Below are 134,585 nucleotides of genomic sequence, written 5' to 3'. Positions count from 1 at the left end.
GACCTCCCTTTTATCCCACACGTCTGGTGTGGCCCAACTATATCCTTAATCACCGTCTGCAACCTCCGAGCCAAAACCTTCATAAAAATTTTATATTCCACGTTCGTAAGTGCTATGGGTCTGTAGGCTGTAACCTGTCGCAATTTATCTATTTGATCCGCTTTAGGAATGAGCACCGTGTGGGATGAACCATAAGACGGAGGCAGTGAATTTACTGTGTAGGCTGCGTTAAAGATCACGTTCAAGATAGGGGCAATTTCGTGCTTGAATTCTTTGTAAAAACGCGCGCTGAGCCTATCTGGTCCCGGCGATTTACCGGGGTTTAAACTGGCGATTGCATGCTCCACTTCGGCTTCAGTGATAGCCATTTCTAATCTCTCTTTTACGTCATCACCGAGACGCGGCATCGCCGCCAGAAACTTATCTTTAAACGTGATAGTGTCTACCACGTGGGAAGCGAAGAGCGCTTGGTAATGCTCGTTGAAAGCTGCTTTTATGTGGTCGTCCGCCGACAAGACACCGCCCCATTCTATTTTGTCGATGTGGTTTCTTTCATCGTTTGATTTTTCCAACCCTAGCGCTCGTTTTGATGGCGTCTCCCCTGCAGCTATGTCTTCTGCTCTTGCCCTCACTAACGCTCCCCGATACCGTTCTTCTTCCATCAATTCTAGTTTTTGCTTTGTTTTCCTTACATCTTCAGTCCATTTCCCCGGCGCTAGAGATTCCTGTTGAAGCAGCCTATGGAGCAGCTTCTTTAACTCTGTCTCTTTCTGTTTTTCTTGAAACCGTATACAGGCAGCCCTCTCTCTATTGCTTTAATTTTTATAGTTTCTTTACACAGCTCCCACTGTTGCCATATGTGCATATCTTTACCGGGGCCAATTTTTGCAATTTCATCTTTTACTATGCTGGTATACAGTTCGTACTGCAGGAGTTTATTATTGAATTTCCACATTTCCCACGAAAGCGAATTCCCTCTCTTTACCATCCCAAAACAACATTTAACTAAACAATGGTCTGAAACAGATGCTGGCACAACTTCGTAACTATTAAATTCAGGTAAGACATCGACGGATGCATAAATGCGGCCCAGCCGTGCATGGCTAGAACCCTGAAAGTGTGTGAGCTTTACTGCACGCGTTCCCTCAAGACACTCTGCCACATCTTCCATGTTCCATTTCTCAACCATTCGCGATAACACTTGTGTGCTGGCATCTCTAAACGGTCGAGGGCTTGTCTTATCTCGCGCACTAAGAACACAATTAAAATCGCCCAGGACGATCAGCTGTCTGTCACTACGAAGGCGCTCGTCGATGCTATAAAAAAACTGCGCCCTTTACTCTGCTTCATTAGGCGCGTACAGACAAATAATCCGCCACTCGACGTTATTCAATCGAAAGTCAAGGAAGACTCACCGGCCCGACACACAAGAGAAATGAGCTTGCACTTCTAGCCCCGGCAACTTCTTTAGAAAAAGAACACAGCCAGCCGATGTGCCTACAGCGTGGCTAACTACAGCAAAAAACGAGGACGTGAAACGTTGCACCATGCTCCCGGTCTCTTCTTCGCCGTCTACCTTCGTCTCCTGCACAGCCAGTACATCTATGCCGTGCTCCGTTAAAAGCCGAAAGAGCTGGCCTTGCTTTCTTTTCCCTGCCAGATCTCTAACATTCAGGGAGGCGACTTTCAGCGGAGATGCAGGAGCCATTTCTACATAAGAAGAAGAGACCGAAAGCGTGGTGCTTAACTCTCGCGTCCAGCACATGGCTAGAAGCCACCGCCTCCGTCGCCGCCGGCGTCATCCTGAGCGTGCACCTGGCCCTGCTCGGAAGGCGCCTTTTCGCCGGCGCGCTTCTCGCTCGCAAGGTTAGGGCGCGGCCGAAAAGTGGCCCGCCTTGCTTGAGGCGTCTTTGCTGGTGGTTCCTCTACGCTGGGCGCCGCCTCCTTGTCGCCGTCGGGGCTGCTGTCGCCGTGGGGACGCTTCCCAGGCGTAGCCACAGTGGTCGCACGGCCACCGGTGTTCTGCCGATGACCCTCGGTCGGCTCCTTCGCTACAAAGTCCATGGGCACTGGTAGGCTTTTTGCATCCCCTGAAGTAGCCTCCTTTGACTGAGGCGAGTCTCCTGTTGGTGGCTGGAGTCCTGGTCCACTGGCAAGGGGGGCCTCGCCGCTTGAAGTCGCCGACGTGTCCAGCGACACAGGGAGGTTGCCCAACTCGTCGGTACCCCTCGCTGCGTCCTCAGCCTCCGCGACATCCATCAGCTCCCCGCTGTCTCCTTTCCCTCCGAGCCCGGTCGCAGACGCGTAGGTACGGACGCAGTCATCGGCCGCATGTCCATAGCGCCTGCACTTGGAGCACCTGGGAACCTTGCAGTCACGACGAACGTGACCCGCACCGTGGAAACGCAGGCACTGCATCGGCCGCCCGGGCACCACCACGGGAGCCAACTCGCCGGCGACGCGAACCTGGTGGGGCAGTTCGTCCACCTTCATACCTGGCTTCAACTTGAGCAGCACTGTTCTCGTGGTGGATCCCTTCTCTTTCATTCCTTGAACGCGCCAACGCTCCCGCGTCACCTCGGTCACGTTTCCGAACTCCGCGAAAGCAGTCCGGATGTCGTCGTCAGCGACGCCGTGCAGCATCCAATGCAGGCGCAGCTTTACCTGCTGATCCTCCGGGTCGAAAACGATGCACCGGCGTCCCTTACCTCAAGCTCCTTCAAGGCGGCTAATTTCTTCGCGGCTTCTGGGCTGCTGAAGGTTACCGCCCACACATGGTTTACCTGGTACGCCCCCAACACCACGACGTCGGGGAGCGCACCAGCGTTGGCGAGGGCGTCTCTGAATTCTTCAACCCTGTAAGGTCTCACACGCACAACTCCTTGCAAAAAAAAACTGTGTTTAGAACAACACGTCCGGTGGGCAGGGTAGGCAAAAAGCTCTCATACTCCTTGTCTTCGGCGCTGAACCTGTTTCCGCGGCCATCGATGGCCGCTGTCGCCGCTCCGTGGGAGCTCATGATCCTGCGTCCGTACACGCCAGTGTCCGGAAGTAGAATGACCACTGAGCTATTCTTTTGTATTTCCGAAAACGACGTAACTTAAAGGCTTAATTAAAATATCACTTCAGCTGAGACAAGTGAGATTAAAGTTTCTTTAGCTTGACCAAGTCATCTAGAAGTGTTACCCACTGAGGTGGGTCAGGTTGTTCTCGGAAAGATTCCCGTAGGCAAACAGCACTTTCAATGAAGTTTCCGGTACACTGTGGTTTTTGATATCCGCGTGCCTTACTTGCATTCGCGTTTTCCACAAGCTGTGGAGGCCATGGAGCATGAATAAATCATTAGGTACTTCTACGTGATCCACTGGTAAAAACCGGCTGTCAGAGGGATCCAGTGGGAGTTCTTTTTAATAGTTCTCTGTAGGACGTCCCAATAAAATGCTGCGTCCCAGCAACCTAAAAACTCGTGCTCGATAGTTTCTGGCGTCTTACATAACAAGCAGTTGGTTGTCCAAGGGACAAACAGTCCTATTTCATGAAGCCACGTTTTTGCGGGCAGTGTATTACTGTGCAACTTGAAAATAAATATTTTGCCTGCCGGCCTAACTGGCTTCTTCTTCGCACGTTTTAATATATCCTACCCTGGGCCTCCACGGTAAGGCGCACGGTACAAAGGTACCGGCATCATGGTGTCAACCAGGTCTTTGTACAGCTTTTTTTTTTTGCTTACATTGTACAAGTAGTCCAGGCAGAAACGAACTTCTAAGAACTTGAAAGAGAGAACGACCTAACGCAAATATCCCGTCACAGCGCCACACATGCTTTCGCCGGACGACACTACAATTGTGGTGAGCAGTCTTTGCAGCAGTGCTTCCATAACAGTTCTCAAAAAGATGTCCATTTGGTGATGCAGGAATATAAAGCGTGATACCACTTGACGCAAAAACAAATGAACCAGTCCAAAGCCTCCGTTTCTAACTGGAAGAATCAGTTTTGTTCGCCTGGTTTTCTCCCAGGTCGACGACCAAAGAAAAACAGCAAACACACGGTGAATTTTTTTAATAGCGGCTCTCGATACACACAGCCCATTCATGACATACCATATCTTCGAGATCAGAAACCCGTAGCAGACATAGGCGCGCGGAAAGATTGACACCTGCCCTCCTTGCCACGCGTCCGCTTTCTCTCTCGCAATTGATGTCTCTTCACTCCTGTGTGAGCTGTGATCGCGATAACAGTTGAGGGGCATACCAAGGTAGCGAGCTGGCAAGCGAGACCACTGCGGTCGTGAAAAAAAATTCGGTGTAATGTCCCAATCCCCGTGCCAAAATCCAGAGCTTTTCTTCCAGTTGTCCTCACATCCAGTCTGGCCACAGAACGTTTCTACAACCCTCGTAACTTCAAGAATGCTGTCTCTGTTCGTGCAAAAGGCTGCTATGTCGTCCGCGTATGCAAGGAGTTTTACATGCGCGGATTGCAGCTTGAAACCCATGACACAATCACTATTGAGGATGGTCAGGCATAACGGCTCGAGATACATTGCAAAAAGCAGATGAGGGAGTGGGCACCCTTGCCTCACCGACAAGCGGACTATGAGGCTGTAAGTTCACCATTAATTATGATACGCGCCAAACAGTTTGCGGATGCCATTTTCACACCATCTACGATTACAATACCAAGGTTTGAATGCTCTAAGATGCCGAAAAGAATGTCGTCAAAACGCGATCGAATGCTTTTGCCAAATCTAGCTGTATTATAGCAACCTGCCTTCCAAGCGCGTCAACACATTCCAGTACTGTTCTTGCAATATGTATATTTGTGGCTATGCTGCGACCTCTGATGCCACAGGTTTGGTGTGGCCCAACTACTTTGTCGATTACGCTCTGCAGCCCTTCGGATAGAGCCTTCATGTACAGCTTGTAATCGACGTTGGTGTGACTGATAGGTCGGTAGGAACCCACCAAGATTCGGTTTTCTATGTCATCAGAACTGCGAAGAACAACAATGTGTGAAGTAGTGAAAGACAACAGGACCTTTTTTCGTTCATGAGCTTCAGTTATCACATTCAATAAAAACTGAGAAGCTTGGTTTTAAAAGGATTTATAGAAGGCAGCGTTCAGCCCATCTGGCCCAGGAGATTCCCCAGATGGGAGGTCATTTATTGCCGTCTCAGTCTCTTCCAAAGTAATAGGCAGCTCAAGACGCTCTTTAACATCGTCCTCTCGAGTTGACATCAGTTGTAAAAAATTCTCTTCAAAGGCTTCTGTGCGCTCGCGCTCATTACTAAGAAGCTCAGAAAAGTGCTCCGTAATAGCGCGCTGAATACCTCTACAGTCGTTGATAATGTCCCCCTCGTGTCTTATTTGCCTAATTTCCTTCTGGCAAGCGTAGCGATTTTCAACTGATAGCGCTCGCTTCGTAGGTGCTTCGCCTGCCCATAATCTGTCGTTCCTTGAGCGTACAACCGCCGCTCTGTACCTGTGGGTATCGATTCTTTCGATCTGACATTTGACGTCTTTTATTTGTTTAATGAAAAAACGTGGCTGACTACTTTTTATGCTCAAGAGGCACTCGAGCTGTCCGTTAAGTTCTTTTTCTCTTTCCTTCAGTTGGTACTGAATTACTCTACTCCTTTCTATTGCTTTAATCTTCACTCATTCTTTGAAACTGTCCCATTCGACTGAAACGCTGTCTTCAGGCGCAGCTAGCGCACTGTCAAAGCCGTTTGTAATTTCCTTGAAAAATTCTTCATCTAAAATATTTTTGTTCAGCTTCCACAGATGCCTGTTAAAGCATGATTTTCTTCCTTTCATTCCAAAAGTCGCACTCACAAGGCAGTGATCACTAAACGACACTGGTTTTACGTCGTATCCAGTGCAGAGCTGCACGATATCAACCGATACATACAACCTATCCAATCTTGCATGACTATCGCGCTGAAAATGCGTGTATTCAGGCAGGGTTTCGGCAGAAAACATATCTCCAACGTCTTCCAAGGAATAGTCGTGCACGAAGGCATTCAACCGTTCCGCACTTTTGTCCTTTACTGGTCTACACTTTACGCGGTCAGTAGCAGCACACACACAGTTGAAGTCTCCCATTAGGATCAAAACCGTGTCACAACTCAAGTAAGGCTCAATAGAAGAAAAAAAACAACTGACGATCACTTTCAACATTGGGGGCATTAACGCAAACTGCGCGCCAAAGTAAATTTGAAAACGAAAAATCGACAACCAAGAGACGACCGCTTTCACATGCAAGTACAGACTCTACACTTATACCTAGTGTATTACCAATAAAAAGAAGGCATCCACCTGATGGACCGACAGAATGACATACACACACATCGAAGTTTGCGCGGAAAGGTGACGGCATGCGGTCGGCCTGTTCTTGAGAGTCTATCTGACTCTTGCACAGCTGTTAAGTGCCCAGCCCTCTAACATTCAAAGTTACGACACGCAATGGGGCTCCTAGTTTAGAAACCATACGATTAAGCAAAAAAAAACTTCATCTACTCCATATGGCGCCTACCTCCTCAGCCGTGTGTGTGGCTCTCGTTCCGCTGCGTTTGCACGCATATGCGGCCTCCCAACGATGCGTCAGGAGGCACTATAATCACATTCCCTGCAAAAGATTCTATATTCCGCGCACACAAAATCAGCGTTCCAGGAGAGAGCAAACTAAGTCGGACGACGCACAACCAACACTCCCGCCATCGAAACACAGGAAAAATACGGAGGCGGTTTCTCCGCCTGCCGTGTCGCAGCCTCAACGTTCGGTCGCGGCTTCAAGGTCGGACGTCGAGTCCCCGTTGTTTTTTATGGTGGCTCGTAGCTGCCAGCTCCGGCCTGCCGCTTGTCGCCGACGCTTTCCTCATGGGACCGTTTCGCAGCGGTTAAGACAGCCACATCATCGCTGACTTCCATGGTGTCGGCGTTGCGCGACTCCACGCTGCCTGGCGCTGGGAGAGTTTGTGGTGGCGTTTCCACCGTTCTATCACCACCACCTTTCAGGGGCTCCTGCTCTACTCGTGGAGCAGCCGCTGCGGTGGCGGACGTCGTCTTCTTTACCAGAGGCGTCAAAGTAAGCCCATCTTTTCTCGCTGATTGCCCCGTTGTTTTGGCAGCCTCTTCCGCGTCAGCCTCGTCCATCAGGTGCTCCGAAGCATCTTCAGTGCTTCTAGGACCGGCGATGCTCGCGTAAGAACTTGAGCACTGACTGTCTTCGAAGCCAAAACGTCGACAGGTTCCCCACGGCGGGACCTTACACTGCCGACGAATGTGCCCCGTACTTCGGCAACGAAGACATAACGGAGGCCTTCCTGGAACCACGACGAGCGCCTACTCACCACCGACATTCAGTTGGTGCGGCAAGTCGTCAAGTTTTACGCCAGCTTTCAACTTCAGCGTGACGATTCTGGTGGTCGAGCCCTTTTGTGACGCGCCGTGCACGCGCCAGCGCTCCCGCGTAACTTCGGACACCTTTCCATGCGGCGCAAGCGCGACCCGCACGTCCTCGGCCGGCACAGCTGTGTAGCAGCCAGTCAAGCTTGAGGCGCACATCTAGGTTGGCCGCGTCAATCACCAGGCACCGGCGTTTCTTCACAAGCAGCTCACCGACGCCTGCAATCTTCTTCACTGCGTCCGCATCCTTCAATGTGATGGCCCAAACGTGGCTCATGCGATACGTCCCCAAGGCGATAACGTCTTGGAGCAGTGATTGCTGAGCCAACGCGTCACGGAAATCTTCCACCCGGTACGGGTCGGCACTAATATCCGCGTGCAAAAAAAACTATTTCAGAACAAAGCGCCCCATTGGGAGACTTGGCAGTACAACCTGATTGCTGTTTTCCTGTTCCATAGCCCTGCTGCTATCCCGACACACAAACGAGTATGCCGACACACAAGAGCATATTTGTAAACAGTTCGCGTGAACTAGTCCGCGCTTCGAGGCGGGTTACGGGCATTCGTGACACTAGTACCCAAAAGGTGCGTGCCACTACACAGTCGAACATTGCGTGCCGCAATGTTTCTAAGAGACCGCATTGCGGGCACCGGGCGGAGGGCGCCACGCCCCACGTCGCAAGGCGGTCTCTTGTGGGCAGGACCCGCCAGCCACGCAGCCAGCCGAAGTCCCTGACATCTGCAGGAAGCGCAGCTGAGGTCAGTTGGCGCCAGCGTGCCCGTCTCGTTTTCTGGAGTTGTTCGCGTGTCAGCTCAGCTACCGTTAGCGCTTCACACATCCTGGAGGGCGGGGTTTCATCAACATCCAGATCGGGCACGCTGGCAGACAACGACGCCAGTGTGCGACGCACGTTAACAAAAATCCCGGCGGCTGCTCGGCTGTAGGGCCAACCACGTTTTGTGTAAAAAACACGTTACGCGCTGTACCCAGAAAGTATGTGAGGAGTGTTCTCCCGGGATAGTCTGGGTTGCGTACAAGATCTCGTACTCCTCGCAAGGCGAGTACATTGCACATGGTGCGGATACAAGGTATACCAAACCCACCCATGTACGATGGAAGGCGCATGAACATTCGTGACACAAGTTCGGTTTTGCCCGCCCAAACGAAAGAGCCACAGGCAGGGGTTAGCCTGCGAGCAAACGTGCGCGGTGGGTTTGCGACGCGGGCGACCAAAAAACATGCGGCTAGGATTGTGGACCTAACTATATAGCCGCGCTCTGCCATTGAAAGGCGGAAAGTTGACGCCACCGAGAGGCGTTTCTCAGCGTTCGTGCGGAGGTTAGTCCAGGTTTCGCGGGCTACTTCACCGCTGGCGAGGAATACTACTCCCAGGACTTTCACTCCCTGCACCCACTCCACCTCGCCCGCAAGGTTCGGTGTGAAGGTGCCAAACCTTAGTGCCTTGCTTTTTTCCCTGTTCAATAGGGCCCCCGATAACAGCCGCGAAAAAGCAGCGTAGCTATCCTCGTCCTTGAGGAAAAGCGACACGTCGTCGGCGTAGGCCGAAACTTTGATTTGGCCCTGGCCAGGCAGAGGGAAGCCGCGTATGGATGGACTGTCGTTAATGCGCCGGATGAGTGGATCCAGGCATAACACGAAGAATGTTGGGGAGAGAGGGCATCCTTGCCTTATGCCCCAGGTGACTGAGAAGGGAGCGCTCTGGTGGCCGTTTACGGAGAGATGAGCGTTCAGGTCTGCGTAAAGTAAGCGCAGCCTGCTGACAATTTGCGGCGGGAATCCGAAGGCTTCGAGGACTCCGAACAAATACGAATGTTCCACCGGACAGAATGCTTTCGCCTGATCGAGCGGAACAAAACACCCGGTGAAGCCCGTCCTGCTGGCAAATGTGAACAGGTCTATTGTGAGTGTCAATGCAGCAAACACAGAGCGGTCAGGCACGCTGCTGGTTTGAGCCCGGTGGATTAGGTGAGGCAGGATCGTCCGCATTCTTCTGTTTAGTAAAGATGAGACTATTTTGTAGTCTGTGTTTAAGAGGCTTATGGGCCGCCATGCTTGCGGGTCGGAGGAGTCACCGCCCGCTTTCGGAATAAGTATGATACGACTTTCGCGGAAAGAGTTCGGACGTAACCCATCCGCGAGAAAGCCGTTGACCATTTTCAGCAGTGCTCCTTGGATCTGGTAAAAAAGCGTTGAATAAAAACTTGTTGGAATGCCGTCTGGACCGGGGGCAAAGGCTGCATTCATACTCTGCAAGATGGCATGCAGCTCTTGGCTTGTGGCTGGTGCGCAAAGGTTTTCATGCAGCTCTTCAGCTACTCGTGGCAAGTTTCCAAAAAACCTTTGTAGAAGCCCGTCATAACCATCTTGAAGATTTAGCCAACTGTCCGTAGAGAACAGGTTCGAGAAGTGACTTGCAAAGATCGTGCAGATATCGGACGTGGTTGTGCTTTGGGTGCCGTCTGGGAGTGTCACGAAAGGCACAGTAGCGGGAGCGAATTCCTCTGCCGTGCCTGCGCGTACGTGTCGTAGCACAGCCGGGTCTGATATAGGCCGCCCGAGCTGGTGTGCGCGACTAGCTGCCCGTGATGACTGGCAGAGCAACACGTGGTAACGTGCTTTAAGTAGGCTCAGGTAATCGCTTATGGCAAACGTTAAGGGTGCTCCCCTTTGCACTATACGGATGCGCTTGAGGGTGTCATTCAGTCCATGCGTTACACGGCGTCTTCGGTCTTGACCGGCCGCCACCAGAGCTGCCTGCCAACGAGTCTTGAGTGTTTCCCCATGAATCAGTCGCAACGAAGCTTTTGCACGATGCGGCCAACGCCGTACGCAGCGACGCCACGCTTTCCGGGTCTGCCAGTAGGTTCGTGTCCATGCGCCACGTAACAGTACGTGGGGTGTCCTCACCAAAGTCGAGCCTGACTGACAAGGGGTGGTGATCGGAAATCACCGGCGTGCCTGCAGGGAACGGGAGAACCTCGCAGCTGACGACAAAAGAAGCGAGCTCTGGTGGAAAATAGAATTTGTCTATCCGAATGGATGACTGCGCTCTCTCCCACTTCGCTCCAAAGGCATCCCCGTGAAGCTGCACCCACGCGTCAGACAAGCGGAACTGAGTCACGAGATCGCGGAGCGCGGGGGCACCGGAATAACGGCGACCATGACCCTGTCCGCGGACGTCACGGTCGATGTTAAGTACACAATTGAAGTCACCGACGATGAAAGTGGGGTAAGGATCAAGGAGGAAGGAGTCGAGGCGCTCAAAAAAATCGGAACTACTAGTCTGCCGTGCTGGCGCGTATACAACCAACGCACGGACCCGCTGCTGGTTTAGTTTGAAGTCGACCGCAAGAGTGCGGCCGTCCAGCCCGAAAGTGCAATGAGCACCCGCGCGCAGGCAGGGGTTTACAAAAACGACACCAACACCGCACATATGAGAATCAGTCAACGAAAAGTAAGCATAAACAGAAAACCGGGTGGTGAAATTCAGCACATCAAGTGAAGTACGGAATTTGCATTCCTGTAAAAACAGGATGTCGACGCCCCTAGCCCTGGCAAAGTGCATCACCTCTCTCTGTCTATCTACGGATTTAAATCCCCGAACATTCAGGGAGAGGAGATGCACAACCGCCATGAGTGCCAAGAGCACCGACGGCATAGCATACAACCTAAAGAGCGCTGCCATGGCCGGCGCTTGACGCGCGCGGCACTTTTTTTGCTAGAACATTCGTTAACAGTCCCTTCGGATTCCGATGATTGGGGGTGGGCACGTTTGTAGTCGGGTCTTGAGAAGTCCATATTTTCGGGGTCGTCGGCGCTTGTGGCCTCGCTCACCGGTTGCTGCGTGGTCTTGGCGACGCTCGCAGCTGAAGCCGATGCCGACGCCAGGGTCGCCGACGGGAGGGTGTGGCTGGCTGGTGACGGGAAGCGCGCGTCGTCCGCACCTCGAGGAGTCGTCGGTCCTGACACCTGGCCGCACGTCAAGTCGCCTGTCAGGCGAAGCGGCGTGACTTTGTCCGGTACCTCCTCCAGGTCGCCTGACGCCACGTTCGACTCGTCGCTGCTGCTCACGGTGTCGTAGGTGTCTGTGCCGGGAAGCGGCGCCAAGGGCTCGGCGAGAACTGCAGCGAACGGCTCCACTTCGTTTCAAGGTGACCCCTCGTGGTGCTGCTCCTTCCCGGGCACCTCCGTCGCGGGGGCGGATTCGGGCTCCCCCGGGCGGCAGGTCGTTGGGTGCTCGTCGGCAACCGACGTCCGGATAGCTGGTGTGCTCCGTGTTTCTGCGGCCACGTTGTCCTTACTCGGGTCTTTCCTCGAGGCGGCGCCCGCCGCATAGGACCGTGGCCGCAGGCAGTCCGCTGTGGCGTGGCCTCCACCGCAGCGCCTGCAAGCCGCTCCGCATCCGGCCGTGTCGTGGCCGAACACCTCGCAGCGAGCGCACCGCGGCGTTCGACACGCCGCGCCGATGTGGCCGTCCTGCCCACAGCGGGAACACACCTTCCGGACGCCTCGGTAGTCAAACATGATGCGGTGGCCCTGGACGGTCAGGAAGTTCGGCACCGCCTGCTTCATCTCGATCCGGACCACGCGCGTACCGCTGCCGACGTGACGACCGCCCTTGAGGACGGGATGGGTTATGTCAAGCACCTTGCCGTAGAAGCTCAGTGCCGCCGCCAGCGCCGCGTCTCCCACGAACAGCGGCACACGAAAAGCCGTCACGTGGACCACGGCAGGACCCACGCAGGCTACTGGGACGGAAGTGCCGTTCACGTTGAAGGCGCCTTCCACTAGCATCTTCTCTGCCGCCGCAGCCGAGGCCATGGCGACGCAGAACTTCATGCCTCCATGGTGCTGGAGGCTCTCTAGCCCTTTCGGGCCGACAACCGACTCGATGCCGTCGACGATGTCGTCAGCTGTCGCGTCAGAAGTAACTGTGAACGAAAAACAGCGCGCCTTTGGGGGCGGCGCACGGAACACCGGAGGGGCAGCAGGTCCCGGGCCTCCCATGACGTCACGGGCGCCCGACTGGGCTGCTGCTTGAAGGTCACGAAGTTGTCCGAGCACCGGCAAACGCACGGCGCCTGGGCTGGGAGGCTGGTTGCGGATCCTCCGGGTCGCAGTGGATCCGGGGCCCGCCTGCACTTGTCGAAACTTCTCAGCAACCCAGCGCCGAAAAAAACTTCGCTGGGTCTGGACAAGCTCGGGCGACAGCAACAAGCGTGCTCGGCGGTCGTCGAACAGAATGCCCGCCGCGGTCAGCCGTGCTCTTTTTAAAGCTGATAGCGAACATTCGAGATAAAGATGGGGAAGTTACTAGAACATTCTGGCGCAAACTAGAATCGGCTCCGTCCGGATGCGATCAATCAAGATACATCTAGGCGCGTCTTGCGTCACAAACGAAGCGATAAAGCGGCGCGTCGGCAGCCTTGAAGCATGAACAAACAAACACTACAAACGAACGCTACAAAGATTCGAGGCATACTCCCCTCTCAAAGAAGCATCGACTCGATGCTTTGGAACATAATTCAGTTATAAACAATGAAAAACGGATTGCGCAAAAATAAACACCGAATGTGGAAACCCGGCGTCCTTAAGCGTGCATGATAGAGCTTTAGGCGTACGACATGGACTACTTCTGGTCGTACGCGGCGTCGCTGGGATGCATTCATTTGGTCAGGGACGACTTCATAGTCCAATTCACCTAGCCGACGAAGAACCTTGTACGGGCCGAAATAGCGGCGCAAAAGGTTTTCGCTCAATCCTCGGCGGTGAATGGGCGTCCAAACCCACACTCGGTCTCCTGGCTTGTATTCCGCGTTGCGTCTTCGTAGGTTGTAGCGCGTGGCGTCGGTCCGCTGCTGGTCTTTGATCCTTAATCGGGCAAGTCTTCGGGCTTCTTCTGCGCGTTGTAGGTAGGCGGCTACGTCGACGTTATCTTCCTCGGTAACGTTCGGCAGCATGGCGTCCAGCGTGGTCGCGGCCTCTCTGCCATGGACAAGCCTAAAAGGAGTCATCTGGGTGGTCTCCTGCACTGCGGCGTTGTAGGCGAAGAGTACGTAAGGCAAGATGACGTCCCAGGTTTTGTGTTCGGGATCGACATACATGGCGAGCATATCGGCGATGGTTTTGTTGAGGCGCTCGGTCAGTCCGTTGGTCTGCGGGTGGTATGCAGTTGTTCTGCGGTGGCTGGTTTGGCTGTAATGGAGGATGGCTTGCGTCAGTTCCGCCGTGAATGCTGTTCCTCTGTCAGTGATGAGCACATCGGGGGCGCCGTGTCGCAGAAGAATGTTCTCCACGAAAAATTTCGCGACTTCTGCTGCTGTTCCGTTCGGTAGGGCTTTTGCCTCGGCGCAGCGGGTCAGCTAGTCGGTCGCTATGATGATCCACTTATTTCCAGATGTTGATGTCGGAAACGGCCCAAGCAAGTCCATGCCGATCTGCTGAAAGGGCCTTGAGGGAGGTTCAATGGGGTTCAGAAATCCTGCTGGTCGGGTTGGAGTGGTCTTTAGTCTCTGACAATCTCGGCAGGTTTTCACATAATGTGCGACATCTGCAGACAGTCGGGGCCAGTAATACTTGTCTTGAATGCGACGGAGGGTGCGAGAAAACCCGAGGTGTCCAGCTGTCGGCTGGTCGTGTGAGGCCTGAAGAACTTCTCCGCGCAGACTTACAGGTACAACAAGGAGGTAGGCTGTCTTGTTCGCTGCAAAGTTTTTCTTCACGAGGACATCGTTCTGTAAACAGAACGAAGACAATCGTCGCTTGAACGAGGCGGGGGGTGAAGAAACCTTGCCTTCCAAGTATTCGATGAGGCATTTTAGGTCGGGGTCTGAGCGTTGCTGTTGTGCAAAAGAGCTGGAGCTGAAGGGTCCCAGGAAGGCGTCCTCATCGTCGTCCGGCGGCGGTGCATCTACAGGGGCTCGTGACAGGCAATGGGCGTCAGAATGCTTGCGTCCGGACATGTAAACGACGGTTACGTCACACTCCTGGAGCCTCAGGCTCCATCGAGCGAGGCGGCCGGAGGGGTCCTTCAAACTGGCGAGCCAGCACAGTGCGTGGTGATCGCTGAACACCTTGAACGGTCGTCCGTACAGGTAGGCGCGGAATTTTGACGTAGCCCAGACGATGGCAAGGCACTCCTTCTCAGTTGTCGAATAATTAGCTTCGGCTTTAGACAGGGAATGGCTAGCGTACGCGATGACCTTCTCCACTTTGTCAATTTTGTGAACGAGGACAGCGCCTTGGCCCACACTACTAGCGTCGGTATGAATTTCAGTCTCGACGTTTTCATCGAAGTGCGCGAGGATTGGTGGGGACTGTAAACGATGCTTAAGTTCGTTGAAGGCTTCCACTTGCGGCGCTTCCCATATAAATCGCACGTCTGCCTTTGTCAGGTGGGTGAGTGGCTCGGCGATGCGGGAAAAGTTCTTCACAAATCGTCGGTAGTACGCGCAGAGTCCGAGGAATCTGCGCACAGCTTTCTTATCGGCTGGCGGCGGAAACATTGCGATAGCAGATGTTTTCTGCGGGTCTGGGCGTACTCCCTCCTTGCTAACAATGTGGCCTAGAAGCAGCAGCTCTTCATACGCAAAGTGGCACTTCTCTGCTTTCAAGGTTAGCCCGGACGATTTGATTTCGTCTAGTACTGTTCGAAGCCTTTTCAGGTGCTCCTCAAAGTTCGAGGCGAAAACAACAACGTCATCTAAATATACCAGAGAAATATGCCACTTCAGGCCTGCCAGCACTGTATCCATTACTCGCTGAAATGTCGCTGGTGCGGAACAGAGACAAAACGGCATCACCTTGAACTCGAAGAGGCCATCTGGAGTGATGAATGCGGTCTTCTCGCGATCTCTCTCGTCGACCTCTATTTGCCCGTAGCCGCGAATAACGTCGTCGCGCAGCATTTCTTCCACTTGTTCCCTGATGGCTTGTCGTTCTCGCGGCGACACGCGGTAGGGGCTTTGGCGGAGAGGTCGGGCGTGCTGGTCGGTTATAATGCGATGCTTGGCAATCGGCGTTTGTCGGACATTCGGCGATGACGATAATTAAGCACTCGCTGTAGCTTCGAAGGAGATTGCGAATCTGGTCTCGTCTGTTTCGGGGCAGGGCTGGGTTTATGTCGAAAGTGGGCGAGTTCTCTTGGTCAGGCGAATCTTCTACGGATGGGTCGGAGAGCGTGAAGAAGTCTTGTACGTCGGATATTTCGTCGAAAAATGCAATCGTCGTTTCTGTTAACATGCCGGTATTCTTCGCTGAAGTTAGTCAGCAATACTTTGAATTGTCCTTTGCGGAAATGTGCGATGCCTCTTGCGATGCCGATTCCTCGATCGAGAAGCAACTGCATGCTCCCCTCGATAATGGCTTTAGTGTTAGTCACTTCCGTGGCGCCTACGGTGATGATGACGCTTGAGCGGGGTGGGACACTCGCTTGTTCCTCCAGCACACTGAGCGCAACGTGATGTTCCGGACTTCTCATCGACGGGATGGCATCGTCCGTGGAAAGTGTGATCACCTTGGATCGCAGGTCGATGATCGCCTGATGCTCATTAAGAAAATCCATGCCCAAGATCACTTCGCGGGAACATTGGCGAAGCACTACGAAGGTCGCGAGATAGGTATGTCCCTTGAGAGTCACTCGCGCTGTGCATCGTCCTGATGGCGTAATGAGTTGGCCCCCTGCGGTGCGAATTTCTGGGCCGTCCCAAGCGGTCGTTACTTTCCTCAGCTGCGCAGCGAACGGTCCATTGATCACCGAATAATCGGCTCCTGTGTCGACTACAGCGGTAACTTTCCGGCTGTAGATAACGACTTCTACGTCGGATGCCCTGGCTCTGGCGTTGCACGTCGTCTTCGGCGTCGGGTCACGGCTTCGTCGGATATGTGAATTGTGGGTTGGGCGTGTGGTCGAAGCTTTTTCTGATGGCGGCGTCGTTTTGAAGGTTGTTCGAGTCGTAGTCGAGGTTGTCATTGTATGCCGCGTCGGCATAGTGGGTGCGACGTCTTCATATGGCATGGTCGCTGGAGGATCTTCGTCGTTGCCTCGGCAAGCAATCTGACCTCCACAGGTTGCTTTGTTTAGTTTCCCCTACGTAAGCTAGGGGACCTTTCTCGGACAGCCGCGGCGTAGCTGCGGCCCGGTGCGGCAAAACGTGCGGAGGACGGCGACGGCGAGCGGGAAAGACGGCTTGACGACACGTACTGCCCCCTTTGCAGGTAGTCGTCGATTTCCCGTGGTCGCTGGCCGGGGAATGGTCATGGGGCGCCGATGGCGAAACCACGCATGTGGATGCGTCTGTACGGGCAGTGGCGAAGTACATGACCGGCTTCGCCGCAATGGAAGCACATAGGGCGGTTGTTGGAAGTCCTCCAAGCGTCGCACTTCCTGGGGCTTGGGCGTCATTCGTAGGCTGGGCTGGCGGGGGCAGGGGGACGGCGTTCGGGAAGAGCTGGTTCACGTCGAACAGGCGGACTTCGGCTCTCGCGTTGCGGCTGAGGACTGCGTAGTGCAGCAGCGTAGGTTAAGGTTGGAGGTTCAGCTAGAGGCGCAGATGACGGGGTGTCAAGCGCATGCTGCACTTCTTCGCGCACGATTTCCTCAAGGGTCGCTACTTGAAGCTGGTTGGAAGATGGTAGCAGTCGACGCAGCTCTTCCCGTACAATTTCGCGGATAACATCCCGCACGCTGCCTCCGAATGCTGTGCCATCCGAGAGGGCAGTCGAGGTCACTTGGGCCTGTCGAGCAAAATGAAGGGCTCGCGCTTCCAAGGTTCTCTCAATGGCGGCTGGTTCACTGGTGAATTCCGCGACCGTCTTCGGTGGGTTGCGGGTCAGACCGCCGAAAAGTGCCTCTTTAGCGCCACGCATCAAAAGTTCCACCTTCTTCTCCTGCGTCATGTCAGGATCGGCTCGTCGAAAAAGTCGCCTCATATCTTCTACCTATGTGGTCACTGACTCGTTCGGGTGTTGAATGCGTGGCTGTAGAAGCATCTGAGCTCTTTCCATCCTGATGATGCTCGTGAAGGCCTTCCGGAACTCCCGTTTGAATAATTCCCACGTCGCTAGAGAATCTTCGTTGTTCTCGAACCAAATTCTCGCTGGTCCTTCCAAGGCAAAGAAAACGTGGCTCATTTTAGTCTGGTCGTCCCAACTGTTGAACACGGCGACACGCTCAAAGTGTTCCAGCCATTCCTCGGGATCCTCGCTTGGTGAAGCGTTGAACGTGGGCGGCAGTCGGGGCTGATGTAAAATAATGGGGGCTGGTGTCGCAGCCATGGCTGAAGTCGAAATGGGGGGGGGGGGGGGGGTCCTTCTTCGTGCGCGTGCGGTCCGGTAGCAGTCCGAATTCTGGTGGACACCTCTGGAGACGACGGCTGCTTCGCCCTTCGCCTGCAGGGGGGGGGGGGGGGGGGGGGGGACGGCTTCTGCGGCTTTCGCGTGATATTCTTCGAGACGGCTCGGGCTGCTCTGACGACTCCCAGTGGGTGAGGGCGATAGGGACATCCGTTAGCACCTCCACCAGATGTCACGTAGTGGTGACTGCAGTCCGGCTAACAAGAACACAGCGAGAATGTCTTCGAAACTAAACTCTTTATTCGGGCTGACTTGCCCCCGCAAAGAACTGAATCACTCGGCGGCGGCGTAGCAACAAGCGTGCTCGGCGGTCGTCGAACAGAATGCCCGCCGCTGTCAGCCGTGCTCTTTTTAAAGCTGATAGAGAACATTTGAGATAAAGCTGGGGAAGTTTCTAGAACATTCTGACGCGAACTAGAATCGTCTCCGTCCGGATGCGATCAATCGAGATAAATCTAGGCGCGTCTTGCGTCCCAAACGAAGCGATAAAGCGGCGCGTCGGCAGTCTTCAAGCATGAACAAACACTACAAACGAACGCTACAAAGATTCGCGGCAATATTAATACTGAAGGATAGCGAACAATCGAACCCAGCAAGACATACTATGACTACGCAAGGGGTGATGCACTGATTAACACGACAAGGAACGGAAGTGAAGATGATTGTGAATACTCAGAGGCCCATGTGTATCACTGAGAGCGTTACTCGGCGGCAATACTGGCCTTGAGCCTTGTAGCGAATGTTGTTAAGGCCAGCGCATGGGTAATCGAGGCAATCAGTTTGTTCCCTTCTCGGACGGCGAGAGGAGAAAATGAATGTTTAAATGCATCTGTGTGATAGGAATAATCAGTTAGAGTGAGTGCATGTTTGTGTCGTGTCGGTCGAGTCTGGGACGGGTAAATATATTTTGACACATTGATGTTATAATTGTTATGCAACAGTTGGTATAAAAATTTTAAACGCGCCTGCTTTGCTCTTATTGAGAGCGTCGGGAGTCCTGAAATAGCTGCAAGGTTCAATGGGGAGTCAGTACGCTTGTATTTGTTATGGATGAACCATAGTTCCTTTCTTTGTATTTTTTCTAGTTTTGCTATGTTGGTGGTTGTTTGTGGAAACCATACACTGTCGGAGTACTCTAAAATAGGTCTTATGAAAGTTTTGTATGCTAGGAGTTTAGTCGATGCTGGTGCGAGTCGGATACATCTTCTCAGAAAAAACAGTTTTCGTAAAGCTGCCGATGTTGCATTAGCGATGTGTACGTCCCAGCTAAAGTCAGCGGTTAGTGTAACACCAAGATACTCATGCTGGAAGACTTTCATAAGTGGCATACCGTGAATTCTGTAAGGGAAAGATGAGGATACTCTTTTGCTGGTTACTGACATGCACACTGATTTTTTAGAATTAACGGTCATCTGCCATCTATCACACCAATCCACCACAGCGTCAAGTGACTGGGAAAGCGCAATGTGATCTTCCGGACTTTCTATTTTCCTGTAGATGATGCAGTCGTCTGCAAAAAGCTTAATGTTGCAGTTAATCTGAGTGGTGATATCATTAATATAGATAAGAAATAGAAGTTATGGAATGGTCCAGCAAGAACTTAATGTTAACAATAAAAAGACAAAATTAGTATTTTGTTGACAATTATTTAAAGGGAATTCCTAATGACATGTCTATTCATTTGCACAGACATAAATGTGCTCACTGGAAATGTCCATCATTCTTGCCTGGGTCAACGGTCAAATACTTAGGTGTATACTTCGATTCCGACATGTCTTGGAATACCCATTTGTATTTTGTTCTCAGCTCCGGAAAGTTGCGTGTTTTCTGCACTCTATTAAGTCCCTTGCCCTATATATACACAACCAAATAGTACACGCCTTAGCTTACAGTGTGTTACGCTAAGGTATTTGCTGCTTTTATTTCTGCTCTACCTTTTGGCGAAAGAAGGTCAACACGATGCTGAAATCTACCCTTAAATCAGTATGACATGGTAAGTCACGAGAACAAGATAAAAGTGTTCTTGAACTTTTACACATGCCTGGCTTTTCCCATCTATTTTCTGAAACAGTACTTTTTAAACCCATCTCTAGTAATGACTTTTGTACGCCATATTTTCCTTTACAAATCTGCGAAGTTACGATCGTTTTCTCGTGCGTAGAGTGCGAACCCGTTATGGCCAGCGTCTTTGAAAACATTATGTTCTCTCTGTCCTTCACCGGTTACTTAAAGAAACATTTTCTGCTAATCCCAAAATGGTAGTGAAAGCTTGTCTTGTGAAATTACGTTGTTAGTTGCAGAACTCTATTTGATGCTATGTTTTCACAAGTTTTTGTTTTCTCTTCTTTTGTGTGTGTTTTTGCGGTCGCTCTTTTGGAATTCATTTTTTTCTTCTCGCACCCTCTTTTTTTTGCTCCATTTCCTTTTTCTCTCCCTCTTCTTTGGCTTTTTTTTTTTTTGCTGTCTGCTGCCGGGCACTGCCACTCAAGCCTTCTGTGGCTTTGGCAGGCCCGTATTTGTACTGGAACGATGAAATAAAAGTTTTATTATTATTATTATGAACGTGGACGACCTTCCCCACCAGGTTCGAGTCGCTGGCGAGTTGGCTGTCGTGGTGGTGCCCGGGCGGCCGATGCAGTGCCTGCCCTGCACGGCACGTTCGGCGCGATTCCCAGGTGCCCAGGTGCTCGAAGTGCCGACGCTAGGTGGTGGTGTAAACATTTATTGTATTGGCCATAAATTACAGGTGGAGGGCAGATCCCCCCTCATGGCCTGCGGGAGGGGCCCACACAGTGGGTTCCTCCCTTACAAATGGTGTGCCAGCCTGTTAGAGGCACTGGAGATGGTGAGTCGTTGGTATTGGAGTGCTGAACTGGACATCAGCTGTTCTCAGTAAGTGAGTGCCACCTTGGCGGGGGGGGGGGGGGGGGGGGGGTAAGTGGAACAGGTTAGCAGTACATGCAGAAAGTCGCCTGGTTTGCCGCATAGTCGACAGGAGGAGGAGGAGAACAGGTCAGGGAAGCGTCCGTGCATGACTATCGGGTATGGGAGAGTGCCAGTGTGAAGCCTGCGCCAGAAAGTTGATTGCTTGGTTGATAGCGAAGGGTGAGGAGGTCCGTATGTGTGTCTGTTGGAGCGATAGTGTTGTAGGATGTCACTGAAATTTAATAGGCACTCCCCTTCGATGGAGGAGGCGGTGTGCTCTCCCGCCCGGGGGGTAAGATATCGGGCGAGGGCATGCGCCTCCTCGTTTCCGGGTAGTCCAGCTTGTGCTGGCGCCCAGATGAGCGTTACTGGTTCGGGCGGGATTCCAGCGTCGAAGTATGGTGCTGGCTTGCCGAGAGATACGACCAGTGCTATAATCTTGGATTGCTGTTTGCGAATCGGATATAATTTTGGTGGCGGCTCAAGAGGAGATGGCTAGAGCGATAGCCGCTTCCTTAGCCGTGGTTATGGAGGAGGTAAAAATGGTTCCTGTCATGATGGGACGGCCGCCACCGCGAACAGACATTATGGCTGCCTGTGCGCCTGATGCGTAGAGCGAAGCATGTGTATATGTCACATTTGGATCCTCTCCGTAAGCTCTGTGTACTGCTATGGCCCGGGCCATCGTGCGCTTTTGATCGCGCTCCGGGGGCATGTGTTTAGGGAGGGGGGTATCTGAACTGCAGCTCTTATGGGAGTGGGGATTTTGTCAGTGCCGGGTATAACGCCGACAGGTGATATGCGAAGAGACGGCAGCAGAGCTCGTCCTGCAGGGGTGCGTGTGAGTCTGGCTAGTTGTGCTGTTTTGGTGTCTTCACAGAGTTCCTCGAAAGTGTTATATATCCCTTGTCGAAGAAGGCGCTCGGTGAAAGCGCATGAGGGAAGGTGTAAAGCTGTGCGCGTACTGCTCCTAATCAGGCAGTCTAAGCGTTCTCTATCTTTCGCTAAGGAGGGGAGGTATGGTAGTGCGTATGTTATTCTACTAGTGACGTAAGTTTGTGTTAGTCGAAGCGTGTTTGGTTGCCGTAGGCCCGATTTTCTGTGTGCCACACGTCTTATGAGCCTGGTTGCCTGTTTTTTGTTCGTTTGAAGTGCTTGGATCGTGTCAGTCTGAGACCCAGAAGCCGTGAGAAACATTCCCAGTATGCGAATCTTTGGGACATTGGGAATCGGTTCCTTGACCAAAACGAGCTGAATATCGGGTGGTGTGCCATACATTCGGGGGTGCTTGTATATGAAAAGTTGCGATTTCGTGGGGGAGCATGAGAGCCCTCTATCATGGACGTACGTGCAAATGATATTTAGTGCTGTTTGCAAGCGGTGTTCTATCTCCGCGTCGTTACCTAGACATGTCCAGAGTGTAATGTCATCGGCATAGAAGCTGGAGTGTAAGTTGGGCATCGAACTGAGTAATTTAGGTAATCCCATCATGGCTATGTTAAAGAGAGTCGGCGGGAGGACGGGTCACTGTTGGGATGCATCGTGCACCGATGGTGATATCGTTTAAGAAATGCGGACCGAATGAGAGATGAGCGGTGCGATTACTGAGGAAATCGCGAATATAGTTGTCCCTGCGCTGTCCAACTTCTCTCCCATGTCTCTCCAATTAACCCTGTCCTTTGACAGTTGCGGCCTCTGTATCTGCGCAAACTTCTCAATCTCATCCACCCACCTAACTTTCTGCCATCCCCTGCTATGTTTGCCTTCTCTTGGAATCCACTCCGTTACCCTTAAGGACCAGCGGTTATCTTGCCTTCGCATTACATGCCCTGCCCAAGCCCATTTCTTCCTCTTGATCTCAACTAGGATATCATTAACCCGCGTTTGTTCCCTCACCCACTCCGCCCTCTTCCAATCTCTTAACTTTACACCTGTCATTTTTCTTTCCGTAGTTCGCTGTGTTGTCCTTCACTTAAGCTGAACCCTCTTTGTTAGCCTCCACGTTTCTGCCCCATAGGTGAGTACCGGTAAGATACAGCGGTTATATGCTTTTCTCTTCAGTGATATTGGCAAACTGCCATTCATGATCAGAGAAAACCTGCCATATGCGCTCCACCCCATTCTTATTCTTCTAGTTATTTCCCACTCATGATCCGGATCTGCGCTCACTACCTTCCCTAAGTAGACATATTCTGTTACTACTTCCAGCACCTTACTACCAACTACGAACTTCTGTTCCCTTGCTAGGTTGTTGAACATTACTTTGGTTTTCTGCATGTTAACTTTTAGCCCCACCGTTCTGCTCTGCCTCTTTAACTCATTGATCATGGTTTTTAGTTCTAGTCCTGAGTGGCTTACCAAGGCAATGTCATCAGCGAATCGCAAATTACTCAGGTATTCTCCATTAAATCTTATCCCCAACTATTCCCATTTCAGGCCCCGGAATACCTCCTGTAAGCAGGCGGTGAATAGCACTGGCGAGATCGTGTCTTCTTGCCTGACTCCTTTCCGTATTGGAATTTTGTTGATGACTTTATGGATAACTATAGTAGCTGTGCAATCGTTATAAATATCTTCCAATATTTTCACATAACACTCTTCCACCCCCTGATTCCGTAATGCCTGCATGACAGCTGAGCTTTCCACTGAGTCAACGCCAGCTGTCATTCATTAATTGGAGAGACGTGGGAGAGGGTGTAGTCAGGCTGATGATGATGATGATCTCCAACTTCGAGGGATTGCAGGTTCGTTCGGATAGCCGCGTGGGTGACGTGATCAAATGCGTTATTGAGGTCTACTCCTATTATTGCTTTCGTATCCTTTGTTTTGGGTTGCAGTATCTGATATTGGAGTTGGAGGAGTACATCGTGCGCTGCCAATGCTGGTCTAAAACCAAACATGCTGTTAGGGAGGAGCTCATTGTCCGCCAAGTAGTTGCTGAGTCGCGTGTGAGTGACATGCTCGAAGAGATTACCTACACATGAAGTAAGAGAGGCGGGTTGGAAATTGGTATGGTGAAGCGGCTTACCTGGCTTGGGTAGAAATACAGCTTTCGCTGTTTTTCACTGAGGAGGTATGGAACCGTTTTGCCAGCCCTCATTGAAATAGGCAGTTAAGGTTTCGATAGAGGGGGAGTCCAGATTTCGCAGTGCTCTTTTCGTGATCCCGTCCGGTCCCGGAGCGGAGGATGTATTCAGTTTCTGGAGTTCTGCCCTCACCTCAGCTTCTTTAATGGGCTGGTCTAAGAGTGCGTTTGGGGCGCCTTCGTAGTTGGGGCGACCTTGGGCTAGGAATGGTGGAAGGTAGAGGGGTCTTTAAGCTGTTGTAAGAGGTCCTGTGGTTGAACTGTGCTGGCATGAATGAGTTTAGTGAGGTTATGATTTTGATTAGTTTTGGACTGTGTTGGGTCTAGAAGATGCCTAAATAGGCGCCATGTCTGAGAGACACTCATGTTTCCATCGAGACGAGTGCATAAGGTCTCCCAATTTTGCCTCGTCATAGTGGCTGTGTTCATCTCTATTTCTGCATTTAGTCTGCAAAGTGTTCTATTAAGAGTTCGGTTCCATTGTTGTGTATGCCAGCGGCGCTTGAGGCATGTTTTTGCCTCCCTCAAACGCAAGAGGCGTGTGTCTACCGCCTCACTGGGGCCATCCGGGGGGGTAGTGGGAGTAACTGCTCGTATATCCTGTTATTAGTTTTGTGGTCTACACCTCTACATCCCTCATGGACGTGTGGGTTGTATTGCTTCGGCATTTTCTGAGAAATTCCCAGTTCATCATAGTTTCGTGTTTAGGGGAGGGTTTGCCGATTTGGCTATGGAGCGTAATCTCTATAATGAAGTGATCTTTGCCTACATTTTCATTACTGTTGCACCATTTTGCATCAGCAATTGAATGTGTGAATGCGATATCCCATGTGCAGTCCCTGCTCACACTTGTTCCCACACGAGTGGGGTGATTCGAATCATTAAGAAGTGGGAAGACTTCCTGCTGTGCGGGCAGCCAGACTCGGCGACCCTTTGGAGTGTCTGTAGGGTACCCCCATGCTGTGTGTTGGGCACTGAAGTCCCCTACAATTAGCACGGGTCGTTTATGCGCAAGTGTTTTACAGCTGAGAAAAGCCGGTCGAAGCTTGGGCGAGCCCTTTTATGGGGCTATAAATGTTGATAATAAAGAGACTCTGGAATTTTCGGTGATTGGGAACCAGCTCAATGCAGATATGCTCAATGTCGCAAACGGGGAGGCTGTGCACCAATACGGGACACGTACGTTTAGCAAGAAAGGCAACGTTGTGTGGTGCCTCCGATGAGGGTAAAAAAGGCGTATATCCCGACAGGGTAATGCGATTAATCGGTTCCTGTAGCGCCAAGACATCCGGGCCTGAAGCACGTTGCAACAGCTGTTGGAGGATCCCTCTTTTTCTCCCAAAACCCCGGCAGTTCCACTGCCAGACCGTGCATAAAGGTTTAGAGGGCGCCGTCATGTGGTAGAGATGGGAGTGGCTGTTGCGTAAGGGGACAGGGTAAGCCCCATCTTTCCCATGTATTTTGGGGCATATTGTGGTACACTTTTCTCAGCAACTAATAAAGGTAGTAGCAAGATATTTATGTCATTTTGTTCCGAATTTCATGTTCTAGCCGCTGTACCAAATTTATTTTAGTATACGAGAAATGAAATTATTAGTGATTTTTTTTACTTTCTACACCCTAACTTTGACCAAATGTTGTATATATTTTTATTTTAAAACAAACAATATTATTTGCACGCTGATAATTTTGGTACAGTAAATTTCCACATGTATGTACTGTATACACAGAAAAAATCAGCTTGATATCTATTGTCATTTAGAAAATAATGGTACCGACGTAACAAAAAATCTTGTTTTCAGAAAACTGAGTTTAAATTATACAAAACGTTCAGTCCTAAGATTTCGACTTAACCGACTCATTTTGACCAATTTATTCAGTAGGCGCCAGCTGCATAGTTATTATATAGGTCAGCTTGGTGCTTCTTTTCCTGCTGTTTAGCTTCTCGTGCCTGTTTTGTCACTTGCTGCGTAGCTCGATCAGCGAAGTAAACTCGACGCCGATCGACTTGCTTCAGCCAGCGGACAGTGTTGCTACCCGTACTTAGTCCACATGCCTCAAGAACATTAGTTCTTGCGATGGCGCCATCATTGAAGGTCAGAACAGCATCTAATGTAGCAATCTTCATTGTCTGTAGGCCCGCAAAGACATTTTTTGAGCACACTCCCATAGGACGTTGTAGAAGGACTCGTTTGGGTTCTGGATGGTTGCCAGAGAGCTTGAATGGTAGCCAGAGTGCTTGGATGGTTGCCAGAGAGCTTTCTCTTGCAGCTAAATTCCGTATCATTTCGAGTTTTTTTTTAGTTTTTAGTAAAAACGGATAAAACACATCGCTGGTAAAGGGGTGTGTCGCCGACCGCTTTGCTTTCAGATAGCTTTTACAGGTTGATATAAATTGCCAAGGTGAAGTGTGATACATCAAACGATGCAGAAAAGAATTTAATTTCATATTTAGCAAAAAACTAAAAATTGATATTTTTCGGATTTTTTGCTTGCCCTGTCCCCTTTAGGTGGGAGGAGTGTTACTTATGTTCGGGGTTCGGGAATCCTGATGCTCTGGTGTCTTTGATTTGCGCTTACGATAAGGATGACTGTCAAATCCAGCCAGATGTTCTTCTATTTCCTGAAATCTGCGGACTGTGCGCTCTGCATGCTCTTCCAGCGCTTTATGGAAGGTTGTAGATGTTTGGACGAACATTTGATCTATTTTCTGTGAAAGCGCTGCTTCTAGCATAGTTCAATACGTTCGACCAAGCCAGCTTCTGGCCGAGCACAAAGAATGTTTTCAAGCCTATCTGCCACTGCTGGGAGATCTGCATCCGAGAGAGCTTCGCTTGTTCTAGCGCTATTTCTCGGGGAGGTTAGCGATTCTAGATCGGGCTCTGGGTCCTCATGCATGGGTGCGGTAGAGGGATGGTCATTGCTTTGAGGGTTAATGTCTTGTCGATTTGGTGAGACAAGATCGTGAGTGTGGTGAGAAGTGGGGGGAGAAAGTGAGGAAGAAGGGGATGGTCCCCCAGAGGTGCCACTTACCTCAGGTTCCAGTACTGCGATGCTTTGGAGGAGCATGAGGTTTTCTTCTTGCAGCCGCAGTTGTGCAGCATTCTCCGGCGCTGAGGTTGGCTGTATTGTGTTGTGCGCCGGCGGTGTAAAGCCTCGCGGTAATTGCGCCACTTTCTGCGCCCATGTGTCCTGCTTGTTGCTTGCGGGGGACCCTATGGGGTCTTGCTGCTGCTGGGTAAGTGCGGCCATGCCGACGGGTGCTGCGCCAGTTGTTCAAAGCCTTGCTTCGCAGGGTTCTGAAGCCGTTTTGTGCCCGGGTTCCATGCCATGTCCTGTGCCCGTGAGGTGTGGGTCGTTGCAGTGGATGCATATAGGTATGCACGGTGGGTCAGTACTTAGATGCTAAGTCCCACATCTGGGGCATAGATGAGTCTTTGGTAAGGTACAGACGTCATAACGGTGGCCCGGTTGCCTACAGTTCGTGCAGGCGTCAGGTTTACCTCTGTAGGGCGTGCATCTGTAGATGATGCCCATATAATTGATGGCGTAGGGCACCTTTCCCGTGTCGAATGTAATGAGGATTGAGTTGGTCTTCCCCATTCTGCGTGCGGCCAAGATGGTGTGGTCTGGCTGCTCTTGCACGATATATTTGTAGATTTCCTCGGGCGTCTCCTCATAGTAGGCGTTCGTGAGTACTCCTCTAGTGGCGCCCGGGGGCGCTGCCGCATAAGCTGTGCACTCGTACCGTATGTCGTAGATGGACAGGTGGGTGACTCTTATCAGGGGTTGGAGGCTTTCGACGTGCGCTGTGGCCATTGTAAATGTATTGTTAGTTGGGTGGTCACGAAGCACGGTCTCGGCTGGCATAGGCTTAGTTAGGCAGGCTTGAACTGGAGCTCGTAGTTTCATTCTGGGCATGGTAGTGAGCAGGAGCTCACCTCGCGGGTGGAAGACAACCCTGATTGCTTCTAATGGCAGAGGCGGTATTCGTCTGTTGCGCTGGAAGACGAGGAGTAAAGCTATTGTGATCGGCGGCACCCGTTGCGGCGCCGCAACGACGTTTGTCGCAGTTGAGAGCTGGGCGTTCCTGCCGCTTGGGTTAGCGTTGCCGACGGTACCAGGCGTTTGGAGCGGTTTATGGGTGACTGCTGCAATCACTTGCCTTTCTGCCCGAGTCTTGTAAGAACGGCCCAACGCGGCGATCCAGTCGCCGAACTGAAGTTCGTGTTTTGGGACGGTGCGTCCCTGCACCTGGATCTCCATGGGAAGGCCGGGCTCGCCGGCTTGGCGCGTTGGTGAGGCTGCCGTCGGGCTTATCGAGGTGGCGTTCCGCGGCTGCACAGAACCGACCGGGTCGGAATCCAGGAAAGGATGAGTTCAGGCTCAGACACCTCAACTTGCGTAAGTCCCTGGAGACGTCTGGCGCTTGCTTCAACAGTTGGTTGGCCGCTGTGACAAAAATTTTCGGGGAGACACACACATTTAGCCAGAGCCCGTATGCAGAGCGTCCGACCCGCGTTGATTCCTGGGAACATTGCGCGCCGAAGAGATAGCAGGGACTGACTGATGCCGCTGACGCTGCTAGCGAGTCAAGTGAACGTGGCTCTGCGTTTTGGCTTGGGATGCACGCGCTGTAATCTCGTCATGCCGAGCTGGCGCTTCGGCAACAGAACACCACGCGCTATTGCGCGGTCGCCGCCACGGAGGAAGACGGCGAGGGAGGGGTCTCACACATAGTAGGAAGTTTGAAAATGGTTCCTTGAAAAACGTGGATTATACCCTTCCACAATTACGGGCTTTCGCACAGGCCGGTCTGTCATCGACAGTGTAATTGATCTTGTGTCGATGGTAGAACACGAAAAACGCCGTCACAGGTTGACTGCAGCTCATTTATTCGACATCAAGGGCGCATTCGATAATGTTCAGCACGATGCAGTATTAAATGAACTCTGTGAATGCGGTATAGGCGGACGTCTGCGCAATTGTACTGCAAGCTATTTGACAAACAGGACAGTCTACATAGAGACCATGTACATGGAGACGTGAGACAGTCTACATAGTGTCTAGAAGAAGACACAGCAGATCATCATGTTTCTCGCGGTTTTCCTAAGGGAGGAGTGCTCAGTCCAACGTTGTTTAATCTCGCGCTTATTGGCCTTTTCAAGCAGCTACCGAACACTGTTTCGATATCCACCTACACAGACGATATCTTCATATCGGCATCAAGTCACAATCCGGACACAATCGGCTGACAAATTGTTCCATGGATAACACATCACAAATTCTTAGGTTTTACGATAGACTGTGACCTGCCTTGGACGAAGCACATTTCTTCGCTCAAAAAAAAAACTCTACAGCTTTACAAGCATTGTGCGGAGTATGGCAGGGAAATCCTGGGGCCCTCTGAGCGATCTTTAGATCACGTGTACCAGGCGCTGGGAGTTGGTCTTCTCAGATCCAGTGCATGCGTTCTCTCAGCGGTCAGACTATCAGCCCTGCGTGCGCTTGATAGTGCGCAGGCTCGGGCTTTAAGAGTAAGCTTGGGTTTGCCACACAAAACTTCTGCATGGGGCACATTTTACGAGACCCGCGCCTGCCCAGCACGAATTTATTTTCAACAGGAGCCTCTTCGTGTGCATTTTGCGACATCTGACCAGGGATCTTCATCCCCCTCTGACCAATATTAGTGCTGCGCGTCCAGATTCTGCCTTTTCCAAAGCCCTCTGGATGCAGTGCAGTGCGGAGCCTTTGAACTACATGCCACTTAAAATTGCGGAGATGCCACTTTGGGCACTACGGAAACCATATATACGTACAACCATTCCAGGAACAAGAAGACGCACATCCCAATAGTCGGCGTGAAACAGCTGACGCTGTCATACATTGCATCTATGTATGGTGACTCCCAGCATGTTTTTGTGGACGGATCTGTAATGCCCACCTGTTCAGCTGCAGCGGTGATAGTGCCAGAAAATGCCTTATATCACCGTTTCCCGCTAATGCTTAAAACATCTACGGCAACCGAATTGGCAGCCATAAGAGAGGCCGTCCGTTATATTGGTCACCAGTCAGCGCACCAATGGAATATATTCTGCGACTCCAGATCGGCATTGTAGGTCTTACAACTTATGTTAAACCCAGGACATGCGAGCAGCTGGTTCAACAGATTGTGCTTTTGTTAGCCGAGGCTTTTCACCGCGACCATATCATAAGGCTGCAATGGATACAGAGCCATTGTGGCGTAGAGGGAAACGAGCTTGCTGATGCCGAAGCTCGGCAGGCACATATTGATGGTGCTTTCATTGAAATAACCTTTTCCAGATATGATATTGGACCTTTGCGGGCGCACTTAATGCAAGCCGCAATGCATTTGCACTGTGATGATTCGAGCCATCCACAGGACCGCGTCTCTAAGCTTGGCACCGGCTCACGATTTCATCCGCCATCCAGGGTAATGCGACGTCATGGGACCTTAATCTACTGATTACGGCTTGGCGTTGCCTACACCAAACACTACCTTCACAAGATCGGAATAGAAACTAACCCAAATGGCGTGCAGTGCCGCACTCCAGAGACTATTGGACACCTTCTTTGGGAGTGCCCGAACTACACTGATGATAGGAGAACATTGGAAGCGACCGTGAGACAACTGGACTCTCGCCCTCGCTCTGAAGAAACTCTTCTAGGCGCCAGGGCCCACCGTTCCGATTGGTGGTGTGTGACAAAGGCCGTACTTAAGTTTTTATGTGAAAGAGGCCTGGATATCGGTCCGTGACCGCCTGTCCACTACCTACATGGTCTACACAGTTTACACTGTTTACATTTGTGTTTTCATGGAGCCTCTACTCCAGTATTTGTCGATGTGTGTGTTCAAGACAAGACCTTCACGTGCATCTACTCTCCGCGATACGACTGCCAGCCAGTGTGTCGGTGTGTGTGTGGATATCACCCAGATTTGGCAGCAGCGGCAGCGCAGTACGGACGCAACTGAGCTTTGCTCTCAATTTTACAGAACGTACTCCTATGTAAGGAACCCTTCCGCCTCAACTGAAGAAAATCTGGACCACCATTCTCTGGACTGCAACTGTTGTGCCAATCCGCTCCTGTCTACAGCGGTTACAAGTGAAGGCCAAATTGGGAGCGACATCACCTTCTTGCAAGCGACGCCACCGCCAACTGATAATCAACGAGGGGCGTAGCCCGTCATTTGGCAGCAGCGGCAGCGCAGTACGGACGCAACTGAGCTTTGCTCTCAATTTTGCAGGTTGGTGGCTTTTTTTGCATTTAAGTACCTTGATCTCTGCCGCTGCTGCCACAAGTTGTCCCTATGTTAAACAGTGTCTGTTCGATAGCCATGTCCCAGTTGCGTTGTTGTGCGTGCAGACGAGAATTTGACGAGGATGACATTCAACTCGGATGCTGTGAGTGCAAATTTCTCTTTCATTTGGATGAATGTTCCAATGTTACTGAAGAAACATACAACGCGAAAAAAAAGCTAAAGAAGGCATGGAAATGGAAATGCTGCACTTGTAAAGGTGGTAAGGCTAAAAATGAGACCTCAGAGTTAGCTGCTGAAGGACAAAAAATTGAAAAACCATAGCGGAACACCTAATCTCACTGGAACCAAAAATGGATGCAATCCTAGCATTGCCTAGCAAAGTAGAACGCTTGGAAAGTTCAGTGCAGATGCTGTCAGATAAGTTTGACGAATTCCAGACAAGGCTACTTACTCAAGAAAACTTGACAAAAGATCTGACGAAAAGAGTGAATGAACTCGAGAAAGAGTGCCCTAGTAAAGACTTGACTCAAATCAAACAAGACCTAGATAATCTCGAATTCCGCAGCCGGCGCATAAACCTTCAAATACATGGCATCCCCGCAAGCGAAAACGAAGATCTTTTGAAGAAAGTGAACGAAGACATCACAAATGTACACAGACTACTTGCGAAAGCAGGCAAGGCGCCCGGCGTGATTGTCCGGTTTCAGTCCCAAGAAATACGTGATAACTGGCTGTCAAACAAGAAGGAGTTGAATGATGTAGCTGATAACACATATATCTGCGAGAACATGACCAGGCACTCCCGCAACCTCCTTACCACAGCAAAGGAATAGGCAGCCGTTTCAGGCTATAAGTTTGTATGGCACGTCAACGGCAAAGTCCTAGTGAGGCGCGCAAGCGGTGAAAGCGCGCTTGTTATCCGCGAGAAGGAAGACCTTGACCGCCTCACATGATGTAATAGCTGGATGCAGTGCAATCCTTGGCTATTCTAATTTGAAATGTTGCTTTCAGTTTCTGAGTTTTCTCAAGATGTTCCCCAGTTAAGTAAGAACTGTAAACTGTCGGCGTTTCACCTAAATGCGAGTTTACGTAACAAGTTTGATGAAATTCAGCTACTCCTGTCTGCCATGAATCATTCTTTTGATTTTATTTGTTTCACCGAAACATGGCTTTCATTCGAGGAGGAATATCTGCCACTTGATGGATACGACTGTGTCTTAGCATCTCGTTCAGAAAAGCGGGGCGGAGGTGTGTGTATATATGTACGCTCTGATTTGCAGTATAAAATAGTTCCTCAATTTAAGGTAATAGATGAGAGTCATGAATGTATAGCCATAGAGTGCTCAGATATATTGTTTTCTGTTGTATACAGATCCCCATGTGCTTATTTCAAAGATTTTTTATCCTTTACAGAAAGGTTGCTAGAAAAAGGCTCTCAACTAAATCTTCAAATTGTTATGGTTGGTGATTTTAACATCAATGTATCCTCTGACAACCCAATGTACAAAAATTTCAAAGAAATTTTAGGCGCATATATGTGCTGCAATGTAGTCAGTGTCCACGGAAACGACACTTGACCTCTGTATCACGAGTTTTGATTTTGAGGATGTCAAAGCGGGAGCTTTAAAATCAGATATAAGTGACCATTTCCCAATATTTTGTTTTCTACCTGGGAATCCACCGACTCGATCAAATGAAGAGCTTTTGCAAAGAATATACTCTGAGCGGAACGTGGAAAAGTTTGTACACCTTGTGTCAAATTTTGATTGGAATGACGTATTAGTTGAAACTGAACCCAATAAGTCTTACAATGTGTTCATATCATCATTTATGTCCCTTTACGAGCAGTGTTTCCCCCTCAAGCTTAAAAAAAGCGCAGGAAACTGCGGAAACCATGGATAACTATGGAACTGTACGAGAGGATGAAATCTCGTGACAACCTCTTCCAAAGATTTTTAAACACTAGAGATGCAAATGATCTCCGTGATTATAAAAAAGCACGCAATAAACTGAATAAGGACATGAAGAAAGCTAAATCTGAGTACTATATAAACAAATTCCTTAGTACTGCCAGCAATTCCAGACTTATGTGGGAGACATTTAGAGAATTAGTAAATAATAAACCAAGCACCAAGAAGATTAATTTTCATAAGCTTGGTGCCTCTGACAAAGAGATCTCAAACTTGTTCAACAGACATTTTCTCACAGTAGGTTCCTCTTCTGATGTCCCCCCTGCCATACCCTGTGAACATTATATTGCCAATAACTGCTCCTCGACTCTTTTCTTGGCCCCAACAGACCAATATGAAGTGCAGAGAATAATTTTGTTCATGAAAGATAATTCAGCTTCGAGCCCCGACGACATAAGCCAAAGCCATTAAAAGCAGTGAGTGGTATTGTAGCAGTCCCATTAGCCCACATCTGTAACCTTATCATGACAACAGGCGAGTTTCCTAGTAAAATGAAGTTAGCAAGAGTCACAGCCATTCATAAAGGAGGATCTTTTGATGATTTAAATAACTATAGGCTTATATCAATCCTCTCTGTCTTCTCTAAGATAGCAGAGCATATCATTAACAATAGGATAACCAGTTTTCTAAGTACACACAACATAATAACGAAGGAGCAGTATGGGTTCTTCAAAAATAGGTCGGCGGAAACAGCCCTTCTTGGAATTAAAGAAGAAATTCTTGATAACATAGAAAAGAAACTGTTCACACTAGGTATCTCTTTAGACTTCCGAAAGGCGTTTGATTGCATACAGCATGAACTTCTTTTGCGTAAACTCCCCTATTACGGGATCCGAGGTGTAGCACTTGCTCTAATAAAGAGCTGTTTAACTTCCAGATCACAATTCACAATAATAAATAAAGTCGAATCGGAGATGGAAACTATTCAATATGGAGTACCCCAGGGGTCTATTATTGGACCTGTATTATTTCTGCTATACATTAATGATATTGTTAACATTCAAGGGCACAAAAAAATGGTTTTGTACGCAGACGATACAAACGTCTTTTTCCCAGGAAATGACATACATGAAATATGCGCGGAAGCTAATAGTTGGCTTAGAAATTTAAATACATGGTTAAACTCAAATAGGATGCAACTGAATACGACAAAAACAAAATATTTATTGTTTAGGTCGAAAGGACCAACACATTTTCCACCCTTACCAATAGAATTTCAGGGAGTATCCATTCAACACACATCAACGATCCGATTCCTAGGAATCGTGTTCCATGAAAACCTGTCATGGACACCTCATGTCGACGCCTTAAGAGCAGATATAGCTACAGCAGTTGGTTTACTGAATAAAATAAGACCATTTTTCCCGTCTGGGGTTAAACGTAAAATATATTATGCACTTGTCCACTCGCGTCTCATTTATTGGTCTCTGGTGTGGTCAACGACAACCGAGACAAATATGAAATACCTATTATCATTACAAAAACGAGCTATGCGGGCCATTGGAAACGTGCCCTACACGGAAAGCACTGCCCCATATTTTACCAGATATAGCATTCTTCAGGTAAAACAACTGATTAAACAAAAACTATCTCTGGAAGCGCTACGCCAATACCGTGCAGATACACCGAAATTTCAAGAAAACTATCAAACTAAACAGTCCCCGTATCAACTAAGACAGAGCGAAATAGTTAGGGCCAGATCACGTACAAACTATGGCTTACAGAGGTTATCGTCGCAAATACCACAACTCTTCAACAAATACCCTGACATATTAAACTTAATAAGTTCTGTTGTGTCTCCTGTTCAATTGAAAAAGCAAGTTAAAGCAATATTTTTATCTGAGCAGGAGGTGCATGGGTTAAACTCCTGAGCCAACTCTTGGTGCTATTAATCTGTATTATCTTGTATTATCATCGTGTACTATAGGTCATATTCCATTACTTATGCACACTGGATTGCATTTCACATTATCACTTTTTGTTTGGTGAAACATTTTTGTTTTTTGTTTACTGATAAACTTGATGCAGTACATAAGAAAATGTTTTTGTATTATTACAGTTCAAATAAGTTATTTTCCTTTTCTAAGACGGTGTGTATCTGTATCTTTCTGTATTCTGTATTGATGTGTTTTACTTTGGTCTGCTTATGATGTGTAATCATATGTACACTTGTGCTGCTTGTGCTGTCAGGGGGTCATAGCCTAGTCAGGCCCTATTAGGGCCTTTTGCTATTGCCTCCTGAGCCAATTTGTACCAAATTGTCTCAAATAAAAAGAAAGAAAGAAACTCATTATATTAATCCATCATCAACATTCATTCGCACTTTCCCTTTCCTCAATATGGAGTAGCAGGCCAGGGCCATGTCACCACCATCCGACTTCTCCTCCTTTTCCTCTCATTTAAATTCCTTTCTCTCTCTCTCTCTCTCTCAAGTATGAAGTAAAGAAGTTTGGAGAAGACGACCGGGTGACGATAAGCATGACGTGTATTAACTCAACAATGAGGAAGATGAAGAAGTGTTGGGTGAGGTGGGAAGAGATGATTGGTGGAGAAGAGAAGGTGATGACGACGACGACAAGAATGGTGTGTGCCAATGTCAAGGTTATATAAGCGCGACGAGTAGCGTGGAAAGGGGGGGGGGGGGGGGGGCGAAGAATAGAGAATCGGAGGTTCCCGCTGGTCAGGAACACCTCGGTTGGAAAAGAGCAACGCCGACTACTGCACCGGTTATTTCGAGTTCTACGGCGTCGCACCGTAGGCTTCCGCCGTTCCTGAGCCCGTTCCGGGAAGTCAACGGCTGACGCAACCACCTGCTGCGGCCAGGGGTGTATGCAGCGCTGTTGCCACCCATCCAGGTGGTACAAACAGCGTCGACATCGCCGCCATCGCCTCCACGGGCACTTGGACCGAGAGCTCGTACGACGCCGCCAATGACGCCGCCAGCGACTCCACTCTCAGTACTACGAACTGCACCTCGACGGCAGCTACCTGGTGACACTGACTGGACCCATGCAACGCTTCATCAGCACCGAACCATGAGCACGAACGCCGAACGCTAGTAAACTGGGTGCTCCTGGTATTGGTAGTCTGTGTTTTGTCGCGCAGGGTGTATTAAATGTGCGTCTGTGTGGGTACACCTGTCAGCTAGTCCATTCTTCCGGCCCGAGTGTTCTCCGGGGATCCGTGACGAGAGTACAAGCAGTGGCGAACGGCGGCTCCTAAGTTTCGGCTTAGGCGTGCGGTAGATGGCGCCCTGGATGCCCTGGATGCGCAGCTAGTTACGAGGGACAAGGACGACGCCGCGAAACGCAGGAACAGGCGCTTTTTAGAACGGCGTCAGCGGGTCTCGCTTAGAAGCAGCCTGCACGCACGTTTGTCCTGGGTGATTCCGAGAAACCCCTGTCCACTCGACGACGTGTGCCTCAAAGCGTGCCGAATTGACCATGAGGCGAGGGCAGCGTACTTTGCTGCGTCTCAGCGCTGGGCCCTAAAGAACGACTGGACACAAAAGAGCCCGATTCTCTCGTGTAGGCTCATGTACGGATCAGCATCGAGCAGGTGGACGTTACGTCTTCCAATTCGCAGCCACCATGGCGGGGGTCAAGGGCCCTCGTTTCAGTGGCACCTCTGCGTACGAGCACCGCCGCAGGCTGGTGGACGACTTCCCCAACCAGCGTGAATATCCCCAAGGACAAAGGACCACGTTACGCCCTTTTTCAACCTCGCATTCTGACCTTTCGTCTCGGGTGTCATCTGGGGGACAAGTGCCGCCAGCCCGTGGGAACCATTTGCGGGTCCGAGAACGCCGCCTTCCGCAGTCGACGTCACCACGAAGGCATCCTCCTCTCCCCGGCTCAGCATGTGACGGAGGCCTATCGACAAGTGCGGGGTTGTGAGTTTGTACGCCCAAGTGAAAGTTTCAGGCGACTCCCACCGTGGCGACGGCGTCATCAACCTAAATAAATTAGGGAAGAAGGACGCTATAAAACTGGGCGACGAATGCGGTCTAGAAGCCACTTGATCTTGACACATGTAAAAATGCAAATAAACTGTCTTTTTTCGCCACCTTCGAACTTCGTCGCCCAGCGGCAATCCTGCCCTGCGGGTGGGAACGGGCGTCATCTTGACCGTGGTTCTGTCGAGCCGCGACTCCGAACCTCGCCTACAACTGGCTGGCAGCGGTTGCATCGACTATGCTGCATGATACTTCTTCTTTGGATGAGTACTCGGACTTTACTTAAGATTTTCAAGGTTTCAAATGATGGGTTACTTCGAACTGCTGGGAATCGAGGGAAGTTGTTCGGTGAGGCGTGTGTGCGTTAACCTCACGACAACAGTTGAACAGCAAAGCCGCGAGAAGCATGGATTTCATGACATGGCCGGAGGCAGATTTGCTAGCGCTTAGCGAGGAGTTGGGTGCTGAAGTACAGGAGGTAATCGAGAAAGCCGACATTTGTAAATCGTTTTTAGAGACTGCCGACGAAGAAACAACCAGGTTTACTTGGGAACTCCTCAAACCCGAACTGAAGTTCGGCCTACGTACGCAAGGTTCCTTTTGGTGGCCAGTGTTCGGCAGAGCGGCTTTCAAAAGAGTTCACGAAGTTTGTTTGCAGACGCCCCAACTGGTCAAATAATCTTCGTTAGTTTCGTACCAGACTTGGGCGGTGTCTTTTACATAAACTGACATGCCCCAGGGTCACGAGGGTGAGATAGAACGATCTATGGCATGGCCGTTGCTGATGTTTGCTGGGAGGCGTAATGGGCCATGGTTAGCGAAGAGAGCTGGCGTCCTCTGCACAGCTTCGTCGTCGGTAGGCGTAGAGTAAATCCGCATCTCCACCAAATATGTTGCGATAAAGAATATATTTACAGTTATTTACACAACCGAAACGAGGAGGTTAACCAAAAGAGCTCAGCTTAAGGACAACGCAGCGAGCTATGGAAAGGAAAACGATAGGTGTAAAGTAAAGAGACCGAAAGCGGGCGGAGTGGCTGAGGAAACAAATGCGGGTTAATTACCTCCTGGTCTTAATCAAGAGGAAGAAGTGGGCTTGGGCACGGCATGTAATGCGAAGACAAGATAAACGCTGGTCATTAAGGGTAACGGAGTGGATTCCAAGAGGAGGCAATCATAGCAGGGGGCGGCAGAAAGTCAGGTGACCGGTTGAGATTAAGAAGTTTGCGGGGTACGGTGACCGCAGCTGTCAAAGGACAAGGTTGTTGTTGTTGTTGTCCTCTAGAAAATGGCGCATACCCACTGCGGGGGATTGGCCAAGACACAGGCGGCAACTGATAGGTGAACAAAATGTTAAACAAGAAAAGAATGGTGGGGAAAAATAAAATAATCATGATAATAATTGCAATTAGGAAATAAATGAAAGGATCTCAGATGTGTGATTGAAATAGGTTAAACAAATGCTGTGAGATCGGTGACTGAAATAGAGAACGGGGCTAAATATTCCACGTTTCAGAAAGCTTTCATTCCAGAGAAATATTGATCATGAGAAAGAGCAGAGCTTATTTGGGGAGACATTGGAGAGGCCTTCGGCGTGCAGTGGGCGTAGTCAGGCTGATGATGGTGATGACACAAGCAAAGAAAACCGCTGTGAGCGGCGGCGAGAACATTTTGGCAGCCTGTAGCTCTTTAACGTGCACAGACACCACACAGTACACGGGCCACTTGCCTTTCGCCTCCATCTAAATGCGATCGGAGCGGCCGCGATAGAATCCGCGTCTTTCGAGTCAGCAGCCGAGCACCATAACCGCCGAGCCACCACGGCGGCTGAACTTCAATAGGGCAACTCTTTTGAAGTTCGAAAAGGTAAAAACATAGAACCTTAACGGGGAGATATCACCCTCTCGATTTTGCGATCGCACAGTGGGAAAGCAAAATCTTGATTGGAGTGTCACTCGTGCACCATTTTCAGACCAGGAACAGCTTGAAACAAAAAGCGCCGCCGATGCCCATGAGATAGCTGCCGTCGTTTAAGCGGGGGGCGGCTTCGGGTCGCTCCTCTGTTTCCGTTGGAGTTTCACCACCACAACGGGGCAAACATTTACAAATTTCAAAATGAACAGGGAACCATAAAATATCTGGCTGGTTTAGAGCTATCTGTGCGCTAGGGGCATTGGAGTGGTGTAAAGGGTTAGTTGCAAAGAAAAATTCTGGTTCTAAGTTAGATAATCGTTGCATTGATCAGTCCTAACGATGTCTACATGGAAACCACAAAGCAGATCGAACCTGACAAGAGACGACAGCACAAACCAGACGTGGCCCGAGATGTGCTACGATGATTCGCCCATGCTCGACCGGCACAATTTCCATCGTCATTACCAACCGCGGCTCAAAATTTCTACCCCATAGCCAATCAAGGAACTAGCAGAGCGGCGCCAGGAATTGTACGTGCAAGGTTCTTCTGCAGCACGCCTGCTTGGACTGGCGTGGTACTCTGGCACCCAACGTGTTGGGCACTTTTTTCAGCTTATTTTATGAACCGAACGACACCCCAAATTCCACATCACTGCGTGCGTCTCATATCAGTACTACACACGCGCCAGAATCTTCTTGATGTGGTGTTTCACAAACTTTTTATTTTAAATCTCAGCCTTTTGAGCCATGGGCAGAACGGGACGGTCAAAACCAAAGTTCTACCAGCCTCGTTTCTGCGGCTGGCAGCGAATCTCCGAGTTTATTGCATACAAAATAAGCTACTCCACGCATTGCTGACATGGCCGCGACAACGTTGATTGAAGGCAGTAGTTTTCCACGTAGCAGCACCTGGCAGTTCATTCCTTAGTATCCACTTATGGCTTGACGGACAGTCCCTTTCCACGGTGGGCCATTAGCAAAAAAAATGTCTATAGTCCATCTTAATTTTAGGACAAAGATTCACATCGCGCTTCAGGTTCGCCACCACATACGCGCCAACAGCTTCGGCGTCAGTGCTGTCAGGCACTAAAAGCGATGTCGTCAATGTTGGCACAAACACTTCAGCTCTAATGTTCACGTGGTTGGAGTTACGAAACCCGTGTTATTTCTTTGACGGTAGAACCTTGAAACAGGGAAAAACGTGCGTCGTTGTTTGAACAATAAGTCCACTCTACGCGCTCGCAAAAAAGCAATGTCCCTGCGTGGGTCTAAAAACTTTCTCCGAATAACTGCCAAAGCTGACAAGTAAAATTGTTCTTCTTTCACTAGAACGAACTTGCCAAAATACGCGCATTTCAGCTAATCGAACGCCATTTGGCGTAAGGGTGCAAAATGTGGCCTCAATTACGCAAGTAGCACAAGTGCAGCATGAGAAGGTGAGTAGAAATTACTTTGGCCTATCGTCGGGGTACCGCTATTGCCCCGTTTTTTGAGCCTAGGTAGTCATATCTTAAAACTGCACTCAGTCTAAAATGGCTGTCATCCCACATCCCAGCCGCCAGTGCAGGCTCACCGCTGAACACTGCAAAGAAAACACCCACCGAAGTACATATTGCCAGGTTACGGCGGTGTTAAGTAGCACATGTTAAAAGCTCGTCTTTGAAATGCTTGCATTCCGTGGAGTAGCTATTGATCCAGAAGATATCTCTTAGACCAGAAAAATCATGCTCCTTCACTTCCACGGACGCCTTACGTAATGCCAAGCTTTTCATGCCGAGAACTTCAACTGCATCCTGCTCAGTACATGTGCGATTTGATGCTTCAGTATAAGCGTTTCACAGTTAACTGGAAAACATATCAGTAAATTGACAAATAAACTCATGCACAATACATCAGTTTCGCCCGAAGAACTGCGCACGTGAAAGGAACTGCGGCCATCGTAAACAAAGGACAGTCATTTGAAAATCGACGATAAATGAACGCTACTCGGCTACGGAAGCGGAATTTTAGTATCGACCAAGCGCGTGTGCTCAGATTCACTATAAGCCTCCTTAATAAACAACACTCAACGTAGTGGCACCATTAAATCACGATGTTTGGAAAAACATCCCAATAACTAATTTCACCAAAAAAAAGGACCGACTAAACTCCCCAAAAAATTCCGAACACCAACGCCACGGCACCGCGAGTGGCACAGCATACTGGACGAGGTTAAAGAAGGCAGCAGGTGGGTCAGAGGGGTTTCAGGTGACTCAGTGGTTAGTCGAAAAATGTGCACTTCGTTATAGGGTTCATGTTGGATCCCGGGCGGCACTGGAAAGCTTCTGCGAAGGGAGCAAAGTTGGCCACCGCCTTGTTGCAGTCGCCGCCGTACAGGTTGTCGGCAGCCTTCTTGGAGCAGCTCAGCAGGCAGGCGGTGATGAAGAACACCTTCTCCTCGGTCAGCTCCTGCGACACACAGGACGCACACTGCGTCACCATTTCCATGTGTAGCTGTCGCAAAATTCGGTCATACAGGGAAAAAAAAGGCGCAGCGCGGAAGCAACCTCGCCAGCGCGCTTCCTGAGAACAGTGGAAAAATACATCCCGGAGAGCGCCTAACCTTGTGCGTGTTGCTGCCCTCTCCACTTTGCTAGCCGGCCTGGCGCGACAGGAAACATCCAAGAGAGGAAAAAATTCAGGGGGCACTTTGACTGTCTAAAGTGGGTAGAGGCGGAAGCGTTTTCCGCACCACCTTCGCTGTTTCTGTGGCACTGGTGGCGTCACATATATTTGAGTACTAATTACTAAGTGATGACAAATCACTAATTAATGTTTAATTACTGATTAATGCCTGAATACTAACTAACTGCTAATTAATGACGCTTAAGCTTCGCCTTTAGGAGTGGAACGCGACAGCGCGTTGTAGCGCTGCCAGGGAGTCCACGGAACGCCACCACCCGTTCGGCGCGATGCCTTACCCTTTGAACGCAACGGTTTTTGAGGAAAGGAAATGGCGCAGTAATTCTCTGTCATCTCGGTGGACACCTGAACCGCACCGTAGATGAAGGGAGGAATTGGGAGTGAAAGAAGATAAAGAGGAGCCGTAATGAAGAAAATGAAAATTGTATTTGAGGAAAGGGAATTACGCAGTAACTGTCTCACAAAATTCAGAGGGGCACTTTTTTGACCTAAAGTGTGGTCACTGATGTGTGGTTAAGATGTTAAGCTTCGCCCCTAAGAGTGGAACGCGACAGCGTCTTGCAACGCTGCCAAGGAGTCCATAGAACGTCATCGCCCATTCGGTTCTACGCCTCGCTCGTCGGTAAATTGGTTTTTGAGGAAAGGAAATGTATCTGGCTCTCAATTGTCGGTGGACACCTAAACCTCACCGGAAGGGAATGGAGGAGGATGAGAGTGAGTGAAGACACCGTATTCACTAGACGCGCCTTTGTTCATTCCAAACCATCGAGCTGGCATGGCGGAGTGGATAGCAAGCTCGTCTCTCACGCCGAAGACGGGGGTTCGATTCCTGAGCTCGACCAATTTCTTAATCGGTTTTATTTATTTATATGGCCTGACTAGTAAAGCTAATTAGGCTAATTGTGTAATTAATCAATTAACTAAGCTCTGTCCCACTTACTTGGAGCATCACTATACGATCCCTTCAATTGGTTGCATGGTTACTAGCCAAAGTACAATTGGCCCCGTTTTAAATTCGCGCACTGTGACGTCACGACCGTTTCCACCAATTGAAAAGCGTGACATTTTCTGTCGACAACTGCTGCTTACAACGATGAGACAATAAAGGCTTCCGGCTTAATAATCCGGGCTAGTTGGTACATTCTTTGCATAAAAACAGCGCAACAGACGGGACCAAGATGGGAAGACACAAACACAGGCGCTGACTGTCAACTGAAAGAACTTTACTGCAGCAACGGCAATATGCAAAAACCCATGCCTCGCCCCCATGATAAAAACATGAGAAAATTAAAACTAGGCCATAAGTTTCTTCGCGAGAAATCTGATCTCTTTTCTTTTCAAGTTAATAGAAAGAGTGCTGACGCACTTCTCTCCTCGTTGATAAATGGCGTACGCTTCAAATAATTCTCGCTCAAGCTGGTTCTTGTAGCTTTTAAGAACCTTCGTCCTTTCGAAACTGGCAGTGCACTGGGAAGTGGTCACGTGTTCAGGCAAGTTCTTTCTTGTTCAGTCTTTAATCTCTCTATTATGCTCTCTGAGCCTGTCATTCAGACAGCGCCCAGTTTGTCCAATGTGTCATGATGCACACGATAATGGAATATCATAGACGACTTCCTTTTTGCACAGTCAACGAAAGCTTTATAATGTTTCTTCCCACACTGTTTTGGCAAAGTATCTACTCGGGTGACCAGCTCGAAAAGTTTTTCCAGTTTGTTTGGCGCAGAGAAAACCAACTTGACGTCGCACCGCTCGAAGGCGAGGAGCATGAGGGAAGAGAAAAAACTTGTAATCCCGTGCGTGCACTGGAAAAACTTTGCAAGCTGGTCATCCGAGTAGATACGTTGCCAAAACAGTTGGCGAAGAAACATGAAAAAGCTTTCGTTGACTTTACAAAGGAAGTCGTCTACGATATTAAAGCGGAAACAGATATTTTAGGACTAAATTTCCGGAACCTGAAGGCGTTGTTTTATTAATTTGCATGTCCCTAATACACACCACACATTTCATAAACAAAACACCTTGTACAGATACTTAGCCACTGTTTCATTATAACTGCATGTCTTTATTTCCCGACCGTTCCATGAGCTTGTCGCCATATCTTTCATAAAAATGCCAAGTTATAATTTTGTTTGTTTCTGTATATATCTGTACATTTTGTTCTGTACATTTGTTTCTGGATTGTGTTGCTTTGTTGCTGTCAATGCCAGGGGGGACCAAGATTTTTTTTCAAGCCGTAAAGGAACGGCTTTTCTTCTTGGCCCCTTTCACAATGTGTACGTCATGTTGTGAAAAACAAATAAAATGAATGAATGAATGAATGAATATTCCATTATTGTGTGCATCATCATACATTGGGCAAACTGGGCGCTGTTTGAATGACAGGCTCAGAGAGCATAATAGAGATATTAAAGACGGCCCAAGAAAGAACTTACCTGAGCATCGCAAGAGGAACTGGAAGGCTCTGGAAGCCGGTCTCGGCGCCTGACTAATGCGTACGCACGCCCGGCGAGAGAACCACAAGGAAATTGTACAGTTGGCACTCCGTGTGTGTGCGCGCCTGCCTTGGCGCGAAGAACGGACAGACGCGAAGCGCGCATATACAGAGTGTTTCACTTAACAGGAACCAAGGATTTAAAAACAGTGGCTCGGCGGAGCTGGACAAAAGCAGTGACATGTTGTTTCTCATCGTGTGGCACTCCTCAGAGAATTTTTGAAATTCTGCTTAATAAGCTAATTAGCTAAAATTAATTATGCAAATTCCCTGTTATTAACTTTAGGGTCACGTACGTAACCCTAAGTTGTGGAGGGAGTTAAGAACCGACGCAGTTTTTTGCAGCAACGTATCTCCAACGTGGTCCTTTTTTCCGGCATTTAAAGAATGACCACGAAATATGAAAAAAACCACGTGACTGCGCACGTGCGCTACCATATTCCAGTGCTCCAAACCGTGTTGTGAACAAACGAAGAGTGCGCGCTGACCGTGCCTAAGTGAGCGGCCGCCGCTCAGTTCGAAGGGCTGATAAAAGATAAAAATATAAAAAATACGGAGGCTACCTTGAAATGGGCGACTTCACTGCTTTCCCTTCCTTTTTTTGTTTTGCCTATGCGATGGCTCAATAGAGGCGCGCGCCGTCTAAATCGGCGGTCAATGGCTTGCTTATCACTCATCGCAGATCACGGCGCGAGCTTTCAAGTTCAGCAAGAATGTTGTGATGCACTCTGAAGACTACGCTGAGAGCGGCGTCGGCCGCTCACTTCGAGACGGTGAGAGCGCACACTTCGTTCACTCAGGACTCGCTCGGCAGCGCTACATTACGGTAGCGAAAGACCGCAATAACGCCTTTTTTTTTTTTCATACTTCGCGGGCCTTCTTTAAATGTTGGAAAGAAGGACCACGTAGATTATATCTTGCTACAAAAAACTGGATCGGTTGCTTCATAACCTCCTTTAAAACTTAACGAAACTCAAGTGACTCTAAAGCGAATATGAAATTTTTTACATAATTAATCTATGTTAACTAATTAAGCGCAATTTGAGAATACTCTGAGGTGCGCCACACGACGGGGAAAAATGCATTTGGTTTCAGCCTCCTCCAGTGTGGCACTTTTTTTAAATCTTTGGTCCAAGTTACGTGAAACATCCTGTATATGACGGGCATTAACCGCTGCTCTGTCAGCGCGAGCCGCCGTACAAGCTTTAGACTTAAATAAATCTGGTCACGGGAAATATGTAACGGATTAGGTGGTAGTCCTGTGTTTAGTGGCGCCACCCGGCATCAGCACACGTGCGATCGGCGACGGACAGACGAGGCTGACCGAAACCAGGAGACGGTCGTCAGCGCGGCTGCGCCTGTGAGCGTGCGGCGTCTTTGTTAGCGCGCAGACTCGCTCTTTTTAAGGCGAAGGCCTTTAATGGCTCATGCTCACGGTGTCCGTCCATGCTCGCAGTGTATGTCCGTGCGCTGGAACCGTGCCAACTGTGGTTCTCCTCCGCGCAGCGGCGCAACCTCCTCCCCTCCTTAGCAACCGGCACGCCGGTGGGTGGTACAGCTGCGCATAGCAACCGTGACGTCACATAGTAGCGGTAGAACGAGAGCGCGCGCGTCGGCAGTGGCAGCTGCACCGCCGCTCCTTCGCCAGACGGCTCGTTGCAGTCGAGTGAGTGAGACGCACGGCTCCGAAGCAGCCCAGTGAATCCGCGCCAAGCGGTTCGGGGAAGCGGCAGTGGGTTGACCACAAGGCTTTAGCCAAGCACACTTTAGTATTTCCAAAGTGACTTCGGTAATTTCGCGTCTTTCTTGGTCTTCGACGCTCGACTGGTGCGGCTTCTGAAGACGGCAAGGTGTGAAATGTTTTCGTGCACAACTACTCTGCATTTCAAGCAGTTTACGCTGATCACGCCAACCGGTGCCTTGAACTACGCAGTTCGCGAAGACGCGCACGATTCGTGGCCTGCCGGCTGCTGTGCCGCCGTTCGTGTCATTCTTGCTCTTCAGCACGGTTTCAAGGTGAAAAACGTTTAGTTTTTGAAAAATTACGCTGCATTTCAAGCAGCTTCGCTTAGCACGCTTGCCGCTGCAATAAGCCGGAGTTAGTTGTCAAAGGCACACCCACGTGCAAGTAGGTTACCGAGGTAAGTTAGCGAGGCGAAGTTCGCGAGAACGCGCTCATGCCATGTGCGCTTTGTCTTGCGGTTAGTCTCGCATGCTTGCCCATTGCGATTTACGGCGACGCCAAGTTTTGTATGCTTCCCAACAACGCACAACTTGTATGGAGTGATATTTGTTGATGGTCGGGTAAAATATGTGGTCAACTTCATGAAAAATGCAAAAACGTGTTGAAAACGAGTATTCACGCGTTGATAGTATGGGTGCGTAATTTTCAAGACATCCGGCAAAAGAAAACGAATGCATGAAGAGCTCAAAAACTAGACACGGCAATACCTAGACTAAGTCGTCTGCTCTAGTGAAAACGCGCATGACACCCACGTAGTGACAACAAGGGGGTGCGCATCTCAAAACGACCGGGGGAAAAAAGCACACTCGTAGGATTTTCTAAAAACTCGAAAACATGGAGCTGGTGCGCCGAAAATTGTCTTCTACACCTATATGAAGACACGCAAATATCACCCGTGCATTTTTTCTCAGTGCTCCAACAAACTGTGAGTGACTGGTTGGGAGCCCGTGTTGTAGCCGTGCCGTTGCCAGACGTTTGTCCAACAAAACGCACAGTTGGACGTGTAATGGGACATAGAGCTTTGATGGGGGGAGGAGGGCAGAGAATAACGTCGGCAACGGTGGAATGGTAAATTATTGGGAGATATCGTGTGGTATTGAATGTGGTGCATGGATGTTCCGTTACCGAGGTTCCTAAAAGCACGTTTTCCCTTGTTCATAAATTCCCCGCTTACGCGAATTTCGCCTACTAGCACAGTTTTTTGTGTAAGGTTTATCACAGTGACGTCTGCTCGTAATTTAGATTTTCCAGCTTAAGGTGCCTAGTGGTAGCGACAAGTACTGTTGTGAGCCGTGTTGGAGTAACAATGGACGCACAAGAAGTGAGAAACGAGCTTAGCGCTATGCCAAATGGCCAAAGCTACTGTATCGGTATTCTACTTTTGTGAAGCCAAATAAATGCTCATTTCACAATGCACCTGGTGTCTTTTCTGGATTGGCACTGTTTGACGAAGGCCGTGGCGCAGCCGCGTTGATGGCCGGTCAAGAGCGCCCGGAATCTGATTTTTCATCTTTCCGGACCGAAAGTAAATGAATGACAATATACCATACTGAAAATAAATAATGAGTCATGAGGGCACGGTTGGCCGCAGCTCATGCTAGCATTCAAACTGCACACGCCTGAAACCGAAACCGGAAGTTTCTCACTCAGGCGCTTGGTGGGCTATAGTCAGCTGGGCCCCTGGGCCCTATGGGAGTGACCCCTCTTTGTGAATCCCTTTCTCTATGCTTTAGGGAAGCGCGCCCACTAGACCCCGGGTCGACACCACTCCCCAGCCACAGAGCAGCGAGGCAGCGTGCGCTGTCTGCAGGACGGCTACGTCGTGATCCTCTTGTCGACGAACTGTGGCCGTGCCTGGTGAATTAATTGTGTTTCGTTTTTTTTTTGTTTCTCTCTTGAATTAGTGCGCCTAGGTATTATACTTCTTTTGCATTGTCTCTGCCGTGCCAGTGGCTGTCGGGCCACTGCGGTATTCGTGGCAATCACCAGGCCGACGAAGCTGCCCGTTCTGACTACAATGACGGAATCCCTGTCAACATCCCTGTAACGAGACCTGACGTAGCGTTTGGCCTTCGTTCCTTGAGCCTGGAGCTCGCACTTTCCGCGTGGAGCACGGGGGAGTTCTGCAACCGTCGCCTCAAGGGACTGGACCCTGGACTGCGCCTCCGTCTTCCGTGTGATGTAGCGCGTCGTGAAGCAACATTACTGTGTCGTCTATGGCTCGGCGTTGCCTTCACAAATAAGTATGATTTGCTGATCGCGATGGCCGACAGCCCTTCTTGTGTAAACTGTGCCTGTGAAGAGACAATCGCTCATCTCTTGCGTGAGTGCCCTCTCTTTGTGACCGCAAGACATAAGCTGCGCTGTGCTCTGGACCGCCTTGATCCTCGCCTTTTCACAGAGGCCAAGTGCTTCGCTCCGTGGCCGCAACAGTCGACTGCCATCAAGGCTTGCAAGGCACTGTTTTTTATTTTTTGAGAGAGACTGCCTTGATTCACAGATTGTGACTGTCTTTAATCCCCTCATTCCCTTCCCTTGTGCAGGGTAGCCAACCGGAATCCTTTCTGGTTAACATCCCTGCCTTTCCCTCTCTCTGTATCTATCTCTCTCGAGTGTTACTTCGCACGAGTTGCATTGTTGTATATCACTTTATATGCTCGTACGAGTGACTGTAAATTCCTCTGTATCGCCTCTTTGCTGTATAAACTTTGTTTTGTTGGTGAACCTTTGGCTCCAACCCATTCTCCGCGTTGCGACCGGCGAAAGCTGGGCACCCAATGACCACCTTCCTTGCCACATGGTGGTTGGTTTGTGGCTGAGCTTGCCGCTCTGAGTCCAGGGCATCTCCTCTGAGACCGAGACCGCAACCTCCCTACGTTATAAAGGTGTGTGAGACTGCACGCAAAAGTGCGCGAAAAAATGACAGCAGCAGCGGCATGGGAAGCTTGATAAAACACGGACGCATTTCCTTACAACAGGTCAAGTGCCTTGGCTGTTAAATATTTCTGTCTCATTGCATGGTTCTGTTGCAGCCGGCAAGAAATCAACTACTTGGACCGCCCGCACCTGCCTACTGTCCTCCCCAAGAGGCAATAAGTAGCACTTTAATATAAGTATCAGTGTTTCGGTGACGCTATAACGACAGCTCTACAGGGGGTTGCTCGCGAGAAGAAACACGCATCCTCAACATTTCTCTAACTTAAATCTCAACCAGGGATTCCTTGCAGTAAAACTCGCTTTGCGGATCGCGTTACATATGCACAAATGATAAATTTGAACTGTGCTGATTACACGTCTACCACCCCGAGTTCTGCGTTTCTGCTGTGGACATCTTGAGAAGGACAAGCAATCCATATTCCCGAACTTTTTATCACAAAGTCTACAGGGCTTCGACGTCATATGACCGGTCTGCAAAAATACATTGGGCAAAGGAAGTCTTTCTGCCCAGCCAGCTTTGGAGCTGCTGCCTCTGTATTCCAAACGTGCTGAAATAAGAAATTCACCGAGGCCGCAGGAACTGCTGCAGACGGCTACTGAGCCGCATACCGAACACTACGAAGGTCATGGTACTGCTTGTCATGGACTATGCTAGAAGAGATTTCGCTAGTTACCGGCAAAAGTTGGTGTTGCGGGCTCTTCGCAGAGGTGGGAATAAGTTCTGTCAAAGGAGTTCAAGCTGAGGAGTTGAAATGTAAACAAAATTTGAAGGTAGAGTTTAGCGCCTCCACGCGCCCGATCAGCCATGAGAGACCAGCACTGGAATGCTCCCTATTGATACAGACCACCCGGGGCTGTTTATCGACCGTTGATATCGCAGCGCACACGGCGATTCTGTATAATAAGGTCGCTGTGTTCAGTATCGTGCCCACGACCTTCGGATTAGCTACCGAACACCACAGCGACTGGGCCACTGCTCTGGGTATTATATGGAGAAAAATATAGATAGGGCGCCTTCGCCTTCAAGGTTCATTTCCCTGCGATGGATACTGTGTGTTTATGTGAGGTCACATAGAAGCCAACTGGTTTCTTTTGTGAGAATGTTTTCGAATACAGTTTTCCCCTAGAGATCTCGTTCGCCTACCGGTTTCCAGTGACACGTGACGTCTGGTAAAACAAACGAAGTGCCACCAACTGAACATTACATTCAGCTAGCATGGCGATGCCCCCGAAATGCTCCAATGAAGATAACCTCCACCATGTTTTCGATTTCCAAGATAGCTTTCTTAAGCATCTTTTGATCATTGCAGTGCACTCGAATCTCACACTGTGATGTTCGGTTTAAAGAATTTTTCTTATTTCATTGAACTTTTAAGGCCAAAAATTGTCGCACTTCTAAACAGGGTGAATTTTTAAGATTCTGGAGGGAAAAAGCGCCCGAAATAGAGAATTTTTTGGTCCAGTTGAGCGTATTTTCGATTGCGGCATGAAATACCAGCGCATTTGTAAAGCCAGGCATCGCCTTCGCCACCTAAAAGGTCTTTTTGACACAGCCGTCGGCTATTCTCGTTCCAGTCCTGTAGAATGATCGAGCCCCAATTCAAACTTATATCCACTAAATGAACCAGAACTTTGCATCCCGTGCTAGACATTTGTTTTGCCAATAACGCCGCATTGGCGACTCGAATAAAAGCGTTGGCGTCTCACTGCGAGTGTGAAAGGTCAGGGAAGTGGCTCCAAATTTTTTTTGAGCCGAAACGTTCAGCGAAGAGGAGACTAAGGCGTAAAGTAATCTAGAATTTGATAGATGTCAGCTGCTGGCATTGCTTTCTGGTGGAAGTGAATTAGACACTGCGCAGCTCCCCTCATTCTTGTCCTGGCTCAACGATAGCAGCACTCCCTTTATATACGAAAATCTTAGCCCCCATTACGTTCGACTTCACCTCCAGGTCATATTACAATGAATGATAATGCAACGAAGGAAGTGCCCGCCTTTGGTCGATAAGAGTTCTACGCTTCGTGCTGTCATTATCAAAATTTTGAAATTATAGTCAGTGAGGAAGTATTCTCGAAATTTCTTCTCTCAGCGTAAAGTTTTCTTCTGTGGCCATCCTATACATGCACGAACTGTACCACAATATCAAGAGAAACATGCAAAAAGCCGAAATGATGGTGAGGCTCTCAACACTAAAAAAAACGTTCTTTGCGGACGAGAAAATACGAAGAGCGACCAGAATATGAAAAAAAGCATTCCCCTCGCTTTGTTGACTACCGCACACAAGTTGTGCACTGCTTCTACGGTGGCCAAACGGGACAATGCATCAGCGACAAGCTAAGAATCACCTGCGCAAAAGATTTAGAGACCACTGTTTTCAGTTGAAACATGCTGAAAACTGAAATGGATCCGTTTGTTTCATCCTTCTCAAACATTAAAGAAGTATCGCTACCGAACGGGAAGGTAAGTTTTTGAAGTTTCTTATTAACGTCAGGACCGAACTCTGCGTCAGAGTTCCGTTGATAGCGCTCCTCCGCATAGCGGCGGCGTGCCTTGAACGTGAACTATACGTTATTGCGTCGTCAATATTTTTGCCCGCATTTCGTGTTTTATGCTTTTTCCTGTTGAACAAGCGTATATCGACGAATTCCAAGTCCAATAAGCATCCGGTTGCTTGTCACCGCTTCGATTGTGCTTAGCGCAGTTTTTGCTTACTTGTTTTCCATGCACAAACAAGCCCAAGTTTCCAAATTACATCTTATGGGGACACTGCATATGACTTCAAATTTTTCAAGTTGCCAAACCATTTTTCAGTTCATTTGATTTCATTTATTCCACGCACTGATGTACATGAAGAGGCGAGAGAAAAAAGCTGCTTTGTGGGAAGCTTGACAAGCTCGCGACCCCTAATACATAAAGGCTAGGCAGACAGTACAAACAGTACGTGAAACAGAAACGGCGCAATTTGTGAACATAACTGCCTGAGAATCAGCAGCAGGAACCAGGAAGCACGGACTAGCTTCGAAGCAGGAACCAGCTGCTCGACTACAATCCGTGCACTTAAGGCCCGCATCCCTTTAAATGAGACCTTTCGATGTCACCTACTTCGGACAGCCGGACATCGTGATCTTTGAGGTTCCGCTTCAAGGCGGCGAAGGCCACTTCTATCGCAGGCACCTCTGGGAACAAGCTGGTGTTGGCACCAGGGAGACAGCCCAGTACACGGTCTTGAAAGGTGGGCTTCACGGCGTCGCTCAGCCACGAGGACACAATGTTGCCCAGCGGGTCCACCTACGCGAGAAAAAAAGGTCGCATTCATGTTATCTCGTTATTAACGCAGTGATAAAGCAAACAAGTGGAACAGCTTGTCTAAATTTGTACCTCAAATGTATGACTGCTATTGATCGATGGGGCCGATGGGCGTTGGGAGAGCCAATTTTCAGGTTTTAGAAGTTAACTCGAAGCCATTGCTGCACGAATACTTTGTGTCTGTACTCGTAAAGCTAAACCGCTCGTTCTCGGCACCGAGTTTGTGCATTGTTTTGCACTCCTCCATGTCTCGTACTTGGACAAAATACGGCCAGTGTCATCCGAATTCGCATACGACATTAGCTGTAGCAGAGTAATTTTGTAACTATTTGAACCATGTGTGAAATAACCATGATGCTTAAAACAGGGTTAGTGGTGTCCAGGAACATTGCGCTCAGGGCACATGTAGGGAACCACATGAAAGCAAGGCATAGTAAAGCGACCACGTATTCAGTACCTGAAGGCAAGTGCAGATTCTACGATGGAAACAATAGCTGTCATGTAAACGCCATGCCTCATGACTTCTGTCATGTAAGAAGCAAGGAAGAATCCTAATACCCCTGTCAAGCGGGCAAGTTAAGTGCACTTACGGAGAGTGCGCTTCGGCATCCCGAGTGACACTTTGGGCTACGCAGTGCTAAACGGGAAAGCAAAGTGCACTCATAGTAAAAAAAATGGCGACAGAAAATGAGCGGAATTTCTGAATAGGACGATGGAAAAGAAAAAAAGACTCATAATATTTGATTGCTTAACGTGATAGCGCAAATAAAACGAGGTTCAGCAGTTTTTAACATTGAAAAAAAATGAAAATAGAAGAAAAGCCAAGACCAGCCAAGACTATCCAGAATTTCGACAACAAACAAGATGGCGGCGGGCAGCGATGTTGCATCTGATCACGTTTACTTGTTTTGTTGCTTCGCTTGTAGCTATAACCAAGGAACTTTTTTTCTGAAAACAGTGTTATAGCACGTAAAATAAAGTTGTAAGTACTTTTTATGCACTATACATTTTGTACCATTGGAACCGCTGGCGTCGAGGCTACGCACTCGGCCAGCAAAGTGTGGTCCGTGAACGCACTTTCAGCGGAGTGCACTCTTCCGCGAGTGACACTCCACTTGCGTCGTTTAGATGCGGCAAAGTGTACTTACAGCGAAGTACACTCTCCTTAAGTGCACTTAACTTGCCCGCTTGACAGGGGTATTACATTCTAATATTAAGCAGCAAAAAAAAAACCAAAGCGTGCGATTAGAAACAGGAGAAACCACACAAGGACGGCATGGACTATAACATTTACTGATTTCCCCTTCAAGGTCAGCTTTCATTATAGAGCAACACCGATCTGTGAAGTAAACTTTCGGCTGGTGGGACGACTGGGGGTGACAAGCCCAGAGGAATACTTTTCAGCGAAAGTTTGGAAAGCAGTTTCGTGATTTCACAGTTAACGTACGATGTTGCCCCTTCATGAAGATGTGGCAACTACCACCTACAACCGATTGTGAAAGTACGTATTTTGATTTCAAAGGCGGCTTATGTTTAAAACACTGCTATATCTGCTGGTGGCAGTCACCTTCGGCTCGGGGTATGAGGCTGGAGTGCAATTGATAAAACGCAGGTAAGCAAAGCTTTAGAAAATGTTTTTCTCCTTTCGGAGAATAGCCACGACGGCGGCCATTCGTGTAGCAAAGAAGAGCGTGACAAAGTATGCTACGTCGATTTGAAGCATAGTTCCACAATGAATGCGTGTTGTGAAGCCGGACATGCCCCAAAAATGCGCTCTTATCCGCTCGGTGTTACCCAGAATCGCGCAAGGTTCCCGTGTAGTCTGACATACTGGCGCCGGCGCCACATTTTCTTACCAAATACTGACTCTCAAATTACATAGCTCGACAGCATTGCATGGAAAAGCAGTTCAGTGTCATGGCAATCAGACGAAAGAGAACCGGACATTGTAGTAGACAGCCAGTGAGGCGACAGACACCCTGGCTGCCTCCGCCTACGGGAGTCCGCGAACGCTATTTAAGTGTGCAATCGGTCTACCTGTGCTACAGTGCGCAGCTCGTTTTGAAGAAGCGAATAGCTTCACTAGAAGAGTTGGAGCCGAGCTTCGTGTATGCCGCGACAGAGTGACGTCACGCGCAGCGCAGGTGCAGCCGCGCGCTACTGCGCATGTGCGTCGCCTCCTCGCTGTCGCTACAACTGCGCACTTCGCCTCCTCGCCCACCGTTCGACTTTTCGTTGCTGCCGCGTGTTGCCCGCATCGCTGCCGGCAACCTTCCTCTCCGCATTCCTGCGGGCAGTTTTAACCACGCCGACTTCCGTCTAATCTTCCGCCTTCGTACAGGCAGTGTGTGGACGGCCGAACGCCTCCACCGTTATCGTGGTGCTCCCAGTGCATTGTGCGCCCACTGCCACAGCCATGACTTCAAACCAAGCATTACTGAAGCTTTTCGCTTGTATATCCAGGCATAACGAGAGCTAAGCCACTGCCTAATTTTTCTCATGCTGTTTGAGGACTGTCTTCAATGTAAAACTATCTAAAGTTTCGGCAGAATTTGGACTACATGAGAAGAGAAACCCCCAGCGGATAAGAGCAGCTTTCGGCGGTATGTCCGGCTTCATAAAGCAGCAGTCATAGCGGCATTTTAAAGCGACAGCTTCGAAATGACTCATACTCTGTCGCACTCTTTTTCAAGCCACTTGCCAACTGTTAACAAATGCCGGCCTTCATAGGTACTCCGCGAGGCGAGAAAAATATTTTGGAAGTGATTGCTTACATGTCTTTCTATGGGTCCCGCTACAGACCCGTACCACCGGCCGGGGGGGACTTCCACGCGGCCGTATCACGGTGTTTCCAAAACACAACGCCTTTGAAATTAGGATTCATGTTCTTCGTAACGAAGGAATAAATAACATCTTATTAAATAAAATTAGGAAACTGCTTTGAAAACTTTTGCTCACATGTATTCTAAGGGCGCTAACCATACTTTACAACCCCACTTGATTATGGCGTACGTGAGCGCCCCCGTGACCATAAACACGGTGCTGGCCTATCCTCGGAAAAACCCGTGAGAGTAGCACCACGAAAGGAAGAAATAATGTCTTCATTAGGAAATGTGAATCCCGTTATTATGGAACGTGGAACATCAGATAGCAAAAGTGGTTGCTTTGGAAGACTTAAGCGTAAAGCGCTCAGAGTTCAATATTTAGCACCAAAAGAGCAATGACTGCCTCACAGTTTCTGCTGCTCTCAGACTATGTTGAACTGATTCAAGCAAACTGGAGCTTGCTGCAGGCAAAACTAGTGTGTATGTTAACACTGTTGCGTGGCGGCACCAAAGAATGAGACGAGATGACTGAAGGCAATAAGATGGTTTAATGGCTGCTGGCGTAGCGCGAGCGCTCCTTCCCGCGCTACTGCCAGCTTCTGCATCATGACAATACGTCTCTGCTTCACAGTTTGAGAGCTTGCGAACAGGGCGAATAAGTTCCTGGAAAACAAAATAGCATGTGCCGTTTTGCCGGAACTCTTTTTCGTTCTATGGATTTGTTTCAATTTCTTTCCCATGTCCACTTTGAAGAGTGACACTATTTGCCTTGACCTGCTGTTTACTATCCACTTCATAACTTAAATTCACAAGCCGGTGTTCAGTGAAACTATAGTTTCACTATACTCGAGCCTCAGAGCGTCACATACCCTTCAGTTTACCAGGGCCCGCAGCACGAAGCACGGGTACGGCTCTGTCACAAGCCGCCTCTTAAATGCCGAAATGTATGGGAGAGCCCCCGCACGCCGGGCATGTTCCGACAGGAACCACGGAGCAGTGACCGGGCAGCTCGAGGCCTTGAACGCCGCGCCGCGCAACCTTAGAGAAGGGTTAAAAATGCGGGCTCGTACCGCCGACGGGCAGTGTGCTTTGGGGAGATTCAGCCTCTGGTCCCTCCAACGGAACCGAGCGTCCGCAGTCCATCAAACGCGACCCTGCTTCGACCACCTCGCCCTCATCCCCCTGCTCACCTCCGCAGGAAGGAATGTGAGGACTCGTTTCTCATTGCACATCCCTGAATGGTCCATTCGCATGCATCTGCTTTTTATTCTTTCTTGTCGTGTGCGTGCAGATTCTACATCGCCTGAACACTTTTAGTGTTGCCTTAATCTATTTTTTTATATCCAGAAAATTAATCTTGTATGCGCTAATTGTTGCTGCCACTTTAGACTTGTTGAATTCGTTGATTTAGCTTTTAAGTGTCAATGTAGCACTCTTCTTAGTATTTCTATTTCTGTTGTAGACTTTCCTTCCAATATAAATACCCAACTGTTTTATGTATAGCAGCCAAAGTTTTGAGAATTTCTTCTTTCTGTCCGCCGGTCGCAAAGGTCTACCAGCTTAATGAAACAATGTGTTACAGGGATCCGGAGTGGGAAGGCGGGTAACCACAGGGAGGGGGGGGGGCAATGTCAACTTCCATAACACAGTGGAACTGTAGAGGCTTTAAAGACCGCACTAAGCGGGCCAATTTCCGCCTATACCTTGAAACCTTCGAGTCCCTAGCAGCCGTGGTTGCCCTCTAGGAGCCAGGCCTGGGCGCCGCACTTTCAAATTACATGTTCCAACAGGATCTCGCGTCTTGTCTTCTTGTTCACAAAGCCTACACAGCCAACTTAGTGGATCTCGACATAAAGCTCGAGTATTCCTATGTAATGGTGGCTACCCTACCACTCCGCCGCAGGGACCCGCCGTTGCATATACCCAACGTGTACTGCTCTCCCAAACTCAAGCGAGTGACTTTTGCGGACCTCTTCAGCCGCGCGTTAGAAGTAGCGGGCCGCGATCCCCTGTTGATTGTGGGCGACTTTACCGCTCCCAGTCAGCTGTGGGGGTATCGCAAGGAGGAGTCGCTAGGACGTAAGCTGGCGGCTGGCGGAGCTTGCGTCCACGTTGGGCCTCAGCCTCCACTCGGACTCCGTCTACCCAAAATGGCTAGGAAACACCGTGACACGGGATACATGTCCGGACTTCACCTTCACTCGCAACATACGACACGCAGACTGGCTCAACACCGAGCAGACCCGCGGTAGCGACCACTGCATCCTTAACACTACACTACGCACACGCCACCTCAAACGTCCCAAAACACAAGCCCGTATCCCAGATTGGACGAAATTCAGGCAAGATTTTGACTCACTTGATAATACACCCATTTCCGAGCAAGGCCACCCAGCATGGTTCCAACCGCTGCTGACAACTTTTCTCGCATGAAACACGCATCCAGTTCTCAGAGGCGGTCACGGACGTGGATAACCACCTTCTACACCTCTGGGAAGCCCGTCGCAGCCTCGTCCGCCGTTGGCGACGCCAGAAACACAATAGAAAGCTTAAAGCTCGAATTGCCGAGCTTACCCAGAAAGCGGCAGAGCACGCGGCCCAACTAGCAGACTCCAACTGGGCGGATAGGTGCATCACGGCCGTGCGACAAATGTCCAGCCGAAACACATGACGTCTCTTTCGAGCCCTAATCGACCCAGCCCAATCACGAACCGCAACACAAAAACTTTGCAGCGAGCCATGCACGCTTTCCCTGACAACAAGACTCAACTGACAAAGAAACTTCGGGACCAGTATCTGTGTACAGCCCAAGACCCCCGTGGATCTGCGTAGTCCCAAGCAGGTAGAGAACACGGAGCTGGATCAACCTTTCAAGCTCCATGATCTGCGGGCGGCCCTCGCCAAAATGAAAAGGAGCACTGCGCCAGGAAGGGATAAGGTTACCGTCAAGCTTTTGACGAACCTGCCCGACTTGGCATACCAGTCCCTCCTCGACTACATCAATGGAATTTGGCGCGGGCACCCCCCTGCCAATGGACTGGAAAACTGCTCTGGTCACTTTTATTCCTAAAGCAGGCAAACCAATTGACACAGATAACCTCCGCCCCATGTCTCTCACCTCCTGTGTGGGCAAACTCCCTCCTCGACTACATCAATGGAATTTGGCGCGGGCACCCCCCTGCCAATGGACTGGAAAACTGCTCTGGTCACTTTTATTCCTAAAGCAGGCAAACCAATTGACACAGATAACCTCCGCCCCATGTCTCTCACCTCCTGTGTGGGCAAACTAATGGAGACTATGGTGCAGGATCCGTTATCTGCATATCTTGAACACAAACATGTCTTTGCGAGCACCATGTTCGGATTCCGCCCAAACAGATCCGCACAAGATGTCCTCCTGCAAATCAATCGGGAGGTCCTTGACACCCTCGAATGCCCCCACAATGACCGAGTAGTACTCGCCTTGGATCTGAAAGGGGCATTGGACAGTGTAACACACGAGATCCTACTCACTAACCTAAGTCGGACCGACTGTCGCCCCAACACATTCCGATACATATGCCAATTTCTAAAGTATCGTGAATCTTACATCCGCACCCAAGATAGAGAGCATGGTCCTTACCTACTCGGCACGCGGGGAATCCCCCAAGGCGCGGTACTTCCCCGCTGCTCTTCAATCTGTCTATGATGCAGCTGCCGGCCCAGCAGGGTGGTGTCGCCGGCGCGCAGCACGCCCTGTACACCGATGACATCATCCTATGGGCCACGCAGGGCAGCACAGGGGACATTGAAACCAGCGTGCAAACAGCGGCGACGATAGTAGACCCCTACGCCCGCCGTTTCTGTCTGCAATGTTCCCCTCAAAAATCAATTTGTGCACCTCCGCCCTTCACAGAGGTGCACAACTAAAATCTCTCTTTCCAGAGTGACCCCATACGCGAAAGTGACGAGATACGGGTACTACGACTCTACATCCACAAACACAGACGGTCAGACACTACATTGGCCAAACTCCGTAAGGTGGGGGACCAGGTGGGCCGCATGGTCCGCAAGGTTTCTAACAAATGCGAGGGGTTACGAAGTAAGGATGCCATTGTGGCTGGCAAACGCCTTCGTAACTTGTCGAATTCTCTATTCGACTCCTAATCTCCACCTACGGAAAAAAGAGGAGGATGCCCTTGAGGTCATCATTCGCAAAAACTGTTAAACGTGCCCTTGACCTCCCCATCACTACTTCAAACAGCCGGCTTATGGCTCTTGGGGTAGTGAATACTTTCCGGGAGCTCCGGAAGGCGCACCTTACAAACCAGTACACGCGCTTGTCACTAACGGAGTCGGGTCGCCGCCTTCTTGCCAGACTCCGTATCCAACGCACCACTCCTATGGACGACAGGTTTCACTTCCCAGAAATGTGGAGACGTGCCCTCCACGTGCGGCCTCTTCTAGCCAGCATGTCACACGAAGACCATAATGGTCGGCGCTTGGCACAAGCGCAAGCCTTAGCCCGACTTTATGGCAACAAAACAGGTGTATACTACGTGGACGCCTCCGGCCTGCACCACGGGGGATGGTACACGGCCGTGGCAGTTCACAACAGCAACACAGTTAACGGCCACACGTTCAGAGCCCGCAGTGCAGCACAAGCAGAAGAGGTCGCCATTGCTCTCGCGGCCTCACATTCCGATCCAAATACATAATCACCGACTCGCGAGGGGCCTGTCGGTACGTCGAACAAGGCTGCACTCCCTTCCTAGCCTATCGAAACTACCAAAATTGCATACGGGATACGCACCCCGCACACCGTTACCTTATATGCGTCCCTGCTCATCAGGGGATGGCAGGAAACGAGGCAGCAGACGCAGCCACCTGCGCGCTCTCTCACCGGGCTGTTTTCTCCTCCCCACCCGATCAGGAACCCGATTTTAATCCGGTCTATACGTTCAAAGATGTTACAACCTACTATCAGGATAGTGTTCGCCTTTCCCCTAGCCCATGTAAAGGCCTCAAGAAGGTGGATGAGCGACTCCTTCTCCGCCTTCTCGCCAATACATTGCTGTGTCCGGCAGTACTGAAACATTTTGACCCCTCCTCTAGCGGTAGCGGCCCGCACTGCAGTACGGTGCCTTGGGACACCTACCACATGGTGTGGGCCTGCCCCTCCAATCCGGCCCTTCCCCCCATCCCCAACCCGGAAGTACTGGGAGACGACCCTGCTCGGCTGCCACGACTTACAGGCCCAACAAGCCTTAGTCGGGCGCGCCTGGGCGGCGGCCACACCACTGGGGTCCCAAACTAGGAACCTTGACCAATTGTTTATAAAGATCGGCTCCTTACGGGCTGATCCAAACATACCTCCTGTCCCTTCTAAATAAATGTTTTCACCACCACCACCACCTTAACCTACCCAAAGCGGAAAACGGTCATTTAGGGCTTGAACACTGAGAGCGCTACTTGGTGATATGTGCCAACTATCAGCGCCTTCAGGAGGCAGCGAGGGCACGAGGCGGAGAAATATTGTTTCTTAAAAGCTGATGCGACGGAGGTGGAATGGTGTCTCGACCTGCAGGAGACAGCCGCTTGGACAGTTAGGCCCAAACGGCGATAGGCTGACGCTCTCAAACGCGGCCAATGAAGCTCAACTAAGCCGAACCTCCTGCAAATCGCCAGCAGTAGGAAGATCACAAGAGTAGGTGGCATTCAGAGCAGAAAGGGATAGCTTTGCGCATTCAGAGCGAGACCGCCAAACCTGTAGTAGCTAAAACAGTAACAACTAGTCCCGGCATTGTTGGTTACCAATCTCCACTTATAATCACGCAGCTCTCTCTCCCAGGCTGGTGCCGGCTTCATCTTCGACAGGTGCCCCGCGCCAATACGAGACCATGGTGCTAAGGGCGCCACTGTATAATAGGTTTGGTTTGGTTTGTGGGGTTTAACGTCCCAAAGCAACTCAGGCTATGAGGGACGCCGTAGTGAAGGGCTCCGGAAATTTGGACCACCTGGGGTTCTTTAAGGTGTACTGACATGGCACACCACACGAGCCTCTAGAATTTCGCCTCCATCTAAATTCGAACGCTATAGGTTTCGTGCACTGAAATAAGCGGGCATAGTCGCAGAGGATGCAAGCAGAATGAAAACAAAAGTGCAACGCTAAAGTAAATTAAAAGCACTGAAGCCCTGCTTACCTTCACACCTTCGGTGTCCACAGCGCCGACCAACTCCTTGGCGTAGATGTAACCCAAGCCACCGTGCAACATGGCCTTTGTACCGTCTTTGTAATAAAATGGTGGGGCCATAGCTCCCAGTGACAGGGAAAGTTGGTTCAGCACGTGAACGTACTCGGCGTATGGCAACTCGATGCTGTCGCCAATTCGCAGCTCTTGCAAACCAGCGCCGGAGCCGATGAGGCCACGCAGGCTCCGCCGAGTCTGGATCCAGAAATCAGCAAACGAGGAGGCGTCGTCAGGGAAATTGGAATACGCGTCCTCGAGACCCTCGGCGGTCAGGAACTTCTTGTCTGGCCATACAACACTACGCATACCTCGAAGCTTCTCTGCGGCGACCTCTTGAGTTTCATTGTCAAACCACTGTGCTGCAGATGTCTTCTCAACGGCCGTCTGCGGATAGAAGGGGCAGACGTGGGTGTACTTACTGGGTATACGACACGACATGCGGAGCCAACTTGTCGGCCAAACAACGTTCGTCTGGCGCTCAAACAAAACATGTACAGAACGACCTTGAGTCTAGAGGCACAAAAATGACTCCCTCGGAATGAGCGCCACAACTTTCATCGTCCCGCGAACGATCAAGCACCCTTTCCACAGTCTTAGGATGGGAGCCCTTCAAACTACACGATTCAACTCAAACAAAATGGACTGCTGATTGATGTTAGGAGCGTTTCCTTTGGAGCGGGACGGAAACGGCTTGCGCGCATGCTCGGTAGTTTTTCCTTTTTTCTTCTATTTGTACACCCAATCTGCCAAGCTCTCAAGGTACGACCTCGGAACGATTGCTTATTAAATAAAAATATTGCTGACTTTGACGCTGTAAAAATTTTAAATACCGAAACTCTATATGGTGATTCCCTCCTAGAATTTTAAGCCACCAATCCTCCAACCGTTTCTTGTTAACTTCGACCGCTGACACATTCACATTACTATTAATTTCGTCTCCAAACGCTATAGCGCCAGGGATAGTGACTGCCTACACCCAAATCTGCATGGATACAGCCGTATTATATAAATATATGCCCATGTTTTTTTAGGTAAACCACACACAACACCTATGTCATCATTGCCGCTAAATTGATTTTTACAGCTTTAGCATTATAATGCACACTGATCTCGCTTCAAATAGCAGTGCGCTGCGCTTAGCATTATCATAGAACCATTGCTTCATATTCACGGGAGGGCTTCCTCCCGGTCGAGCACGCTTTAAGAATGCCCTTACTGGCCACTAAAGAAACTCAGAATATTTCATCGGCGCCTACGACGCGAACTTCGACACCATCCACCTGTAGACAGTTCGGTGTGACACTTCAGCTGCTAAAGTGCTTTATGTTACCCACGTTATGGAGGAAAGTTTTTGTTGCTTGTTCTTGTATTCAAAAACATCTACCCACTTCACAAGTCATCCGGTCTGAGCAATGCTACATTCACCCAACTTCACTGTCCGACATACTGGCGCACTCAAAATCAGGTGGCAACTACAGATGTAAATGAATGCACGCCTGGCATGTGTAGGTGCCGTTAAATAATTCGCGAAGGAAGCAGCTGGATTATAAATAATCCCGTGTCGTGGCTACGGCTTGGATCGACCACCAGTGCTGTCCAGCTGAAATGTATAGATTGAACAATGAAATCTGCAGGTGTCAAGTGTGGTTAATTCATATCTACACCGGGCAGATACACCGGGCAGCTTGGCTTATACACTGCAGACAGGACAATAACTCTGCAGTTTGAGAGCACAACACACAATAGGCGTGCAATCAAGGCACGCAGTACGCATTTGCGCCTACCTCTAGGATACTAGCGAGGTGGGTGTCGATATTGCGGCGCTCTTCCTCAGAAAACTGCATCACCGTCACCATAGCGGCGACCAGAAGCTTGTAGCTGGCCTCGACCTGTCCGGCGCAGAACAGGGGTCGTACCTCTGCGGCTCGGCGCTCGCTACCGTACAGGATGAGCAGGACAGTGCCGGGGCTGGCCACGGCTGCGTACGCTTCCAGAAATAGCCAGGCCAGGTGACGGCGGACGACGCTGTCGCTGATTTCTCCGAAAATGCTCAGGACTGCGTGGAGCAGTGCAACGTCACTCATGAGTATCAAGTCTTCCATCGTGAAGGGCGGTTGGATTTCCAGCATGGTGTCGATGGTGTGCTTTATGTAGGTCACCTCGGTGAGATCCGTGAGGTCGTCCAGTTTCCGCAGTGGCAAAACGGCTGGAACTCGTGCCTTGCCCGTGCTCGACGAAATTAATAAGTCGAATACGTACTCTAGACTGTTGTAAGCCTCTGTGATTCTATCAGGCGGCGGCGATGTATCTGTGCCGTTTGTGAAAAGCCTGAACATGGCACGGTAGACCTTGTCGAAGAACTGCCTCGGTATTTGTCTGAAGATGCTCCTCCACTCAAGCATAAGGTTGTTGTGAGCGAAGAACAGACGTCGCTTCAGGTAGTCATCCGCTGCGCGAGGAAGTAGGTGCAGCGTGAACCAGAGGTTGACGTTCCAGTTAAACGCGAGGTCAAAGAGCACTTCCACCGGACCTGGGCCATTGCCTACGGGATCTTCCGGCCAGGTGAGGCCGTGCGTACTCATGAAGTTTTTGATGACGTCGACTTGCGAGCCCGTCTGCGTCATGCAGCTGTTGAACATGGCGGCCGCTTTCCTCCCCGCTGGAATCTTGGCGACTCCCTTGAGCAGCGTGTCAGGCAGCTTCGACTTCCACGCCATCACCATATCCGCTAGCGCGGAGCGCGACAGTTCGGTGAACTCTTTGCGGGGTGTCCAGCGGCCGCAGACATGAGCAGCGAAGTCATTGCACGGATCCACGCTCCTGTCCAGGAGGCTTTCGATGAGACCCCTGTCAAAGTACACGACGACTTCAGCATCATCTCCTTCCGCCTTTCCTAGTGTTGAACGTTGACGGTACTCTACTGTATCGTATAATTCCTACCTGGAACCCTGGGAGCCAGGGGTGTATAGTGCCCATTGCGCGTGCAGTTTATTAGGGTTCACACGCTTAAAAAGCCGCAAGGATGGTAAATTTGTACTTTTAATTTCTTAGACATCTATATAGCTTAAAAAATTTGCAGAGAGACTACAACATTCCTCTCATAAAAAACAAACGTTTGGGGACGCACTGCTTGCATGCACTCGGGGGCTGATGGCAGAAAATATCGCATTGTGCGCAGTGATAATTCTGCAAGAACAGGAAGTCAGCTTGTAGAGAGTTAGCTTCTTTTTACCTCGTTAAGCTCCGTGCGAGCAGTAGCACGGTTCTTAACATTACAAACAGAAGCAGGCGAACGTAGAAGTATCACCGGGCATCAAGAGTTTTGTTTGGGAGCTCATCAACACAAAGCCTGCAACCTGTTACGTCAGTCAATTTAGTGAGGTTAACAGGAAGAATGAATAAAAACCATTTTCCTGACAACTCTCGCGCATAGCAATCACTTGCTTTAAAAGAAAAGCAGCCACACACTAACAGAACAGCCAATAAATATGTATTCTTTTAGAAGACCAGCTCTAATTTCGCCTCAAATAACTTCGATCCTGATCTCATTCCTGAAATCTGGTCAACGCATTTCTTTTCAGCAACGCACTCTTAATGTTACGTATTGTTTCCAATCATATCCATATCTCCCAGAGCATTGTCTCGTGGAACAGCATATACTCTGACTTTTTTCTGTTGATCACGCGCAAAACCACGTTGTCCAAAGGATTACCCGTAATGTGAACCAATATTACTCTTTGTTAATACCAAAGAAATATTGATAAGAGCTTCGAAACTTCCGACTTTATGGGAGAGAAAAAGCCTGTTTTGTTTATTCGCCTAATCATATAAAATATTCCTCACCGCCAAAACGTAACCGCAAAAATGTGCCGAAACGTGATGAACTCACGAGGCTTTGAAACCAAGAGCCCTCGAAGTCAGCTAAACCTCAATACGGCGAAGCCTCACTGCATGGAACAAGCACTGTAGTGACGTCGGGCATCGGTTAACGTAAGGAGAATAAGTGCTTGCACCTCAAGCATCCATTCGTGAGTGAGGTGGATAGTGGCGGCATCGAATAGACTTGTTCGATCCCTTCGTTACCACCCCATCTTAGTATATACAGCGGCTATAGAACAGGAATATTATAGCGCTTCTATTTTCAAGCTGCACTGCAAATCGCTTTTCCTGTTTGCGATCGCCTCACGCGATGCCACACACCACTTTCGCTCCTTACTGTTGGCTCACGTGACGCAAAAACTACTAGCCAATAAACAAAACACTGAATAAAGTCGGAATATAACAGCTGAATTATACCTGAGAAGATGTTATACGAACTCAAGACGCACTGAGTATAAGCGAATAAATAAAATATGTAATGCCACCGCGGTGGCTCAGTGGTTATGGTGCTCGGCTGCTGACCCGGAAGACGCGGGTTCGATCCCGGCCGCGGCGATTGAATTTTTGGAGGAGAAATTCTAGAGGCCCGTGTACTGTGCGATGTCAGTACACGTTAAAGAACCCCAGGTGGTCGAAAAATCCGGAGCCCTCCACTACGGCGTCTCTCATAGCCTTAGTCGCTTTGGGACGTTAAACCCCATAAACCAACCAAAATATTTAATGAAGCTGCAATATAATATTTTTATTATAAGTGATAAAGTGTTATACACAATCAATGCACAATGACTATTAGAGAATTACTAAAATATTGAATTAAATTCGAATAAAATCTTATATTGTAAGTGACAGATGTTATACAAAATAAGGACACAATGACTACTAGTGTATAAAAAAATATTGAATGAAAATCGAGTATGAAAGTTGTATTGTACCAGCCATGATGTTGTATAAAAGCAAACAACAACGCTGACAAAGGCCTGCTACAAAAAATACAAAACTTCCTTGAATAGACAAGGGTATGGAAATTAGCCTCTCGTAGTGACATACATCGAATGAAGCCAAAAGTCACCGAAACCAAGGAAAGCATAGGGGAATGTTTGGGTATTTCTTGTGGCCTTGTTCACTGGGAAATTAGAAATGTATTCATTTTATGTCTGCAAGATAAGTGATTAGAAAGTAAAAGAAAGTCGCCAAATGCCGCCAGTGAGATTGACGACAATGACTTCTGTATGTCATGTACGGTGCTCTACGAACAGAGCCATGTAGGTGGCCGTCCAATTTTATACTTTCGGGGCTATTTATGTTGCGTATAATCTAGAATTCAGTGTGTTCGCCCGCGCCACCCTCGTCCATAATGGCAGACACCGAAAGTGCTGTATTAACGCCACTGTCAAGTGCAACGGTATCGAAAAATCTGGACAGCAGTTTGCGCTAACCCTCGCATGGTTCTATAACACCAAGAATGCTGGACATGAAACTCTCGTTAAATGGCTTTCGATTACTGCCGGCTTCCTTATTACATATGTTGTATTTTCGGATATATATATGCATGAGAGAGAAGCCAACATCCACAGAAACCAAGAGAACTCAGGGGATTTTTTTCATTTATTTACTTTGTGGTTTTGTGGTGTTGATCAATCAAGAATATTACTGAATGTGTTATCGCTTGAAGATAATTGATTAGAAAAGCAGAAGAAAAAACAACCACATGCCGCCGGTGGGAACCGAACCCACGACCCCCGAATCACGCGTCCGGTGCTCTACCAAATGAGCTACGGTTCTCACACAGCTTCCACCCTCGCCGTTCGCTGACGTTCCACCATGTCACACCAGCGGCAACTCAGGACGTGCTACGTCCGCCGCTCATTAACGTAGGTGGCGCTGGTGAACACTCAAGGTCAAGTCAGTTGTCAACAGAAATACCCCCGAAAGCAGATCTGACAGCCGTCACTGTAGCTCAGTGTGTGTGTGCTTGTGCGTGTGCGTGTGTGTGTGTGTGTGTGTGTGTGTGTGCGCGTGTGTGTGTGTGTGTGTGTGTGTGTGTGTGTTTGTTTGTGTGTGTGTGTGTGTGTGTGTGTGTCTCTGTGTGTGTGTGTGTTTGTGTGTGTGTGTGTGCGTGTGTGTGTGTGTGTGTGTGTGTGTGTGTGTGTGTGTGTGTGTGTGTAACCAGAAATTGAATAATATAACAGGATTTAATTCACGACGTGTCGGCTGTAGGGCCAGCCTTTTTCGAGTGTACTACAGCACTCGAAACACATAGCTTTTAAAGCACGCGCGAGGTACAGGAATAGCGTGAAGCACCAGTGCAAGCAATGGGGAGGGGTGGGACTGAAAAAAGACAGGAAAGGAAAAAGAAAAAAGAAGGAAAAAACGAAACAGAAAAAGGGCGATCCCCTACCGCGGATGCAGGTGTTCGGAAGGAGGGAAGTACAGGAAAATAACAAGTGGGGGGGGGGGGGGGGATTTCTTTCTCCACCACCTCATGGCTTTCTTAGAAAGACATGGGGGTGACCCTCGAGGTGTCGCTTATTACTGCATTTCGGTGACAAGCATGAAGCGCTTGGCCTCTGTGCAACGAGCAGGTAACACAAGAGAAACTAGTATGGATGGTTTGGGACGTTCAACCCCACAAACTAGTATGGATGGGGGTCAGCACAAATGCCAAACAGAACACCTCCAGAAAAAGAAACAAAGAAAAAACAGCATTGCGCAAGACTTTGCAAAATCCCACTCAGGGAAGGGTTGTGGCAGCAAAACAGGATACAAAATAGGAAATCCGAAAAAAAAATCACGTTTCCAATCAATCTTTAAACAAGCGTTCCGTACACAAAAAAAAGAAAAGAGAGAGAGAAGGTTAACAAGAAATCTAACACCAGATACGAACTGCAGTAAGGCAAATGGAACTGCAGGACTATTCAGTGTTGAACAAATGCAATTGTCCACAGCGCTTGAACGCGCGCAGGACTGCATGGCAATTCATCAATGTATGAACAGCAGACAACAGCAGACATAACAGCGAAAACCAGAATAAAGAGAGGACAAAAAAGGAAGCAAAAATTGGTGACAGTAGATTACAATGCATAGCAATGCAGTAAAAAAATAAATACAAATAAATAAAAAATAAAAAGGGAAGGGTTGTGCCCGCACGTGGGAACTGTGATTGTTGCTGCGAATTCTGAACGGCGTAACCGTTTGTCCCACGCACTTAGCTTTACCGGTGCCACATTCCAGGAGGTAGACAACATTAGCGCTGTCGAATGAGAAATTGCGTTTTATTTGGACTGAGAAGGATGACGCTGTGCTTTTGGCGCTAGAACTCGTTGCCATAATCGGACAAAGCTTACACCTAGGTTTATTGCATGGCGCAGATCCTGTGAAGCTATGGTTACCGATTGTAGACGATGGTGTCATATCACGGATGTTCCTTGCACGCCTATACACAACGCTTGGGGGAGCAGGGATGACTTCTTTTGATCCTTTCACTCTGTAGAAGGATGTTGTGATGTTTCTTAAGAACTGCATTAACATTGGGGATTGACGCCGAATGTGTCAGGACAATATTGACTTGAGAGCTCGGCGAGGCTGCTTCTAGCCATTTATGAGTTCGCGCCGGTCATGCTTGGAACCTTTGATTGAATCGTCGATAACTGACAATGGGTGTTTTTGTCGTGCTAGGTCTGCCAGGAGTTGCTCGTAGTTCGATTCAAAGTCGCCTTCTTTAGAGCAAATCCTACGGAAACGTAGGGACTGACTGCAAGCGATGGAGGTTTTACAATGTCGCGTGTGACTACTCTGAAAATGTAAGTACTGATGTCGGTCTGCAGTTGTATGTAAACTGTTGCCTCAACTGTTTCCCGTGATTGTCACCTGGACATCAAGAGAACTCATTGTCGATGCTGAATGTGAAGATGAAAACGAGATGTTAGTGTGAGCGGGGTTGAAATCGAGAATCAACTTCGTCAGTTTTTGTTCACCGTGTGCCCAGACCATAAATATGTCATCGGTGAATCTCCTGTAAAATATCGGTTTATATGGAGGACTATTGAGAAACTCCGTCTCAAGTACAGCCATGAATATATTAGCGAAATTTGGTCCAATTTTCGTTCCCATTGACGGCAAAGCCTGAAGCAGGGCCTTCCCCGTCCCCGGCAGGCGCAGCCAAGGCTGCCCTGCCACCTCTAAAAAAGGGACTGCCAACCCCTCAGTCGGCCGCCCACAAGACTTCCCCCCGTCGTTAGATGCCTACAAACCGCGAGTCCTTCGGTTTTCCGTGGGCCTCGAGAGCCTCTAGCGAGGCGATGAACACGACGCTGAACTCGCCTCCGCTGCAGCGGCTGCACAGCTGTCTTGGGCGAAAAGGAAAGGTAACAGTCCAGTAATGGCACCCCCAAAAAACGGTATCGTAAGTTCTTAACTACGCTTCTAAAAATCGGCCAACATGGCGCTCTTTACACTGGAACTGCCGTGGAATATTAAATAGTTACAGTAACATAAAATAACTTTTAAGCACACTTTCCCCTGTGGTTTATGCCTGCAGGAGACCAACTTAGGTCTCAAATGGAATGGCTTAAAGAAGTATAAAGTCTTTTGATCCCCATGGCTTTATGCTTACAGGAAACTTAGGTCCCAAACAGCGGAATATCCTAAAGTATGAAGTCTTTCGGTGCGACCGAGAGCAGGCTAATAGGCTCTCAGGATGTGCTGCTATTATAGTGCAGAGTGGTGTTGCAACACGTGAAATCAAGCTTAAAACCAAATATGAAGCTTTTGCAGTCACTGCCCTTCAATTTAAAAGAATCGCAATGCGTTCAGTTCATCTTTAACCACACCTAATATTTACACTTCACGACTTGGAAATACTTTTAGAACAGCTACCAGAGCCGTATCTGGTAGTCGGGGATTTTAATGCTCACTGCGGTTTTTGGGGAAGTGCGCAAACAGATACTAAGGGTCGTATTTTAGATTCCATTCTGTCAAATGTCTGCCCGCTCAATGCAGGGAAAAAATCATACTGTTCTCCGAGCTCGGGAAAAATGAGCTGTATATACTTGTCTTTTAGCTCACCGTCTATTTTTATGGGTTTTAAATGCGATGTCCTTGACAACCCCTACGAAAGCGATCATCTACCTGCGGTAATCAGTTTGTCGTCGTCACCATGAATCATCCCACGCGAACCGCGTCGCTGGAAGCTTCACACAGCTGACTGGAAGCTGTTTCTGGGAAAGGTGTCTCCCGAAAAAAATATTTGCGGATCACCTTAGTGTAGATGAACTAAATGAAATGTTTGCTACCTGCATCATTTCTGCGGAACGCTTGGCTATTCCTCAATCCTCTGGGGTTTCGACACAACCACAAGGTGTGGTATTGCAAGAAATGTAGAGGAGCGAAGGAGGAGCAAAACAAAGCTTGGAAAATTTTTCGCAGGTATTCGACGCACGAAAACCTTGTAAACTTTTAAAAGAAGAGAGTAAATGCATGGCGTATCCATCGCAATGCCGAGAAAGCTTCCTGGAAAAATTGCACCTCCCTCCCCTTCCTGACACGCATCCCCTCTCACACCACTTTCCTTCCCCACCCCCGGGGCCTTCCTCCTCGGAGCGAAGGCCCTATTTAATCCCTGCCAATGATGAACGCTTTGCCCAGACGAAGACAAGTCCCCTTGTCGAAACGTTGGCTCAAGCAACCTGAGGTTTTCCCCTCCCTTGTTCATTTTTGTGATCGCAAAGGACCATCAACCACACCCCCTCTCTACCATGTCTATAAGCAGTCCAATAACATCCAAAAAATGTGATAGCAAGTTCGTAAATTAAATGGCAACTTCCCCTCTTTTACAATTTCTTTTCTTACAGCGTCTGATACACAAACAAGTGTATAGGAACAGGAAGACATCCTGGGTGAACAATTCTCAAGTGTTTCCAATTCCGCACACTGCACCGAATCATTTTTAAAATAGAAAAAAAACAGCTGATAAAACCAGACTTCCAACAACTGGTTGCACAAATGAACCTTTCAAGAGATTAATCCCAATCCAAGAAATAAACAGTTTTATCTGCCGGCAAACAGACTGCCCCAGGCCCCGATGAAATACACTCCGAAATGCTAGCCCGTCTTTCGCAAATTCTATAGAAGCACTTTTGAAATTTTTTAACAAAATTTGAACACTGGGAAAAATTCGGGAAGGTTGAAAAAAAAGCCATTATAGTGTCATTCCTGAAATCTGGTAAGCAGCCAACATCCCCTGGCAGTTATAGACCAATTGCTCTTACCAGCCGCCCCGCCAAGTCTTATGAAAGCATATATAATATCCGGCTAACCTTCGTGCTTGAATCTCGTGAACTCCTTGACATTCATCAGTGTGGGCTCAAAAAAGGCATGTTAGACAATAGACCATTTAGTTCGCCTCGAGAATACTGTCCGAGAGGCTTTCATACATAGACAACACTGCCTTGCTGCCTTATTCGACCTCGAAAAGGCATACGACACAACCTGGAGGTTCTGGACTTAGCAGAGCTTAGCATCCAAAAAAGGATACTGAACTGCATAAAAGACTTCCTCTCCAACCGTTCTTTTCCTGTACGCCCAGGTTCAACCATATCAAAGAACTTTCTTCGGGAGAAAGGAGTACCACAGGGGTGCATTTTAAGCACTACACTCTGTCGTGAAAATGAATTCTTCAGCCCAAATAATTTCAAAATCAATTATGTACTCAGTATATGTTGGCAATCTCCAGATCGCCTGCACACCAACCAACATATCAGCATGCGAGAGACAAGTACAATTAACAATAAATAAACTAGCGACATGGTCAGAGCGAAACAGATTCCAGTTCTCTCCTCAGAAAACAGTGGCCGTCATGTTCTCTCTCAAACGAGGCCTACAGAGCAATCCCACCCTCCACCAAAGGGAAACAAAATTACCAATAAAAGACCAAGACAAATTCCTAGGTATAATTTTTGATGAAAAGCTCACATTCCTTCCACACATTAACAACCTGAAAAAGAAAGCTTCACGATCCTTAAATGTCCTAAAGGCGCTTTCATGCAAACGGTGAGGGTCTGATAGGACATGCCTTTTACACATTTATCGTGCTCTAATACGATCCTGCCTCGATTACGGATGCATTGTGTATGGGTCTGCGAGACCATCATACCTGACACGACTAGACCCTGTGCATAACCTTGGCTTACGTCTCTCAACTGGCGCTTACAGAACATCCCCCATAAACAGCCTCTATGTCGAAACCAATGAACCCTCCCTCACCGACAGAAGAACAATGCTTACATCCGCATACGCCCTAAAAACCCGTTCACTATCAAAACATCTCTGCCACCCCATAGTTACAAAATGCCAATCCAAACAACAGTTTAACAAGCCCCAAGCAATAAGACCACTCCTCCTCCGCTTTGAAGAAAAATTCGAAGAATTAGGTATACTGAACACACTACCAATATTGCCCCGAGACCCCACCCACTACCACCATGGTACAGCTTCCCTTCTGTATGCGATCTTACGTTGACACTCATCCACAAAAAGCAAACTCCACAAGAATATACGCTGCAGGTGTTTTTGGTATTAAACGGAAAGTGCAATTACCCAGATTTTTTAACAGATGGCACACTACGTTGGGAGTGGGTAATAGAAGGGAAAAAAAATACTCAGGCTAGCCTATCTGAGTGCGTATCAGTTTTCACGGCAGAGATGTACGTCACTGCTGTCGCAGTTAAAGAAATAAGAAAAATATACAAAATGTGTCATCTACACCGACTCCCTCAGTGCAATTACGGCACTAAACTTCAGAAATGCAGTTAAACAAATAGGAGACAAAATACATAACATAATGAAAGCTGAAACAAAAAGACAGTTCTGCTTAGTCCCCAGTCACGTGGAAATCAGGAGGAACGAGAGCGCTGAGGCATGTGCCACACGTGCCCGTAATGTACAAATATAACAAGCAGATATACCTCACCAAGACTGCATGTAACTTGTAAACAATGAACTGAGAGGAAAATGGCAGGCTACATGGGACAACGATGTTAACAACAAGGCACATTTTGTAAAGCCCGTCCTGTGTGAATACCTGTGGGCACCATAAACGTTTTACGGAAGTAATTTTATGTCGTCTGCGCGTTGGACACACATACCTTACACACAGCTTCCTACTGACAAAACAACAGGAACCACTCTGTGAAAAATGTGGAGATGAACTTACAATTATTCACATTTTATTCTCATGCGTGAAAATTCAAAAATAAGGAAAGATTCTTCACTCAATTTTGCAATGAATGCATTCCTCTGCGCCCAACACTGGTCTTAAGCAACAATGCAATAGTCGACATATCTTGTGTTTTTGGCTTTTTAAGAAAAGCAGGTTTTCTCGAGAGACCATAAATTCAGATCCTCTCCTTTTCTTCACTTTTTTATACACTTCGGCCGTCTTCTCATGCCTGAGAAGAATGCTGAGGTCTTTACTTGATTGGTTAGGAGCCTCGGGATCCTTGCCCAGCCAAGGATGGACGCTGAGATTACTCGACCTTCTTTAAAGGTTTCAATACTGACCATTTTTTAAATTTCTTCTCCAGCATAGCAGTGTAGTAGCAACTAACATTCTAGGCTCTTTACATCACCGATGTTTTCTCTTTTTGGTAATATTCGGCAGAAAACAATTTTCTAACACTTTGAGCTTGGAGCACGACAGCCTTGGATGCTTACGCGCCACTAAACCCAACACTACACAACCCTTTGTCAGCTTATCCTACGAATCAGAGTGGAAGCTCTCCTACACTGGCGCGTTTTTATCAGGTCATTTCAATGGTCACTGTGAAAGATTGTGTGCCGGCTGCCTACCCTACCTTCACTGAGCCCTGTGCCACAATTATTGAGAAACTACTATTAATATCCTGCAGACTATTGTCATGGTCTTCCGTTATAGTAGAATTTTAGTGATAAAGAACATTATACGCTGACAACCACCGACCAAGAATCTCGTCCGTTCGATCTTCCTTGTGCAAACACCTAGCAACAGTAACGTCATGACAAGTTTGAAATAAAGAAGCATGAAAGACATCGATGCTCCAAAGTTGGTCCGGCTGCCCCCGAATTTTTGCCCAACAGGAATTTTTGCCCAAATTACCCAACCCGATGGCGACGTCCACATTTGGCCCACCCACCCCTGAAATTTTCTCTTTGCCAATTTGGATCAATGTTCAGCCATAATGGACCGCACACAATACGCAGGTGACCTCCAAATTTGGCCCGTGCCACCCCGAAGATTTGGCTCGATCACTCCCGATTTTCGACCTTGGCCGATTTGGACCAAAATCGATATCCAACTATAATTGACCGGGCCCAACGCTATGGTGACCTCTAAATTTGGCGCGGGCCATTTCCGACATTCGACCTGGGAAACCCCCAAATTTGACCTTGGCCGTCCAACGAAAACTGACCACGCCCAATACGACGGTCCACATTTGTCCCGGGCCATTTCCAACATTCGGCAGGGCCACTGTCAAAAAAATTCAGTCATTTCGCACTATAATATGTTTAATCAAGTTGAAAGCCCATCACTGTTTTGTTCTTGCCGTGAGATCCTATATTCCTTCATTTTCCTTATTACCGTCAACTAGCTTACTTACTAGCTTCCGCCATTCCGTATTCAAGCCTAATGTAAGAGCAGACCTCACAATCCTGCGGGCCCTGCATTTAATCCTGCCGACCACCAACGCATCCTGCCCGGTGCCAGGATGACCGCGCAGTATGAACTCAAAATTCTGCTACCGCCATTCAAGCTCTTCCACGGACACTTCCGGTTTATAAGTTTGCAGTGGAAAGTACTCGTGATTCATAATTTACGCCGTCCTGCGAACTCTACTAACAACTCCCCTTGCTGTTCCCACTACCTACGCCATGGTGACCGCCTGCTTGCTTTCCTTCGTGCCTGTTGCTAATCCTGGCCTCGAAGTCGCCGATTAGAACAGTGTTCTGCACTTTTGCTCTACTCACTGCTGATTCTACATCTCCAACAGCCTTTCGACTAGTTTCTTATCATGACTAGACATCAGTGCGTAAGCTTTGAGAAAACTACCACCCTCTCGATAGTAGGTGTAGAGTGAGAATATTTTGTTCCCAGCTCTATCCTTATTGATCAGTAATAATTGAGCTCTCGCATTCCGCTAAGCTATGATAGTGCAGTACGTGCCCGCCCTTTTATTATCTGTTATTAACTTCACTAAGCCCATAACACCTTTATTAATGCCTCCTAGTTCCTACAATAGCACTGGTCGGCTAGCCTCTTAGCCAGGCTAAGCAGGAGGAAATAAACAGGCCTCTCAATAACCTGTGCTCGGCGCAGGACTGTGTTGTGCAGAGCAGACTCCTCCTCGGGACCGGGCTTGGGAGCAGCAGTATGGTGAAGGCCACCACAGCGCCGACCAGCAGCAAGATGGCGAATACCTTGCCCTCCGTCGACCCTTTCTCGGGGTTGTTACTAACTGCTTTCGGTGAAGGCTGCAACAGATAGGTGACATAGGGTAAAGCCCGTGACGTGGTTTGTAATCCAATGATTTATTTAAACAAAACAAAACACACTTAATTCGATACGGGCAAAGGTACACAGCGCTCCCACCGGGCGAGGCAAAGAGAGCTAGATGAAGCAATAATTCCTCCCGAGCCCTTTCCGGAAATGAAGTGATAAAGCAGACTGCAGCAAGCCACGTGGTTAAAAATTTATAATTACAGAAATTAAAGATACATTATAAATTTTTCATCTCGATCGGAAGGTAATCGCCGCCAATATACAGCATACAATAAATACAAGCTAACGATGTAAAAGAGGACAAACAATATTCATACTTATTTCTTCAGTGTCCCATTAGAAGCAATGAAAGCACTCCACGAGAGCTAGTAAACAAGTTTTAAACAGTGGTTAACAAAATAGGCATAAAAACAGTGAAAGCTTGGTGCCCTTTCTAAATAATAAATTTAGACAACACTTGAAAACCAGAACCCGACAGTTTACATTGTAAACTGTTTACAACTGTTACAACTGTTTACAAGTTCACATTGTAAGTTTGTAATAAATAAATATTAGTTGTGTGAATGTATTTCTGTTATTATGTGTGCTTTCGGCCAAATGAGCAGAAGTTACTGTGTCCCCCCCCCCCCCTGCAATAATGCCGTCGGGTGCTGCAGGTATCTGTAATAAATAAATGGTATCTTGTATTATGGCATGAAATTCATGACGTGCAAAGTTGAGAAGCTGTCTTTCAGTAATGCCGGCTTTTTACATGAAAGTTAACATTCCTTTACATTCGCAACAACGGTTTTTGTGTCAACGATTCACATTGAGCATATCGTTAACAATTCTAAAAACATGTTAGCCTACCTCTGCAGAAAGTTTTCACTCGCACAACTGTGCCTAAAAATGTTAATCCTGGGTCACTGTTAGGCCGTCAACACTATAAGCTGCCATGGCTTTCCTGTACGCAACTGTCAGCATTTATCGCGTGAGGGTTAACGCACATGAGGGCGCGTACAGACGTCTCTTGCTCAAGTTTTCGGCACCAAGCCTAACGGAAAACGGTGGAAGTGTTAATGGCAAGTTTGCTGGAAAGAATCACCGGTTGCATGCGATCCGCAAATGCTCCACCTGTGTGAGCAAGGCACGTCCAATAATGCGACCCGTCACAATAAGACTTACTCAGACATAAGTACTGCAACACCACAGTTTTACTGAATCGAGAGTCCAGGCCCGTCCTTTTCCCCGCCGGCACCTAGAGGAAGCATTGGTGTCTCCCTTCGAACAGCTTCACAAGTCTAGCATCGCATGGTAGTAAAACCAGGTGGCGCAGTTAAGTCACCCCGATCCTCCCGACCATCGACGGAGCAGTTCACCGTGCTGGAGAAGGCATCCGCGCCGGCGTGCAGTAGCTCGTTCAGTGCCTTCATGGACTCCTCCCTCGTCCACGTGCTGGCTGCCTTCGACCCCGTGGTGCGTTGTGATGTCGCATGCGACGTGCGAGTTGTGGGCGACTTGCGCTGCGGCGACGTCATTGCGGCAGCGGAGGCAGACGCACTTGGAGGCAGCTTCTCCTGGATGACTTCCTTCGCCTCCTGCGAAAAGAAGCTGACGGTGAGCGCCCCCTGCACAAACCTGATGCCGGTAGCAACAGCGATCATAACAGTCTTGTGGCCTACGCCACAACATGGCCTGCGCCATCTATGCGACACCGGATATATTTAGATACTCCTTTTTTTACGAGTTTTTTTATGATACTGGATACGCGTAATCTAAGGGACACAAGATACAATACAGGTTTTGACCAAGTTCCAAAATACGGAGGTAGCCTGATACGAACGCAGAGGAAAATACTCATTGGAAAAAAATTAGATCTAAACAATAACAGACAAGAGTGTTCAGCCATTAGCAACCTTGTTAAGGTCACCGCAGTTGTAGAGGAACTTAGTATGAATTTTCCACAACAGCCTAAATAACCTCCACGCCGATTGCACTGGTGCATAGGGAAAGGATATTCTGAGTGTAACTACATAGGAAGCAGGGCAGTGTTTGAGAGCAAAGCAGAGGGCAGAAGTTCCAGGCGATGGTAAATAATTGCCGGTTTGTTGTACGATGGTGGACTCATTAGAAATCGAAAGCATATTCCCCTGTATAAGTATACGCCTAATGGCCTCTATTGGGATGGTAGCATGGAATAATGCTAGTGTTGCGGTAATCCATGAAAAGGGGGATGTCGAATACTTGAAAGATTACACACTGATTACCTTACTCTGCACTGATTAGCAGACATTCGAAATACAAGAGTAAGCTCTGGTATAAATAATTTCGAGGCCTACTGCTAATTGTGTTTCTCATAGCACGGTGATGGAGGGTATAGCCAAGCAAGAATAAGTTTCCTAGCAGCCTAACACCAGCTCACCCCGGAGGCGCCCACGCCTGCGTGCAGCAGGTAGTTCAGCGCCTTTAGAGAGTTGTCCGTTGGCCTCTGGCTGCCTGCCTTCGACGCGGGGGAGTACTGCGACGACGGCGCATATGACGTGCGCACCGAGTACGTCTTGCGCTGTTGCGACGCCACACCAGGAGCAGAGGCAGCCGCGTCCGGAGGAAGTTGCTGCTGGACGGCTTCCATGGCACCCTGAGCAGAACAAATCAGGTTCGAGTCTCCGCTTACCAGCGCTTCCGTCCGCTTGTGGCGGTCACAGCTGCATCGCCCTTAGGAGACACCATTTTGTTTCTCAAGGATTGCGCAGACGTCTGGAACAGACGCGAGGCTTCAATATTTCTGTTGTATAGTGTTTTTGGTTCTGGTTTCGGTTTACTAGATTGGCATATGCCTTGTCATTATAGATGCGTACTTTGTACTTAGCCACTAAGTATCATGTCACCAATTAACATAAACAGTGTGTCCTCGTGAAACAAAGCGTTTTTTTTTGTTCTACCACTAAACCCGTGAGTCTCGTCTACGTTCCTCCAGGGTCCGCACCCCATGCCCCAAGTCTAAAAGCCACATATAAAACAATCTCTGCAACAAAGTGTGACTTTCAAGCTTTGCTGCTGCATTGGGTGATCTCTCGGCGTATGAGGTACGTGCCATCACCTTAAACGGCGAAACTGGGCACCGAGGTAGAATCTGACGAAGACCGGTACCCTGTAGGGACAGCTTCAAGCTCATTTCATATGCATGCGATTTTTGCCTCCGACGCTGCGAATTCTGTCAGTCTGCGACTGGGGAGGGCCGTCGCTCTAACCGCAGACGGCTGTCGATCGAGTTCCGTCCGGTTGGTATCCAGACGCAGCGTCGGTGTTATTGGCTCTGCTATTGACACATGGGGAACGCAGAGACGGCGTGCGACGTGGGGGTCACGTGGCAGCTGTTGCCGCGGCGGAAGAAAAACTGTTTATTCTAATAAATACATAAGTATTGCATTGCATCTAAAAGTAAGCTGGCATAACTTCAATACCCATAACTTCAGAAGCATGGGCTTGAGACCCGTGCTGCTCTTCCCGAGCAACCTCTCTCCACCAATCATTAAGTGCCAACTGCCACGGTTGTCAGTTTTCTCATCGTTAGGTGGGCAGTCTTTGGTAACACCACAATGTCACGTGACGTATGTTGCCGGAGCGGCCGGGTCCGGCGGCGAGGTTTCGAACGACCGCATACGCCGACGCCAACGGCACCGTCGCATGACCGTTTTTTCCGGCATGGGGGCACTAAGAGGCCAGCCTCAAACAATGGCGCCCGGCACTGGATGTGAAGGAAGAACTTCATAACTCGTGCAAAACGTGACACGCGAGACGAAGCGGACGCCATGTGTCAATGCTGAAGTGCGGCGGTACGACGAGTCTTGCGCGTATTTCTTAAGAGCAGCCCTGACTTTTCACTGCAACTCGCGGTCAGCAGCCGAAGACAGTTAGCAATGAGTGGCAGTGGTGGCCTGGATTGCTGCAATGGCTGAGTGGTTACGGCGTTCGGTAGCTGCGGACGCGGCTGCTGACTGAAATCATAGGATGAAAGAGTGACTGACGGTTTCGATAGTCGGTAATGAGAAATTTGACCGCAGCTCTTCACCGCTGGCAAGGCGCGTGTTAACCTGCTAACCGCCCTCCAGGATCTTCCCGTGGTAGCTACCTTCCGGTGTTCCGCTCTCGCCGTGGCAGGCAGCAGCAGAGTGAAGCGCCACCTGCCATGGCGACAGCGAAGGAATTTACAACCGGTTACGCTGACAACGCCGACGAAGCAGAAGCGAGGAACACGCGCCTGTAAGCTCCGATCTAAAATGGAGTAAAATTAGATTGATGAGAACGTTGCTACACTCAACATTGCCATAAGTAAGCAAAGGAAGGAAGGAAGGAAGGAAGGAAGGAAGGAAGGAAGGAAGGAAGGAAGGAAGGAAGGAAGGAAGGAAGGAAGGAAGGAACGAAGGAACGAAGGAAGGAAGGAAGGAAGGAAGGAAGGAAGGAAGGAAGGAAGGAAGGAAGGAAGGAAGGAAGGAAGGAAGGAAGGAAGGAAGGAATGGACGTACCACGGCGGTCGAATTCGCCGGGGCCCGTGAAGACGGGTACATTGATGACTGCTGTCCAAGGACTGCCTGTGCGGTAGCTACGCCGGAAGCGGCCGCAGGATGCGTGGGCGGAGCACCCGTGGATGGACCCTGCGTCGCCATTGCCGGCGGAACCTCTTCAGCGGGAGGCGCCGTCTGGGTTTTGCTGGCCTTTTGGGTGGGGCGTCGCTTCTTGCGACCCTTCTTGGCGTCCTTCTTCCGCGACTGGGGCTGGGAGGCCGACTGCAAGGCTGGAGGACCCTTGCCGGTCAAATCGACGACCACCGCGTCTGGGGCAGGTTTGTCGCTACCTGCGCCTCCCGCGTCGACGGCGGAGCTTGGCCTGACGCCCTTCGATTTCTTGGTCAGCTTGGACGGCATGGGACTGCGGGCGACTCTGAAGAGTACAGGAGCTGAAGGACAGCGACGCAGAAGCAGCGAACAAGAGCTTTCTTCTTCTTCTTCTTCTGCGCGTGCTGCTCGTGCACAAATTGTTTCTGTTGTTCGCCCCGTAGAATGGCGCATACCCACAAAGGGGGATCGACCAAGAAGAGCGGTGCATAGAGAGTTTTTGTGATGAATTTTTTTCTTGGTGAAATAAATAAACTAAATCATTAATAAATATAAATAAAAGAATGCTGGGGAACATAAAGGTCAACAGAAAGCAAAAAGACCAATAAGAAACGAGAAATGCATAACGCACGCAGATGGGCTCTGTGAGATTTGTAGCCGAGGGATTTAAAAAAAATAATAATAGTAATACGGGGAAAAAATGATCATGATAAGTAATAAATAATGTTAGCAAGGTAAGCGATTAGATTCTAGTAAAAAATTTTGAATGGCGGTAAAAACAGACCTGTGGCTGTATGCAAGAATGGTGGCGCCAAACGACAATGTGATCGGGCTGCTCAAACTGAGGCCAAGCTGTTGCAGTGGTTGCTCTAAAAATCGTCGTCTCAGCATGGTGAAGCGATGAGATAACAACAAAAAATGGTCTCTTGATTCTTGTTCACCACACAATGCGCAGACGGGAGAAAGCGCCAAACCAGACCTGTGAAAATGTAAATTTAAGGATGGGATCCGGCAGCGCCGCCTAGTTAGAGAGACCTCGAACTGTCTTGAATGACATGATTTCCTGCTCCACGAATACTTAAGATGCAGGAAATCATCAGATCTTAAAACTGATCCAGATGTCATGCTTAACAAAATACTTCTCCGAAACCTCGCTGCTGTTGCTGTGATGCAGCCGGGAGGATAGGCAGCACGGGTCCATTGAGGAAAGCCTTTGCCAGGCTATCAGCCACTTCATTGACTGTCACACTGCTATGACCTGGAACCCATATCATATCTAAAAGGCTAAGATGTGGAGAGAGTAATGATAAGAAGGTGTTTAGGATTGGAGCTGAAGCAAGGGACGAAATAGGTTCTAGGCGCAAAAAACAGACGAGACACATAGGAAAGGTAACAGGACGAACACAAAGAAAGGGAGTCTGTAATGACAACCACTGCAGAGAAAGATGGGTCTAGTTTGCGAAGAGGAAGCACCACCGCCAGAAACTCCGGTTGGAAAATTGGGGTGAAATCCGGAAGACGCACAGAAAACACCAATCTAGAAGTGGGCAATATATTCCCACCCCTGCCTTTCATCACATTGGGAGGCGTCAGGAGCAATCCTGATGGTAACAAGTAGGCTTTGTAAATGGTCTTCTAATAATCCATTTAAAATGCTTGATGGTAAATGCTTTGCATTCTTCGGGAAAATGTCATCATAGACCATTTTCACAGAAGACCCATTGTTTTGTGTGGGAAGTATGTTATACAGGAGTACATTTAAAGGTTCAAGTAAATTTTGTACCTGTACTACCTGTGGGGTATGAAATCGAGGCCAGTGGACTCTAAAATAAAAGGTCGGCTGGCAAAAAAAAGACAAGGAAATGTGAAAATTTGAGTCATATATCGTGAGGTACGTCTGAAAAGTGAGAAATGTAAATCTAGATAATAAAGGTGGAATTCGTGCTTAAAGGTAAAGCACGTCGTTAGCTACAAATTTAGGGAGGCCAAGGCACAACCGTAGAGCTTCCCGCTCTAAAAGAACGAGCGGGCGAGTTTTGTAAGCAGCTGAACCAAAACACTGGTCTAATTCTAACACTGGTCGGACGTACAGTCTTTGTCAAAAGTAACCAGGCTGCACGTTTTCCTCTCAGTCGTATATTAAAGCTATAATGACAGCCCTCGAGCTCTAAATCTCTTTATGGTAAGAATAACCCCTGTTCTCACCTTCAAAGAACTTTTTGATCTTTAGGGAAGCCGTGAGGGATCTATTATACGAATGAGAAGCAAACCATGGAGCCTGGTTACTTTCGACAAAGACTGTACATAACATAAATCATTAAAAGTGCATCCCTCCACATTCCAGACAGGGGATTACTTAATCTACGCAACATGCCCACAGCACGAGCCCCTTTCGCTGCAACATGGACAATGCGAGAGCGCCATATGTGAGGTTGTCATAAATGACACTAAGATATTTTAAATTGTGAACTTGCGGAATGATTTGTCGCTGGTAAATTAGAGGCACAGCAAAAGTATCTCGGAGTCGAAAAACAAGGATAGCGCATTTGTTAACATTTAAGGTGAGTCTTAGACCACACAACAACCTCTCAAGCAAGTTGAGGTACGATTGCAGACGCACGTAAAGCGATTTAATGTCAGGAGCAGCCGAGAAAAATGCAATGTCGTCTGCATAGACGTAAGAGCGAATTTGGTGATGGCTGGGGATAGAGCTCAGTAGAATATTGAAGAGAATGGGGGAAAGGATTGCCCCCTGAGGAACACCTCTAGTTTATTTATACCTTCCAGAGTTGACACCATGAAGTGTACAAAAAAACTGCCTGTTTTGTAGGAACGCATATATCTAGGAACTTAAGTAATATGGAAACTGCAGAGCATGCAGTCTTTGCAATATGGTGTGTTCCACACAGTCATAAGCTTTGGCTACATCTAATGTAACCAAAGCAGCATGCATTTTTTGCCGCCGCGCAAGGAGAATTCGACTCTCGAGGTCAACATGTGCATTCCATATGGAACATTTTGGACGGAAACCAATTTCACTGTGGCTGAGGATATTTTCACGGTACACAAATTCTGAAACACGTGGGGAGCAATACCCTTTCAATTAATTTAACCACATTGGATGTCAGTGCATTAGGTCTAATATTTTCCAGAGAATAGCCGCCACCATTATTTTAGGTAAAGGAACCACTTTGGCGAGTTTCCATTCAGGAGGAATCCAAGCATGTTTGACAGAATAATTTACTACCTGTAATAAACAGTTAGAAGACTCCTCAAAGAGGATCTTTATCATTTTTGACGTTACCCTATCAGGTCCAGGCGCAGCTCATGGTAACCTCATCACTATCGGGGAAAGTTCTGAGAGGGTAATCTGGGGGTCATGCTTAATCTGATCCACTGACGCTACAAACACGGAGCGCAAAGGAAGTGAAGACGAGAAACGCTTCTCTAATCCTTTGGCAACAACTTCAATGGTTTCGATTGCTTCTTGCGGAGTCAGGACACAACTGGAAAAATCACCTGAAGCCGGTATCTTCTTGCGCGATTTTAAAAATCTCAAAAGTGCCCGTTGGTTTCCTGATTTCATTAGGAAATCGACATTTTCAGATTCATAATCGTGTTTCGCTCGTGAAATCGGCCGTTTAAAAGTAGCTGCAATAAATTATAATCATGCCGATTTTTCCGGTACTGATTGTGGAGGAGCTCCTTCTATGCAGCCTTTCTGTGTCTGCAGTCCCACGAACAATTTGCATTCCACCGTCTAGTTGAATTGCTCTCTTTTGATGTACGCACCAGAAATTCGGACTTCTTACGGTATTCCTCAATAGCCAAGCAAATGTCTTTTGAATGATGCGCGTCAGCAAAACCAATCGCTGACGCAAGAGTAGAGCGCAAAGTAAATTGAAACTGGTTATAATTAATATATGACCTCAACAGTGAATACGCTAGAGTTAAGCAGCAATTAGCACCAAAACCAATGGGCATGTTATCATTATAAAGTTGATACTTCTAATTATTTTTCTTACTCCTCAGGTTATAACACGAGACAAAGGCATGCACTAACAATAACCCCTTTGAACGCGCGAAATAACTGCTTTAAATATTCTTTTTTTTTTCCGAGGACAATTACTGATTGGAATAAACTTAATAGCGAGGCCGTTAATCAAAATTCTTTACTGCTGTTTAGAAAATGCCTGTAAATGTTATGAATTTGTGCCAAAAACAATGGGCATGTTATCACTAGATGTACCACAATCAACTGTCGACCAATTCGGAACAGGAACACAAAGGCTGGAGAAAGTTAAATCTAATACAGATACTGTTTGAGCACGGAAAAGGGGGCCGAACCCGAATTCATGCACGTAAGGTTGTTATCTGTAACCCAATCCCAAAAGCGTTTGCCGCAGGGATCTGCCTTATATCACCACGATACATGGTGCGAATTGAAGTCACCGGCCAATAGAACTGACTTCTGGTAATTAACTAGTAGAAGATCTAGCGGCCTGGTATCCTGCACACCACATGGAAAATAAACGTTCACTAATGAAAAGAGATGGCACACTGGAATTTCAGAGTCTAAAGCCATCAACTCACAGTCTAGAGTAGAGAACTGAAAAGCCACTTTAGCCCCATGACAAAATTTTGAAGAGACCAGAATGAGCAACCCCCCTCCTCTTCATGGTCGATCTTGGCGAAATGAGGAATATGTTTTTCAAGTGAAAGCCAAGTTTCTTGCAAAATAATTATGTCTGGATTATGTTGGGATACAAAGTAAAGTAAATTCGTTGAAACTGAAATATCTGACCGACAGTTACACTGAAGTATTCGTAACACCCCTATGGTTGTGTCATCTGGGAAGCAGCAGCTGCCTGCCCCAAACTATTTTCCTTTGGCTGAGAGTCCAGCTGTTTGATTTCGGTTTAGGATGTGGAGAAGACGGGTTATACAGTGGGAGCCACTGCGTTTGAGGACTCGCGTATCTGAATCCATCATCTCTGCGTCATAAGTGATTGGGACATCATTCGAGACACTGGACCTATTGTAGTAGCGCGTCCGGCCGCTGTCGGGGTGCGCTTTCCAACCGAGCGGAGAGCATTGAGAAGCAGCGAGGTCCGTGTGCAAGCCCAGAGCGAAAGACGCCTCTTTATTGCAGCCAAATATATTGTTACGGGGAAATACTATTTACATTTATTTACAAGCGGTAGCTGAATAGTTCCTAGCGGCGAGCAACAGAAAGCACCAACGCGAACAGGAAGCCTCTTCAACCTCGTCTTCTTCGTTCGACCCTTTCACGCAGCAGGCCACTCCGACTTCCACTTCCTCTTCGTCGTAGCATGACCCCCGGCGGCATGAGCGCCGTCCCGGCGTTAGGCCGGTGATAGGGGAGCGGCCTGGTAGGGCTTGAGGCGCATAACGAACAATGTCGGTGGGTGGTGTACAAGATGAGGATGCAGGTGTATGAGGGTCAACTTCATACGTGACATCGGTGACCTGATGCACAACACGATAAGGACCATGGTAGGGGGACAAAAGTTTCACAGATAGACCGACGCGACGGGAAGGAGACCACAGAAGAACGAGCTACCCCGGTTCGTAGGAGACATGGCGATGGCGGTTATCGTACAATGACTTCTGTGTTTGTTGGGACGCTTGGAGGCGAGTTCGGGCGATTTGCCGAGCGTCTGCAACTTGAGCAATGGCGTCCCGGGTGTAGGCGGTGACGGGACGGTCAGCGGATGGCACGAGTGTGTCCAATGGCAGGACGGCGTGTCTGCCGTATAAGAGATAGAACGGAGAGTAACCAGTTGTGTCATGCCTGGAGGTGTTGTAAGCGAACGTCACATAGGGCAATGCGAGATCCCAGTCTTTGTGGTCGGGGGAGACGTACATAGACAACATGTCTTTTAATGTTCGGTTCAAACGCTCGGTTAGCCCGTTTGTCTGTGGGTGGTATGCTGTGGCAATCTTATGCTTCGTAGAACACGAACGCAGGATGTCGTCAACAACTCTGGACAGAGAAATAGCGTCCGCGGTCTGTGAGTAATTGGCGATGGGCACCATGTTGTAGAATAAGACTGTGCAAAAGGAAGTCAGCGACATCGGTCGCGCAGCTCGTAGGCAGCGCACGGGTGATCGCAAACCGAGTGGCATAGTCTGTGGCTACTGCGATCCACCTATTTCCGGAGTCTGAGGTCGTGAATGGTCCAAGGAGGTCGAGCCCTACAAGGTGGAATGGCTCGACAGGCACGTCTATAGGATGCAGAAGACCAGGAGGTGGTGCCGAAGGCTTCTTCCTGCGCTGACAGAGGTCGCAAGTGATGACGTAATGCCGGACGGTACGGTATAATCCAGGCCAAAAGAAACGGCGCCGTATCCGGTCCTAAGTTCGTGTCACACCAAGGTGGCCAGCTGCAGGTAGGTCATGGAGTTCTGCAATTATAGAAGACCGCAGCTGCTGGGGAATGACTAGGAGGAGGGAGGGCCCGTAAGGACGGAAGTTGCGGTGGTAGAGGATGCCATTTTTAGTGACGAAGAGCTGCAGGGAGCGCTTCAAGCTTCCAGAGCTGAGGCCCTCGATGATAGTTTGCTAATATGGGTCTTTGCGCTGCTCCTCGGCGATGTTGTGTAGATCAGAAATGCCAAACAGGGAAGGGATATCGTCAGTGTCACTGACAGCAGGTGGCTCGACAGGGTACCGAGACAGGCAATCAGCGTCTTGATGGAGACGTCCAGACTTGTACACGACTATGTACGAATATTCCTCAAGGCGTAGCGCCCAGCGGCCAAGACGCCAAGAAGGGTCTTTCAGCGAGGACAGCCAGCAGAGGGCGTGGTGGTCTGTGGCAACAGAAAAAACACGCCCGAACAAGTATGGCCGGAGTTTAGCTACAGCCCAAAGCAGGGCGAGACATTCACGTTCCGTAATGGAGTAATTTCGCTCGGCAGGTGAAAGCAGGCTGCTAGCATACGCAACCACGCGGTGTGGGCCCCGGGAGCGTTGAGCCAGCACGGCTCCAATCCCGTAGCCACAGGCGTCCGTGCGGAGTTCAGTAGGAGCCGCGGGATCAAAATGTGCCAGAATCGTGGATGATGTCAGCAGGCGGACAAGCGTGGAAAACGCATTTTGTTGATTAGTGCCCCAGGTAAAGTCTGCGTCCGTCTTCAGGAGGTCAGTGAGGGGACGAGCGAAATCTTGAATAAAACGGCGAAAGTAGGAACACAGCTCAAGAAAACTGCGCACGTCTTTCTGGGAATTTGGGCGAGGGAACTGTTGCACCGCTGCAATTTTAGCTGAATCAGGACGTACACCGGAGGCGTCGACGAGATGGCCCAGACTGGTGAGTTGCCGGCGGCCGAATTGGCATTTGGACGAGTTGAGCTGAAGCCCAGCCGTACGAAACACAGTCAGGATACTCCTGAGACGTTCAAGGTGCGAGACAAATGTGGGCGAGAAGACAACATCGTCAAAGTAGCACAGACACGTAATCCACTTAAATCCGCGAAGGAGTGAGTCTATCATCCGTTCGAAAGTAGATGGTGCATTACAAAGTCCCAACGGCATCACTTTGAACTGGTATAAACCGTCAGGTGTGGCGAAAGCTGTCTTTTCGCGGTCTTGCTCGTCAACGGCGATTTGCCAATAACCGTAACGAATATCAATGGAAGAAAAGTATTGAGATCCGTGGAGACAGTCGAGAGCGTCATCGATCCTAGGGAGTGGGTACACGTCTCTTCTCGTGATGCGGTTCAGGTGGCGGTAGTCGACGCAGAAACGCCAACTGCCGTCTTTCTTTTTAACAAGAATGACTGCCGAGGCCCAAGGACTGGACGACGGTTCGATGATGCCCTTAGCGAGCATCTTTTCGACTTCCTCTTGTATCATTTGGCGTTCGGAACTGGACACCCTGCGGTGCAGAGGAGCGGCGTCACCGGTGTTGATTCGATGCTTCACAACGGCCGTGCGAGCTAAAGGGCGGTCATTGAAATCAAATATGTCCTGAAAAGATGACAGAAGATAGGTAAGTGCCTCTGCTTGGTCGGCACAGAGATCTGAAGCGATCATATTGGCAAAGTGGTCAGGTCTCGAAAGAGCTGTGACATGATCTTCCGGAGAGGACGATACACAATTTGTGACTGCAGAGATCACGTATTCATCGGTAGAGGACAGCGTGGCGAGGCACATGCCTTGAGGAAGCGTCTGGACGTGCGTACTGAAGTTGAGAACAGGTAACCATGCGCTGTTTGCCGAGACTGTGAAAACTGTATGGGCAAGGGCAACATTCTTTGCGACGGGCAAATAAACGACAGGAGTGATGATATACTGGCCGTTAGGGAGAGCTGGAACAGATTTAAACAATACGTAAGTAGCGGCTTCAGGTGGTAAGCGGGTGAACTCGGCAGTACAGAGACGGTGCACAACTGTGGCAGGTGGTTCTGAGATGTACGGTAGGTCCAACTGAACAACACTGGTAGCACAGTCAATAAGGACTGCGTGCTCACTAAGGAAATCAAGGCCGAGTATGATGTCATGAGGGCACTGATTCAGAACGGTAAAGAGCACGGTGGTTTGTCGGTCAGAAATCGTCACACGAGCAGCACACAGGCCGAGGACTGGGGACGTTGTGCCATCGGCAACTCGAACAACGGCTGTAGGGGCAGGCGTCAGTACTTTGCGGAGGCGGCGTCGTAGGTCGGAACTCATCATAGAGATCTGGGCGCCCGTGTCCACCAGAGCTGAGACGGCAACGCCATCGACTTGTATGGTCAGAAAATTGCACGGGGCACGAAGACCTAAACGAGGATTTTGGAGCCGGGTCGTATCTGCAGCATCACCTCTGGACGCTGCAGAAACTAGTTTTCCGCCTGTGATCGTCCGTAGGGGCCGGGGGAGGAAGCGCGCGGTCGCTGCGGCGAACGGGACTGGCGGCGCTGTGGAGATGGTGAGCGGCTGAAGCGGGGCAGCGAGATGTCGGTGGTGGGTTGTCCAAGGGTCGCGAGAAAGAGCTTGAGTCCGCAGCGTCGGGGCGATAAGGTGGGGACGAGTAACGGGTCCGCTAGGAGGAGTACCATCGACTACGGCAATGACGGGCGATGTGGCCGACACGGGAACAGTGGAAACAGATGGGCCTGTCGTCAGGCGTACGCCACTCGGACAGACTGCGCGGTCGAGGAGCGGCGTAAACAGGCCGGACAGGGTATAGAGGAGGGACTTCGGGTACTTGGGAGGGATGAAGAGCGGGGACAGAGTTTAAACCCAAGTTAGCAATTTCCTGGCGCACGGTGGCTTGAATAAGTGGAAAGGGCAGGGGCTGGTTGGCTACAGGCGTTGCTAAGGGGGCCGGAGCAATGGCTTCAAGCTCACGGCGTACAATACGGGTCACGTTCTCTGGTGAGGTCGGTTGGTTCCGAGGACAAAGATCTTGGCAGGACGAAGACGCAGCCGTGTTGGGCAGGCGTGCGATATGCTGGGTGATCCGTCGTCCTCGAAGCGGCGGTATTCTTTTATGATGTCTGCAATCTTGTCACAGTTTTTGTAAACGAGCAGATTGAAGGCGTCATCTGCAATGCCCTTCAGCACATGTCCGACTTTGTCAGCCTCGCTCATCTCTGTATCCACCGTGTAGCACAAAGCCAACACATCCTGAATATAGGAGACGTAGGACTTCGTGGATGAGCGGCAAGCTGCCGGCCGAGTGGTTTGCCGAAAAGGTCAATAAGTTTTTGCTTACAGTCGTCCCAACTGGCCAATGTCTCTTCGTTGGTATCATACCACTTGAGCGCCGTGCCCTTAAGGTAAAAAACGACGTTCGCAAGCATGAAAGTTTGGTCCCACCGGTTGTTAGCGCTGCATCGTTCATACTTACGAAGCCAAGTCTCGACGTCAGCGTCGTCGTCCCCAGAGAAGGGTCCAGGATCACAAAGGTGAGTGAGGACGACGGAGGATATCGATGCCGCCGAATCTGGAGGAGCTGCTTCCGTCATTGTCAGCCGTGGAAGGTAGCGTCGGCGTGAAAGGTTGGTTGGGGGCGGAAGGTAGCGTCCGCTGCGTAGTTCCGTCTTGTCGCACCTCCACCAAGGATGTTACGGGGAAATACTATTTACATTTATTTACAAGCGGTAGGTAAATAGTTCCTAGCGGCGAGCAACAGGAAGTTGTTGTTGTTGTTGTTGTAGCCTACGACAGAATGGCACATACCCTCTCTGGGGGATCGGCCAAGAATCGGGTGGTAAAGGTTGGTATTCACCTGTACGTAGTAAAGGCAAAAGGAAAGCACACGGTAGAGGAACACCGGGGGAGTCTACCACAAGAAGGGCACGGAGAGGATGAAAAAAAAGAAACAAAACTAAAAACAAATAATAATAATTATTATTATTATAATTAATAATAAATAAATATATATATATATATATATAGAAGAAGGGGTCACAACCTTGCAATTATCTTAATTTAATACCGACAGTTTCGGACGGAGGACCGTCCTTCCTCAGGGTATACCCTGAGGAAGGACGGTCCTCCGTCCGAAACTGTCGGTATTAAATTAAGGTAATTGCAAGGTTGTGACCCCTTCTTCTACAAGTCTTCCTGGCCCATTGAACGACAAGACTTCCTGCAACTACTATATATATATATATATATATATATATATATATATATATATATATATAAAGGAGTTTGGATTGGAGAGAGAGTGAAAGAGAGAAAAGAGAATAATTCGAAAAATAATGAAGCATAAAAAGAAAATACTGAAAGCTTTAGCAAGGTAGTCGATGAGATTCCAGCAAGAAATTTTGAACAGCGTCACAAACAGACCTGTGGCTGAACCCAAGTGTGGTGGCACCAAATGATAGCAAGTGTGGGCTGCTCAAACTAGGGCCAAGTTGCTGTAAGGGCAACTCCAGCAGTCTTCTTCTCAAAGAGGTGAAACGACGACAATGGAGCCAAAAATGATCGATAGATTCAGGCTCACGGCAAAATGCACAGAGGGGAGATAACGCCAAACCAGATCTGTGCAGATAGAAATTTAGAGGGGGGATGCGGCAGCGCAACCTCGTCAGAGATACTTCTAGCTGCCGAGATGGACAAATTTTTCTGCTCCAGGAATATTTCAGATGCTGATATTCCACCGATGTTAAAAGTGTTGTGTCTTGCACGCTTAATAACGCTCGTCGCCGGAACCTAGATGCTGTGATATACGCTGTAGCCGGGATGATGGGCAACACAGGGCCGCCTAGGAAAGCCTTTGCAAGGTTATCCGCGATCTCATTGACAGTCACGCTGCTGTGGCCGGGTACCCATATCAAGTGAACAAGGCTCAAATGCGAAGGAAGAAGCGATAAAAAAGTGCTTAAAGTGGGACAGTCAACATGCGATGCGAGGGACGAACACAAAGATAAAGAATCGGTAATGACTGCCACTGCAGAAATAGAAGGATCAAGCTTGCTCAGAGCAAGAACTACTGCCAGAAACTCAGCTTGAAAAATAGGAGTGAAATCCGGAAGGCGCAGCGAAAAGGACCAGTCTAAACTCGGACAGTAAATTCCCACCCTTTCCTTTTCGTTGCACTGGGAGGCATCGGTTGCTATTGCAATTTTTGTAGGTAGGGACCACCAACGCAAACAGGAAGCCTCTTCAACCTCCTCTTCTTCGTTTGACCCTTTCACGCGGGAGGCCACTTCGACTTCCACTTAATCTTCGTCGTATCAATATAGAGGCCCAATGACGTCACGGTTCTAAAGTGACTCGAACGCAGATGCATGTCAGCACATCCCCTTTTTGGACAACATCACAAATCGGGTTATCACATTTGAGGCACTAACTACTTCACAGGCAAATGTGCGAACTTTACAACCAGGTAACAACAGCTTTGTTCTGTTCAAAAGAAAGAAACACTCCGCATGGCTCAGACCGAGAACGCGCACACAAACAGAAAATCACTCATCATATCCCCAGCGAACGGGAGGGCAAAATTCTCTTCCCGACCCGGTCACCGTGACTGGAGCCGAAGGCACCTGGCGTTCGGCTTTTGCCTCGGCCGGACAGCTGTCTACACTGGCAGGTGCGTCCCTGACTGACTCACCTGGCTCCTCCTGACCATGTTCATTGGGAAACTCATAACTTCCTTTTGCTTTCCCAACAATTGAAAAGCGCTTTAACATTCGTCGATTACGGCGCAACAGAGCACCTTGTTCTGTGCGTACTACGGAGGACAGCGGGGTAGCTGCAGCACAAACTACAGTGGTCCTGGTTTTCAAGTCTTGAACCGACACAGGATCCCCGACCTTCAACCGAACGAGATCCCTAGCACGATGACGTTTGTTGTAGTAATGCGCTTGCAATTTTTTATTCGGATGGATGTAACATCAGCTGTAACATCAGTCATTCTACTATGTGATGGGCTCCGCAGTTGATGTGCCATCGGAACGCAGGTCCTTAGGCGTCGACACATCAGGATTTCTGCAGGACTGTAGCCCAGCACTCCTGGTGTCGCCCTGTATGCGAGAAGTGCGAGGTAGGGGTCTTTCGATTTAAGTACAAGACGCTTGATTGTTTGTACCATTCTTTCCACTTCCCCATTAGCTCGCGGGTGCCTTGGGCTTACAGTCACGTGACTGAAACCATACTCAACAGCAAAAGTTTCAAACTCAGAGCTTGAAAATAGCGGCCCATTATCTGTCACTACCGTTTCCGAAATGCCATGAAGAGCAAAAATGCTCTTCATCCTTTCTATAACGGTTAGAGCTGTAGTTGAAGGCAGAAGCGCAATTTCCGGGTAGCGAGACAGATAATCGACCAGCACTAAATAGTGGCGATTATTGATAACGCACAAGTCAACACCAACTCTTTCCCATGCAAAATTCATAGTAGCCGTGGGCATCAACGGCTCTGCATTCTTTGTAGCACATCGCGCGCAAGTTTCACAATCTTTCACCTGCTGCGCAAGTTGTTCGCTAAGGCCTGGCGACCAAACCAACTCTTTAGCCAATGCTCAGCTTCTAGAAATGTCTTGATGCCCATCGTGCAACTTTTCTAGCACTTCTTTTCTCAGGGACTGAGGCACTACGAGTCTGGTTCCTTTTAAAAGCAACCCGTTGCCTTCAACTATAAAGGCGCGATCTTGCCAATAAGGGGCGAGATAGGAAGGAAGCCTCTGTTTTTCTGACCAGCCTTGGCGACACAACAATCGGAAGGCTTTGCAAACTGCATCGGTGTCTTGAGCCTTTCTCCCTCTTTTCAGGAAATTATCTCCGGTTTCCAGTACCTCAATGCACGATTTTGCATAGGAAGAAACTTCAGACACAGATAATTCTCCGGCTATCCGCTTGTCTCCAGTGAATGGCGCTCGCGAAAGAGTGTCGGCAGTGACTAAGTGTTTTCCCGGAACATAGACTACCTCAAAACGATAGCGCATGAGCCGCAATCTGAACCGCTGAATTCTTGGCGGGACCATATCAACGGGCATTTTTCCTAGTAAGGAAACAAGAGGCTTATGGACCGTTTCGAAGAGTATGTCCAGACCTCTGAGGTATTCATCGAATCTTTCGGCAGCCGAAGTCAAGGCTAACGCCTCCTCGCGTTAACGCGAGGCGAACGCTACTGGGCGTCGCTCACCGTTCCGTTGCGTTTGAGAAAGGACTGCGCCCAGGCTGAAAGACGAAGCGTCTGCCGATAGAATCGTGGAAAGGCGAGGGTCGTACAAAGCCATGCATTTCGCGGAGCAGATCAGAAATTTCACACTTTCGAACGCAGCGTTCTGCGCTGGGCCCCATATCCAGGCCCTATCTTTACCCAAAAGTTCGCGCAAAGGAGCTGTAGTGTGAGCAAGGTGTGGCAAGAACCGCCTCAAATGGTTTGCCATGCCCAGAACGCTGAACAATTCCACTACATTGCTCGGTGGCTTCATTTCTCTCACAAGATTTACCTTAGCTGGATCGGGTTGTACGCCTCCCTCACGTAGAACATGACCTAAACAAGTGAGCCTTTTAACGCCGAAGACACGCTTGGATTTGCTTAACGTAACGTTGAATTCTGCCAACCTGGTCAAGACCTTTGCAAGTCTAGAATCATGTTGTTGCTTATTGTTTCCAAAGACTAAAATATCGTCCATTACGTTGACGACTCCAGGCATGCCTGCCAGGATTTCGGAAATTCTTTTCTGGAAATACTCAGGCGCTGAAGTAATTACGAAAGGTAACCTGGTGAAACAGTACCGCCCGAACGGAGTAATGAAGGTAGTAAATTCCTCCGAAGCCTTGCTTAGGCGTACCTGATAGAAACCAGAATTTGGGTCAAGTTTAGAAAACGTTTTGCACCGGCTATAGAACCTAGAGCTTGATCCACTGTGGGGAGGGCGAACTTCTCTCGTAGAACGCACTTATTCAGTTGTGTAAGGTCTACACAGATCCTGACATCCCCACTCGGCTTTACCACTGGCACTATGCCGGCACACCATTCCGTAGGCCCGTCAACCTTACGAATAACGCCCATCCGCTCCATTTTTTCGAGTTCAAAGCGGACGCGTTCCCTGAGCGGAATGGTAATTCTGCGTGGAGCAGTTATAGCATACGGAACCGCGTCTGGGCGAAGCCGAATCGGATACTCTCTTGGCATTGCGCCCAGGTTACTGCAAACTTCGGGGCCTGGAACGCTACCGGTAGAATCCTTCTGCGCGACTGAATTGACAAATGTCACGGCTCCTAGTGCCTCCAGAGCGGGCAGACCGAGAAGAACATGTCGGAGCGGGCTGACGACATAACATGTTTGGCGAGAACGTTTCCGCTTCCAAGCGATTTCTGCCTCGAATTTGCCCAAAACATTGAGGCGGGAACCACTCGCGGCTGACAAAACCTCGTTTCCTTTCGTTAACTTAACAGGGAGACCAGGAAAAGATGACGGAAGCACGGTAACTTCGGCCCTAGTATCAACTTTTGCAAACACTGGAACAGAGTTAACACATACTTGAATGTATCGCTTTTTTACACCTGGCGCTCCAATCTCTCCCACAAAAATTTGTCCCGTGTCCGCTTGCACAGAAGAAACTCGTACTACGTACCTTGCGTTGGTTACCCGTGGAAGTCTTTTTGGTGCACGCTTTAGCAAAGTGTCCCTTTACGCCGCAGTAATTGCACTTCACTGTCCTCGCTGGGCAAAATGTTCGTGGATGCGGGGAGTTACCGCAGTAGATGCAGCGTCCGTCATGACGCACTGGGCGTTCCCGCGTTGAGGCTTTTTGTTACGTTCCACGGCGTCGACTGTTGCTGTGGAGCCAACTGTCACATTTTCACAGGGAAGTGGTACCCTCGAGGCGCTTGGTCTGCCGTGGAGTTGAGAAGGAGTTCCTGCTGCTGTTGAACCGTCTCTCGAAGGCGTGCTTTTGCAACGGCGGACGCAAGAGACAGCTTAGAGTCCATCTGTAGAGACTCTGAGAGTTTTTGGTCTGTCAGTCCGACGACGAACCTGTCTCTGATAAGTCGTTGCTTAAATTCGCCAAAATCGCACCGGTCTGCTAAGACATGCAACGCCGTCATGAACTGGTCTACTGACTCACCGGGCATCTGATGTCGCTTGTGAAAGCAAGCGCTCTCGTACACGACGTTGACCTCTTTTATGAAATATCTGTCGAACTTCTTGACGACGTCGAACTTCTTCGAGTCCTCGTCCGAGAGACCGAAAGTGGCAAAAATATCCCGAGCTTGCCGTCCCATAGAGTAGAGAAGCGTTCGTACCTGTGCTTCCTCTGAGCGTTCGTCGAGGCCCGATGCAACGCGATAGTCATCGAAATGCTGAATCCATGCCGGCCACTGCGATGTATTGTCGAAGTCCAGCGGTGGTGGCTGTTGAAGGCCCGGTGGTGTGAAGATTTTGGCTCCGTCCATCTCTCGACGCTTTGCTTCTATCCCAGGTCCCAGCTTATACTTCTGACACCATGTTGTAGCGGCGTCCGGCCGCTGTCGGGGTGAGCGTTCCAACCGAGCGGAGACGCATCGAGAACCAGCTAGGTCCGTGTCCAAGCCCAGAGCGAAAGACACCCGTCTCTTTATTGCAGCAAAATATATACAGGCCCAATGACGTCACGGTTCTCACGTGACTGGAACGCAGATGCATGTCAGCACACCTATGAACAGGAAAATCGGGACTAATTCGTTCCTGGGGCGGAGACATTACGGACAAAAAAAGGTTTAGTCAGTAACAAAAGCATTCGTGTCATGTGAGAGGTCATTACAGTTTGCATGGCCTGTGTAATCAGCGTAGCCAGAGCGTGAGAGGTGCACTCTGTGACAGTGGATGCAATCCTTTCAACCATTCCAGTCATAGAGCCTTCCACCGCAGTCACTATGGCCTGCGAAATAGACGCATGTAGTGAAACTCCTGAACCGGCTGCCACACCCGCATAGCAGTGCGCTCTTTCTTTAATTTCGGTTATGGCTTCACGCCGCAAACAGCGCTTGCGGTCAATTATTTCAATAATTTGGGATTCATGAGCCTGAGAAGGGCCATCCAAGGAATTTGTTGCATGAGCACCCCCGCAAAGGCAACACTTGTCCTGTTCGGTGCGTGCAGTCGATGCATGGTCATTGCCGCATTTGCAACACCGCAAGGTGGACTTGCAACCACCAGCACTATGACCATATCACCAGCAGTTGTTACATTGCAGTGGCTTAGATGGAAGGGGATCGACCCGCAAGATTAACGGCCATGCTTTTATTTCTGACGGTCAGGCAGTACCCGGAAAAGTGGCAGTGACTGATTCAGATGGCACCCGCACATTGTTCACCTCCCGGCTACATCGATATACAGCAACAGCCCCTGCCGCGGAGAAAAGGTCGAGGGTCTCAACTGGAGACATGCAGGAGTCGAAACCACGGACTAGTCCTTTTGTGCAGGCGAGATGAGAAGGAATGAAGTGCTAACCGGAAGGGACCATAAATAAGAGCAGTTTAGAAGATCCTTTACACAGGAGAGGTCTGGTGAACGGCACAGTATCCCGCCGCGTCCAAACTGCCTTACCTCAGAAATTTTCTCATAGAGGGACGTGGCTGCCTGGACAGCAGCTCGAACAGACCGTGGGTTGGTCATTTTGATGGCACCACCATCCTTCGGCGCCAGCGCCACAGGAATGCTGCGGACGCCTGAGCGTTGAAAAGCCTCCAGAGGCATCCATTAGGCAATAGGGAAGCCGACCAGGGGGAGCTCCACTGGCCGGGAGACTGCGTAGATATTAGCTCAATTTAACGAACTGTGTGCGTTATCTACACAAGGCAACAGGCGCAAAAGCGCAGGGGGAAAACAAGAACAGGACCAGCCACCCAATACTTAGCCTATCCGCGCCCCCGGGCACAGAAGCCGGGCACGTTTCAACTGCCAAGGTGTTTAAACTTATCAGTTACTGAGATGCGACTATTATGAAATATGTGAAAGCACAAACGTCACTGGTTGAAAAAGGCAGACGAGAGCAGAAACAAGTGTGACTGTTTGGCTGGAGCTGACTCGTTTCAAGCATGCAGCTCGTTGGAAGTAGTCGAGGACGTACGCCACGGATTGCAAGGTGCTGCTACGGACTTTTCAATTGACGTAGAGGACCATTTTTACTCTATTCCGCATGAGCGACTATTCATCGCTGTGCTCCAAAGGATAGACGAGATCGGTTCCGTCAGCTTCCAAAATGCAACCGGAATAAGTCAAGACAGGTTCATCAGCCGACATGATTTTTACCTGCAATCCACAGTAGTGTCGTACAATGACCGCTTTCTGATACAAAAATCGTGAATCTGTATTGATTCGTCCGTTGCACCAGCGCTCTCAGACATTTTCTTCAGCGCTATGGATAGGACAGTTTAGGAATACCTACATGGAGAGCATATCGTCAAGACCTATCGTCACGCGGACGATTACCTCATTGTGTTAGACACTGCAGCGGCCATCGGTATGCCTGAAGCCCTCAAGGACATAGTCGGGGTGTTCAAGGCCTCTTCTGGTGGAATCAACTTCACGCGGGAAATGCCAAAAGAGAACAGGACCCAATTTCTAGATCTGTTGCTGGTTTTTAGGGGCGAGCGTGTGTGTTGGTCCTCTAACGTTAGATCGAAGAAAGTTTTGCTCCCGTTCGACAGTGCGCATTCTAAACTCGCCAAGCGGGCAGTCGTAACTGGTGCACTTCATGCGTCACTAACAAAGAGTTGCGAACACACGGTTTATTATAGCTTCGATAACCAGGTAACGCCTTCTTTTGGCAGGCTACTCATCTTTCCTCATATCAGACCAGTGCGAAGCCTTACTCCAGAAAGTGAAGCGAGGAGAAAGGGGGAAAGGAGTCAAGGAAAAGAAACGTTTGGCGGTTATTCCATACATCCACAAGCTGTCGCACAATGTAAAAAAGGTTGCAGCCAGGTATGATGTGAACGTTGTTTTCAGCCCCATGTAAGTTGGCTAAAATATGCCCGATGATAAACCGGAAGAATCGGGTGACCTGCACTGCAAATCATTCGAGTCAGTACACCGAATGTTGGTCCGCAGTGGTTTACTAGATTCCCCTGACGTGCGGTAAAGTATACATCAGCCAGACCGGACGCTGCTTCAATGAGAGAGCAAGCGAACACCTCCTCAACGTAAAAAACAAGTCTGGGAGTTACATGGCAGTTCATTGGAAGCAACCCCGCCACGGTTGTCGGCCTGTGTTACCGGACACTAAATTTTTGGCAACAGCAAGTAGTAAAATAGAAAGGGAAGTTATTGAAGGTGTTTTATTAAAAAGGGATGGGGACGCGTGTATCAGCAGCCCTTCTGTCTGTCTACAGGAGAAAGAAAGGTTCTTCCTGGAAGGGGCGCGATTCTTGCTTTTAAACCACATCTAGGCATCCTGGGAAACGGTTTGTCCTCGCACCTCACCTCATTGTCTATTATTTACTTTCAGTCCTTTTGCCAAGTTGATTGTTGGCCTTACGCCGATCGTTTTTCCTAAAGGTTGTTAATGGTTTTTAACGTCTTAATTTTTTTGCCGGTGGTGGTTCGTTTGTTTTTTTCTTCATTTGCTCTTTTATACGATTGTTTTCCCGGTGGTGGTTTGTTTTTTGCTTCTTTATTTTCTTTTTGTACGATTTTAGCATTTTGGGCGTTATTTGTTGCCGTCAGTTTTTTCGTTTTCGCTTTTGGCCTACTGATTGTGCCTATTGCGTAGCAAGTTTTCATGTTTTTCCTACTATATTTTACACCCCTTTTCACCGTCACGTTCATCTACTCGATGCTCCTCCTGGCACCGCCGATGTTAATGGCAAAGGCACATGCGCGATTCTCATGCATTTTTTTTATTTATTATCAATACCTCAAATGCCCCAGGAATGGGGTATTACATGAGGGATACGTTCTCGCCCCCTGAGTGATATATATAGCTCCAAGATTTCGTTTGCTTTGCCGCACTCATTTTCTCGCTTTTCAGAACTGTAGCTGGATCATGCACACCTTTTATCTATGGTGCGTTTATCATTATTTTAGTAGTGTTTTGCATGTCAGTGCATGCACTTGTTATGAGTAATTTTGCGCTGTGTAATGATCGCCTAGCGTGTGAGGCGTTCCTTCGCAGTGTCCACTGGCTGACAGCGTATCACGTGGTCCAGGAAAATAGTATGAAATGTGCTCGTTGTTACGACGCAATAAAGAGATGGTAGTCAGCGCCCGTCCTGTGTTTCGTGTTCCTTCTTTCTTTTCCTCGTTCCGTTGCGCTGTGTCAATCTGTTCTTCAGAAAGTATGAACCAACTAGCCTGCACAAGAAGCCTCTTAATACACCATCAACACTGAAAATTGAAGATTGGTTTTTGAGGCAAGGGAATGGCGCAGTATCTATCTCACATCTCGATGGACACCTGAACCGCACACTAAGGGAAAGGATAAAGTAGGAATTGAGATAAGGGAAAGAGGTGTCCAAAAGCGACTCAGGCTATGAGGGACACCGTAATGAAGGAGTCCGAAAATTTCGACCACCTGGAGTTCTTTAACGTGCACTGACATCGCACAGTACACGGGCCTCTAGAATTTCGCCTCCATCGAAATTTCACCGCCGCGACCGGGATCGAACCCACGTCTTTTGGGTCGGTGCCCGAGCACCATAACCACTGCGCCACCGCGGCGGCTTTTGGCGATAGCTTTACAGTTGACGTTCGGAGTTAAACAGTGCGCTTTACCACATTAATTCAGGTTTGGTCGGTGGGGTAATGACGTCACACGTTGAGCTGTGAAATGAATATGGTTAAAAGCTCTGGATGAATTGTTTAATATCAGGTCGTAGCATGAATGAAATGTCATTATGACATAAATATTGACACGCGCCTGACTCGCCCCACCTCCACGCTGAGCGGCGAGAACGACGAACGGACACAGTCGCGTAAAAGTTGTTTACGCTAAAAATAAAATTCTGGTAACTAGTTGGCAATCGAAGCTGTCACCCTGGGGTTTCCGGTCAGACGCGCTACCCCTAGTACATTCAGGAACGTTCGTTCCACACGGTTAAATGGAGGTATTGTGTGCCTTATCGTGTGTCGCGTGGTCTAGATGCCTACTGGTTTGGTTTATGGGGTTTAACGTCCCAAAGCGACTCAGGCTATGAGGGACGCCGTAGTGAAGGGCTCCGGAAATTTCGACCACCTGGGGTTCTTTAACATGCACTGACATCGCACAGTACAACCAGCCTCTAGAATTTCGCCTCCATAGATATTCGACCGCCGTGGCCGGGATCGAACCCGCGTCTTTCGGGTCAGCAGCCGAGCACCATAACCACTGAGCCACCGCGGCGGACTCTAGATGCCTACTGATGTGTGCCAACGAGTGTATGCTGTAATAGGGGTATAATCAAGAAAGAAAGACGCAAATAAACATAAGCGCTGTCGAGCTATACTCTGAAGACGGAGTTTAAATGTCTCAATAATTTTAAATATAGGAACTATGCGTCCGCATTAATACCGGTAGGACTGTGGCACTTATCACACAAAAACGGCACAAAAACGTGACGGGCGGTTTTGCTTGTTGAGCTCAAATGGGAATTAGGAGCGCTCGCACTTCGGTTTCAGTCCAAGGTTCGTTTTAGGTGGGCCGTGCGATAGCGGTGCGTTACGTAATAGCGGTGTATTTGCGGAATAATAGCGATAGCGGTGTGTAATGAAGGTTTATGCTTTGGTTGGCAAAGTTCTAAGGTTGCTCTGATTCCATTAGCCATCACCTTAATAAATATTTTATGGGAGGAAGTTGCAGTTTTCCGTCTTTTTAGTTTGAAATTCGACGGACTTTTCTAATTTTTTGTTTCAAGATCAAATTTTCGGTTTCTGTCCGCTAATATTACTTTTACCAGTAAATTATATTTTTTTTTTGTTTTCAGAGTTACTAAGTCGTCAACAGTCACTTGCAGTCTATCGGGGTCTTTCTTCCAGCACAAACTCGATTTACCTGTAATTAAAGTACAAACAGTTGCAAATAGAGCTGTGCTTGTACGACGAAAAGATATCCCCATTCAAAATATTGAAGGGAACACTTAGCCTGAGTCGCTTTCGGACGTCCAACCCCCATAAACCAAACCAAAAGAATTTAAGCTCCGCCTTAAGGGTATGATGGTTTATTGGTTTATTGGGGTTTAACGCCCTAAAGTGGCTCAGGCTATGAGGGACGCTGTCGTGAAGGGCTCCGGAAATTTTGACCACCTGGGGTTCTCTAACGTGCACTGACATCGCACAGCACACGGGCCTCTAGAATTTCGCCTTCATCGAAATTCAGCAGCCGCGGCCGGGATCGAACCCGCGTCTTTCGGGTCAGCAGCCGAGCGCCCTAACCACTCAGCGCGACAGCTAATGGGTTAATGCCCATACATGCAGTATTGGGCATTCTCTACTTAACATTCATGAATACCTGGGAGTCCTCATACCACTCCCGGCGCAATGGTGTCGCGGTTCAGCCATGCGCCTCTTCCCTGCGATGGAGGGTGCTCCCACCGGTGGGACATGTGCGATCCAGGTTGCTCTTCCCAGCAGCCTCCTCTTGGGACCAATCACTAATTTAGCTGCCACCTGTCACGGTGGGCAGTTCACTCACAATCCGGTGGACAGGTTGTGATGGCGCCATAAGGTCACGTGATCTAGGTGGCCTACTTCCCTCCTTGGTTGCTTCTCTGCTGATTTTTCGCTCACGGCCAACGACGCAGACGACGAACGTGGATTTTCCGCGACACGAGCTCCCTAACGCTGTCGTGTTGAAAGTAGCGGAAGTTAAATGACGCTAACGTCAGACGAACACGCTTGTTGAAGCTTAGTCCTAGAATGTAGGTTGTCACGTTATGGTTGGGTTATTGCTCTCGGTTCAGCAACAGCGCAGGCAGTAGTGTTGTGCATGTGTTGACATCGTCAATAGAATTTCCGCTGAACCACTGCAGTTGCCTGAATAAGACACTTTATCGTGACTCACGCATGTTTCCGCGCCCTGTGTGCACGGCTGAAAGGTACTTCACCGGGAAGGTGCGGTGAGACCTGTGATGGTGCCCTACGTGCACAAGTTTGCCCACAATTTAAAGACGGTCCCGAGCAAGCAATGTTGTCTTTCTTTTCAGCCCCAGGTTGTCTTTTTCAGCCCAGGCAAGGTTGCCTTTTCATCCCCAAGGCAACTCGGAAGCCTTTTCTCTCATATCTGAAGGGCAGAAAAGGAGGAAAAAGTTTCCGGCATGAAGCATGCGCGACCGTTTATGAAGTGTGCCGAAGAGGTGGTGTATGAAATCTCCCTCTCCTGCGGCAGCTTCTATATAGGGCAAACCGGGCGCTGCATTAAAGTGTGAATCAGGAACCACGAAGAAAACGCTGGGCAAGATAATGAGGATCCAAGTTTATCCAAGGAGGGTGGCGTTCGAAAACAGTTGGTTCACGTCGAACAAGTGGACGTAGGGTGTGTCGTTGGGGCTGAGGACTGCGTACTGCAGCGGCGTAAACCAAGACGCTTCAGCTGGAAGCGTCTATGAGGGGGAGCCAAGCGCATGCAGCACTTAGCGGACGATTTCCTCACGGGTCGCTACTTTCAAGATGGTAACGTGACGCAGCTCTTCCCGTACAATTTCGCGGAGGGTATCCCGCAGGTTGCCTCCGAATGCTGTGCCACTCGAGATAGTTGTCACTTGGAGCTCTCGAGTTAAATGGCGGGTTCGAGGTTCCAAAGTTTTCTCAATGGTGGCTGCTTCGGTGGTGAATTCAGCAACAGCCTTTGATGGATTGCGAGTGAGGCCAATGACAAGTGCCTCTTTAGCACCACGCATCAGAAGTTCCACCTTCTTCTCTTCCGTCATGTCAGGATCGACAGGTCTAAAAAGGCGCTTCATGTCTTCTACGTACGCCGTCACTGTCTGATTCGGGCGATGAATGGGTGACTGTAGAAGCAGCTGAGCTCTTTCTTTCCTGACGTTGCTTGTGAATGCCTTCAGGAGCCCAGTTTGATCGATTCCCACGTCACTAGAGAATCTTCGAGGTTTTGGAACCAAATTCTGGCTGGTCCTTTCAGGGCGAATAAAACGTGGCTTACTTCAGTCTGGTCATCCCAACTGTTGAATACGGCGACACGGTCAAATTGTTTTAGCCATTCTTCAGGGTCCTCGGCCGGTGAACCGCTGAACGTGGGCGGCAGTCGGGGGCTGGTGCACATTAATGGAGGCTGGCGTCGTAGCCATGGTTGACGTCGGCGTTGAGGAGTTCTTTGGTCACGTTCGGTCTTGTTGTAGTCAGTATACAGGTGAATGCCTCTGGAGACGACGGCTACTTCGTAGTTCGGCTTTGGTTGGGACGGTTTCTGCGCCTTTCTCGTGATCTGCTTCTTCGAGACGGCTAGGGCTCCTCTGACGGCTCCCAGGGGTGAGGGCGACAGGGACATTCGTTAACACCTCCACCAGATGTCACGTAGTGGTGAGTGCAGTCCGGAGAGCAGGAAGTCAGCGAAAATGGCTTGTGAACAAAACTTTTTATTTTGGCTGACTTGCGCCTGCAAAGAACTGAATGTTTTGGCAGCGACGTAGCAACAAATGTGCTCGGCGGTCGTAGAAAAGAATGCCGTGCTCAATTTAAAGCTGATAGCGAACTTTAGAGATGCGGTGTGCAAAACTACTACAACGGTCTGGAACAACCTAGAATCGGCTACGCCTGGATGCGATCAATCGAGATAAATCTGGTCCAGTCTTGCATCACAAACAAATCGATAAGCCCACGTGTCGGCATCTTTGGAGAATGAACAAACAAACAGTATAACGATTCGAGGCTCTAGTATGCAATAGTGGAGGTATCCGTAAACTTGATGCAATTCAAATGGCGCTCGCTTCGAAGGAGAGAAGACGCAGGACCTACGAATTGAGTCCCAACTTTGTAATGGAAATTTCCAGACGCTTCCTTCTCTTATCCTCGAACCTCCGGCAAGAGAGTAGAAAATGCTCCATTGTTTCACTTCTCTACAAGCCGTGCAGAGGGTGTGTGGGACTGAACCCGCATCTGCATAAGTAAAGATTTAAGCGGGGGATCCCACACCGCATGAGAGTCATCGCTTCCTCACACTCCCGGGATTTACACGTGCGAGTCTTCCGTGGGTACATGACATGTTGGTAGTCATCGGTAGCGAGCAAGAGATCGTTGCATGTGGTGGTTTATACTCATAACTCTGAAAACAAGACATCCCGAAAAGGATATGATTAGGAACGCTACAGACGACAGGTGCATTGAGAGCTAATTTTGCCAAGAAGTCTGCTGCATCGTTCTGAAAAGTACCTCAGTGGCCTAGAATCCAAACGAAGCGCAGCTCTTTCACTCATCCAGGAATAAAAGACTTTAGTGAGCGGCTCAAGAGTGTGTCCCGTGCATACTCCAGCGCCAACAAAACAGAGAGGCAATCTGGGAGGAATATCAGTAACACGTTCTGCTGGGCGAGCTGGTTCATCTTGGTAAAGTAAAAGCTTTTAGCGCAAAACGACTATGAAAGGACGGGGACGGAACACAGACACAAAGGAGCGCTACTCTAAACTAAATTTATTGCCAGAGGAAACAGTCATTTTATACACTGGTTCCAGTACAGAATCTGCTCACATTCCGAAGACTACGTACATGCGCACACGCCAAGTGACGCTGTCGATCACACATCTTGTAAGATAATCTTATCTAAAAACTTGTACTCGTTAGAGTACAACTTCACCGAGGGGCTGCTGACACACACAGATCCCTTCTTTCTGATGTGGAACGCCTCTGTCAACACCCGAGAAGCCTCATCATTGCCTCTTCCGATAACCGGTGTATGTTTTAGCAACGGCACGTATGGGAACTCAACGGGTCCAATTGGAACCAGTCGGAACCAGTTAGGAATCCAATTGGTTCCAATGTTTTTTTTTTTACTGGAATCTTTGAGAAGAAGATTGCTGGAGGAGCTCTAGCAGCATCTTGGCCTTAGTTTGAACAGCGCGCTCTTGCTATCATTTGGCGCCACCACATTTGGGTTTAGCCTCAGGTCTGTTTGTGCCGCAGTTCAAAATTTCTTCCTGTAATCTCATCGATTGTCTTGCTAAATGTTCCGATTTTTTCTCTCTCTCTCTTTTTCATCCAAATTCATATTCCTTTTCAGTCCATGCCCTACTTGAGGTAGGATCCACCGGGGTTGCTCTCTCGTGTGCTTTTCTTTTGCCCTTATTATGTGCAGGTGAGTAGCATCCTCCACCTCCCGATTTTTGCCCGATCCCCCAGTGCGAAAGGCTAAAAACATCAATTTATTTATTTATTTATTTACAATACTGCCAGTCCCATCAGTGACCATAGCAGGTGGGCGAACAAAAATGACAAACATGATAAAAATTTGAGCAGTGCACTCTGGAATTCAAAAAAAGTGAATACAAATCAAACACAGGTGAACAGAAAGGAACAAGAAAAATAAAAGAAAAGGTAAACATTAGCAAGGAAAAAGAAAAATACATGTCTAGGAGTCAGGTGGAGCATTTCCATAAGGAATTCAATTAGAGCACATGGGAACACAGGAGCGAAAAGAAAAAAATTAAAAAACAAAAAAACGTACTTTCTTCACGATTAATTAACAATCTAATAAAGTGCTGAGATGCGGTTGAGTATGTCAGTGAAACTGCATTATTGGTTAATTGATAAGGATTCTATCCGTGACGTGAATTTAGATAATCTGGCTGCCGTTATTATTGAGGGATCAAGGAGATTCCATTCTCTGATCACGAGGGGAAAGTAGGAATACATGAACGTATCGTTATGACATGAGTATTCTGTTATCGCGCGTGCGTGTTTATGCCTCGACGGACGGGATTGTGAGAAAGTTATGTATTTTGATACGTCTACCTTGTAGTAGTTGTGCATAAGGTGAAATAAAAATTTGAGTCGTGCTTGTTGCGCTCTTGATGATAGCGTCGCTAAACCAGAAATAGCCTCCAGGTTAGTTGGTGAATCAGTGCGCTTATATTTGTTGTGTATAAACCGCAATGCTTTACACTGTACTTTTTCCAGTTTTGTTACATCAGTCACTGAATGGGGGAACCAAACTGGGTTAGCGTACTCTAAAACTGGTCGAACGAAAGTAGTATGTGCAAGAAGCTTGGTCGATGTGGGTGCGAGGCGCAGACATCATCGAAGAAAAAATAGTTTGCGTAATGCTTTCGAGGTTATGCTAGCAGTGTGCGCGTCCCATCTGAGGTCAGGAGTTAGTGTGATGCCTAAGAAGTACTTATGCTGGTGAACTTTTATTTTAACAATTAACTTAAAAACTTCTGCCTTGCATGAGCCCACATCGCACCCGCGAACATTTTTCGTTCAGCACCCGAGTGGAGACAGCAATCGGCAGCTGCAATGAATCGCCATTCCCCAGAAGAAACGCTCAAGCTACCCGGGCTGGCAGCCATAGACAGCCATGTTAATTACCACCGGAGCTGCCGACGAAACCGGCCCGCCCAGGAATTCTGAAGTCGCCCCCAACTTTCTTCCAACCTCAGAAGGAACCATCCTCGAAGACTCTCAGATTTAAAGATGGACCAGCCCGTGCAATCTGAGGCAACGCTGCATTGCTGGCTCCCCCAACGTCGACGTTACAAACGCCGGCCAGTGAAGCTGGCGCCCAGCATTCTATACCGAGGCAGGGAAAGACTGAGGAAAAAAATTCAGGGCACTTTGACTCTCTAAAGTGCTGCAAGGAGAAAGCGTTTCCTGGCGAACTGTTTATTTGTTTTTAGTTTTCTATTTCTCGTATTTCATTTTTATTTCATTTGTTATTTCTGTTTCCTTTCATATCTTTATTTTTATTTCATTTTTGTTTATTTTCTTGATTTCATTTTTTTTTTCATTTCTATTATTTCATTTATGAAACCCATGCATTCACTAGATGTGACTTTATTCAAGCTCGAACCCTGAGCCTTCGTGGCGGAGTGGTAGCGTCTGCACTTCAGATGCGAAAGGCCTTGGTTCGATTCCTAGCCTCGACAAAGTTTTTTTCAAGTAGTGACGGCGAAACGCGGACAGACTTGCTAACATTCCTTGCGACATATGATAGACCCCACTCAAGCTAAAAAGCAAAACACTGCTTACACTCAAAAGACTTACCCATAAAAGTCGTCAAAATCATCAAGCACTGTTACGTCAACTACAATTAACTTATACCACTGTGGGCCAAGCTGTATCATATCCCGACTATGTAGGCCCCGATCAACCCTCCCTCGACGCTCCCATTATAGAGGTTGAAGCAAGGAGGATATATAAAACTTGCTGGAGTGGAAGTCGCCTATACGCGCCTATGGGCAAGGGTGAAGGCGCGCCGAACGGGCGGCGGCCATCTTACCAGAGGCAAAACGCAGCGCAGCGCGCAGCCGCGCCTGGCCGCGCTTCTGCTTTTTCGCGCGGCTGATGAAGTTGCGCTCATTCAGAAAGCAATGAAAACAAATGGTTCTAGTTGCATGCGCTTATTTCCCATCAACCAGCACCAAGCTGCCTTGATGACGGCAGTCTAACTGCAGAATTATTAATGAGAAAGGCATAGCGCAGCCTGCAGAGGCACAAAGCAGCGGAGCGCAGCCGTGCTTCTACTTTTTCGCGCTACTCATGAAGTTCCTAGCATTCAGAAATCAACGAAAACGTGTGGCTCTAGTTGTAAACGTTTATTTTCCTTCAACTAGCAGCCAACTGGCGTGAAGAAGGCAGTTTAACTACGGAAATATTAAGGAGAAAAGCATAGCGCAGCCGCGCTTTTTCGCGCTTACAAAGCAACGCAAACGAGTGGTTCTAGTTCTAAACGTCAATTGTTCGTCAACCAGCGGCAAACTGGCATGTAGAAGGCAGTTTGCCAGCTCAGATATTAAGAAGAAAAGCTTAGTGCTGCGTCGCGTGCTTTTCCGCGCTGCGGATGAAGTTGCTTGCATTTGCGGAGAAACGAAGACGAGTGATTATAGTTATAAACGTTTCGTTTCCATCAACTAGGCATGTAAAAGCCAGTTTAAGTGCACAAAATTTAATAGAGAAAAGCGTAGTGCAGCCGCGCTCGTGCCTTTTCGCTTTGCTGATGCAGCTGCTCGCACTTCGGAAGGAATGCATGTGCGGTTCTAGTTTTAGACATTTGTTTTCAATCAACCAGCAGCCAACAGATCTGCAGAAGACAGTTCAACTGCGCAGATATTACGGAAAAAATCTTATATGCAGTCAAAAACATCATGACAAATACCCTACTGGTGATTGAAAATAATCACCCCCGACAAAAGTGGTCTCACTTTGTTTTTGATCAGTTCACGGTTTCGTTCGTTTGTCATGTGATGTATTCTCACTTTCACATATTCTTCAGCGATTTTATTGCACAAACTATAAATATGGTTGTCAAGTGAATCAAAGTCAAGGATGTGGTCCTCCAGTTTCTGAAACTACTTTTTCTGTGGAGGTTCCGAGGACTTCAAGGATGAGGTGTATTTTGCCATCACCATTTTATTAGTATCATATTCTGCCTGTAGCCGTCGAAGGCCCTTTTCAACTGCTTCACAAAGACAAACAACGTCTTGTGCCGGTGAAATAAGTCCACCCCGGCTCTTTTGCCTAATTAAAGGTGGTAGCTCATCCGAGTATAGGGCTGCTATGCACTGTTCACATGTGTTAGGATAAAAGAACAATTCAAAAGACGTTTATTCGTCTTTCCGTTACAAAGGATCACTGGGTTAACAAGAGGCCGTGTAGCTTCTTTCGTGTCCAACACCTGAGTCTGTTCTTCACGCGCCGCGCGAGCGCTCGTCCTCCTCATCCTCTCCTCACATCACTCTCTCCTCCCACGGGCGGCTCGGGTTGCTCGGACTCAAAGTTCGGGTTGCTCGCCCTCCGGCGAAGGATCTCCGTCGGCGGGGATGAGCTGGCGCTCACATTCGGCCATCCTGTGCCACCGACCGCCCCGGTCGGAATCGACCTCGCGTTCCGATTCTTCCGAACTTGTCTCGTGGAATTCCCGGTCCCAAAGCTTCAGCTTGTCAACCGGTGCAATACTGCTTTATGCTCTTCACCTTTGCCGCCCCGGAGGCACGTTTTCGATGCGGTAGCGGTCGTTGGGAAGCCTTTCTCGGATGATGTACGGTCCTTTGTATTTTTCTTTGAGTTTCCTTGACTCCCCACTTGCTGCCGGTTCTCGCTCAACAAGTACAACATCTCCGGGATTGTATGTCGGCGCTTCCACCCGCTTCCTTTTGTACCGCTCCTGTTGCTTGCGTTGATCTTTTTTTTTTTCTAGCCTTTCCTTCAAAGCTCGAACCTTTGGATCATTCAGCTGGGCAACGGTGAGCACGTCTTCTGTCGCTATGCATGTTGCAAGGACGTGAAGGCCAGGAACAATATCCGTCTCTTCTGGAGGGTCGTATGCAGAGCGGCTAAGTGCATCAACATGAGCCATTGCCGCCCCCTTACGGTATTCCATGTCGAAGGTGAACTCTTGCAGTCGCAGCCACCCTCTGCCAATACGGGGAAGCAGATTCCTTTTGCTCATCGTTGCCCGTACTGCGTTGCAGTCAGTGACCACCTTGAAGTTCATCCCGATTAGGTACACTCGAAACTTTTCTAACGCCCAAACAACCGCAAGCGCTTCTAGTTCATATGAGTGGTATCTCTCTTCGTAGTCAGTTGTCCGCCGGCTTGCGTAGATGACAGGATGAAGCTGCCCATCTGCTTGTTCTTGCAGAAGTATTGCTCCTAGGCCATCTTTGCTGGCACCCGTGTGCGCTTCTGTTCTTGCGTCGAACGCGAAATGCGCCAAAACTGGCCTTTCAGTCAACTTCATCTTCAGTTCAGTGAACGCGGCTTCGTGCACCGAAGTCCACTTCCAAAAACTGCATCCGTAGACGTCAGTCGCGTTAGAGGTTTAGCAGTGCTGGCGAACCCTTTTACAAATCTTCGAAAATAGCTTGCCAGACCCAAAAACTGACGCACCTGGTGTACATTCCTTGGTTCGGGAAAGTCAGCGACGCTCTGGATCTTTAAACTTCCGGGTCGCACTCCTCTGGCAGAGATATCGTAGCCAAGGTAATCGACTTTCTCGAAGAAGAAACGGCACTTGCTTAATCGCAGCGTTAATCCCGCTCCACGGAGGACATCCAAAAGCATTCTCAGGTGGTCAAGCCCCTCTTCCACGGTCGTTGTGGGCAGCAGGATGTCATCCATGTAGGCGAGAGCCACGGTGTACCGTAGGGGACCCAGTACAGCGTTGATCATTCTCTGGAACACTGCCGGTGCGTTGGCCAAGCCAAATGGCATTCGAACGAATTCATAATGGCCGTCTGGAGTAACGAACGCAGTCCTGTGTCTCGATTCCTCGGTCATAGGAATTTGATAGTAGCCTGACGCAAGATCTAGGCTCGTGAAGAAGCATTTCCCTCTCAGACGGTCCAGTTGATCCTCAATTAAAGGCAGTGGATACCGGTCCTTTTTTGTGACACGGTTGAGGGCACGGTAGTCCACGCAAATTCGTTGCTCCCCTGTCTTTTTTCGCACCAGTAGGATAGGACTTGCATAATCCGATTTGGAGTCGACAACAATGCCAGCTTGCTTTAGTTCTTCAATCATTTCTTTTGTGTGTGCCCGTTCGGCGTAAGAGAGTCGTTAGGAACGAAATTTCACTGGCTCCAGCGTTGTTAGCTCAATGCTCATTTCAGCGGCATTTGTGCAGCCAATCTCTGAAACGGTGGTTGCGAAGCAATCCCGATACTCAAAAATAAGCTGTTCGAGCTTTGCACGTTCCTCAGGAGCAACACCAGGACCTACTTGAATCTCTTCGCTCGTTATCAATAAGGGCTGGTGTAAGCATTCGAGTCTCCCACTATCTCCGGACGCCCAGCGCCAGCTAGGCGATATCACGAGAGCTAGAAGGTGAGAACCACGGCCACCTGGATCGGCGCGCGCACGTGACCTGAGCGGCCGCGTGAAAACGGAGACGGGACTGGAGAGAGGGCGGCAGAGAGAAAGAGGGGAGCAGGGAGATCGACTCCGACCGTCATGTGATGGAGATCATGTATCCGAGATATGCCTTGAATAAACGTGTTCACTTGGAACGGTTGTGATCGATCAAGGCGACCAGCGACTGACATGGCGACGAGGATTATTTAGCGAACTTTCAAGCTAACCTTGAAGCGAACATTCAAACGGACCTTCAAGCGGACCAACGGCAGCCGAAAACGTTATACTGAACTCCGAGCAAGTGAATTAGAAGCTGCAAGTGCACCAGCAATGGCGACCGGCGGGGGGAACGCTTCGAACCCCAGAATCTCTACGCCGATACCGGACGAAGCTGGAAACGGCACACGGGAGTTGCAGACAACTCAACCTCGGACCCCGGGTATTTTCGGAATGCAAACGCCGCTTAGAAATCCATCCGAAATCGGACTGTCGACAACGCCAGACGCACCTCGTACAGAAACAACGATGCAATCCGGAACTATAAGTGCAACGACGGAGCTCGCTGTGCTCAACACTACGTTACAGATGATGGCTCGACTCCTGGAACGGCAAATGACATCATCTAACCTGCTGAACGACAGCACGGCGCTGCAAATAACAACAACGCCTGATTTGACAGGAACGCTACCGACTTACTCCGGAACTGAAAGAGAAAACTTTCAAGATTGGAAGACATCAGTGGAGTCGATGCGAGATCGTTGCTCGTGGACCGATGCAGCAACCTTGAATGCAGGAATATCACGACTCCGAGGGCGCGCATCATCATGGCATCAAACCACAGGCAACCAGTACAACGACTGGACAACCTGGGTATCAGCGCTGAAAGATGAGTTTGACAAACCACTACTCTTCTGCCAGTTGGTTGCCTCAGTTGACGCAAGAGTGCAACGAGAAAACGAAAGCATGACCGACTACATGTACGCCCGGCTCCAACGCATCAAACGTGGCACATATGGTCTTTCCGACGACGATGTGGTTGACTGGCTCATTCAGGGAGTGCGACAAGACAGTGCGAAGCCGATGCTCGCTGCCTTCCACGATCTCCGCCGCGGAACCATAAGTGAGTTCTTGCACTACGTTCAACAACTTGATCGACGAGATGCTGGACTATCGCAGGATACCACCAAACACCAAGCCTCCCCCAAGACTTCGAAATTTTCTGAAAAAAATTCGGTGGAAGCCCCGAGCGCAACGTACCCGAAGACCCAACGTCTACCGCCAGACACCTGCGCAAGATGCAGAACGAAGGGACATCGAGCCAAAGATTGCCCCCAACCAGACACGAGGACCAAAGAACAAAAAAAGTCAGCAGCGCGCCGCAGAGAGGCAAGAGCAAGCGAAGCGCACACCAACTGCATTGTCAAAGGAGAATCACCAGGAAAACTAATTCTCCTACCGGCAAAAATCAACGGGATCGAAACGTCAGCGCTCTGGGACACTGGTTCAACAGTCTCCTTAGTGTCTCACGCATTTGCCAAACAGCACAACCTCGAAGTGGCACCAGAAAAAGACATTCTGCTCAAGGGACCTTTCGGAACATCCGACATACCAGTAGGCGTCACGCAAGCACGCATCACGATCGGGAAAACCTCAGCAACAATCGAGGTCAAAGTCGTAAAGGACCTACCCTACGACGCAATTGTGGGAACCGATTGGCGCGAGTGCGTACCATATGACTACATTGAACGATGCGCAAACGGCATTCACAGCTTGGAATGGATTCCAAAGGAGATCGTGAGGGGAGCAGAAGAAAACGTCGTTCCGCAGAAGCTACCGCCCAATCGGGCGAAAGGGACAAATGCGACACCGACCGAAGACAAAACTGTCGAACACTCCGAAGCGACTAATGACACCCGCAAATACGCGATATCAACGACATGCGGAGCAGTCACGGACGTGACAACTGTAAGCAGCAGCAAAGAACTTCCATCCAGTGAAGAAATTGTTCAGCTCATCAAGCAAGTGAAACCCGAAGACTTCACCACAGATGAAACAGGCAGGTTTCAAGCCATTCTACTTGACAACGTTGAAGTGTTCACAAACCCTGAGAATGACCTCGGACTGTGCACTCACGTAGAACACACAATCGAGCTCTCCGACGACAAACCCATTCGCATGCAGCCGTACACCGCCAGTGAAATCAACAAAAAGTTCATACGGCAACAAACGCAAGAATGGCTGGACAAAGGGATCATACGTCCATCGAAATCGCCTTATGCATCACCCGTCATCGTGGTTGATCAACCTCATCACGAATCAACTCCTAAACGACTGTGTGTAGACTATCGCTTCCTGAACGCAAAAACTGTCAAACACGCATACCCGATGCCGAAAGTGGACGCAGCAGTCCGCAAAATTTCTGGATCGCGGTACTTCACAAAAATTGACGTGAAAAAGGCCTTTCTGAACATTCCGCTTCGTGAGGAAGACCGAAAAAAAGCCGCATTTGTGACAGAAGATGGTCACTATGAACCGACCCGTATGCTCTTTGGACTATGCACGGCACCCTCAACAATGCAGAGCGTAATGAACGAAGGTCTAAAGCCGCTGATCGACAAAAACCAAGTCATCGTCTACATGGACGACATCTGTATATTTACGGACACGTCGGAACAGCACATCAAGACGGTGAGTCAAGTGCTGAAAACTCTGCAGAACTTAGGACTCAGAGCAGACTTCAAAAAATGCCTATTCGCAGTGCAGTCCATCCCTTTCCTTGGTGCGATAATATCTCGCGAGGGAGTAACAATCGATCCGGGAAGAACCGCAGCTATATCAAGATATGGCAAACCGAACACAAAAACCGAAGTACGATCTTTCCTCGGGCTGACATCGCATTACCGAAAGTATATAAAGGACTATGCGAAGATCGCCAAACCCCTGACAGAACTAACGAAAAAGGACTCATTGATAACGTGGACTACTGAATGTCAAGAAGCCATGGACAAACTTAAGGAATGTTTGATCAAAGCACCCATACTAGCTACCTTCGACCCATCGCTTCCAACCGAAGTGCATGTCGACGCTTTATACACGGCATTTGGTGCAGTCTTGTCCCAAGAACACGGAAACGAAACACGCATAATCGAATATGCAAGCAAGAAAGTGCCGGAATCGGATAAGCACAAGCACTCAACAGAGCTGGAGGCAATTGCAGTGCACTGGGCCGTTACCGACAAGTTTCACCATTACTTACAAGGACTCGAGCACTTTGACATCTACACGGACAACTGGGCTGTCTCGCACATTATGTCAAAGAAAAATCCGAACAGACGTTTTGCACGCATTGTGCTTGACCTGATGTCTTACAACTTCAGCATCCGCCATACATCAGGAAAGACGAACGTAGTGGCCGACGCCTTATCAAGAACGCCTGAAGACGCGCACGGAGTTTTCATTCTCATAGCCGAGGATGATCGACTAAACAAAGCGCAACGAACCGATCCGAAACTTGCATCACTCATTCAGCAAACGCAGCAGCCGCAGGCAAACAAGTCACAGTACAAACTTGTCAACGATAGACTCGTACACGTGACGAATAACGGATAAAAGGAGATTCATCGCATTATAATACCCGAATCGCTGAAACAAGATGTACTCCAATCGTACCACGACAACGATGGTCATGGCGATGTTACTCGGACACTGTCTAAAATACAGCGACGCTACTTCTGGGAAAACATGAAGAACGAAGTTGAAAACTACGTGAGAAGATGCGAAACCTGCCAAAGATTCAACTCGCAGACGGGAGTGCAAGCTGGTTCACTAAACCCCCGTATGCCATCCTCCAACCCATTCGAAACCATCGCAATGGACCACGTTGGACCAATCAATTCCCAGGACTCCAACAAATATTTTATAACCGCTGTTGACGTGACAACGCGATTCATTGTAACACGTGCCGTACCCGATAAATCAACGGAACATGTACTACGTTTTGTCGAAGAAGACATCGTTCTCACGTTTGGAACACCGAAGACCGTGATAACGGACAACGACAAAGTTTTCACGTCGAGAGCAGCAAAGAGATACTTTGCCGAGAAGAGCATCACGCACGGCCGCACAGTACCTTACGCTCCGGAAACAAACGGTCTTGTCGAAAGAGCAAACGGCAAAATCTTGTCCGCACTGCGAAAAAACGTGAATGGCGACATCGACCACTGGAGCGAATACATGAGAGAAACAACATTTCAAGTGAACAACCAACCTCACTTTGGAATAAAACTCTCCCCTTCGAACTACTTTTCAACTACGTCCCACGCAAGCAACTGGACAACGAAATGAACATCCCGCAGGACCCAATTGACGACATCGAAGCAAAACGTGCGCAAGCCAATGCCACATTAACGGCCTATTTACGCAAAATGAAACGGACGCACGACGCTGAACACCGCCTATCCAATTTCGAAATAGGTGACGAAGTATGGTACCAAAAAGGAGCAAGAGATGCCAAGCTGGGACCTCTCTACGACGGGCCATACAGAATTCTTCACGTAAACAAAAACACGTTTACGATCGCTAAGGAAGAAAACGGCTACGAAGATACCCGACTTGCCACAGCTAGACAACTGAAGCACTACCATGTGCAAGAAAGCGCGGTGACACCATCGCCTGAACTACCGGAAGCACAAGAATCGTTCACGCAAGAATCATCGCGCTCAAGAGAACTCGAAGAGGCACCGGAAGACTGTTCAGATCGCCGAACGCGCCTAAGGAAACCGCCTAAGTGGCTCGAAGATTATATTACCGAATAATACGCAGCAGCGACAGGGTCTACGCCATTGCGAGGACGCAATGTTTGGGTGCCCGGTCGTGTAAGCATTCGAGTCTCCCACTATCTCCGGACGCCCAGCGCCAGCTAGGCGATATCACGAGAGCTAGAAGGTGAGAACCACGGCCACCTGGATCGGCGCGCGCACGTGACCTGAGCGGCCGCGTGAAAACGGAGACGGGACTGGAGAGAGGGCGGCAGAGAGAAAGAGGGGAGCAGGGAGATCGACTCCGACCGTCATGTGATGGAGATCATGTATCCGAGATATGCCTTGAATAAACGTGTTCACTTGGAACGGTTGTGATCGATCAAGGCGACCAGCGACTGACACTGGTCAGTGCTAATGTCCGACTCACCCTCTCGTGGCGATGCATCGTCTGGGTAGCAAATTTCCGCTCGTGCGACTCGTTCGTTCTCTTTGATGGTCAGTTCATGATTGGAAATGTTCATTACAGGGACTACTGTTTCGTTGGTCCCGTCAACGCTGAGGACACAGCGTGGTATGCAATGCTCTCGACCTTCTTGGCACCAGAGCTGCATGTCCACGAAGACATCTGAGCGTGGTGCGCTACCAGTGGCGTAGAGCTTAACGAAACCCACGTATTTTGGGGGCACAACCGTTGTTTCCTTCGCCCATAGGCACACAGGTCGTTCTGGGAGCTCTGGAATTTCAATGGACTGAAGCATGTCGTCTGTTTTGTCCTCGTTCCTGTGCTCCTCAAAAATACGCACTGTGTTCTTCCGCCTCACAATCGTGATGTGTGGTTTCTCGGTGAAAGGTTGGCCCACGAGTAGGGGTATGGACTGTGACGCGTCCGGCACGACCAGCACGGGAACGTCCGCTGTAGCTTGGTTGACCGTGAGGGTGATGCTCGTTTCCCCACACGGTGTCACACGTCCGGACCCGTAGCCCCCGATAGTGAACGGCTTGGTCAACTTCGTGTAAGCGACTCCGATTCGGTTGGCATCCTCCTTCCGCAGAGTTACGCACTGGCTACCGAGATCGACGTATGCTCGTATGTCGCAGCCGTTCGCTTTCACCATCATAAAGTACTTTTCGTTCGCCTCTTCAGCGGCTCGGAGGTCAAAGCCCAACACGTTCTGAGCGACGCGCGCTCCTCTCTCCGTTTTTGCCCTGCAGTCTTTTTCTCCGTGGCCCACTCGTCCGCAAGCGTTGCATCTCGGCTTTCGCGGTGGTGCCGGGCAATTGAGGGACACGTGACCGTACTCGCTGCAGTTGAAGCAAAGGGGCTCTCCTCTTTCATTCCATGGCGGCTTCCTCCTCGCCTTCGGAGAAAGGTTCTTGTGGTCGGTAGTGTTCAAGGTCGACGCCATTGCTTCGCTTTTGTTGCCATGGGCGTTGGCATATGCGGGGAAACGAGAATAGTTCGGGGACCACTTGATTTTGAACTTTTGGAGGCAGTGTTTCCCAATCTTTCTTCGAGGCGTTTCAGGCAGTGAAGAAGGTCTTCCGGCGACTCGTACGTGCGTACGCTCACTGCTCTAATTACGTCGTCATCGTATAGCCCCGTGATGAGGTATTCAATGCATGCTTCATCTGTGAGGTTGCAACGGCGAGCTTTCGAGAGCTTGTCGTAGTAATAACACTCGATGGGCTCACCGCGCTTTTGTCGTCGCTCCTGCATTTCCCGATGAAGTCGTTGGAATCGCGCTGTCGTGGGGAAGGCGCGCTTAATTTCTTCTTTCCATTCCGGCCATGTTTTGTTGACGGAAGAGAGGGAGTCATACCATGTCTTCGCAGGCCCTTCCAACCTCGAGAGTGCGTTGCCAGATGTCAGCCGGTCGGACCAATGGTAGACTTGTGCCAAGTCGTCCACGCGTCTTATCCACGCGTCTACTGTCGGAGAGCTGGATGACACCTGATCAAACAATGGCACTAATCGAGCTGTCTCTCCCGCGCCGATGATGGGTGTGGCCGCTGCTTGCTGTGTCTGAAGCAAAGCAAGTCCGTTGATGGCTTCTCTCACTGCTGCCTGAACGATTTCCGCCACGTTGATCGTTGACTGAGGTATCGGAGGTAAGCTTCCACTTGTCACCCCGTTGTCAGATCCGCCTTCGCTTGAGTCGTCGGCGTCGTCGTTCCCGCCATCGCTGCTGTAGTGCCGGAGCCCACATTTCGCTGGCTGGCCTCTCTGGAAACAAGCGCTGCGCGCCCGCCGTCGCTCAAAGCAGGCCCAGATTCTCTCGGACATGTCGCGACGTGCAGCGTGACTCATCCAGCCACGCCGGCGCCGACACGGACCCTTCCTCCCCCCTCCTCTCCGTCGGTGCGAACTCCTCCGACGCGTCATCGGCCGTCGCCTCTCGATCATTGGTCTAATTTGAACGGTGGCCAGTGCCGTGACCTGATTGGAGGATTTGAACGGCTGGCTGCCGTAACCGTTACCAGTGGCTTTAAAAGCGGAGCCTCGCTGAACCCGAGCAGCAGACGGGCAGCAGAAGGGCCATCACGCCGGAGCTACGCTCGCCGTCGGGGCCGCTCTTCTTCTTTGTGCTAGCCCGCGGTGCTCTTGGCCCTTGTATCATGTAAAAGCCCTTGTACTACATACTGTACATAAAAGTTATTTGACTCACCGTCGCCTCGACCGTTTCCTGGCTCGGACACCCAGACCCAACAGTGGTGGCAGCGGTGGGATGATCCAAAGTCCCAACAGTGGTGGCAGCGGTGGGATGCCAAGTCCCAACACTGCTCAGTCGTCCGCCATCTTCGTTTGTCATATCCGTTGAAGATGCTCCGGTGCGGGTGACAGGCATGGTGGGGCTTGCCGGTTAACTTCGCAAGTTCGGGTGAACGTTGACTGTATCCCACTTCCGAATTGTTAGGGTAAAAGCACACTTTAAAAGACGTTTATTCGTCTTTCCGTTACAAAGGATCACTGGGTTAACGAGAGGCCGTGTTGCTTCTTTCGTGTCCAACACCTGAGTCTGTTGTTCTTCACGCGCCGCGCGAGCGCTCGTCCTCCTCATCCTCTCCTCACATCACTCTCTCCTCCCACGGGCGGCTCGAGTTGCTCGGACTCAAAGTTCGGGTTGCTCGCCCTCCGGCGAAGGATCTCCGTCGGCGGGGATGAGCTGGCGCTCACACATGACATCGTTGAACAAACTTTCCGAACAACAAAACCCGCAATATACAGCACTACAGCACCGACAAAAGCTGACAGGCTTTCTGGGCAGTCAGTGAGATGAGTATAGTCATGGTAGTTGGCCTGCAGGATTCATGACCTGCGCATATCGGTAAGCATGCTGCTTCATTTACCAAAGCTCCTGTAGTTGTTGCCTTTAGAATTGCCCATCATGCCCATCACGTCAACATGCCCATCACGTCAAAATTCCCATCACGTCAACACGCCCATCACGTCAACACGCCCATCACGTCAACTTGCACTGCAAAGCAACTCCGGAAAACAGCAGCGCGATCCGGCGCCAAACGCGCTTTTGCCTCTGGTAAGATGGCGGCAGGCGGCTTCAGTCGGAGCGCGCCCTCTACACTCCAGCAAATTCTATATATCCTCCTTGGGTTGAAGTCAGAGCAGTCCTTATCAAGCTCCGAAACTCAACCCCTGGGGAGGAACAAATCACAAATATCATGCTCAGAAATCTAGATGACCGTTCAATTTCCCTTCTCACCGACTACTTCAATGAGTGCTGGGAAATGGGGGCGCTACCTGCTGAATGGAAGCACGGGAAAATAATTTTCATTCCTAAACCAAATAAGCCCATTAACGCCCAAAACCTCCGTCCCATTTCGCTGACTTCGTGTTTGGGCAAACTGTTTGAGCATGTCATCCTCACCACGCAACACATGGAATCCCATGGACTATATCCCCATACTATGGTAGGATTTCGAGCCCACCTCTCGGCACAAGACGCCCTACTGCAGATTTCACACGCTATCCTCAACGACATGTTACATCACACCAGAACAATCCTGGCAGTCGACGTCACCAAAGCATTCGACAAAGTTACGCACAGCGCCATCCTGCAGGGCATCCAAGAGCTGCAGTTGGGGCCTAAGACCTACAACTATATCCGGGCCTTCTTAAACGGTCGCACAGCCTCACTGCATATAGATGATATAGAGACCCCCCCCCCCCTGTCACACTTGCTAATGTTGGTACCCCGAAAGGGGCGGTGTTATCTCCCTTCCTCTTCGACCTCACCCTCATCCCCCTGGCCAAGGCTCTCAGCCGCATTCCGCACTTAGGACACACACTTTACGCGGATGATATAACGGTTTGGACCACATACGGCTTGGATGGCGACATAGAATCGACCCTTCAGGAAGCCGCCACAACTATAGCTACTCACGCGGCAAACATTGGGCTTTAATGCTCCCCCACAAAGTCAGCACTCCTCATAATCCGCCCGCGGCGCGTCCCTACCTCCCCCATCACGATCTACCTGCATGACACTCCCATACCGCAAACACCTACCGTCCGCATTCTTGGCCTGCATTTACAGGACACGAAGAAAAACAACCTTACCCTGAAAGTACTAAAACAGTCCACTTACTCCGTCATCCATCTTCTTAGAAGGAGTAAAACAATTAATGTGTTGTTCTTGTTCTGTCTTGTTTTTCACTCGTTGTTGCTTGTAGTTTCTTCTTTCTTCTTAGTAGGTCCCGTTTCCCTGCTTCGCCCAAAGAACCTCTCGAATTGGCCGGATCAACTGAGAACACTTATTTAATTAACACTTGATTGAAACAAAAAGGTACAGTACAGTTATAACGATGGCAGCAGCATTGAAAAGAATAACTGAGCCGGGCCGCCCCTGGACTTAAGACAATCCGTCGTCCTAAGCGAGCATGCGGGAGGAAGTCCGTCTCCTACCCAGCTCCGACCTCCGCTGCCGCCCGCTCAGAGCTCGCGGCCGTGGCTGGGCTTCTACAAAAACATGTATTCGTTCAGCGCTCTCATATTACCGAGGACGCTTTCCCCCGGTTTCGGGGAATCCATGTACCGCGGACGGGGCTGGGGCGCCGGCGCGTCTGGGCCTTGGTCCGCAAGGTTAGGATACCCATCCCCGCGGAGAAGCGCAAATTTACGACCAGCGGCTCTGACAACCGGTAACGAAAAACAACGCAAACCCAGGCTCCTAACAGATGTGCGGGGTGTGGTCTGTCGAAGGCGTCCGGAGCCCCGCACATGCGCGAAGCGGCGCCGTCTACGGGGACACACGACGCCTTACATGTCGGTGCTAGAACGAGACCCAACTAAACCAGTTGCACACTCAATGCTCACTCCACGCAAAGTGTGAGTTCACCCGCGGAAACAAACATCTCAAATGCGGGTGATGAACGCGCGGTCCGTCCAGGGGGCCCGCCACGCACGACAAACAACAGACAAACAAAAGGTACGCGGCACCCCGCCGACGCGGCTCGGGGGTACCGCTGTAGAAACAGAACTCGAAACAGCATACAAAAGACAAAAGTTTCCTCCCCGCCCGGGACGCCCGGCATCGCGGCGAAGCGGCTCGGGGCGTAACTGTATAAAAAAAAACACAAGCAAAAAAAAACGCGTACAAGCGGGTGCAAGCGACGACCTTACAGAAGGGTTTCACATTCACGAGCCGGTCTCGACGAAGCAGACAATCTCAAGGTGCTGCATGCCTTTGTGCTTAGCCGCATTCTTTACGCCACTCCTTACCTGAACCTCTCCTGTGCGGATAAAGACTAAGATCAATGCTCTAATCCGCATGGCTACCAAAGCAGCGCTAAACTTACCAAAGAGCACTAGCACGGACAGGCTCTTCAAATTAGGAATGCACAACACTATACAAGAACTTATAGATGCACATCGCTACACACAGTACCTTCGTCTGGCTGGCACGGAAACCGGACGATATATACTGGATTCTCTGGGAATTCGCATACCGGCACACACGACAGACTTCATCTCTCTCCTTCGCGCCATACACACCGCGCTTATCCTGAAACCCCTTCCTAAGAATGTCCACCCTGAATACCATGAATCCCGCCGAGTCGCGCGAGCCAAAGCTCTCCATAAAGAATATGGAACTTCAGAGGATGTGCGCTGGGTTGACGCCGCGTGTGGTCCAGATCGTTCAGTAGCTGTGGCTCACCATCCAGCAGCCCCCCCATTTACCTATTTCATAGACCCCCCTTGTACCCCGGAAGAAGCAGAGGAAGCAGCTATAGCAATAGCCATTGCCCAAACCAATGCGGCTTATATACTTAGCGATTCCAAAACAGTCATTCTTAACTTCGCCCGCGGACGCGTCCATCCCCCCGCGTGACAGATATTGAGAATGTACACCCTAAATCCCGATAGGCGTATTGAGCTCGTGTGGGTGCCGGCTCACTCTGGCAATCCCGGAAATTAGGCCGCCGATACATAGCCCGAGGGCTTATTTGCCGGGCAAATGGCGACCCCAGCCGGGATTTCTCGAGGGAGCGGGCACACACGTTCTCAGAACTAGCTCAACAAGCACGCCTTGCCCATCGACTCTATCCCCCTCCCCACCCCCGCCTATCCCACTCCCAACAAATCCTCTGGAGGCGACTCCAGACCCGAACTCTTCCTACCCCTCAGCGTCTATATATCCTACTTCCGCCATGTTTCCCCAGAGTGCACTCTCTGCGGAGAATCGCACGCCACCCTGGACCACATCCTCTTCGGCTGCCCTGCCGATCCTCCCCCGCAGGGACAGCCCGCCATCGGTACATGGGAAGAATGGGAGGCCCTCCTTGCGTCGCAGGACCGGGACACGCAACTTCGCTGTGTGAACCGGGGTGCCAGTGCCATGGCCCTACGTGGCCTGAACACATGCGCGCAATGTGAGGGCTGTGCGGTGGCCCTGAGACCTTGCACGGTCCAAACTCGCTTGCTTAATAAAGTTTTCCATCCATCCATCCTAGGTCACGACAGTATGAGGCATTAAAGCTTTCGCCTTAATAGGGACGTGCACGAGAAAGTGGGGATATCGCCGACAATGTCGGAAAGCACCCAGGAAAACCTACTCGAGAACAGCACTTCAAGCACGTCGTCTTCACCCTTTTTGGAGCAGCGCCGCTGCGGTGGCTCAGTGGTGGCTCAGTGCTGACCCGAACGACGAAGGCTCGATCCCGGCCGAAGCGGTCGAATTTTGATGGAGGCGAAATGCTAGAGGCCCGTGTGCAGTGCGATGTCAGTGCACGATAAAGAACCCCAGCTGTTCGAAATTTCCGGAGCCCTTCACTACGGCGTCCCTCATGGCCTGAGTCGCTTTGGGTTAAACCCCAATGAACCATAATTCTTTCAGAGCAGCGTCTCTTTGGACAGCCCAGAGCGGTTGGTTTCCCCAAAGAAGAAAGCTGTTTCAGTGCCGGCAGCAGGGGTGGTCACAGGCTATCTCGCACAGGCTATCTCGAAACCGGGCTCCATTTGGTAGCGTGTCTGAGCCTTCGGGTTGAATGACTGAAGCTTTGAAGTTTCGGAAAACAAAAAATAGGCGCGTTTAAAGGCAATTTTACGAACCTTATTTACATACTCAAGAAGAGCAAAGAGTCAAGAATTAAGAGTTCATAGCGTCGAGCTACTGGATGAGCCTCTTCGCCGGAGCCCAGGGCGTTCTTTCGCGCCCAGAGTCGCCCTTAAAACCCCAAAGGTTCAGCCCCTAGGCGGTGGCTAATCCAACAGGAGACATTTCTTCAAAATGCGGAACCAATCAAAGTAGCACAGCAAGTACTGTAGCAGGCTAGTCACTTATTGTTGCCGAGTCAACCCGTGGGAAAGGGCGAGGAGTAAACGCGTCCGCTGCTAATTCCTCTAGTTCACCAACGGTGGTGCAAGCAGCTCCGTGTCCCCGAAAACACATCTGGTCCTTGCGACACCGCGGGCCTCAACTGAAACCAAGCCTCCGCGGTGCGCCGGCTCCTGAAGATACAGATACATACCCCAATGGGCACTGAAACTTCCTTGGACGTCCCCCAGATGTCCTAAACGTCCAGAGGACGTCCCCTTGAGACGGGTAATTATACTTGATGGCTCAGTCCCTTTATTCCACCGAACGGGCGCCTTTGGTTCCGTTGTCGGTCGGTGTGCAGGCGTCTTGCTCCGGGAAGGTCATCCCCACCCAGCGAAGCGCGAGAAAATCCCATAGGCTCTTTCTCAGCGCAGCTCCGTTGTTTGTGGTCGTCGGCTGGTCAGACGGCGTGTCTAAGGCTGAATCATAACAGCTTCCTCCCCAGCCAGAAGAGTCTCGGCGGGTAGCAGTCGCCGCTGCTGCACGGAGCTGCTTGCGGAAGAATGTCGTTGTTGTTGCCTTAGTGATATGGCACTTACCCACGACCAGGGTGTCGAACCGGAACCGAACCTGAACCCGAAACCGGAACCGAACCCGAATTTTCGCCCGGAACCGGAACCGAACCGAACCCAAACTTATTTCGCCATCTTGGAGCTGAACCCGAACCGGAGCGATTCAAAGGAACCGTTCCGAACCGGTTCGGGACTCGGTTCAGCAGCACATTTTGTGCAACACGACAAACTTTATTTCTGTTTATTTAGCCAAATGGCATGTGCCAGCGCGTAGATTTACGCACCAAAAGCTGTCGGCGCTATGGAGTGCGAAAATGGCATCCAGTAGAAATGGCATCCAATTCAGCAACATAACTGAAAAAAGTCTCGTGTATAGAAAGAAAGCTAATTGGCGTTTCCGCAATGTGCTTTTGGTAATTCTAAAGTATTTTACTCCATATTGATGTGAAACGTTGGATTTTATAGTATCCCCCTTCTATATGCTTACGTACAGCTTTCACGCATTGTTAGCACTGCTTTAACTCGTAAAGCACTGAGTGAGAAAGGCTTCCCTTTTTCCCTTTTCTTTTTTTTTTGGAGTACCATAAATACGTGAAGTATAGGCGCAATGACCCAGTCACGTTGTGCAACATTTGCGTTCTGTGGCATTCCTTGTTTCAGACAGCAGATAATGAATACGACCTCTCAAGATGGTTCAGTGGCTGTGGTGCTCGGCTGCTGATGCCAAGGTCGCGGGTTCGATACCGGTTTCGAGGTCGCATTTTGATAGCGGCGAAATGCAAAAATGCGTGTGTGCTGTGCGATGTGAGTGCAATGTGAGGAACCCCAGATGGTATACGCTAATCTGTAGTCCTCCACTACAGCGTTCCTGATAGACTCCGCGCCGCTTTGACGCGTTAGAACAACCATAATACTACTATTACAAAACAAAGAAATATCCATGTGTTTTTTTAAAGAATCCGAACATTCTTCGTTGCACGCGACGGAAATAAGCAATGAAAGGCGGGCATATAGCAGCGGTACGATACTTAGAAAAATAATTAGTGATTACACAAAGAGGCAATGCGGAAATTCATGCGCTCGCTGGGATGTGATAAACGCCTAGAAACGTGCTACTGAAATGAAATGTAACTGCGATGAAGTGATTTTGTATTATGTCGATGCATTGAAATTGTGCTGCTTATATATATATTAGAAAAAACAAATGCCAATCGCTAGCGGGCAGCTTTGTCACGCTGTTCTCAGACTGCTGTTCCTTGAATTCCCTGACGGGCGGCTTATATCTGCCTCTCCCTGTGTGGTATCCATCAATAGGAGCTTAAAGAGTAATTATTTTTAACGATAATTGATTAAACTAAAAAAACACATGCCGCCATTAGGATCCGAATCCTTGACCTCCTAATTTTGCGTCCGGTGCTCTACCAATTGAGCTACGGCGACGATTTTTTTCTGTATTGCATGGAAATAGTGCCGAAAAGGAAAATCCGAGTAAGCCCATACCACAAAATACCAGCCTGTGTAATACGAGCCCGCCATACCCCCTGCACGTCCCCACCTCCCTAAACATAAACGTCTGAGAGGCACACCCATGCATGGAGCAAGACGGCCCTTCCAGGGCAACATATAATCCCCGCGCCAAAGCGCACTGCTCACGAAACAAAGGTTTCGATGACCGCGGTGATTCGGCGTGGCGGTCCATCATGCGGCTCTTCCAGAGACTAAACAGTCCCATCAACATAATTAGGTTACACGGCATAAAACTGTTTTTCTCCACTGGAAAAAAACGGGCACTAATCCGTGTGATTTCAATGTCCTTCTCAAGTGTACGTTCGCCGTAATTATGTCTCAGAAGAGCGTAGCATCATTGCACAGAATAAAAAAAATGGTCAATGGCCTTTGGCGCTTTGCATAAGCGCCAATTCACCGTCCGTGGCACAAACATCTCATCAGCATGAAGTCATGCCCTGAGAGGCAGCTTCTATGTGTGCACTTTAGAGAAGAACGTTTTTGCAGCAGAAAAATTGCATGTACATTCGCTTAAAGGGCCCCTGCCCACCCCCGGGCAGCAGACACTCTCTACCTCTCTTTGAGCGAGCCTCCTCTCCTTCCATTCCCTCCTCGAAATTCTTCTCTCCCGCTCCTGTCGAGTAGGCTCGGCAATGCAAAATCACCCCTTCTTTCTCCGACGTAAGCCGGAGGCGTGGTGTCTGTGGAGTGCGTCACAGGGTACGTCATGGCCCCGCCTTCAATAGAATTCTTTTCTTGGTTTTTGCTGCTGGCTCTGTTCGAGGGGAGGGGGGGGGGGCGCTGCGGGCGCGCACACTGAACGATCGAGAGGCGCGATCGGCTCGACCACCTAGACTTGTTAGCGAGCGCATCCTTTCATACATCTGTTTGTCATTCCCAGTTAGCGAGCCACCTTTTCATTTTTTTTAGGCCTCCTCACCGCTTCACGAGCGGAGGGGCGGAAGTCGGTTCTGTTCGAAACACACGGGGAAGTGCGGGCCTGGCAACCGTACCGTTTGCTTTTCTTCATGTGTGTTTGTGTCTTTTCTCCGCTCCGAAGCCAATGTCGTTCATTGGAGTCAAGGCGTACGCAAGATGTATGAAGGATAAGCGGTGTCTGTGCGGAGCGGTCAAGTGGGCGAGCGAGGGAAAGGCTCTGCTGCACTACTAATTAAAACCTTGTTTTGGGGGGCTTGCATAGAAGAAAAAAAACTGAGAAGGGAGCGCGCACACAGAGCGTCTCGTGACGTGATCACTGCGGGGGGGGGGGGGGGGGGGGGGCGAACCAAATCCCTCGGTTTTATTATTTTTTTACTTTTTATGGCTAGGGTTCAAGGCTGTCACCGCACGCTCCCTCCGCTGTTTTTTTTTTTTTTTTTGTTCCTTCATGCGGGTTTGTAGGCATGAGCCAGAACAGAAGGCGCTGCGGAAAGCGTTGTGCAGACGACGCGACGCCAAGGCTAGGCCAAACTTCTCCCGTCAGTCAGAACGATGCACCAATGGAGTGCCTTTAGCGAAAGTAACCCCCCATGACGTCAACGGGGTTCAGAGTAGTGGGGCGGGCCGTTTTTGTTCAAGGAAAGAACGAGCGGGCTTTGATTTGAATTTTCGCAGCTTTTCGGGGCGCGCATGGCTCTAGTATTTTGCAGAGGTTATCTTCGATGCCTCATCTATGCAGTGGGCTTGTTTTTCAAAAATGTCAGTGGCCCTTTAACGCATTTTATAACGCCGGTGTTAAGGAACTCCAGAAAAGGGAACGTAATGCGTCTTCTGTTACCGAGAGTGCCACATAAAAAACGTGGTCGAACGGTGAGGGCGGAACCTGTGCGAGAACCCTCGCTTCGGGTTGTTTGTGTCGCAGGTTTGTGTTGGTCCACATGCAAGCGAATGGGCGACTGAGCGGTGCGTTCGTCCCAGCGAAAATTTCCAACTTGTTGGAACCTCGCCGCTCACCACCGCAACGACTCAAAAACAAGTTTTTGCACTGCGGCAGCAGGATTCGCTAGCGTTTTCGTTTGCACATGCAAGAGGCTTCATGTTTGTTGGCGTTCTTTTTGTGGAACGCTTTGCGACGGCACACGTGCAGCATTCACAGCATTCTACCTCAGATAGATCGCCTGCAGGTAGATGGGCCATTTTAGACCGCAGCTCTTATGCCCCGTACCCGCGTTCCGCGTCGTAGTCGGCGTAACCGGTTGTCCAAGTAGCAGAGCCAATTAAACGCCACCTGGTAGGTGGCTGCAACTAGAAGACCCCAAGAGTGGCTATAGCAGCGTAATACGCCACATGCCAGGTGGCGTGTGTTGAGTTGCGCTTAAACCTCGCATTACCGACAATTGCAACCATCTGTCAATTTTTTGCCAGTGAGTGCCCGAATGTGCGCTCACCAAATTATACACACGTGTGCATACACATGCTCAGGCGCACGCATGCATGGACGCACGCACTCACGTGCACACGCACACACACGCACACACCACAGAAATTTTTGAATTTTTGAGAAAGGAGACTAAACTGATAACGCAGTAAAGAAAAACAAGTACAATACTCTAACCCTGAGTGGGAATCGAGCCAGTGGTGGCGGGCGCAACAAAGAAGCTTCGTTTACTGATGTCTTAGGCTACTCGGCCATACTCGAAGATTCTTTTTATTGTTGCCTCATGGAATATCAGGAACCTCCTTGACCTCGTCTTGCCTTACTTGACTGGGTCGAATTCCGCGACCTCGGCATACGGCCTCATTCCACTATCACTCCCTTACCTTGCCCGCACATAAAAATCCCTGAAGGCGTGCACGTCAAGATAAGGGCGATCAGTCACGAAGTTGAACTTTCGCAGCATATATGTTCTGAGCTAAAATGAACTGTTCTCTGAACAGTCACTTCGCTGAAAGTGTCGATTGCGCGTTTTTATCAAGCATACAGCTTCTTGACACGCTATAAGCAGTCTTATTAACAGGAAAAGTTCACACAGAATTCCGGTGTCTTTCATTACTGGCACAAATCTTATAGTGTAGGCCATGACCTCAATGTCCTTTTTAAGAGACTGCTGAAGTGAGCAATGTCTCAAACGAACATAGCGTCACAAATAATTTCGTTGTTTAATAGTTACCCGTTACTCGCAGATGTAGCAATTCACTGATCACGGCACAAACATCCCCTTGGCTCGATGGCATGTCCTAACACGTATGGTGGACGTTTGAAGTCTAAGAAAGGTTTTTTGGCCTGTTGAACGCACATTCTCGGAACTCGCCTTAATACAAGGCCGTCAAAAAAGGCTAGGTAAGGCTGCACGTAGAGGAAGTAATGATCGATCAGATTCTTTGTAAGCTGCCTACTGGAGCTGTACTAAGGAAAAGCGAAAATTTTGGAAATGTAATTTCTCAGCGCAAAATTCTCTCACGACTATGTACATAAAGGAAAGATGAACATTTAGTCACCTAATATGCACAGCTGTCAGGAAGCGGTGGTTTTCGGATTCGAAAAGTTAAAATCATGAAACAGGTTAGTGGACAAAAACTGCACGAAAGACTCACCATACTGTATCACGGTAGCATGAAATTCTGCCCACGCATGGGCTCCCTTTGAAAGTGCCCCAGAAAAGTCACAAAAATTCTATCTAACGAATTTACAGTCCTCCTCACGCAATGCACCTATTGCAACATTGTCACAAGGCAACTTCTCATCAAAGAGGTCGCAAGCTCTACAGGCACGAAGTGCCCCCAACCAATGCCAACCTGCTTTTTTATCATATTCTTTTCATCAGAGCAAGAGATGGCGACGACATCAGCATAGGCCAAAATCTTAATTTTACACTTTAGTAGAGAGAAGCCATGAGTAGCTGTGTTTTCGAAGAAATTGAGCTATAGGTAGTCGAGATATATAACACCAGTCACAAAGGCGATGTAGAACAGGTGATGCAGTTAAAATATTTTAAGTATTCAGATGCATGCTGCAGGTATGCCGCCAGAGTGGGGTGGGGGGGGGGGGGGGCGGGGAGGGTGACTGGCAAGCCGTTTTTGGGGTGTCAGAAAGATGTATTGGCTGTATTACCTGCAAATACAAGGCAACCTCCGCTCATAGTGGGCGCATGCAGCGGTCCTGACGGCGCCCGCGTAAGCAATTTGCGCCGGAGAAATTCCCGATTGACACGAGCTTCAAGAGAGACCTATCACTCGCCTGACGGGGACTCTGAAACTGCTGAAGCAGAAAGGTTTTGTAGATGAAAAATCCATCAGCTTTTCTTTTTATGTATCTCATCAGATAGAGTATAGTATACATAGCCGGTGTACACAATTCTGAGTTCATTTGATTTCGCGGCTCTTGCGTAAATTTAAATCTTTTCGCCGCGAACAGTAAAACATCTGGCATTGAGTGAATTTTGCAGTGCTGTTTTATATACTGATATCACAATGAAAAGTGCACAGCGAAACAAGGTTGAATAGAAACCTACGTTCAGAATTTTTTATGATCTGAACCCGTTTGAACCCGTTTGAACCGGTTCGACATGAACCGGAGCGGTTCGAACCGGAACTAAATGTCCCTCCGGAGCCGAACCCGGAACTGAACCCGAAAGGCGTGAACCCGAACCTGAACCGAACCCGAAAAAATTTCGGTTCGACACCCTGCCCACGACGCGGGATAGGCCAGGGTTCAGTGAGAAGAGCCAAAAAAGAGGGTAAAGTGGTGCCAAAGTAATGGTTTATCTTTGGATAAGAGATCTTAAGAAGGGGAAATTGAAAAAAAAAATAGAAGTTAAAAAGAACAAAAATAACGGGAGAGAAGATTAGATAATTGAATACATGAAAAACTGCTGAAAGATCTTTTTAAATGCGGAAATTTTGGATACCATTAGCTATGCCAGCAGCTCTGTCGCTCGCAACGTTGTCTTCTTTGACGTTGACCAGATTCTTCGAGGCGTGTCTGAAACTTAAAGTTCCACTGAAGAGGAATCTGAACTCGTCTTTTTGCCGCGGCAACTCGATCTACACGTTGCGAGCATTCTTAGAAACCTCGAATTGTTGCCCTCTGCGGCTGATTTCGTCAATTTAAATCGGATTAACGTCCGGCTACCGCCTTTTTTTTAATTCCCCGAAGGCGGTTGGAGTAGTCAACCAAAGCATGGATTGCCTTTCAGGCAGTCGCGTGGCGGATTTGCTTTCGCTTTTATTTTGTTTTCCAGGTTTCCATGAATAAATAGGTCTAGTCAGGGACTACGTAGCTCCAAATTAGGCCCACGGAAGTAAAAATGCGCGTGGACTCTTTGCTTTCGCTGCCCCTGACCCTGAGGTGCACCTGAGGCCACCGTCGACCAGCCAACTTAGACTACCGCAACACATGATGACGTTTGTTATTGCGAACCATTGGAGCATTGGTTGTTCTTGTGAATCACTCGGTTCGCCATTGCACTCAGACGTCACTCGATGCGGCTGAGAATTCCGAGCGGCTCCCCGGACAACATTTGAAATCATATGAAATTATGTTCCATTCAGCGCCTGCGACTGAAACTTGCTAGAAGGCAACTTCTTACGCTCATGAAACAAATCATATTGTTTGTTTGCGTCCTAAACTTTGTCTGTGCCCCTATATATGAGGTCTTAGAGCAAATGGCACAGACCGGTTCTCATGACGTTGCAATACCTATAGATCGCAGCCCAGACAACACTGAAATATCCTGAGGACATACTGAGGATATTTTTCTGAGGACATTCTTTATCCTGAGGACGTCCTCAAATGATCCTCAAAATGTACTGAAAAGGTCCTCGTGTCCGGCCTCAGGACATCCTCAGAACAGCCTCAGAAGGGTATTATATGATGTTTTGAGTACATTCTGAGGAGGTTATAGCTGGTCAAGCTGCATGAAAAAAATGCGAAAAATTCATGAAAATCATTTATTTGCTGAGCTCTTCAGTTGCTTCACTGCTGTTTGCCGCCATCCCTGTGCGCTGTGCCGGTCTTTTTACGTCTCTTCTGAGCTGCTGTCTTCTGTGCTGCCTAAAGAAATATAAATGGAAAGTCAGCAGTTGATTATGTGTAATTCAGTTCAAGCATTCAAGCACGGAAGCAAAAAGTTCTTAATGCTACTAGTACAATAATGTGCTGCAAATATGACTTTTAATATTTGAACATACAAGTTACAACTTACAGTGCAACACTGCCCTTCAGCATGAGCAACTGCCATAAAAGTTAATCACTACAACATGTATCCCTGCTTCTACACCTAAACGACGGTACTGTTCTCCCGACATTTCGGAAAGGTCACTCGACTTTTTCGGAGTTTAGAGAGCTCGGAGAGAGTTCGGAGTTTAGAGTCGGAGAGCTTAGCTAAGCCGCTAAGCTGTCGCCGATGAAGGAAGCGCAGAAAAACACCTGTGGCTACGGAGCACTTTCAAAAGCGACGTGGCAGCGGCATGCGACGACCCAGATTCTACTGCCACGTTTGAAGCTTACGTCGAAAAGTCGCTATGCCCTCGTCATCGCGTTCGAAATCCGCTTCAGAACCAACCTAGCCATCAACCTGAGAAAAATGGTCTTGACTGCAATCAGCGCTTGCATCTACAAAATCAATACTGCCCCAGGTTCAATGTCTTCGCTTCTGAAACGAGGCCTCGACATGCCCTGTCTGGCAAAGAATGTTTGCTTACACACAGAATTCACACTCAAACTGGTTGCACTGTTTTGGCAATTGATCAGGATCAGCTTCGGCACACGCAGCGAGCACAGGCTAGCGTCAACGCTTCGTTTCCTTGTGCGGCAAAATTGCCGCGCATGAATATCGGCACACATTGTGAAAATATACAAAGGCATCACTCACTTTTTCTTTGCGTGTATCCATGATTTGCGCACCACAACGCGCACGTGCGAGTCACTTGCGTCTTGCTAGTCTTGCGTGAGCATGGAGGAAGATGTGCGTGAGTCGATGTTGTGGATGCAGACTAGGCTTGGCTTGAATTCAAACTGGCCGCACACAATAATAATGATGATGATGATTTTGCGGTCGGTATGCGATTTTATGAGGTACGGAGCGTTTGATTCTATGAAAAACAATTTTTTTTATTGCGAAAATGCAAACTATTTATCGAAATTTCTCTACAAGCAACACACAGATGGGTCCCAGGCACACCAGAATTCAAGCCTGTGGCTCAGGCTCTTTCGCCGAAGGAAAAGCTAGCGGCATGGCTAGCGGCACTGTTTACGTCATGGAGGGCTGGAAACGATTAGCAGAAATGATAAACACGATAACATCATCGCATAAAAGAACGGCATTCGTAACTGCGAGACGCCAGAACTCATCGATTTTCACAGGGCATCAACCAGCAGCGATGCGGGTTGTGGCATAACATTCAGTACGACGTTGCATTACCCGTGCCCGAACCGGAGCGGCCCAAACTTTTTTGTCTGTGTCGTTTGCACTTCGTGCGCAGCAAAGATGCTCTTTGTTCAAGTAGAACGTATTTACATTAAAAAGCCTGCATGAATGCGCGGCATTCTGAATGCGGTTACTCTCGTTTCCGCGCGCAGAAATTTGCGGACTACGCTTGCTGTCGTTACCCAAACAAACCTTTTCTGCATGAGGTTGTCAAAGGGAGAGAAACTGTTCAGACCCAAGACTAGCGCCGCGCAGTAATGCATCCGGAAAACTAGGACAGCATAGAGCTATATAGTAGAATGCAAATTACATGCATTATTTTGCTGGTGATTTTCATGCATGCGTGTTCGCAGATATGTCCTCGAGAGGACATTTTGAGGACCACGAACCCACCCGTATGACCTGAGGACATCGTTCTGAGGACGTTTTATGGACAATCCAACCTAGGATATTTTGAGGACATATTGAGGATGTTTTAGAAGTCTCGAGGACGTTTGGACCATTTGAGGACGTCCTCAGGATGTTTGGTGTTGTCTGGGAGGTCACGCATATGCGCCTCCTGGAAATCGGATACAGCTGGTGGTCACGGCAAACGCAATGCCGAGTTTGTCGCGTTTCGATGGTGGTGAAACGCAAAAAGCATCAAGGTGCTATGTGATGCCAGTGCATGTTAACGCCAACTGAGGGTAGCGGGGCACTGTAGAGAGAAGCTATAGGCATGTAGCGGAACATAGGCGAAGGGGAAGTACGTCGCCAAAACTACAGGGAGGGGATACGCGGCCGCGGGCATACGCCTCGCGCTACTTTCGTTGTCCTACGGTGGGGCGAGCGTTTATCCGCCATTACTTGAACACTCCGCACACGAAGCCCGTGCGACGACTTGCGTTGCAATTGGGTGGGACTGGTAAAGGCGCCCCTTGGATGCTGCACGTAGGCGGGAGGCCAGAGCCTGCAAACATGCTCAGAGCTGAACACAGGGCGCACGGAGGTTGCCTGAAAACGCTTTGCCCGATGACGTCCGCAACTTCAGACTACGCGGGAAAATGAGGACGAAAAGAAAGAGGACAGGCGCGCAAAGTACAGCC

At 49.2% G+C, this 134,585-nt stretch overlaps 2 protein-coding genes and 1 long non-coding RNA gene across 7 annotated transcripts; all 3 read right to left on the bottom strand.

Annotated features, from left to right (window-relative positions):
• Positions 1-40,622: 40,622 nt before the first annotated feature.
• LOC149334292 (neprilysin-1-like) lies at positions 40,623-119,357 on the bottom strand. 5 transcript variants are annotated; one of them, XM_089555112.1, is made up of 9 exons: positions 118,947-119,357; positions 77,934-78,149; positions 76,891-77,109; positions 75,335-75,504; positions 62,907-63,969; positions 61,431-61,506; positions 61,075-61,317; positions 51,864-52,049; positions 40,623-41,357 (listed from the first exon to the last, which is right to left on the bottom strand). In XM_089555112.1, the coding sequence occupies exons 1-9, from the start codon at positions 119,124-119,126 to the stop codon at positions 41,032-41,034; spliced, it is 2,679 nt and encodes an 892-aa protein (XP_089411238.1). In that variant the 5' UTR covers positions 119,127-119,357; the 3' UTR covers positions 40,623-41,031. The 5 variants fall into 5 exon arrangements, with proteins under 5 accessions (XP_089411238.1, XP_089411239.1, XP_089411236.1 ...); XM_089555113.1 differs by lacking the exon at positions 118,947-119,357 and adding an exon at positions 116,708-116,869; XM_089555110.1 differs by lacking the exon at positions 118,947-119,357 and adding an exon at positions 80,038-80,525.
• LOC149334293 (uncharacterized) lies at positions 95,268-96,941 on the bottom strand. Its single transcript, XM_089556232.1, has one exon. It carries the CDS (start codon positions 95,998-96,000, stop codon positions 95,398-95,400), a length of 603 nt encoding a protein of 200 aa, XP_089412358.1. The 5' UTR covers positions 96,001-96,941; the 3' UTR covers positions 95,268-95,397.
• Positions 119,358-132,008: 12,651 nt separating the features above from the next.
• Positions 132,009-133,043, bottom strand: LOC149334291 (uncharacterized). The gene is made up of 2 exons (XR_016285000.1): positions 132,946-133,043; positions 132,009-132,125 (listed from the first exon to the last, which is right to left on the bottom strand). It is a non-coding gene; the product is annotated as an uncharacterized LOC149334291 (long non-coding RNA).
• Positions 133,044-134,585: the final 1,542 nt, after the last annotated feature.

Source organism: Amblyomma mixtum, chromosome 8, assembly GCF_055824585.1.
Source record: "Amblyomma mixtum isolate Tamu chromosome 8, ASM5582458v1, whole genome shotgun sequence".
In the NCBI taxonomy this organism is placed as follows: domain Eukaryota; kingdom Metazoa; phylum Arthropoda; class Arachnida; order Ixodida; family Ixodidae; genus Amblyomma; species Amblyomma mixtum.
Note: the sequence above shows the minus strand (reverse complement) of the source record. Positions and strands in the feature narration are given on the sequence as shown.

What these genes read in the sequence shown, in the direction of transcription:
- LOC149334292 (XM_089555110.1), bottom strand. Translation starts at nt 80,436, where the DNA reads ATGCCGTCCAAGCTGACCAAGAAATCGAAGGGCGTCAGGCCAAGCTCC. An exon ending in CGGATGCCTTCTCCAGCACG is followed by an intron (nt 75,505 to 76,890) that starts GTGAACTGCTCC and finishes TATCTGTTGCAG; the next exon opens with CCTTCACCGAAAGCAGTTAG. An exon ending in CAGTCCTGCGCCGAGCACAG is followed by an intron (nt 63,970 to 75,334) that starts GTTATTGAGAGG and finishes GTACTTTGACAG; the next exon opens with GGGTCTCATCGAAAGCCTCC.
- LOC149334293 (XM_089556232.1), bottom strand. Translation starts at nt 96,000, where the DNA reads ATGGACGGAGCCAAAATCTTCACACCACCGGGCCTTCAACAGCCACCA.